The sequence below is a fragment of the Corapipo altera genome, unplaced genomic scaffold, assembly GCF_003945725.1.
Source record: "Corapipo altera isolate COAL_440 unplaced genomic scaffold, ASM394572v1 2b, whole genome shotgun sequence".
In the NCBI taxonomy this organism is placed as follows: Eukaryota; Metazoa; Chordata; class Aves; order Passeriformes; family Pipridae; genus Corapipo; species Corapipo altera.
In genome coordinates this window covers 33,931,479-34,075,110 of record NW_020884874.1, presented here as the reverse complement: position 1 = coordinate 34,075,110, position 143,632 = coordinate 33,931,479, and the positions used below count along the sequence as shown (strand labels likewise).

At 40.2% G+C, this 143,632-nt stretch overlaps 5 protein-coding genes and 1 long non-coding RNA gene across 19 annotated transcripts in view; all 6 read left to right on the top strand.

Moving 5' to 3' along the window:
- RPS6KA2 (ribosomal protein S6 kinase A2) overlaps nt 1-8,203 on the top strand; it is a 292,913-nt gene extending 284,710 nt beyond the window's left edge. For all 9 annotated transcript variants that reach the window (XM_027631560.1, XM_027631571.1, XM_027631596.1 and 6 more), the window contains 3 exons: nt 1,359-1,476; nt 2,301-2,438; nt 2,831-8,203. In XM_027631560.1, the coding sequence (XP_027487361.1) occupies nt 1,359-1,476; nt 2,301-2,438; nt 2,831-2,956 (382 nt within the window). In that variant the 3' untranslated portion in view covers nt 2,957-8,203. The remainder of the gene's footprint in view (nt 1-1,358; nt 1,477-2,300; nt 2,439-2,830) is intronic.
- Nucleotides 8,204-21,637: 13,434 nt separating this feature from the next.
- Nucleotides 21,638-32,825, top strand: MPC1 (mitochondrial pyruvate carrier 1). The gene is made up of 5 exons (XM_027634087.1): nt 21,638-21,886; nt 26,716-26,719; nt 29,271-29,367; nt 30,928-31,060; nt 31,833-32,825. Exons 1-5 carry the CDS (start codon nt 21,816-21,818, stop codon nt 31,849-31,851), a joined length of 324 nt encoding a protein of 107 aa, XP_027489888.1. The 5' UTR covers nt 21,638-21,815; the 3' UTR covers nt 31,852-32,825.
- A 9,087-nt stretch (nt 32,826-41,912) lies between these two features.
- Nucleotides 41,913-61,831, top strand: SFT2D1 (SFT2 domain containing 1). Its single transcript, XM_027634085.1, has 8 exons — nt 41,913-42,066; nt 48,351-48,437; nt 50,854-50,936; nt 54,358-54,439; nt 56,828-56,863; nt 57,626-57,684; nt 59,038-59,067; nt 61,145-61,831. Exons 1-8 carry the CDS (start codon nt 42,004-42,006, stop codon nt 61,182-61,184), a joined length of 480 nt encoding a protein of 159 aa, XP_027489886.1. The 5' UTR covers nt 41,913-42,003; the 3' UTR covers nt 61,185-61,831.
- Nucleotides 61,832-64,093: 2,262 nt separating this feature from the next.
- On the top strand, nt 64,094-67,588 carry PRR18 (proline rich 18). Its single transcript, XM_027634084.1, has one exon. The coding sequence runs from the start codon at nt 64,119-64,121 to the stop codon at nt 65,067-65,069; it is 951 nt and encodes a 316-aa protein (XP_027489885.1). The 5' UTR covers nt 64,094-64,118; the 3' UTR covers nt 65,070-67,588.
- Nucleotides 67,589-68,927: 1,339 nt separating this feature from the next.
- On the top strand, nt 68,928-122,819 carry LOC113942988. Its single transcript, XR_003526141.1, has 5 exons — nt 68,928-69,392; nt 85,866-85,978; nt 120,905-121,081; nt 121,885-121,984; nt 122,496-122,819. It is a non-coding gene; the product is annotated as an uncharacterized LOC113942988 (long non-coding RNA).
- Nucleotides 122,820-138,412: 15,593 nt separating this feature from the next.
- The window catches only part of TBXT (T-box transcription factor T), an 8,898-nt gene continuing 3,678 nt past the window's right edge, over nt 138,413-143,632 (top strand). For 2 of the 6 annotated variants that reach the window (XM_027634199.1, XM_027634204.1), the window contains exons 1-7: nt 138,413-138,738; nt 138,882-139,146; nt 139,706-139,840; nt 140,585-140,646; nt 140,740-140,801; nt 141,606-141,782; nt 143,345-143,477. In XM_027634199.1, coding sequence (XP_027490000.1) covers nt 138,533-138,738; nt 138,882-139,146; nt 139,706-139,840; nt 140,585-140,646; nt 140,740-140,801; nt 141,606-141,782; nt 143,345-143,477 — 1,040 coding nt within the window. In that variant the 5' untranslated portion in view covers nt 138,413-138,532. The remainder of the gene's footprint in view (nt 138,739-138,881; nt 139,147-139,705; nt 139,841-140,584; nt 140,647-140,739; nt 140,802-141,605; nt 141,783-143,344; nt 143,478-143,632) is intronic. The other 4 variants (XM_027634201.1, XM_027634203.1, XM_027634202.1 and 1 more) reach the window with 4 other exon arrangements.

The window sequence follows — 143,632 nt, the reverse complement described above, 5'->3', positions numbered from 1 at the left end:
TTTTCAGTTTATTATATTCCAAATGCTTCCTAATGTGGGGAAAAAATCCAAATACGTTTGAATCAGAAATACAAATTGCACAAGTTAGTGGATATTAAATTTACCAATGGGTGCTATTAACTTATACACCTCACTTTTTTCTGCATGTACAAGAGAAAATAAGAGTAATACAAAAAGTTGAGAAATGCTGACTTTTTAGGTGCCAACACTGCATTTATGGATGATCTTGTTCTTCCTCACTGGAGGAGATTAGTAGGACCTGACTATTATTTGCACCTGGGATTTTATTCTTCTCCCTGTGAGAAGAATAGGTTGAGAGCAGAAAAGGTTGAGACAGCCAGAACTAGAGGATAGGCCTGGGCTCCTGTTGATGGAGCTAGTGGCAGACCCCAGAGTTTTTACCAGTCCTTAACTCTTACTGTATCCCTCCTGATAGTTATAGGTAGGAATAACATTACATATATCCTTGGGCTGAACTTCTGTGAAGTCTGAAATGTTTGTGAAAATGAGAAAATACAACGTGAGGAATTGAATTTGCTACTAGAAACCTACTAGGATAGGAAGCTGTGGCCAAAGCAATCATTTAGCTATCTAAAACCCTCTGTCAAGTTGTCAGAAGAGAAAAGATGGAAGGAAAAGTATAAAAATCCCAAATTCTTCTAAACCTACAAAGCTCTTCAAGATCGCAGAGTAAAATTTGACCTGGTAGATTTTAATCAGCTGCAAAAACCTTATCTCTTGTCACTTTCTGAAGACAAAAAGTGTACACTCTGCATGAGACACTGATTTTGTAAAGCTGGGTTCATCTTACTAGTCATTTCTGACTGTCTGGATCAGGAAATAACCTATTACAGATAATTTCTTTTGCCCAACAGACTTGAACATTAAGGCTAACAAAGCCTTACAAAATAGATTAGAAATTTTCTTTTCCTTTTTTTTTCTGTTCCAGATCTTATTTTTTCTCTTTTATAATTTTTGTCCTTTCTTGCCATTATCAAGGTACTGGTATTGGAAATAAAGCAGAGTTAAAGCAAGAGGTAAAAACATGTCTATTTTTACAAAGAATATTTAATTCCTAAAAAATGAGAACAGAATAAAAATTGAAAAAACTATTAAGGAGTCAGTCTTTTCCCTCTACAGAACAATATAAGGAACCACCAGCCTTTGAGTGAAAATGAAGCCACAAGTGGTGAAGTGGTGAAGTCTGTGGTCCATTCTGGAAACAAATTCCTGTTGTAATCGCTGGCAGTTAGCACTAGAACCTTGAAATCATGAACTTGTAAATTACATTGTATTTTTCTCTCTCTCTCTGGTTGTTTTTTGTTGTGGTTTTTTTTGTTTGTTTTTTTTTTTAATAGATTCACTCCTTTTGCAAATGGACCAGATGACACCCCAGAGGAGATTCTGGCCAGGATTGGCAGTGGCAAATATGCTCTTACAGGAGGAAACTGGGATTCAGTATCTGATACTGCAAAGGTCAGTGAACCCTTTCTGAGATTTTCTCTTGAGATTTAAATAGCACAGAGCTGTGTTTTGGTGCAACTGCACTTTTAAAACAAGTGAAGGTTTGTTAATGCCACAAATGTATGGTCTGTACATGAATCACCTTTTTGCTGCTCAAAGTTAACCAGGAGCAGGCAGTTTACAAACTAGCATTTTTAATTCCTGTACAGTTCACAGTTTAGGATAGGTGGGAAAGCTAGCAAGCTTGCAGTTGCCTGATATTAATCAGAAACTTTGATGGGAGATTTCAGTTTTAGCAACTGGTAGTATCCAATGGAAGAACATTGATACCTCCCACCACAAAACTGCAAGCAATCCTAATAACATGTTAATCTTGCTACCAACACCTATAAGCCTCACAATGTATTTTTTATCAGATGTTCAGTTTTGAAATTAAAATATTCAGATGCTGTACGACTGACCTAATTGAATTTTAGCTGCCTGAATGTTAGATTTCTATTCTAAGCTTCTCTTGCTTTGGGGTCAGGGAGGAGATGCCTCCAGATGGCATGCTCTCCAGGTGGAGCTCACCACTCTTATGAAGTCACCAGTAATTAACATTCAGTCAATAAGCTGAATTATCTTTTGACTGTATTGTCAGCTGAGAGTTGAACATTACAGTTGAAAATTTTGAAGATCAAGACCTGACACTTAAAGAATATAAAGCCTATCTAAAGTGCATCATTCTCTCCACTGGACATGCTAGTGATGACACTGTCACCGGAAAGATCTTAGTAAAACCCGCACTGCTGTTAATTACTTTTTCCCTTGTACTGTTTTCCTCTTTTCAAACCCAGGACATTGTGTCTAAGATGCTTCACGTAGACCCTCATCAGCGCCTCACAGCAGTCCAAGTCCTGAGACATCCATGGATAGTGAACAGGGAGTATCTATCTCAAAACCAACTCAGCAGACAGGATGTTCACCTAGTGAAGGTACTTCCTACACCCTTGCCTCTTCCTTCCTTGCAGAATGAGCTGTAATTTGTGTAAATATTCTGGAAAGTGATAGAGGAGTTGGGAAGATTATTGCCACAGAGGCCAAATTTAATATGGCACTGTATTAACAGAAAAGATTTTTGACCTGTCACCTGCTCAATATTTTTAACTTCGAGCTGCATTGTAATAACCTGGTGGCATTCTATGCATATCCTGCCATTCACCACTTTGAATCAGAGATACCCCAGCTGTCTGCCAGCCTAAAAGCTGTTACCATTTCATGGAAATTGTGCATGCATGACAGTTTTTTCAGGAGACAGAATAGGGGAAGGGAAAATCATCAGAGAACTGAATTTCAGCCCAATGTTTTATCTTTCTCTATTTTACAGGGTGCAATGGCAGCCACTTACTTTGCTTTAAACCGAGCACCTCAGGCACCGAGGCTGGAGCCTGTATTGTCCTCCAATCTGGCTCAGCGGCGAGGCATGAAAAGACTTACCTCTACCAGGTTGTAGCAGTACCCCCTAAACACCTCTTTGAAAACCCACAGTTTATTATTTAAAGTTTAATCGAGAAATTCAACTTTACTTGGCTAGCAGACCTTTTTTGGACAACCTGCACATGAAATCGCCAAAACTAGCAGAAGCCCATGTAAGGCAAATTCTCCTTTAGTACATAATTTCTTTTACATTCCAGCCCAGGGCCCTGAGTTTAACAACTTCACAAAGATGTGCCAATTTTTCCAGTAGCTCTGTTTTTTCACTGAGATAAAGCCAAATAAAGTAGGTGTGCTCCATCCCTTCCACTCTAGGAAAGCTGTTTTTGAGTCCTTAAGATGTTCCATGGGAGCAGTGCTTATTTTGTTTCTCAAGAAAAGCACTTTTTGCTATGAAGAACGCAGTCAGGTATGAATGCTGTTCCAGCATGTGTCATGATGAAGTGACTTGGCTGGTCACCAGTAGACATCTACTGATCTCCACTCACCCCGGGAAGAGTGAAGGCTGCAGAGACACATGAATAATACCTTATTTGAAACAAGTGCTATACAACACAAAGGAGAGAGAGCTGTTGGTGTTGAAAATACCTTCTGATTTTGAGGAATCTTTTGCACTTTGCCCCTGCCTTCTCTGGAACAAAGCCAGCACCTCTCAAGGCATATGCACCACCAGCCCTGACTTACTCAAAGGTCTCTGAAAGCAGAAAACCTCTGAGAAACTTGGTCTTCTGAGGAAATTATTGGGTCTTATGAGACTGTGGGAAAGCATTCATTTAAAGCAGTGTGAGTAGGAGCCTATGGATCAGGCAAGAAAAAGGTGTCTGCTCTTGACCAGCAAGCAGGTCTGGGAGGACTAGGTGAGGGGTCTGGAGAACTGAGCAAGAGGCAGGGTGGGTGACTGAGGACAGTAGGCAAAAAGACCCATGGCAGCATGGTGGAGAGTATTGGCAAAGGCAACTAGCATGCAACTGGTTGGGAAGCAAACTGGGACTCCCTTTCAAAGCAAGGGACAGTCCCTCTTCACTGACTGGTACAGAAGAGGGTGGATGGCTGGGCTGGCCAGGGGCCAGGGGGTCAGTGCAGCCATCCTCCCACGCTGTCACCTAGTCTGCTCACCGAAAGCAGTGCTGGCAGGCCATAGTGCCACCCTGGAGCAAGCAAGGCCATTTCCAGTCATTGCTCCCTGCCCTTCCCTGGCTATTCACTCAAATCTGCCCCTGTCACCCAATATTTCATGTCCCTGCCTGGCTGTTCTGCTCTAGCAGAGCAAAACTCCCCATGCCATGTGTGTGCAGAGAGTACCACTTCTGAAGAGTTCAGCTAACTCTGTTACAAGCTTTAATAATAATAAATTATGAGGAGAAACGGGAGGATGCTATGCTTTTATATTTATATGAATATGTACATGTGTATTTATATACATATAAAACAAAAGTTCTGTACCCTAATACCTGGATTTTCCAGGTGCAGGGAAAGAGAGCTTTTGTTGAAATGGTCTCAGCAAAATTGACCTTTTTTCTCTTTCCCTGGTTTCAAAGAAAGTGAGCAAGGTTTGTGGTGCCGGATGTGAACTATTTTTTTATTCTTTTTCTTACCCATCTTGGCTTATGGTGATCACAAGCTGACCAGGATTCTTCTTTGTACTGCTTTTGTTAATTTTTATTTTCTGAGTGAATTTTGTCACCTCAGATGCTTTGTGGGAAAAGCTACTGTGCTATGTTGGCTTTTTTCTGTTGCGACAGGGGGAAAAAAAATGTGAACATGGAGCTTCATATGCTAGGTATGGTAATTTTTCCTTGCTGGGTAGTTTGTACATCTCGGTGCTGAACTGGAATTACCAGATCACTGCCTCAGAGTGTCCAAGGGAACAAGGAGTTTCATTTGCTATAGCAATATGGTTCCTAAAACTAGCTCTGTTTCAATGTTGACCTGAAGTTAGTTTGTTTGCATTAGTCTATTTTTAAATTTAAATTTATTCTTAATAATTTAAACCGATATTTAATGTTCGGGTTTATGTGCTGTGCACAGAGGACAGCTGCAAAGCAGCTCTCTTTGAAGCCCTTCTCTTTTCTAAAATAAACAATGCTGTGAAACTCCACACGGTGGCTGAATCGGCTGGGACTGATGAGTGCAAACACACAAGTGTGTGTCTATGGTTACATATGCAGCAGCCCACATTCTCTCCTGTGGCTAAGCTGTGCTCAGGACTGTTTTTTTGCCACATCTGTAATTTTTTGCTTGTCAGAAGTTAAGTCTCACATATTTCTGCTAGCAGTACACTGTGAGGATATCCACAAACAGGGATATCCTGGCTGATGTAGAATAGCTCTGGCCAAGCCTTGTTTCCCTTGAAGCAACTTCTGCCTTGGAAGAAGGCAAGGTGGGCACAAAGATGCAAAGAGCAACCTGGAGTGAGGGCTGAGTTTTCTTGGGTCCCAGCTGGTATGTGCTGTTTCAACAAAATATATATTTAATAGTCAGTGTAATTGTCTTGCATATGGGCAGAAAGAGTGTTGTAAAGATTTTTGTCTCCCTGTGAGATTTCCTGGTCATCTTTCATTGGTTCGGTTTGCTTCTTCTCACAACCACTGGAAACAGTCTTAATTCCCTGTTGTTATACTTGGTCTTAATTCTTTGAGTATTTTTTCCAATTGAATATTATTGGAGGCCAAACTCACAGGATGATGCTCTTCCCAAAGTTGGATCACCCCTTAAGCCATGGATGCCACAAGGGCTTCTTATGCTGCTGGTCCACTGAACTTATGGCAGCATATGCAAGTGCTGACACTAAAAAAAGGCAGGTGGTCACTTCCTCTTGACCTCAGCTGCTCATATGTCCTTTCACACCTCCCTTATCCACTTCACCATGGGGCAAAACAAATGTTTGGGGACAGCAGGAAGGCAACAACATCTCTTTTGCCAACAGCACTGTCAACACATTGGAGTGGCTACAAGTTCAGTGTCACCTCTGTTCCTCTGTTTCTGAGTTATGCTGAGCAGAGCCCAGGTGTGGCTCAGAGTCAGGGCGATAAATGGTGGGCACAAAGAGAGAGGACAAGTCCAAGCTTCTGAAAATTGTCCATAAGCTCATATAAACTCCCTGTAACCAGGGAGTAGTAACCAGATGTAGGGCCACAGATGGTAGGCCATGGGGAAGTAATGTTGACTGGATGTATTTTTGCCACCAGTGACCTCATAAAGAGAACAGAAAAAAATCCAGGGGTTTGTTTTCAAATCATCTGTTTTTACAGATAAATTCTTGATTTTGTACAGTTCTACAGCTTTCTCAATCCCTAGAATTAAGGCATTCAAACTTGGAAGATGCAGCAGATTACTGTAGCAGAAAATATATCTTAGCTTTCACTGGAAAAATATTTTCAGGCACGTGTTTTGAAGCTCTGTCTTCGGATGTGTGTAAAGCAAATATTTAGAAGCAAAATTCTCTTGTTGAACATCTGCAGGTGGCACCTTTAAACAAAAATCATGTGAGCTCCACATTCAGATATCTGAATCCTAAAAGACAGGCAAGCAGCACAATCAGGACAACCACCTCAGATGTTCCTTACATTAAAATAAAAAGATCTAAAATAACATTAGTAAGATGCTTTAGTATAGTTCATTAAAAAAAAAAAAAAGGAAACTGTGCAAGCCCATTTTCTTTTCCTCTTTTGAAGTATACATCATTGTCCTTTAAAAGTGCGTATTCTGACCTCCTAGCTGACCCTGCTTCTGAAATCCTGTGTTGCCCCAACACATTGCAGCTAAGCTGCTTCTGGTACCTCAGTTCCTGTGTGAACACAGTCCCGCATTCCTCTCTCCATGTCTGCCCACAACAGATGCAAGCAACAATTGCACACACTCTCCTATTCTGAAGGTTAGCAAAAGTGTGAGAGTTTAAACTCAGAAGACAAAGTGAAGTTAAAAGTAAGGTTCTCACTGTGTACAGACCTAAAACTCTCGGTGTTTAGGGGAAGGATGGTTTAAAGTCTGTGCAGAACAAGAATGTTACAGAGTAAATAAACTCATAGTAGTTCATAGAGCCAAATTTTAGCTAAAATCTCTTCGTAGGTTCTTGTGAGCCTAGACCTTGCATTTCCAGGTGCAACTAGATAACAACACATGCATGTCAGCCAGGTAAAGGCATCTGATCGTGCATGTCATCACAAGGCTTGCACATGGAAATGTTTTGCAGCCCAAAGTTTGGAGTCTAAAAGTAAGAATTTGATCTTTGTCATCATCCTGTATTGTGTAAAGCATGATGTTCAGTGTTGAACTGTACAACCACTGCTTCTTGCTTTGGTGTGCAGAGTTACAGAGTCAGTTTGTGCTCCATTATGTTTCCTAAATGGATGTTATGGATATAGTTTTCAGAGACGCTGTAGCCTGAAAAGAAAATGAGGCAAATTAATGCCCTTTTTGATAAAGGCTAATTTTGAAAGGAGAGACTGGAAAAATGCATTTGAAGTGCAGAAAATAAAAACCAGTTGCTAAAAGATTTTTTCTGATTTCTTACTCAGAGCCAAATCTTGCCTCCTTCACTCCTGTGTTAGTTCCTTAATCTATATGCACCTTCAGGGAATCAAGGGGAACAGCTCAGAGTAGGGTCCTCTTTCCTGTTGTAGTGGTGGAGTCTTGGCCATTAGATGATGATGTATGTAAGGGATTTACTTGGATAGTATTAAATGATTTTGACTAAATATGAACCATGATCTAGCACTTTGTTTACAGGCTCCATATTCATGTTTACAAATTATGATTTCTGAGGCTCACGCTTTTTAAGTTTCCTGTATGAAAAGGGCAGCCAGTGTACAGATATTTATTATGTTTACCAGCGTTTCTGAATAGATTTTTTTTATAGTACATGGTTTTATGAAGTGTAATATTTTTATAGCAGAATGATGATCTTTGGACTTTCTATATTGTTACCCACAGTTGTTCGCAAACAAGCTCTTCCCTCCCTTTTTTCTGTGCACTGTATCTCATGTTGCTGCTGCTACTGTTGCTGGCCTCAGCTGCTGCTGCCCCACTGTGATGTGGGCTGATGGTATTGTGAAAGTGTGCAAACTAACTTCAAAGAGTTGTGATTGTGCTGAAGGGCTGGCTGCATGCTGGGTTCCTCCTGGCAGGAGGGATGGGGAGCTGTACCCTACCAGAGCAAGAGTTTACTGTGGATGGCCCCCAAGGAGAAACCTCAGTGCTCACCTTTGTATTCTACCATTTTGGCTTGGCATGCCCATCCTTTCCTTTCTTTATAAAGAAATAAAAAGAAAAGAAAAAAAAAAAGGATCCTGCTCATTTTTGCGTAATTTTTTTCCAGACCTCAAGCACTGGCCTTGTTTGAATGCCATGTGTTGGTCACAGTAAAAGCACAGTTCCTTATTCGAATTATACCTCGAGCTGTGATTTCTGTGCAGCCTGAACACTCAAACCTCTGCTTTGGGAAGCAACAAGTAAGTCTTTAACCCCTCATCAGTCAGACAGTTCACCCACAAGACAAATTTAGGATTTCAGTGCCGGACAAATGAGTACTTCCTCACAAGCTACCTAACATGAATTTCCCTTGCCCCTTTGAGATCTTCCAAGGTACTGTTCCTCTGCAAACTGCCAGTCACTGGCAAGCAGCCCTCATAGCCTTTTCTGCTTGTTGAACTTATTAATGACCACAAAAGCAAAATCAACCTCTGCTACTTTAAAGGATTGGTTCTGCTTCCCTGGCATTGCTACATGTGAGCCTGCACACAATTACACTTGCCTTCACGTCTGGATTTTCATCAGACCCAGCAGCATCACAGAAGTGGCAAGTCTGGCTCAGGCTCCACGCCGGAACAGCATATGGTACCAGATACTGAGAAACAGCATGTGATTCAGGTTTAAGCAAGCATAACTGAGGAAACTTGGACTTGTATGTTATTCGTAGGATTTCTGCTCTGACCATAGGTAGCCTCATGCCTCTGTTCTCCCGTCAGCTGATCCTGTCCTACTCCCACTTCTTCCTTTCTTTCTTCTGTCATAAAAGAAACAACCCTTCCTGCTCCTTTAGTCCTCATGTTCCTTCACCACGGGGTCATTCATGTCCCTGCCAATTCTCTGCCTCTGCACTCCAGTGCCTACCATGAACTATTCCTCTCTTCCCTTACCAAGCTTCTGTCCCACAGGTCCATCCTGTGGGTTTTATAGCCTATTCTGGTGGACAGGCCAGTGACTTCTGTACACCTGTCTTTATGAGCCCAGTGGTTAAGAAAGGAAGATTCTCTGGAGAACCATAATCATATACAGGAATATCTAAATTGAAAAGCTGAAGAGGAAAAAAAAACAACAGGCTTTCTCTTCCCTCCTCTCTTCTAATTGCTCTTTTAACATGACCATGATCAAGAATGAGACAAGTTCAGCCACTCTTGGAAAATACATAACTTTTCAGAGGACCTGGTTAGGAAGCCTTGGGGTATGCTAGGCCCTGGGCAGGCAGATACAAGTCTTTCCCTCCAACCCTAGAAAATGAATAAATGAGATGTCTAAGAAGAAGGTTTTCCAGAATATGCTCGAGTTCACCATCAAGACACAGCCCTTTTAGGAAATCCGCTTTGGCACCATCTGAAATCTCTTGCTTACTGAGAAGTAACCATGTTTTTTCTCCCTGAATGGAGAAGAATACATTTGCTTAAAAAAAAAAAAAAGTAGCAAAGAACTCTCCTACCCCTTGTAATTTTGCTCTTTAGTCAACATTCATTTCCTTCCTGTGTATTTCTCCTGCTCAATCCCATTCCAGTTCACCTTCCCTCAAAGGCAGGGAGGCCCTGCAGAGAGACCTTGACAAATTAGAGGACTGGGCAATCACCAACCACATAAAGTTCAATAAGGGAAAGCGATGTATCCTGCACCTGGGACAGAGCAACCCTGGATGTTCGTACAGACTGGGGAATGAGATGCTGGAAAGCAGCACCCCACAAAGGGACCTAGGGGTCCTGGTCGATAGCAAGTATGAGTCAGCAGTGCCCTGGCAGCCAGGAGGGCCAACTGTGTCCTGGGGGGCATCAGGCAAAGCATCACCAGCCAGTTGAGGGAGGGGATTGTCCTGCTCTGTTCTGCACTGGTGTGGCCTCATCTTGAATATTGTGTGCAGTTTTGGGCACCACAATATGGGAAAGATATTAAGATATTAGAGAGTGTCCAAAGTAGGACAGTGAAGATGGGCCTTGAGGGGAAACCTTATGAGGAGCTGCTGAGGTCACTTGGTCTATTCAGTCTGGGGGAGACTGAGGGGAGACCTCATTGCAGTCCACAACTTCCTCATGAGGGGAAGCAGAGGGGCAGGCACTGATCTCTTCTCTGTGGTGACCACTGACAAGACCCGAGGGAATGGCCTGAAGTTGTGTCAGGGGAGGTTTACGTTGGATATTAGAAAAAGGTTCTTCACCCAGAGGATGGCTGGGTACTGGAACAGGGTCCCCAGGGAAGTGGTCACAGCACCAAGTGTGACAGAGTTCAAGAAAAGAGTTCAAGAAACTTTTGGATGCTTCACCCCCTTTTCATGTCCCAGTTGTTGTGTACCATGAAAATTGTCCTGAGGCTCAGAAAGTCTTATTATATGCCTGAATAGCATCTTGTTGAAGGGCCACATAACTGATGGCTGAGCACCCTGAGCACTAGAGCAAGGCAAATAATAGGCAGTAACAATAACAGCTAATGTCTGAAGATCACAAGAAGCAGAGATTTTGCATTAAAAGCTATAAGAAAAGCTGAAGACAAGGATTTTAGGCTGTGTCCAGCCTTGAGAACCCCTTCTTCCATCTTTCATCCAGATAGTAGGAGTATTTTTAACAGCTGTAGTTATCTATTAGTAACCTGAATAACTGTGTCCATTTATCTAGATGGACTGGAGCTCTCACTGTTTTCTAAACAACCAAAGCTGGCCTGAGATCAATTCCATTTTTTTGTTGAGGAAATTAGTTTATTAAGAGGCTGGTGACTCACGACTTGTGGTAAGCCTGTGTGTTGTTTTGGCTTGGCACGCTTCTGCCTAATTCTTCCTGACCTTCAGGTTCTGCGGTCACTGGTAAAAATAGCTGCAAAGCCTAACCCTTTCCCTACTAGAATTTTGCAGCTTCAGTTTTAATGATTATCTTCTTGCTAAGCCATGCAAATGAAGACTCGGTGATTTCCATTGCATTTACCCTGCCTTTGTCAAAATTTTTTGTGAGAATTGTCTGGGTTCCTGTCTCTCTTGTAAACTCTATTATAATCAGTTATTTGTTTTATGCATCCACTTATTTATTTCACCTGTTGGTACTAAAACAATTTGACCTTTAGGAACATCAACTGTTACAATGGAGCCTTAAACATGGAGAACAGAAAAAGCTGCACTTCACTTCAGGGAGGTGACAAGAGGGATTAATCAACTTTTAGAAACTCTTGGCAGTGCTATCTTTTGCTATTTGGATGTCTGGTCTCTCTTTAACCACCAGTCTGCTGCCATCAGTTATGCTCTAAGTAGAGCTGCACATCATCTACGGGCTGCAGTCTTTCTATTGGGTCTGTGGACTAATACATGCAGGTAAAAACTCTGTCTAGGAATGAACATGTTTCTCAGTGCGTGACTGGGTGGAGATAAAGTGGAATACACAGCTGAGATGTATGTGTGCTTTTGGCCTAGACAAAAGAAGGGCACATTCAGCTGAGCAAAAATGAGGATTATTTATTGTGCAATTCAGATGCAAATTTCTTATTACTCTCCCAAGTCCAGAAATGACAGCAACCTTCTGAGAAGCTCATGTCAGATATCCAACACACACATTCACACAACTTGCACAATCGCCAGTTCCAAGAAGTCTCCCAAGTGAGTCCATGTTCTCCCACCATTAGATGGTCTGTGAGGAAAAATACAGTTTTGGCATTTGAACAACAGTGAGTTGTGTGGTGTATGTCCACTATCACATGCAAAAATTGTTGCTCAGTGATCTTTAAACTTCATATGTTTTTCTATTGTTTGTAGCCATTCAAGTAAAAAATACCCTCATAGTCATGCACTCAACATCTAAAAGCTCAGTCTAAAACAGTCTGGGTGACTCCCTCAGACACAGATTTCTTCCAAATTATGTTTCATAAAGTTAAATACCTAAATAGGGAAGATCCATTGCCATTGGTCATATCCTATGCTTAAATGCCAATGCTTCAGTGTTCTTAAAACTTTCAGTCAATATCATCAACAAGCAGTTGATGTTCTTAAAAATTGATCTGTAAGAATTACAAGGAAAACCTTACCAATCTAACTGGAAGCTTCATCCCTGGCTTCTAAAGCAAGGAAGAAGAAGATATTAGGCAGTATATGTTAAAGGTAAGGAAAATGTCGTCCTAACCCTACTGTTCAGGCATCAAGTGTCATTTTATAAATGCACCAACTGATATAAACTTAATACATTTAAAAGGACCAAAGTTTGGATGCAGGAAAAAAAAACAACCACAAAATGCCTTCCATGGAGCTGATTAAAGACCCTGATCTGTCCAGCTTAGCCTGGAGATGGCTGAGAAGTGACTACTGTCTACAGGAATCTTCACAGGGAAAAAGCCCATGTTCTGGAATAACAGAGAGACAAACCAGAGCATAAAACCAGGCATATTGCTGGGTGCAAAATTCATACCGCCACAGAATGGAAATGAGGTAGCTGTAGTTTTAGAAGTGAGGCTGGTTATTCACTGGAACAAAATCATCACAAGAGAAAAGGGGTTTGCCATTCCCTTTGTATTGCTTTTAGTAGTACCCCTTAGAGGACAAAAGGTTAGTGAAGAAGCAAGTGGATGACTTCAACAGCCTGCAGTAATCTGGAAATCAATTAAAATGCTATGATGGTCCCTTTAGACCTCAAATATGACATGCACTCATATTGCCCTAGCACAAGCAGTCGACACAGAATGAACAGATCAGATTTCACAGGATTAATGGATGAACTCCAAAGATTATTTAGAAGATTTTTAGGCCATAAACAACTGGAGCAATCACCTTTCTCTGTCCAAATCTGTATCTCTACTGTGGTACACGTGGAGAATATTTGCTGTCTTTGACAATATAGAATATCTTTCTGAAATTTTCTGATGTTTACGACTACCTATGATGTTAATTTAGAACAACCTGTTTCACAGCGTTGGTGCAGCATGTTTAAAACCTATAGCAAGACTGAGTAAATGGTGTTCCCAAAAAATATTAAAAACTCACTGTCTTAAAACTCAAATAAATTATAATAGCATTAGTGGTTCACTAAACCTGTGAACCACAGGAGGGCCTTAAACAAATAGATCTCAAACATGAGCAAAACCTTCCAGTACAGAGATAAATAAGGCTTTAATCTTGAATAAGCTCTCCAATCAGAATTAAACTGTTTAAAAGAGAGTGAAAATCAGACCACAAAATCTTGAATTCCTAAATTTCCAAGGCCTGGAGCTGAGTAACAACTCATGAATGGACTGACTTTATGCAACTTCTGAACACCTATGAGATGTACACCAAGACAGACAGAGAGGCTGCAAAATTCTAATCACAGCAATCTGGGAATTAAAAAAAAAAAAAAAAAAAAAAAAGGAGGTAGGAAGAAGGGAAGTAAATTATTAAATAACAAATGCAAATGCTGTTCATAGTAGTCCATAGCAGCTGTGAAAGAAGGTGCACTACTTCCTTTATCTTAAAGATGGTGAATATTAGCAATTCCCAGAAGAGCTATTTTTGGTAAACCTAAACATTAAAAATTATGTCTAGTGAGACTTGTTCCATCTCTGTGACAAACACTGCTGTAGCAGCCTCCTTGAGGAATGATGTGGCAGAAATTTGTGCAGAGCAGCCACTCAGTATGGAAGTGCTGCATAGCCACCCCCATCGGTGCACCCTCCTGTGAAGTGACAGTCCCTCTTTTAGTCCAAAGAGCATTAAATAAGCCTACACTTGCATCACACTCCCAGGTGTGATGGTCAGGCTGGGTCTGACCAACACCAGCCTGAAAAAGGAGCTGGTGAGATTCCCTGCTCTGATCTGCAGCATCTTTGGTAAGTACTGGAATCACAGGGTTTCCACATGATGCAGAGATGATGCTCCCACTGCCTCCTCCTGAGCTTTCAGATAAAAGAAGGAAAGAAGGAGCAGCTTTCAGCAAGTTGTAAAAATGTACTTCTGCACAGCCTTCAAGAGGGACACTGAGCAAGAAAGCAGCACCAAAGTCACAACGGGGTGGCACAAATTTCTTCTTGGTTCAGTTTTGTTGAGCTTCCTGCTAAGTATGAAAGGTTTGGCTTCCACTCTGGCAGGGCTAACAATCCCTTTGTGTGCAGGGCAGGCACTGCTGTCCAGTCTAGGCACCAAGGATCAGTAGCTAGGTATTGTACAGCTTTTGGGTATAGGCTCTCATATTTGATTTATAAGGTGCTCAGTGTGAAAAACAAGATATCTCTTGTAAAAAACAATATAGTCCTTGTGAACTGAAGCTGTAGCATCACCACCTAATATTAATGTTTATTGGAAAGACCAATACCCATCCAACGATGAACTCGGACATCTGTGGGGCACAACATTTCAAATCTTTCTGATAAGACAAGGACTCTCTCTACAGAGTTTGGAGGTTGTCTATAACCACCAGTCTCACATTTGCACATGCACATTTGGGTACATGAGTAAAGTACATTATTTTTTAAAAAATACACAGACTTTAATATCCACATCTTTTTTTTTTCTTTTTCTTCCTGTTAGGCCTTATACAAAGCTAAAGACTTTGTGTTGAGTCCTGAATGACTTTTTAGAAGTCCACCATGACCTATTGTTTATTTCACTTTGACCCCAGTAGCTTTGGAAAGGACTTTGTCATGTTTACCCTCAAGTTACTCATCTTGTATGCCCATGGTTTGTTTATCCACTGTAGTCTACTGAAATTTTCCCCTTTGTTTTAGTTAATGAAATAGGCCAAAGGTGATTTCAGGGTCCCTATCTGGACACACATCACCAACTCATTCAAAGACCTTTGGTTTCCTCTGGTAAGTCAGGGGCATCCTAGATACTGCCTTGCTCTCACATTTCTCCAGTGAGTGAGAGAAATCTCTGTCCATCAAGAGAAAAATTTACTCTAACTTTAACACTATCATAGATACTGTAATTAGACTGAAGTGAGCTCTGGTGTAATCATGCATTTCTGTGTCAAACATGCTAATCTACTTTCCCACCCCCCCTAGATTAAGCCTACCAATATTTATGTTCAAGGTTTTCCAGTGGCAGTAATTTAGGTAGTTGTTCTTTAACTCAGGAAGGGCTGGAACAGGAAAAAAGCACAGAACTGTACTTTTCTATCAGGAATGATCCCCCCACTTCTGGCCATCCTCCAGTCTTACTGGGGTTGTTTAGGCTGGGATGAGCCAAGGCACCAGAAAAGTGCATATGGTAAGCAAATTTATTAGTAGTGAAACAGGCCAGAAACCTATATTTTTATCATATTCTACTAAATTTACACTTATTCAGCTAAATAAAGACCCATGAGTCCTGAGGAAGATTACATAGGTAAAATGATTGTCATTATTTACCAGTGTGTCTCAACTTTGAACTCTCACTTTCTGTCATCAGTCAGAACCCTGACTTTATGCTTCTCCTTATAGTCTGTGGGATGTTTGTATTGAATAAAATACATTAAGAAGGACATAGAAAGCTCAGGAGAAAAACTGTGATTAATTTTCTTCATGAAATACAAGTGTATCAGCACACACTTTGCTAGGCAGTAATCAAGGAAGCAAATCTCCCCACAACCTTACTTAAGAAGTTCATGCCACATCATTGCTACTCATTCCTCAGAAACTGGAAATAATTTTTTAGAAGTAGAATACAAAAGTATTTCTCCTTTTTGTTGTTTTTTTTTTTTTTTTTTGATCATGTTGGATTTATCACCAAGGCAGGTTTTCCATGATGAGGAAACCAACTCTTCTTTGCAGCCCAGTTCGACATCTGCTGTCAAGTGAACACCACCAACCCTCCTGTTCCACTCCTCTGGACACAATAATTGTAGCAATGAAGTGATTGTATGTCATTTAACTGTAAAAGAAGGAGAATTTTGCAAGGCAGTGTTACAAGAGGCTCTCTTACCCCAGCTGACCTGATTTAGCAATATAAAGTACAGAGTGCATCTGACTGAACAAGCAGCCCTCATCCCTTCCTTCCCAAACACAAGATAATCATCCACAATTGCTTCAGAAACCTAAAACCAGTTTTAAAGGTCCATTTCTTAAACAGCAATCAATATTTCCATGTAGCCCAATACCTGTACATACATTACCAATTGCAAGTATAAGTAACTTGTGAATAAACCCATTTATCAGATCTTCCCCATGTTCTAAAACCTGATTTCTTCTAAGAAAGCCTAGCAATATAGCTTTATATTTAAAATATTATCTAAAATTATCTCATTTGAAGAATTATTATATGCATAAACTAATTAAGTAAACTGTAGAGATGAGCTTCAGCCCAAAAAAAGATCTTAAGACACTTAGTATCAGTCTTCATGACAGTAAAACGCACATCAACATAGCCATCACCACTACACATATTTCAGCATGAAGGTGGCTTTAGCAATTTCAGCTGCAATTCTGGCTGTCTCTTTTACCATGTGGGACTAACTGAGGACCCAGAGCAGCCTCATCACAGAAAGGCCCCATCCTCCACTCGCCCGAAGGCTCTTCTGCACCACACACATGCAGTGCTACTCATGCAGGGTGCCTCCTTCATCTACAGCCAGTTGACTTCTAGGAAAAAAAATCCTGGGAGAAAACACACCCTTAAGAATAGTTGTACTGTAAGCTTAAGTAGGGGAAGATACTGTTTGAGATTGTTTGTTTGTTTGTTTCGGGTTGGTTTGGGGTTTTTCCCACCCTTCACAGAGGGTTTGATGCTGGCAGTCAGCCCAGCAATGAGGAGCTGCTCCCACCCTTTAGCAGTGGCCTCCAGCCATCCAGGCTGCTTTTCAAGCATGGAGAAAAGGAGCAGCCTCACTACAAACCCAGTTGCTTCTCTGCCAGTTTTGTACTCTGCTTCCCCCAATTTTGGACACTACAACTTTTCATAGCACAGGACTAGCTGTTTCTCATGCTAACATAATACAGACAATGTTAGAGCCAGAGCTTGTGTTATTCCTACCTACAGAGTTCATAGTAACAGGAATAACTATGCTAATAAAAGTTTCAAGTGTTCAGACCCGCCCAACCATAATCTAATCATGACAGAGGTCTTTTTGCATGTAAGGCAGGGAACAGCAGTGATAATTGCAGCAATTGCCTGAAATGCTTGTCTTCTGTGCTGACAAAATACTTTCATTTTTCTTTGTTATAGGTAGCACTCTTGCTTCAGTTTCTGCTGCCCAGCTGTTGCCTGGCTTGCCTACAAGGATTATCAGTCACAAAGCAGCTAATTTGCCAATATTTACATCTTGGCAATCCAAATTTTTTCCAGATGCATTCTGCATCTATTTCTTAACTCTGTCCATTACAATACCTACCTTATAGTGTTCCTTTGGCCTTTCATAGAGGAGGGGCTGTCTTTTTCTTGTGGTTTTGTAATTACACCATTGTCTTATTTGCAGGTCCTCAGCTTGAAATAATGTTTTACTTTGATGTTTGATCCTACTCCAGATCCTACTGAGAACTGCAGATGATGAAATGCCTCTAGCTCCATAATCCAATAATCTATCCCAATTGATAAGGTTTTACATAGAAACTATCAATCTCTCAAATGATAGAAGCTGATCTTGTGTGACAGTGTGCCAGCTCCACAGTTGGTCAGTGTGAGAACTGTTACCTGCTAGAAGCTGTATTTTTCAGCACTGAGTAAACTATTTCTGCATTTCAGAAAATGTTTTCTAAAAGGAAGTACAGCTTCTTCTCAAGCTATTTAGTTGTTAAGCATTTAATTTAGTTTTCTTTAGACTAATACTAAAGTAATATTTCTAGTAGGATGCCTTCACAAACATGTCAGGGCTGATAATGCAATTTACATATGTTATTCCTTGTGTATATAAGACAGCCTCCCAAGTTGGCATTCTCAGCTGTTCAATCTACTTTGTTACTGCTGTATGCTCCACACGGAGTAAAACTGCTCAAGCACCATGCCAGCATGTAGGGATAATGTATCTGTAATCAGGGATGCGAAGACAAATGCAAGTGTTACATCAAGCTGTGCTCTTGCTTGGCTCAATTTGAGATTGCAGGCGGATAAAATGTCATAGTCAACTGCTCTAGTCAATCTTCTTATCCACCTACTAGGTGATTTGTGTCCACTTTAATGAACAGGTATTTCATTACAAGGTCTAGGAAAACTGTCCAAGCAATATATCTTTTCTTCATATTTTTCTGCAACTTCGGAGCTCCTGTAGCAGAGAAATATTAACTACTTCAGTCCTGAAGTCAGAGTTTCTTGAACAACTTGTTTAATCGTTGTTCCCTTGTTTGTCAAGAAACACTCCAAATAATGTTTTCTTGCAATTCTTTTCACAGCTGGGAAAAGGCACCATCATTTTCCCCTGCAGATGTTTGTTAAGAGTTGTATGGGATATGGAAATTCTCTTCTAAAGGAAACACATTATTCATTTGCTAAACAGACCAATCATCCAACACCTCACCTCCTCACAGAGACAAAATCTAAGATACTAACAAATATTATTTAGGCTCACATGGCCCTGGCTACCTTAAAAAACATCAGCATTAGATGCACTAGCACTGAAGACTTGTGGAGCCAATTATGAAGGAGCCACAGAGTAACTGCTGGACAACTCTACCATCTATCTGCTAAAAACAAGAAATGGAATTCAAGCATGCCAGCTTGGAAATCTAGCGAGGAAGAGTTTAAGGTAACGACAGACAGTAACAGAAGTCAGTGAGTGAGTTGAAAACGTGGTGACCTGTCCAAAGGCTGATGGAAAATAAGGAGAATAACTGGACAGCCTTATAAACTTCAGAAGTATCTCTTTGCAGAGATCAGAAGTACAAGGCTAACAGGAAACAAATGAAAGCAATGAGGATTCCAGGAGAAATTCCAGGAAATGGTAGGTAGGGTATTTGTGAAGATAGTCTAAGGGATAAAAGATTTCAGGGAGTCTGTTTGAAAACAAACCAGCTAGCTACAAATACCTGTTCTGATTAGAAGAAACATAAGAGACATCCTCAGATACACATGGCTTCTCTTATTTACAAGCACAAATTAAAATAAGACAAAGGAAATTGCAGTCATTAAATAATGCAGAAAGAATCCATGACAGGCAGGTAAAGGCAGAAGTATGGTAATAATAACTCAAAATAGGTCTAAATTCAGTGTGAAAAAAATAGATAGAAGCATAGTTCAGACCAAGAAAGGAACTAGTGAAATATATTTTAGAAAAAAATGTGTGGCAGAACCTAATGAAACTTGCTCGGAGGTCCACCAGGCCATCACAGAAGCAATTTGACAAGATCAATGATTTTCCTTCAGCTCATGGAGAAGACAGGGCAGTCTTGCAGTGGAGAAGAACGTATGTCTGAAGAGAAGGGGTTAAAAGCAACCCAGCAAACTATAAGTCAAATGGCCTAATTCTCATATGCAAAAAAAACCCAGCTAGAATAATTTATTAAGCTACCAGTTAATGTTCACTCAGGGAAGAACCCTTGACCTTGACCAAGCTCTAACCAGCTGAGCTAATCTCACTTACCTCCAATCAAATTTATTTTCTCTATTGAACAGGCTAAAGGGGGTAAAAGAAAAGCTATGAATAAGAAAAATTAAGGGAGTCTTTTATATGGACTTTGACGTCCTTATAAGAAACCTAAAAACCAGTATGGAAATAAAAGCACTGCAAATACATACAGAACAAAACCAAACTTCGAATCCTTGCTAGCTGGTTTTGTTGTGTAACTGGTAGAACCTGTCATGTGGGACTGCTTCCTTCTGGGCACATCTCTAGTTAATGATTTTTCCATTAACTACTTTAAAAAGTGGGATACTTTCAAAATTGGAGAAGGGTACTGCACTGCTGGTGAGGCTTTGACTGAGACATGCTGACCCTTGGCTATGCCTTAAGAAAGCTGTAAATACAAATGGAGTGGGCAAAAGGTTAAAAGACTTTAAAGGCACAGCCTCTGGAAAAAGGCTGAAAGAATTTGTTTACTCCAGGAAGAAAGACTAAAGAACAATTACTTCCAATGCAAACAGACTCTTTTTTTTTTTTTTTTTTTTTGCTCCATACGTAGAGTTAAGAAAGAAAAAAAATTACAAATTTTCAGTGAAGGAGAATAAGACTACATTTTTAGCCTTATTCTGCAAGGCTAAAAATGTATGCTATAACACTAGCTGTAGTATTAACAACTAAGCCTGACATATAGGATATGTGGAATTCCACTACATGAGATTCTTGTTCAAACATACAGAACTGATTTCCATAGACCTTCCTTCTGTCATTGCACATCGGATCAACTAGAATAAATGATTCTTTGAGACCTCATTCAGATTCACATTCCTGCTTTTGAATAGGAGTCTAAATAGTCCACAGAAATATGTTGGGCTACATTTTGGCTTTGGGATTAAAACTCTTCCTCACACTCAGCAAAGCCAGGGGTTGTTTGTGGGTGTCATGTCATATGCATGTCATATCATATATATAGAAGAAGGAAAATGCTTTTCCTAAAACCTACTGTTCTCTGAGCAAGCAACGGGAGGAGAAGGATGAAGAGCATTTTTTTCTCAGTTTTTTTGGTGGGTGGTTTTGGTTTGGGTGGGGTTTTGGTTTTGGGTGGGGGTTTGGTTTTTGTTGTTGTTGTTGTTGTTGTTATTATTGGTTTGGGTTTTTTTAACCAGAGATCTTGCAGGGAAGAGGGAAGCAGAAGGAAATGAAGCAGCCATGGCCTCCGGGGCTTCTTACAGAGCTTAGGCAATGCCCCAGGCTGCACTCTCAGTCCAGTTCTAGACTGCAGAAACTGAGGCTGCAAGCCTTTGGAAAGCAGAGGAGATAAAAATCCATTTTCACTATCTCTAGTGCACCGGTCAAAGATAAAAGAAGTAATGCACATAAAGGTGTTTATTTGTATGGCCCAAATTTTATGGAGATAGTATTAGCAGGGTTAGAGTTTATCTTCACTTCTATGTAAGCAACCTCTGCTCAGGTATGAAATAGAAAGTGCTGGTGAGGGAAGGAATCTTAGACCATTACACGTAAAATCACGGAAGAAATTATCACAGACTGAAGGAATTGCTAGGGTTGGAAGTGACTGGAGATCACCTAGTCCAGCCCCCCTACCAAGGCAGGGTCACCTGGAGCAGGTGACACAGGAACGCGTCTAGGTGGGTTTCGAACGTCTCCAGAGAGGGAGACTTCACCACTAACCGGGCAGCCCCTGCCCATGCCGCGCCCCCATTCCCGCACTCCCCTATTTCGCCCACACCCCTCCCACGCCCCTGACACGCGCCACTGCGGGGGCGGAGCCACACGCCGCGAGGGGCGGGGCGAGCCAATAGGCAGCCATCTGCCGCGGCCCCGCAGCCAATGGTGGCCCGGGAAGCCGCCGCGCGACCGTTCCCTGCGGGATGCGGAGGAATGCCGGCGGCGCGTCCCACGGAGACCCGTCCTGGGCGCGCTGTGCGACAGCTTCCCCCTTCTGCCGCAGCGCTGCTTTACGGCACGCTGCCTTTCCCCCTGCCCACGACCATCTCTCTGCCCGGGCCGGGCGCGCGTGGGGGGCGGGGCCGCCGCAGCCAATGGGCGGTGAGAGCGCCGCGGTGACGGGGGGGGGTGGCGCGCGCGCTGCCGTAAAGCGGGGGACGGGCGGTGCACGGGGCACTTGTCACCGGCGGCGGCGACAGCGCGGGGAGAGGCGGCCGGGCCGGGCGGGAGCGCCGTGCCGAGGGCGCCATGGCGGGGGCGCTGGGCCGTAAGGCCGTGGACTATGTGCGCAGCAAGGAGTTCAGGGACTACCTGATGAGGTGAGCGCGGCGCGGGGGGGTGTCGTCTCCGCGCCCGTCGCCCTGCTCTGCCCCGCCCCGGCGGCAGCAACCAGCGTCCCTTCCCCGACCTCCCCAGCCCCCCGCAGCCTCGGGGCGCCATTTGACCTCCGCGGGGCTCGTCCTCGCCGCCTGGGCGCCGGGAGGAGGCAGCAGCAGCCCGGCCCGAAGGTGTCCCGCCCCGTCCCTGGAAAACCGGGCTTGACCTTGAAGCGACGCGGCGCAGTTTGAAGGTGCCGCGGCAGCTGCGCCCCTCCGTGACCTTCCCTATGCCGGCGGTGACAGCAGGCGGCCCCGGCGGTGCGGAGCTGCCGCCTCACTTGGGGTGGGAGCCCGGGGCCGGGACAGTGTGACCGCTGTGCGAGACAGGGGCACAAAGAGCCGGGGTCTGCCGTGGGCAGAAGCGAGTTTGGTCACAGGTGCAGTCTGAAGACCGCTTATTTAGATGTCCGAGTATGTATAAGTTGGCTTGTTAGAGCCCCAGTGTCATGGGAACGTGGCTTAAATCGCCTCCCACACAGCTCACTGCTTTTGTCAAGCTTCGCCTTGCATGCCGTTGTAAGGAGTATGGCACCTTGAACTGAAATCACAAGCCTGTCTTAAAGAACAATTGCAGCACACTTAAATCTGGTTGAACCACTGTACAGGAGCAGTCTCGAGTAGTCTCTGGCTGACAGGCTGTTTGACTAAACTAAACAAATGAAAATGGGTACTTCTAATAAAGGTGGTTGAGCAACCTTTTGCTATAGCTGTTGCTTACTGTTTTACCTACATCTATTGCAACCAGTGTTTGATGTTGAGCAAGCACGTAGGAGGGCATCTGTTTATCTGAGAAATGGAGCCTTGGTTAAAGCAGCAGGAGATGGTGTAAGCCTGCATGGAAGAGGGATTATAATATAAAGGCTCAGTAAAGCCTTAAGCTTAACAGGGTAGATTTTTATTAGATATTAGGAAGAAATTGTTTACTGTGAGGGTAGTGAGGCACTGGAACAAGTTACCCAAAGAGATTGTGGACTCCCCATCCCTGGAAGTGTTCAAAGCCAGGCTGGATGGGGCTTTGAGCAACCTATCTGGTGAAAGGTGACCTGGCCTGTGGCAGAGGGTTGGAGCTAGATGATCTTTAAGGTCCCTTCCAACCCAAACCATTCTGTGATGCTAAGTAGAGTGTTTGTTTGGCATTCACAAAATCAAGATCCACAGAAACAGTGGGCCAAAAAGATGAGTAAAATATGAGATGGAAGAGAAAATCCTTGAAGCAAAATGAAGATGGTCCAGAGCAGTCTTCTGTGATTCCTATTGAAAGTCTTCAGGATATTATGTAAGCTTGATAGATGCATGTTAATGTTAATATTTATTTAATTGTAACAGGATTCATGTCAAGTATATAAATGGCCACTAGAACAGTGGTGTGCTTCATAATTAGAAAAACAAACAAAAATCAAGAAGAGATAACAGCTACTTCGTAATGCCACCGCAGTTAGTGGAAGGATCTCTTTCCTCACCAAAGACTGAGAATGTTTTTGAAAAAAAACCTTTTTGGATGTATTTCATCTAGTCTTCAAACAAGTCAGTTGGTCCATCTGGTGTGGCCTTTCAGCATCGTTTATTGCTTACTAGGAGACAAATGTCTCCTAGTGTTGGCTTTATGTTGAGTGGAAAATTTAGGTAACTGTCAATAAAAGTCTGTCTGTGTTCTCCATAGAAGAAATGGAGAGTTAACTCTTTGTATTTCTTCCTGAAGATGATTGATTCCCCAGGCTACAGGACTCTATCCTGAGGAAAATTCCCTTCTTTCTTTGCACATAGAGAAGAAGTTTTCTCCAACCTCTGAGTCTGTGGTGTCTGTTCAAAAAATCAGCATCTAATCACTGCTTGTTTGTGGGAAATAATTTGAAGTATTGTTTGGAATACCGCTGTTGTGCTTTGAATTGCTCGACTCTCAATAGAAGTTACCCAAAGTGATGAAATTAAGTGCTTCATTATTATAGCTTGGGGCAATCAAAGCTTGCAGACATCTATTGCAATAAGTAGCTTCACCTTCACAACTTGAAAAAATGAGAGCAAGTGTAATGAATACATGCCGCTTTTCTCAGGTGGATATATCTGGCATTAGAATTGCATTATGTTAGGGATTGCCTTTGGATCTTGCACAAGGAAACAAGAAAAATTGTTTTTAAAACTGTCATTAATAATTAATTGTTTTACCAGTATCACATCTGGCTTTTCTCAAGTGATGATTAATAGTGATTTGAGTGACTGTAAATCATATAAATACAAATTTCCCCTAACCATGTCTTAATGCTTTAAAAAGAACACAGTAAAAACGTAAGCTGTAGGTAGACTTTTCCTGCTTCTTGTCACATGCAGCAGTAATGTTAATTTAAAATTAGCTGATTAGCATATGAAAGCTTGGTAGCTCTATATATTGTGAACTTGAAGTTGCATTTTTTCTAAAGATCCTAAAAATGGAAACTGTGACTAGAGTTGTATTATCTAAGCCACTAATAGTAGGCAACAGCATTCTCTTACTTCTTATCCTATTGATTTAAACCAACATCTTCTGAAAAACATCCAGTAAAACAGCTTCCCTCCTCTTTTGAGAGAGAAGACATATAGGCTATTCTAGACAAGCTTCCTTTTCTTGTGGTGGAAGCCCAAATTATACATAAGGAGTCCTAAGGAGTCCCAAAATCTGGTAATAGAAAAATAAGCATGGAGAGTGCAGTCTTCTGGGGCACTTCTGAAATGTCTCTTCATGATGACTCAGCAGTAATGCAAATGTAGTGACTGTTAATGTAGAGGGCTCTGAACTAGATAGTTTATTCCTTGTAAACCCTGAGCACTTCTGTTATGTAAGCTCTCTTTCAATTGAAATGAACTTCAGAAGAATTAGCATCAGTAATATCACTAGAATTATGTAATCTTCAGTTCTCATTAGTAAATTTGTAAGCATGAGAACATAAGAACTTTAAAAATGCCCATCCTCTCTGGTCTGTGCTAGAAGCTGAAGGACCAGATGTCTGCTTGTCTTTGTGCTCTGAGAACTGAACAATCTTAACTCTTTTTCAGAAGGGTCGTACCCCTTCCACTCAGGGGATGGCAGTGCGGGGGACACAAATAGTGACAATTCACCTCTATTTACTGAATGATTTCTGGTCTATTAGTAACCTCATTGTCAGTATGAGGAAAATATATGCAGAAATCTTTGAAAAATACATTTTCCCCACTATAGCCTTTTTGGAATGAACTGTACTATCAATATAAGGTATTCATCAGCTCTTGTGATGTCCAGACACTTATACAGAAAGCTGACACTCGGAAACTAAGTAAATCCAAAAATTGTTGTCCACAGTTCTGGAAACATTAGTATAATGTTTTCTTTGTCAATGGATTGAATGTGATTCTTAAAGTTCTTGGAAACTAGTTTAGAATGGACTCACTTCAGAAATAGGTGTATGCACATACTGCAGTATCCTTACTTTTGGATATGATGCATTTGTTGCTGCTCTACTGGCTGCAGAGTTTTGGGGCTGGATGCTTGCCTCTGAAAGAGTCTATATGCCCTTGATTTGTCCTCTTCTAGGAGTATAATAACTGTTCCAGTCTCATGATTGCAAGGACAACCTTGCAAGACCTTAGCCAGAGCTGCCTGCTCTGTTAAAATAGCATCAGTTTGATTCTATTTTAGGCTTTCACCTTCCACTTTAAAAACTAAGGCTGACTTCTGTTAGTACAAAGACATTGTGCCAGAAGACACACCTGAACTTGTTTAGTTAAGGTTTTGTGAAAAAAATGTAAGTGTGCACTTGTCTTGTGAACTTCAATTAACTATTGCTGCAGATCAGGTAAAAAGAAAACACAAAACAAGTGGTTACACTAGTCAAGGGCATCCTAACAAAGCACCTTGAACCAGTCTGTGGCTTATTAACAAAGACTCACTGAAATGCAGATCCAGTGTGATTTCCTCAGTAGACCTGACTGTTCCCTTACCATAGCTATTTATAAAGTAATACTCTAAGAAGATGGAAATCAGTGTGAGGGAAGTGATGGTTACAAAGTGTTCTGCAGCTCAGGACAGTGGTAGGCTTTCTACTACCCTACCTGTTAGCTGGTTCTTATAAGTCATAATTTAGAACTTAGTCGTATCAGTATCTTTGTTACAAAGAAGGTGCTTAAAAGTTCAGAAGCATTTTAAAAGGTTGAGTAGCAAACACTCTTAAATATATGCTGTAATCCAACTTTCATGCATAGATCATTGTTATTACATAAATTAGTACCTAGATGATCACTTAAACGAACCCCATACATGACCAAAGTGTAATTGCATGTTAGATCAGTGGAAGTGTGTTATAGCTCATGTTTGGTACAGCCACAGTTGGCCTAAACCTAGTGACAGTAAGATCTCTGGCAATCTTTACATGGGTATACAAAGAATTCAAAGTGACTTCAAAGCTTTCACTGAGGAATTTCAGCTGTTTAGCTTCGTCATGACAAAGCTTGATGGTCTTTGGCATCCTTTAAAACTAGTTGGGGTGAGATCTTGGATGTCTTCCACAAACTATAATTGGGATTTTATGTTGCTAGAAAAAAGAGTGCAGCAAACACTTGTCACAATAACAGCTCTTGAGGGAAATGGAATTTTTTAAATACTAATACAGTAATCAAAGTTAATGCCATGACAGCTTCCTGACTTGTTCCTATCTTCTATTTGTTGTACACTTCTCTCTATGCAGATTATGAAAGAAACTAACATTTTTTTCTTTTTTCCATGTGCTTTTTGAATGGAAAACAATGATGGTGCACTTGAACAGTACGGTAAGAAAAGGGAGGGGATTTCTGTTTTCACATTCTTCATAACTTCAGTAACTTGCTGTCTTTTTGCCTCAGTACTGATAAGCCCTTGTCTGCTCCTGAAAAGCATCCTACAAACCTCCAGGAGTGATGCACTAGTAACATTTTAATTGCAAGTCTGAGATTAAGGTGTCCAAATGTTAGCTCCTTCAGAATGTCTTCAATCAAAGGAGTTTCATTTTTTTAATACTCTTTGCTAAGGACATCAGAGCAGTCTGTAACTCATTCTTCTACATAACAGTACTGGTACATGACCAAACTACCTGGCTTATCTTTATTGGCCTTTATACCAGACAATAAATGTAACATATAACTCTCATTAGAGACTCTTCTGTCCTTGAGCCTTTCAGTTTGCTCCTGAAACTGTGAGTGGGTATTTTATGCCTGTTATACTGTGAGTCATAATATTATGGAAGACTTGATCTTCTACACAGACAAAAGACAAACTGTATAGGTGTAGTTTAATTCTGTGTGTGGAAACTTCAAAGAGGTGCCAGCCTGAAGGTGCTTAAAACTAGAGAGCCATCTCAAGTGAAAAAGTTCCAAATCTAATTCCCTGGTCAGCATAGGACAGCTACTGCTGCAGCACTTTTGGAGTGTGAACTGATGATTCTTCAGCTTGTGCAGCCTGACTTGAGGGGTCCATAGTTTATAGCGTATTATTTGATTATGTTCTAATGGCAATTGATTCAGGAAAAAATGCCAAGATTACTTACTTTTCAAAACAGAGGTCATCACTAAGATTCTTAAAGCTGTCAATGTTTCATAGATTCAAAAAAAACAAGCTTAATTTTCTGAAACAACAGTTGTTTAAATGAGACTCCTGAAATGTCTATAAAAACCTCACCAAGTACATGTAGTACCTCATCACTTAAAGTCTACAGTCTACTTTAGTGTGGTGTTGATAAAACACGTTGGCCTGCTGTCTCACTGGGCAAATAATCTTGGTTATGACTAGTTGTTTGTTTTCTGGTCCTCTTGTTGCCTTTAAAACCATTTAAATGGCTACACTAAAACCTCTAAATCAACATTTTGTGTCCTACTGACACAAATTAATTTTCTGTGAATGTTTGTATTCTGTTGCTACATGTCTTGTGTGTAAGTGTCATTATAGGTATATATGACTGTACAGGATAAATACCACGTAGCCACACAACTCTTCTCAGTTATGCCATGTTAGCTCTGATGTGCTTGAGAGGCTTTAACCATTACAGATGTCAGTTTTCCCATCAGTAGGAATATAGTAGACAAATGCATTTATTACATTCTTCAGAATACTGTTGTTATAAATCTGAGTTTGGACTATTGCACATTCTATAGACACTTGCAGAAATACTGCATTGTTTTGCATATTGTGCTAAGGTTCAACTATCAAAACAGCATGTCTAACTTAAACCCACTTTTTTCTATACTTTTTGTAGTTAACTTTCTTGTATTGCAACCCAAATCTGCAGGAAGCAAGTATGGCTTTCAGTCTTACTGTAGTATTACAAGCCAGTATCCAGACTGGCAAGAGCATCTTGTAATTAAAATTGCAAGAAATTTAAATATCTCTTTATAATTTCAAATCATTAAACATGTTGCAGTTAGAGAAAGTGTCAAAAGAATGGATACATCTGGTATCTACAAAGCTTTTTCTTGCAAGGTGCATCTCTTTTACCACATCTGTCCAAGTTGCTCTTGAGAATCCTTAGTTTCCCATTAGAAGAACCTGATGCAAATGCTGTGTGCATCTTCCACGGAAAGAATTCTAGTGAAGCCTTGTTACTCATAATGGTAGTGGAAATTGGACTTATGACACTATTTTTCTCAGTTCAGAGTCTTTTAGATAATACCCACTAAATGGAACTCTTGTTTTTCTGACTTGATTCTTTCCACTTCTTGTCTCTGGTTCTTCTCTGGGTGCACACACCTGTAGCTACCTGCTCTACTATTACATGTGTCAATTCACTGAGTTTTAAATAATCACTAAGTTGTTTGAGCAATTGCAGATGAAGCTCGGGGTAACAGTTTGGTTTGGTTGCATGGCCCTGCTCTTTCAAACAGAGGGTGTTAATTCTCATAAGAAGACACTTGTTGAGCATTTCTTCATTTTCATCATAATATGAAAATGGTTTCAGTTCTTCATTTCAGCAAGTCCTTGTATTTTCATTATATTTTTGAGGAGTCGTATTTAAAAGAGATAAATGCTAAGTCTCTGCACAGAAGTGAGCTGTAAATCTGAGGTTATTATATGACAATGCCAATCAGACTGTGTAGTGACTGCTGAGCTATAATTACACAAAACTCCATTGCAATAACTTTAGCTCTTCTCCGGTTTGCAAGAATATTCAGAGTAGGTTCCTTTTCCTTCCTTTCTGAAGACTAGATCCCACTGAAAGAAGGGTTTAGTTTTTCTCTTGAAAATTTTATCCGTAACCCTGTCCTCTGAAGCTTTGTGTGGCTAAGGAAAACTGTAAGAATACTACCGGAGAGCTTTGATTTTGTTTAACTTTTTTGTTTCCCCTCTCTACAGCACTTTTGGGGGCCAGTTGCCAACTGGGGACTTCCTGTTGCTGCTATTAATGACATGAAGAAATCACCAGAAATCGTTAGTGGCCGAATGACATTTGGTAAGACCGGAGACAAACTTCTTGTTAGTAAACTGACTGAAGAACACAGTTTCTGTCTTTGAAGCAGTGATATATTGTCAGTTGTCTACAAACTTGTGATCAAAGCAGACGTAGATATCAAATATCTTGTTATATGACTTCAGAAGCCACTTGAATTGAGGTACTGAGAAGCTGCAGAGCTCTCTTTCGTAGAGCTTTCAAGTTATTCAGGAGGGGAGAGGGAGGCAGATCTTGAGCCCTAGCAGTTTTTATCACCAGACTGTCTTCTAAAGTATAACTCTTATGGTATCTTATACACACACTTGTTAAAATGCATCTTTTTACCCAGTTTTATTCTTTGTATAAAGAGCAATGATGCTTTGTGGTTGGTTTAAATATTTAAATATTTACCAACACTGACCAAGTGAAGAAATGGTAGTGCTTGATAAGCAGGGTGCAAGAAGCAGCAAAGCAGATCTTAACTTCTTGCAAAGCAGTTGCCTATGAAAGGCTAATGTGACTCTTAATGAGAGATTATTTTTAAATGCCCAAGCAATATTTTTTTTCAACTTTTCCCTGGAACATGCATAGCTTTTGGCTAGATGGCTGTTTCTATTTTATATTCAAATTCTTTTCTAGCATCAGAAATCTGGTAGTTTTAATTTATTAGCTTAACTTTGGCATTATGTCTCTTCCTTAACTAACTTAATAACTTAATTCTGAGTAATTTTTCTTCCCACAAGCAAAAACCTTTGGTTTAATAAAATTTATAGCCTCATCATCGTTAGGCTCTGCTTAGAGTAATTCAATCTCTTAGTCAGCTTCCTTGAGGCAGAAGAGTACTTTAAATAGTCTCCAGTACAGTGAAACTGTTTTGCAAATAACATTTTGGTGGCAGCTACCCAGCTCAGCAAAGTTGAGACACTTTAATTTTTGCAAGTACATTTAGTGTGGTATGTATACAAATAATCTTTTTTTACTTCAAGCCTGTCAGAGCTTCACAAAACTAGTGAATTCTTGGGTTGTAATTTGCTGGTTTTAAATGTAATTATGATAGGAGAACAGATTAAAATAATTTCTCATCTTTCTGGAAAGCAGGTAACAAAGCTTCACACTTCTGAATGTTCATGATTTCCTGGAAATGGAAACCTTATTCTCTTAAAGTCCATTTTAATATGTTGCCAGCAAAAACTGTATTTAAATAATTGTATCTTTAAAAATACTTGGTCTTATACAAGTATTCTGACAATTTCTAGGACAGACCACGTCTCATTGGGATTAACTCTTATTTTCTGGCTGAGGTAGATTGGGTGATAAACTAAAAAGACTTCAGTTTCATCACGCAATAGTGTATGAGCAAAATAAATTTTTTTGGGAAGCTGTAGCCCTGTAGAAAAATAAGCACTACTGTATCTTTGCTTGCGCTGGATCCTCAAAGTGGACATATTTGTAGGACTATTGGAAAACTTAAAAGCAGCGAGAAATGTTCTACTTGTCAGTATATTCCACTAATAGGAAAATTATGCCTCAGTAAAATGCAGATATTTACAATCTATTAACAATATCTGTTATCTTTTGCAGCACTGTGTTGCTACTCTTTAGCTTTCATGAGATTTGCCTACAAAGTGCAGCCAAGGAACTGGCTTCTTTTTGCATGCCACTTGACTAATGAAGTCGCACAACTTATTCAAGGAGGACGACTGATCAAATACAGGCAAGTCACACTTTGACATTTTAAAGTCATAAACTGATGACTCCTGTAATACCCTGTTAGTGGTTTTTAACCATGGTGCAAACTTCTGCATGGTTTCTGAACTTGTTTTAACTTTATTACTTTCTGCAAACATATTAATAAGCTTGTCAGGAGGCTGAACTTGTTACCTTGCACCTCCTTTGAACTGTCTGAGGCGTGCACATAGAAAAGGCAGGAAGCCCTCATGGTCATGGGTGGGTGTAGACAGGGCTTTCAGCAGATGTTGGCTAGTTTGGGGGTTGTTTCATGCATTATGTTGATGAGTCTGCATGTGTCCATCTTGGTAACTAATTCCTGAGATGGAAACATCCATATAACTGTGAAGGAGTTGTATGTCTGAAAGAGAAGCTGAGCAAAAGCTCTCAGAGCTGACCGTTCTATATGTGAGGTAAATCCAACTGATGTGACTGGGGAACAGACTGCAATCAGTCTCACACCCTCATCGCATAGCAAATAGTGCAGACACTGCCCTGAGCAATCCTGATGAGTCAGGATTATGACTTTTCTCTTTTCTGCTCCAAGTAATTAATGTGGAGCAATGGGACGATGAAACCTCCTGAACTATAAATTAAAGAATGAGACTAAGCAAAACTGCAAGTGGACTTGCCTTTGTGTAAATCACTGGCCAATGTCTTTCATTCATAATGGAGTTTTAGTGTAAGTTCAGATTTATTTTTTTACAACCATTGTAATTCAGTATTCACTCTTACAAAAGCTGTTCTTCTTTTGGCAGGCTGGAGAAAAAGAACTAAATATGTAACTTGAAATAAGCCAGGGAATGTATTCATCCTGAATTACAACCAAGGAAGACTTGCCATCTACAGTTGCTGTGACAATTACAGTGGGGATAAAACAGAAACATCTATTATGAATACGACCCCACCAAGAATTCTTCTACTAATTTTTTTATCTTGCCTTTTAAAAAGTACTATTCAGCAATGTAAACCATTACATTTAAATTTTTGCTGCCTTACAGATCCTTAATAACTACCCTTTTAATAACACGCAATATTTGAAAACCAACTTTTTTTCTAACTGTCTACAAAAGTGGCCCGTGATGGTTTGACAAAACTAGTTTTCAAATTAACATGAACAGAGGTCATTAAACAGAACTGTAGGTGGTATCATTGTTCTATGTATTAACATATTCTTAAAAGCCATTTAACTTGAATGCATTCATTCCTATTGTCTCTTTTTTTTTTTAACTTGAGCAGTGGCTTGCTGATCTACAAGAACAAATGTGTAGATAGGCAGCCTGGAAGCGACCAGCCATCCCTCTTCCCTTACTGCATGCCTTGTCTGAGTAAGAGACTTTATTAACATACATTTTTAAGTCTCACATTATTTAAAGAAGGCTTGGAAAAACAACAGCATAGCACTGAATGAAGGAAGGCAACAAAGTTTGATACTATTCTTTGAGAAGTTCTAAATGGATTTTATTTTTTCCCTACTGTTTGAGTTGTTCTAGATGTATGTAATCCTTACACAGGCAAAAACTTAGTGTGTTTGGAGTCTAAGATCTGAAGGACACAAAGTGCCTTTCAGTAGTTTTTGACTTCATTGTGAGAGGGGTTTTTCTGCATGACCTGCCTGAAAGTTACATTGCTGTAAAGATAAAAATGACAAGGAATGTAAGAGTGTACGTTACAGATTTTTTTTTCAGTGCAGTGTTTTTGAACAATAAACATGTTCCAAATGGCAATAAATCTCTTGAACACTTGTAAAAGTTTTGGTTTTCGTATTGTGATACCAGATCCTGAAGTGAAATTTTAGTATGGAGTGTCACTTTATTACTGTAACAGCATGAAACAAAAACAGACTCAAAAAGTAAATGATATGTACTGAGTTTAGGTAAGCATCCTCTGGATCCTAATACCTAGTGCTTCTTTTCCCTTGCAAGGAAAAGAGGGTGTGGGTTCTTGACTCAGACTGATGCTGAGACAACTTCCTGCTGTGATAGGCAGGGTTGAATTCAGAGCTCTCACTATGCCGATAAGTCAATATTACATATTCTCTTCTAGCAAATATAAGATGGTCAGTTACCACTTGGTCTAATTCTACTGTGTTCTCAGCTGCATCGTGGCAACACTTTGTTAATGGGCATACAAGAAAGAGAGTTATAGGGCATGTCTGCTGGATGGGTAAAACTAGTACTGACTGCTACTTTTTGCTTCAGAAAAGCTAGTGCAAAAAGCTGCCTCTTCAGTACTGCTTGCTTGTCACAAAAGTATAATTTTCTCTGCCTCCCTATCTCCAGGAATAGAAACAGCATTACACTTCTGTGTAAGTGAGTAGTGAGACACAAGCAGATAAGGATGACTGATTATCTTGGGCTGCTCTTGGGTAAAGCTTGCATTATAGATGTACTCTAGCCTCACCTGATGTTTTGATCACTGTTCATTAGCTCCTTATTGTCTTAATTTCCAGGGGAGGGAATACCATTTACAGGAGTTTATTCTCTCATTTTGCTAGTAGTTGCACCATACTTTCTAATGTATTTCCTTCCAGCTTTCTCCTTCCTTTCTTCCCCCTATTCATTCACTGTGACAAGGCTCAAGTTATTTCATACTGGATTAGTACAAGAGTGAATTGCAGGTGGAAAGTGGGCTCTAACTTGCTTTGATCAGATTTTAAACCAGTGATGCTTCCTGGAGTCCATACAAACTTCTTAGTGAAGGGTGCAGCAAAGCATTTTTCATGGGACTTGAAGGGACAGAGCCCTGTCTGGGATGGGGAATCTGGTCTGGCGTAAATTTCCAGTGACAATCTGCCTAGTGACAAAAACAGTTTATATGGGCAGAGTGCCATCAAGTGGCCTATGATGTGTCCTTCAAAACATTATTTTTCAATCCACTCACGTACCATTTCTTTGTTTAAATAATGGTGCTGGAAGCAAGGGGACACCTTAAGGAGGAGAAATGAGGAATTATTGCAATAAATAATGGTGTGATTAATCTGCACCCTCCTCCTCTGGCACAGAACACTGAAACACATTGGCATGTGGCCATTTTGGGATGGGGCTGCTTTGGATAATCCAAAAAGAGGAACATTTTAAAGAAATAGGGGAGATTATGTATTCTTGAGTCTGAATACCTTAATGGAGTTAATGGCTTCTTTTTTTTTCTCCCTCACCCCACTCAGGTAGCATTGGATGAAAGAATGGGGCTATGAGAGTTTCACTGATTGGTAATAATCCAAAATTAGAACTTAAGAGTTTGCATTTGATTTATAAGATTGCAGGGCTTGTTGCTAGTAGCTGTTATTCTGGAATACCTATTTGGTTTTAATTTCATGGCTTGCTTTAGTAAAAACAACTTTCAGCTTAGGATATGTCCTGCCACTTAAAATCTGTGCTGCCCTGATCCAGGCACTGTCTTGAGTGTACTACTTCTGTTCCACCGCAGTAAGACTGGGAACCATGTGGCCTTTTCTCTGTTGCTGCAGTGGCTACTGCTGTAGGGACAGCTGTTGTCTTCTTTCATGTTTTCAGACAGAAAAGAATTTCTCACCTTTCTGGGCAAGTGCTGCTAGACTGCTGGTAAGGAATGCAACACCTTTAGGAATTCAAGTGGGAGACAGTACCAGCTAAGCTCTCAGTCTGTCTGTCTTCCCCCTTTTTTCCCCAGATTAATCTTGAGATCTCTTGACTCACTTTTTCAAGTAGCTTCTCCCTCTTCTGTTGTTGCAGGATTTAAGTGTCCTTGATCTGGAAGCTTGATGACTTATGATTCAAATGTGGTAGCATGGTAATTAATGGACAGAAAGCAATAACTATAATTGTGGGGTCAGAAGAGAAGAAATTACTTAAAAGGATTCTTTAATGAGTGTAAATAACACCTACTGATTGAGCAAAATTCACTATCTCCCACAACAGTCTCATGCTTTATAGTCATTTCAGCTTATGCTGCTATGTGTGATATCTGGGGGTTTTTTGTTTGTTTGTGTTTTTGTTTGGTTGGTTGGTTGTTTTTTGTTTTGGTTTTTTGGGGGTGTTTTTTTGTATTTTCCTTTTGCTTCTGTGACTTCTGTATGGTATGCCAGAGTACTACAAATACAGTCTGGCAGCTCTTGGAGAAAACACGTTCTTCGTAAAATGTAGTTGTCTGTAGCATTGAGGGCTGTCTTCTATTCTCTGTACAAAGCACAGTGGTGTCATCTGAGCAAGGACAGCACTGCAGAGAAGTGGGCAGAAAAAGGGGGAAAAAAGTCTCAGTAAATTTACAGACTGAGAGAAGACAACAAAAAAGGGAGAGTTTTCTCCTTGGGACCAAGGCAGGTTTTGACATGGAAGTAGAGTGTTTAGAAAATAGAATCCTAGATTAGGACACAACACTCATTCAACTGCTCTAGTGCCTTCCCTGGTTTCTCACATGAACACTGATACAAACTGTATTATGGCCCAACTAAATGCACAGAACATCAAATTATCAAATGTAGTTACTTCAACCGTGTGTGTTTCCAGAGTGGGTGAACCTCTTTTACACTGCTGCAGGTGCAGACACATGTTACTGCTTACATGCCAGTTATAAGAATGTGAAAGGAGTCAAGAAGAGCAGGAATAAAAAGATGAGATAGAGACGAGTACCAAAAAAACTACTAGAGTGATACTTTCATATCACTTAGCACAAAGCTCTTAATCAGTACAGTCTGTTTCTTCATGCTGATGTGACAGACCAATAATATAAACTAGTAATATATAAAATACTCACAAGCACAGTTACCAGCTCTCTTAGGTTTTCAACCTTTGTGTCACAAGATATGTTGGTCCTGTCTGCATTTGGGGAAGAACAGTGCAAACTGCCTGATGTAATATATCTGCAGTTCTGCCTCTTTAGAGCTGGAGAATTTCTGCTCTCAATTTACTCAGAGGCTAAAAAATATATTCTAATTGAACAAGACATTGCTGCAAGTTTTACTGTCTCTGTAAAGTGAAAAAGGAAGCAGTCTGATGTTTAAAATGAGGCAATTTCTTTATTAAATTAATCACAGAGAAGTAAGTCTGTCTCTCCCCACCCAACCCCTTTCTGCTTTGCAGATCTAATACCTATCACTGCATTGCATTTAGTCACTGTGGTAACCACTCATAAATAACCAATGTCCATAGAATCCACTCAATAGCAGACAGAATGTTTCCTGGATAACCTGCTCTGAGTGTCATCACTGAGGTCTTGCTCCTTCAAGATCATTGCCTCTCTCTTTATCACATGGCCTAACCCTGACCATGATACTGCTCTCTTCCTACTTTTTTCTCCTTCCCCCTCCCTTCCCACCCTCTTTACAGTAGCTTTCAAGTAACTATGGCAACAAGGCTGGGAATTTTCCTCTCGTTCATTTCATCTGAAATCTAGGGCATGTCTTTCTCATTAAGGGAAAGTATTGTATAGGGATAACTGGCCCAAACTCTTGGTGCAAGAGAAAGCAGTGTCAGTTATGGCAGCACTTGCAAGTACTTACATGATGGCTGCATTTGGTCCACTGTGTTAGAAAAATGTAAAGGTACAAAGTAAACCACTTAAAATTTTGAAAGCATTTAATAATTTTTAAGGCATTTAGCACATAATTTACTCAGAGGGGAACCACGCTGTAACTTGCTTTAATTGGTGTTGATTTATAGGCTGGTTGGAATAGTTTCATATCACGTTTGTTGTTCTAAGGTATGTATTAACTGAAGGGATGCCTTCTCGGAGTGGTGTTGAGTGATGAAAATGATACTTTAAAGAGGAAATGTGGTGGTGTGAAATCTTAAAGGTGTCTCCTGGCAGGTCAAAATACTAATCTCCTCTAATCTGTCACTGCAGTCTGCCTGAATCTGAGATCACAGTTTAAAGACAGAAAGATCTCCAGATTTTAACTTGTAGCAGTGCCAAGGGAGTAGTAAGATTGTCTCAAACATTCCTGTCTTATACATTCGGATATACCATGTCTCCTTGCCCTTAGGATCACTTAAAATTCTAAAACAATTACTGTATTTGTTCATGGGGAAGCCATTCAAAGCAACAATTATAAGGTATTTTTGTATGAACTTGATGCTGTGAGTCACCTGGAAGAAAAGCACAAAGCCAGCAGTGTGGTCAGTAACCTCTCTATTACTTTGTGTTTCTTATACTGTAACTTGATAAACATCAGCATCAGGTCTCAGCTGGATTATTGTTAGTAAGAAATGGGTTCAAAGATCTAGCAAGGTATCCAGTAGTGTTTCAGTTAACCAAGTGTCTGTGCTGCCTGATCTGACTGTATGATGCCACACAGAGATGAGCTCACAAGGCTGTTTGGTACTTCCTTGCATGTGCTGTGTCAGCCACGATGAGCTGATAAAGGCTATTACCTTTCCCTCCAAAGCTTTCCAGTAGCTCACAGTGTTCCTGAGAATCACAAACACACCTAGCTACAAGTTGCCTGCCAAGCACTCAGGGAAACAGTGAAACCTATGAGTGAGGTTACTTTGTATCACTAATGAAGTGACGATTGGAGCTGGAAAGGTTTGAGTCACTGCAGAAACAATTACCATGAAGGTATATGAAGTCACCAAGTGGCCTGTGACTTGGGGTAATGTGGAGAAAGTTAGTCAAATTAGAACAGATGGGTTTCCTGAACTGAGGCATAAGAAAAGGGATACATTGTTCAGTTCTTGCTTCCTTGTTCCTTATTTTTGGAGCACCACTACTTGTCACTGTCACTGAAGCAGGCTTGTTGGAGCATGTTCATGCTGGCATTTTTCAGGAGCACAGGATCTTTTCAAAAGACATGAGGGGCATTCATTACCCACTGGTAAGCTCTTTTCCTTTCAGTGGGCTTCAGAAGTTGCTGCTTTATTGGATCTGAGATGTTTGCACCAAGCAGCAGGATTGAGGTGGGGTCTTACCAAGTGGAATAGGCAAGTCCCTGAAACAGCTCTCTACCTCTTCTGTTTTCTACCATGCTCCCAGTTGGACTCTATAAGAGATCCTTTACTTAACATTCCTTGTAACCCCTGACTTTCACCTTTCAGCAATATCCATTCAAATATCCCATTTCCAAAGGCGAAGAATGCAAAGGTGGGGAGTGATACAGGACATTAGAGCCCTGACATGTGACCAGAGCAATCCTAAAACTGTTATTTTTATGAAATAAGGGTTTACAGGTTTACACCTAATAGAGCTACAAGACTGAAAGGTATAGACACTGCTCTGTGTACATTAAAAATATGCCACCAACCACACCAATTCAGCAAGTTGGCTGAATTGATGCATTTTTCAGGAAGACAACATTACTTAGCAGATTTTCTAGCCAGCTTTAAGTTTAGATGTGGTTACATGCAAAACAGTAAGGTCAAGAATTGATGAAACTTGTAAGCAAACCACACCATACTATACAAATAGAGAAACTGAGGCTTGCAAATCCATAAACCAGAAATTATCTCCAGATGTGGTAGGTTTGTGATATAAAGGCAAAATGATATTTTGTACCACCTATTTTGACTTTGTGTTATCGAAAGAATTTGATCTTTTTGGAAAAGGAGAACAATTTTTAGATCCTACTGCCTTATCAAACAAAGTTCATCAGCACAGAAATACTGAAAATGTAGGCTTTCCGAGTTGCCTGTTTTTCATGGCAAGGTAATGACTGTCTGATAGTATTTCAAGAGAGTGCAGAGAATTAAGAATTTCTGTTGAGCAGAGAAACTAGGAAAACTAAATGTTAGGTGACTATTCCAACCTTCTACTCAAGAAAATAGCAGGGAAGCAAAAAACACCCTTTGCCTCACTCAGGAGTGGGTGTCAGGAAGGTGGCACAGCCTGGGCAGCAGCAAGTGGGAAGGGGGGGGGGGGGGCAGTGGTAGGATGCAAGCTGGACCCCCCCACTGCCCAGGTTTGCACTGCTCTTCTCTGCTTTACAGCATTGAGACTGTGCACTTTTTCACACAGAAACAAAAACACAGCTTCAGCTTGCTCCCTGGCAGATGCTTACATGCCTGTATTCCCTGTACAACCAGAAAGCCGTCAGTAATCCAAGGCAGAGCCAAACACTCCTGCTTAAAGTCATGCAGACCAAAAGGGTAGACCCAGATTTAAATTTTCTGTATCTCTTCATATCTATAAATTTGGAGGGGAAAAAAAAACAACAAAGAAAATTTTTTTTCTTATTTTTATATTTTGGTCCCAGATATGCTTTGGAATTAAGACACTTTTGTAACAAATAATTTTATTACAATTCTGGGAGCTACTAATGGGTTTCTTTGACCTAATCAATCTTTTCATTGCTTAAAGTAACAGTCCTGTCTTGCTCACTACATATATATATATTTGTAAAAGTAGATAAAAATTATATATTTAAAGGCTGGTCCTGCCTATATTTAAATTAAAAGAGGTAATGGTGAGGCTCATTACCCTGATTCATCAGACTGAAACTTAGGTGTCTGGTCTGACCTAGTCATCCATGCTTCCTCTGTAGCCACCAGAGAGCAGAAGACAATCTTTACTAAAATGATTGTCTCAGACAAGAACTGCTCCCTGAAAGTGCCACTCTCTCTCTATGGACTGTGGCAATCCAGAAAATTGCTCTAAATTTTAGGCTTCATTTTTTGGCTGCATCTAGTTAAATTTAGCAAAAGAAATTAATTGCAAAGCTTGAAGATGGCAGCTATGATTTTGAAAAACCCAACAACTGCTTGATGGAGGAAGCACAGGAGATAAACCCAACAATTGCTTGATGGAGGTAGCACAGGAGATGTGCCCCGGTTATGAAGGTCTTGAACCAATCACCTGGTGGAATTTACATACAAATACTTTGGAAACCATCAACAGATTGTGAGGGTATATTGGAAACTGAAGGCAGGTAGCAATCTTTCAAGACAGCACTTTTTCCTGCTCCCTGTCTCCCCTTCACATGCCACTATCCATGAAAAGGCCATGTATCACCGCCTTGAAGATCAAACATGGCATCTCAAGCAGTCAGCTAAGCAATCACTGGAGTCAGAGCTTTGTGGGAAAGCTATGGGGGTACAGAAGGGCTTGCGCACTTTTAGTTTTAGGGGGGATCCCAAAGATTTCAGCTGCAGATTGTGTGTCACTCGGGAGGAGGTGAGGAAGAGACTGCCATGCTCTGACATACCCCACCCCCCCATATACCACAATTCCTTCTTCCATTTTTCCTCTCCCTGTCTTGGAGGGTCACAGTCAGGTTGTTCCCTTACACACGGTCCTCTCTGCTCAGGTCCTCACAAAGGTAAGGGCAATGCTGGCCAGCTCAGGAGAGTGACATTTTGCTGTTATTTGGCTATTTTTACACAGCCATGTCTGCAAGTGTTTCTCCTACTACAAATTTTGGCCTTAACCTAAAGCTTCCTGAGATGCCAATGGCCTGTCATCAGGCTGGAAATGTACAGTTTGTGTTCAAGTGTTTCACCTAGAAGTCAGGGTTTTATCAAGTTTCATTCACACAGCAGTAGGTTACACAGCCTTATCACTCATCTTCCTCTTCTGCCCCACCCCACACTGCTGCCTGCTCTCACTGCAGCAGGCAGGGCACACCCCTCCATCCTTTTTCCCCAGCCACCAGCCTCATTCTCTCTCGTAAAGGACTCAGGCCAAGGCTGCAGTGCTCATCTGAGAGCTGGTCACACAGCAGAGACAGATGCAGGAACGGCCCCAGAGGGCATTCAGGGGCAGTGTCTGAATAGAGCAGGAGAGGGAAGACTTATGTGCAATGACCATGTTTGAGCAGAGGGGGTGGAGGTTGGAGTGTTGCTCAGAATGAGCAAGCAAAGCCAAGACACAGGGTAGCATGATGGCCTCTGCCATACCCCTTCCTCCAGGGGCAGAGGTTAAGAGACTACACAGCGCCACGCTGGAAATCTCTGGAAGAAGGCATTTACACTTAATCCTGTTTCTGCCCTACTCATTCCTAGCTCGAAAAGCACCAGGCTTGCTCACAGGTGGTGTGCAGGATGTCACAGGTGCCTCTAATTCAAGGAGGGGTGAGGCTGTTTGCCTCTACAACCTCTCTGGGTAATCTGTTCCAGTGTGCGGTCACTCATACAGTAAAGAAATTCTTCCTTAAATCAGGTGTGCATAAGTTTCTGCTCGTTGCCTCGTGTCCTGGTGGTTGGCACCACCGCAAAGAAGCTGGCTCCATCCTCTTGACTTCCTCTTTTTAGATATTTATGGACATTGATAAGGTGTATAATATACACATACCACTAATATTAGTATTAATTATACATGTTCCAATATTAATATATGGTTATTTTATGCTATATAATACTGTATTTCTATTTTATATTGCTTTATTATATATTAATATATTAATTTAAAAATAGTTACTTGTTATGAATATAATGTACACATGGACAAGGTGTATATGGGAGGGTGCCAGGACGATGGATGGAGCCAGGTTCTTTGCAGTGGTGCCACTGACCACCAGGACACGACGCAACGGGCACAAACTCATGCACACGAAGTTCCTCCTGAACATGAGGTGCCCTAACGCGGTCCTACCGGGGCCCTGAACACCCACGGTGCTGTGTCCTATATCTGCCCACAGGGCTTTATTTAACCACCAGCTCGCACCACCGCGCTCATGAAAATCGCGCTGCCGTGCACACTGAGCACACCGATTCCGCGGGCAGCGATGACAGGCTGAAAAAATCCCTTCTTCCTCCCCATCGCCTCTAGCGAGGACTGCACAGGCGCCCACCTGGCGCCGGGCGTCCCCCATGTCTGCCCCATGACGGCACCCGGCGGAGGCCCCGGGACTCCCTCCCCCACCACCGCCCCAGCGCGCAGGCGCGGCCCGAGCCACCGCCTCGGGGGGCGCGTCACTTCCAGGCTGGGCCGGGGCCCGGCGGTGGAGCGGCTCCTGTCCCGTCCCGTCCCGTCCCGTTCCCCGGTGCGGCCCGGCCCGGCCCGGCCGGAGGGAGGGCCGGCATGGAGAAGCTGCGGCGGGTGCTGGCCGGGCAGGACGACGAGGAGCAGGGACTGACGGCGCAGGTACCACCCGGGAGGGCCTGTCCTCCCTCCTCCCCGAAGTTCGCTGCGTGCGCCGAGGGACGAGGGTTGTGGGCACCAGACCCTGTCTGGTGTATGACTTTTGGCACATTCTTGTTGTGTGAAGCGTTTTGCTCTGTTGGTGGCTTGGGGTCATTTGGTTTTATTTGTCATTTATTTTATTTTATTTGCTACCCCTCCTTTGGGGTAGCAGGGTCTCCTTGTGTCGTGTGTGCTCTTCCTACTGCCTGGCCTTGGTACTTGATCAGTCAAACAACAGGTTTTCTTTCTAAAGAAAGGTTTACTTGTGCTCTAGGGCGACCCTGCTTAAGCATGGGGTTTGGACCAAATGGCCGCCCACTGTGGTCCCTTCCAACCTGACCAGTTCTGTGATTCTGTGTAAATTGCTTCTCCATTTCCTTGTGCCTTTGAATTTGCAAAAGCAAAGAACGATTTTCTTTAGACAAAGATCGTTTTGTGTATATTGTGCTGAAGTTACTTTTTTTACCATACTCCTCAAGTACAACTTAATTTTTGTATTGCCTTCCCGCTATCTTTCTTATCTCTTTGTTTCAGTTTTACTGCGCTTGAACACCATACATTCCTGAGAATTAATTTCTAGGCTGAAGCAAAACTGAGCATACTTACAAAGAACCATTTGTTCTATCAGCTCCCTCTTAATCGGTGTGACTGCAGGTCAAAGTGCCCCACATCAAAGAATATCTTGATACTGCTTGCTGTGGAGTGCTGGAGTGCAGTGGAGGAAGCTGGAATGTAGAACAGCCTGTGTCTGACTGCAACTAGCAAACAGCCTGAGCATAGCTGGTATAATATTAGTCCTAGCAGCTTGCTGCTGACATGCTTCATTTGGTTTTGCACTGAATTGCTGCTGCTCTTTGAGGTTTAAGAAATGGCCTCTTTGCAACAATAAAGCAGCTAAATTTTGTCCACACCTTATTCTGGAAGCAGTGCAGAATCTGCGCTTTCACGCCAGAACTGGCTCCCAGCTTTTGGGAAGGATTCTTCACCTTCTGATCTTGTCTCAAGATTATCAAATAAAGACTTACATTTCCATTAATGTCAGTTCAGTTCCAAGAGAATTAATCTGCCATCACTAGGCACATTTCACATGAGGCACATGATAGTGACGCAGAGGTTTCCTTTACTTGATGCTATGATGTTTAAAGCGATGATCAACAGATAAATGCCTACATCTTTAATACTTTTTACATTTGAAGTGTATATCCTGAGGAGAGAACTGAGCTAATAGTGTGTTACTTGTTAAATGTCAGTAATTAAACTATATATGCTTTCGCTATTGCACGTAATGATATTGTTATAGCCAGAGAAGACTTTAAATAATAAAAGCATGCCTATATTTAAAGCCTATCCAGTACATGATAGAAGAAAACATATAAATGTGTCTTTGGCACAGTGCAAAGGAGCTGCATGCTGAGATGAACTAGAAAGATCTTTAAAATAAATTAATACCCACTGAAGAAAAAAAAATCAAGTGCTTAGGTCAGGCAATTTCTCATCTGTAGGTTACTCTCAAAGTAGCAATGTGTTTGTAGAACACTGGAAATCAAGCCTTTTTTTAGTGAGGAAATTCATACGTGACATTCACTAAAGCTATAGCTGAATGGTGCTGACTATTTTTAAAGTGTGTGTATTAGAACAGAAAAGTTCTAATGCACCTATGAAGAGAGTAATACTTTTTAAAAGGTAAAGTTGTGAAAGAAAGTATAAGGTTATGCATTTTGTGTGTAAAATCTTCAACTGTTGTAATGATCTTTCTGGAACTGCGTCATGTGTTTGGTTAAAAACAATGGCCCCCTGATGTCAGCTAATGTCAATAGCTGACAGTTCTGTAATAGCTATCATATGGTTCATATCTCTCTGTTTTTCTCCTTGATTTTTACAGAACCATTACCTTGAAGTCAGTAGTAATTCCTGCTAAGTAGACATATATAATGAAACAACTGTGTTACGATTCACTGAAGTTGTTCTGTACTTTCTAAACCAACTTGTTTCTTGCTGCAATTAGATCCATTACTCTAAATACATTATAAAAAATGAACTAAAAGAATTCATGATCAAAAAGATCAATAATGAATTGTAAGTATGCCAAGTGTAATGATGTCGTCAGGGCAGCATTATGCTTTTAGTTTTATCAATACGAAAACTAAAATAAAATCAGTCCATGTGACACATTGGCTAAGTTTCATGTCAACTGACAGCAGCTTAAAGCATTCAATGAGATTTCAGCAAAGAGGAATAGACCAGATATTTACATTTCTTATATTTTACTCTCTAGTGATGACATAAATACGTACAAGGAAGTCTGTTAGGGAAAGATGAAAATATCTCTTTAAATATTTTTAAATTATTGCTTAGAAACTCAGTTCTGCAAATTTACTCAATATTTGTTTGAATTTTCTCCACTACTTGCCTATTCTTAAATTTACCATCAAGAAAAGATGTAATTGCTAACTTCTAGAATATTTCTTAAAACTTGTAAAATAAAATGTTTCTGCTTTTCGATTTGCCCACATGGAAAACTTTTATAAGATCATTAATATTTGGGGGGAGCTTAGGTAGATGTTCAGAACCACAGGAAATATTTTTGATTAAAGGCAGCCTTGCAGATTATTATTAATTTTGTTTATTGTGTGTCCGTTGCAAACTGTTCAGCAAAGATGGTGTTAACCATCACTTGCAGCTTGTCTATTGGACTACTGCAAGACTGTTCCTTATGATTCAGGAAGTCTCTGTTACAGATTCCAGTTTCCACTTAGGTTTCCTCTTAATTTCTGGATTGTATCATTTCTTTGATACAATATTAGCTTGAAATATCCTGTGAATAAAAATCCTTGCGTCTTGCACAGGAGATTGACATTAAAGTTTAGCTACAGAAAACTAAGGATTTCCATTTGTTGATTTCAGTTTCATTTTTCTTTTTCTTCTTAGAAACAAGCTGCTAAGCAGTACAGCAAGAGGGGTGTGTCTTAAGGAACTCCCTTGCCACCATTACTGTCTAGTTCTCCATATGAATCTTTCCCCAGATGTGGAACTTGCCTGGCAATTTTTTCGGTCTTTTAAGTAAAAGCTTCTGCTAATGCAAATATCATAGACTGCAATGCCAACTCTTTTTATCTGAAATCTAGAATTAGCTGTATGGTTTATGTCAGACACACAAAAAAACCCTAATCACCCTTGCGTTGTTTCCTGCTTATTTCCTACTTATTTGTAGGGTTCCGTTTCATAGTTTCTGAGAAACTAAGCTGTTACTTCAGAGCGTCTCATGGTCCCTTGTATAGACATTACTGCTTCTGCAGCACGTGTGGCAGAATAGACACATGCTGTGATAGGTCCTCAACTTTTACAGATCATAGCCTGGCATTTTAGCACAAGCTGATGTCTGCGGTTTATGTAGTTGAACTGTGTAGCTGCTACTCAGCTTTTGCAGCAAGGTACTTCCCTATAGGGGTGGAACAGGCATCCTGAAAAGATAATGAGTTCCACTGCTTCCATGAAACCTAAAAAGTATTAATCATAGAATTTCCTGAGTTGGAAGAGACCCACAAGGATCATTGAGTCCAACTCCTGGCCCTGCACAGGGCATCCCCAAGAATCACACCATGTGTCTGAGAGTACTGTCCAAACACATCTTGAATTCTGTCAGGCTTGGTGCCCTGATCACTTCCCTGGGGAGCCTGTTCCAGTGCCCAGCCACCCTCTGGGTGAAGAACCTTTTCCTGATATCCCGACTAAATCTCCCCTGACACAACTTCAGGCCATTCCCTCGAGTCTTGTCACTGGTCACCACAGAGGAGAGATCAGTGCCTGCCCCTCCACTTCCCCTCATGAGGAAGCTGTAGACTGCAATGAAGTATGCCCTCAGACTCCTCTAAGAGATACTCTTAGGTATCAGGGACTAAGAAAATGCATTACCAGATCTCAAGTTTCAGAGTTTCAAACACTGCATTATCTAGGTTCTGCTTCACAACATAAATGGTGATGGCATCGGGAATGGTTGGAGGATCAGCCTTCATTTTAATGCCAATTAATTTATTATTACAGAGAATGCTATGTTGTGGTCCTCTGGCAACCCTCATGCCAGCCCATCTCCCGTAGTTCATGTACATGTATTGTCAATCTAAGTTTTTAAAAAAATCCATAAAATGTATGGAACTAGTTTTAAAATCTTGTGGCGTTGTTTGCTTCAAGCCCTTGTGTGGTTCTCTTGTTTCTTGTGTTTTGTATTTTTTTCAACTCATAACTGTTAGGGATTTAGATGAAGATAAAGCTGTTCACAAATTTATATGAAGAATGAAATTTCCTGTTAGTCATTTCAGTAGCACCGTAGATATTAAGATGAGAAGTAGAATATCAGTAAGTGGCAGCAATCTGCCTGATACACCTGAATAAATTATTTATCTTCATCCTTTCCATGTTTTCTAGGCAATCTGGAAAGTGTGTGTTGGGTTTACTGATAGTCTTGGCCTATCCACTATTCATTTCTGAGCAGGGATGGAAAGGATTTTTACTCTTTTTTTTTCTGTGTGTGTGCTTGTTTGTGATTAATAGGTGTAACTAAAAGTGTGATTGAAATGGATATCTTCAGCTATGTCCTACCAGCTCTTCCTACACTTTGAACATGTGTAGGCATTCAGGACTGTGACTATCAAATATGATTTCAAATACTAAACCATCTTTCAGTTTCTGTTTTTGTCTGTTTCTTTAATGCGTGCATAAGGATAAAGTGTTGGACCTAACAAGGTAAGCTACATCTTCTGACCTTTGGGAAGTTCTGTCTTAACTGCTGAACACAGAAAAGAGGAAACAAAACTCAGAACAATAGGGTATCCCAGCTCTGTGTCTGCTCAGACAGTAAGCCAGTGTAAAAGATTATTTTTACTACTCTCCCTTCTTAAATAAATATTCAAAGTATTTAATTTTATTAAGTAAGGTGGCTGATTTTTTTATAAAACTTTATAAAGAAAATAGTCCAAGCTATTTATTGCTGACATACCTTCAGATGATGATTCATCCCAGCACATATACATGTGCTTGCGTGTGGCATATTTTTATTAAACTAGATATGGATTCTTCATTTGTAGAGATGTGACATTGTTCTAAGTAGTAACCAAATTTCATTGGTTCACTTACCGCTGCGTGAAACAGAAATTTCTCCAGAGAGTAGGAGAAACATCATACTCATTGGCTGAGGAAGGCCTAACTTATGTGGTTAATAAGAGTTGATTAAAATATCTGTAGACTAGATAACAAGAGGGCAAGTTTGTTTGTGTCATCTGAACAAATAGGAAAGTTGGCTTTTTATAATCATCTCATATAAGCTGAAGCAATGCTTCACTTAATAGGCCAGTTTAGAATAGGAAGTATATTTAATTGTAGTGACCTGGAATAAGCTGAAATACATTGTTCTTACAGCATGGGTGGGGAAGATGACCTGAGCATATCTAACAAGTCGCTGCTGCTGAAGGGGACTGTTCTGCCAGTTCTGTGACCATGTCTCTTTCTTTACATCAGCCCTGTGGCTTTCTGACAGCTTGCAGAGCTGATTTGGCTCATTAGGACCAAGTCATCAAAATAGAAGACACACTAGTCCTCTTCCCACACTGTGAGTTTTGTCAGCTAGTTCAGCTCATTAGGGGGGTCTTACAGGTTCTGGAGTCACTCTGGAGAAGGAGAAGGTAAAATAATCTCTTTCAGCAGGTTAGCTGTCTGATAAGACAAGCTGTGTGTTAATCTGCTACACCTTTACCCTGTAAGGAACGGTAACTGAAGCAGAGTCATAATGCTTGCTGTGGATACTGGTAATAGTATGTACAAGGGATCCTCTCTAGTAACAGGAAAAGGTGGTAATGTTTATAGGAACCTACAGTGCTGCACAAATAGATATATTCCACTGCAAATTGCTAGAAGGTTCATCCATTCTTTTGCTTTGGTACAGTTGTGATAATTTTCACTCGAATGGTAAAATGGTTTGAAAGTGGAGTTGTATTGCGTGAATGCCAGGATATACCTTCATGGGTTTTGTCCTTTTTGTTTGTTTTGGAAATATATTTCCAGACTGTTAATAAAATTTTGTAATATGAAAGAATTAATATGCAAGTGACTGTTCAGCAAGGTAAAATGATTGTTTCTGGCTAAAAAAATATTTTGTTTGAAATTAAGGACTTCAGCGGTAAAGGAAAAATTTCCTTTAGATTGTTCAAAACTGGATTTGTAATATCCTCTTTTTTTCCTCTCTTCCTATTAAGGTCCTTGATGCCTCAACACTCAGCTTTGGTACTCGAGTCAGATGGTTTGCCATATGCTTTGTTGCTGGCATTGTGTGCTCTTTTCTTGTAAGTAAAGAGTGTTTTTTTCCCTGTGCTTTATTACTGTTCTACAGTAGAACCTCATTCATATTCACACTTTATATGTGATTCTGTGTTTGCTTTATTCTGTATTCTAAACTTTGTATCCACAAATTTAACTGGACGTTAAATGTATTATTGGCATGTAGGGCTGTTGCTCTCTAAAGTAGGATTTTGACCAGTTTTCTTCCACTCACAGCAGAGAGCATTATTATTGTGGCAGAATAGATTTTCTTACTAAACAGTCTGAAGACTGACAAAATGTAGATTTGTAACTGGTGTACTAGGGGTGTGTACCCATCTTATTTTTATTCTCTTCAATAAAAGGGGAAAAGAGGTTAAGCTGGAAAGGTTTTTAAAGGATGAAGAAACCACAAGTGTAACTTACCACACTTAACAAATCAATAGGTGATGACTGTTATACTAATTGACATTTGAAAAACCTGCTGCATTCCTGGTGTTATTAGAGTCAGCAAATCATTTATTCATTCTTGAACTTGAGGGGCTGGCAGGAGTCTCAAGCCTGCAGTTAAAAGTTGAGATCTGTTAATTGTTTTGGTTAATCAAAATCTGCTGGAAGTTTTCAGCTGCATGGGAAGTCCCAGAAGCTGGTGAAAAAACAATTGATACTCTTACCTGTGAGAGGTTTTATTTAAATAGTAATCAGATCAATAAAGGAAATAGAGAGTGGTATTCTCCATATTGATATCTATGCCAAGTACAGTGACATCTCTAGCTAGATACTTGTGTTGGAGAGGGAGCAAGTTCTAGGGAGGGAGCTCAAGATTGCATGGGAATAACCCTTTTTTAGGTTTGGTTGACTCCCTCCACCTGACTTTCTCCCCCCCCCGATATTTAACCAGTATAATCACAAATTTTACTACACATCACATTTGTGCTTTAACATCTATTTCTGGGCATGTTAACATCACTGATTTTGCTGCTATTTTTTTTTTAGTATTTAAACTTTGTGTCTATTCTGTATCATATGGTGTAATACTACGAAACAACAGATAAAAGGCTTTTGGATCTTGGTTTCTTAAAGCTTCCTTGAATTATCTTGAACTTAATAAGAGTCAAAACTCTGAGCAGTGTGTTTGTGAAGCTCACATCTTGTAGAATTTAGCTTCCTTGCTAAGCTTTGCCATGTAAGAGAGAGCTGGCAATTCTGCCTTCTTATTCAGATTATGGACCATTTGGTAGATTTATTAAGTTCTTGGCTGATGAAAACTGAAGATGGCGTTTTTTCTTTAATCAAGTCTTTGCAAAGTGTCTGTAGCTTTCATTGTAGAATACAGTTACACTCTTTTCTTTCAGCTTTCCATGGCTGCTTCTGCTGTGCAAACTGACACCACGGATTTGCACTGAAATAGCAATTGGGTAGAATATAGTTGCTTTTTTTCCCCAGGACACAGTGTCCACATCACATCTTGTTTTGCTTCTAGCTTAGGCTCCGTTTAGGCTCTAACAGGCTGAGAAAATTGGGGCTGTTCAGCCTGGAGCAGAGAAGGTTGTATGGAGACCTCATAGCAGTATCTGAAAGGGGCCTGCAAGGAGTTAGGGAGGGACTCTTTGTCAGGAACTGTAGTGATACAAAAAGGAGTAATGGGTACAAATGGAAAGCGGGAACATTTAGGTTAGATATATGGAAGAAATTCTTTACTGTGAAGTGCTGGAACAGGTTGCCCAGGGAAGTGGTGGATGCCACATCCCTGGCAGTGTTCAAGGCCAGGTTGGACGAGGCATTGAGCAACTCGGTCTAGTGGGAGGTGTCCAGGTGTCCCTGCCCATGGCAGGGGGGTTGGAACTAGATGATCTTTAAGGTCCCTTATAATGCCAAACATTCTATGATTCCATTTCTCTCTGCTCATCATAGGTAACTGTGATCAGCAGAAGGGTTTGGATTTTTTTGTGTTTAGTGGAAATAAGAAATGTCTGGAAGTAAGAGTTCTAAAATATTTCTATTCAGCCTTAGTGCATATTAAACTGCAAAACCAGATGGTTGATTGGAGGAGAAAGGAGATGAATATTAGTGTGGTTATAAGACAGTTTATCCTTTGTGTGTGGAGGTGCAGGATGTTACAATGCAGTGGGGCATTGTAACAAAACTGAAAGTGATGTAAATAGAATATAAGCAGTACAAATAAATGTGTTAAACAATATAAACAAATATTGCCTAGGTGTAAAGATACTGTGAAATACAGTAAACCAACACACTGTTTTGCCAGTAGGGGGCAATAGAAGTATGCTGAGTAGTGACTGCTGCAACTCTGGGAGCAGGGTACTTTGCTATTGCTATGTCAGAATGATGCTCTTCATAGCATGAAAATATATTTATAGACTATAAAATCTAAATAAATTGAATTAACTAATTGCAAACATACAAATAACTTATCTTTCATAGGGAACAGCATTGCTATGGCTCCCAAAGGGGATCAAACTTTTTGCAGTGTTCTACACCCTGGGAAATATTGCTGCGTTAGCCAGGTACGATTTCTTATGGTTATTAGAAGAGTACCCTCCTTTTCATCTACATTTCCATTTGCTTTTGCTCTAGAGTGGTGTTTATGTTGTGTATAAACAACATTGTTTTCATATTGAAGTGATAATAACATAAAAACTTGTTTATTTAACAGTTTTAACACTGTCATAATTGTTGAATATCAGTTATCTTACATGCTTGTTTTGTGGACACATCACAACTGCTGTCTGAAGTATGAGTAACAAATTGCTCGTTGAATGTTTTGTACTTTTTACGGCTCAGTCCTTCTGCCAGGTACAGAAGTACCTCAGTTTCAGGGGCAGGGTGGTAGTCTCCATATACTGTGTGGATGCTTTCTTACTGGAAGGAGCTTTTTGCTTTTAACAGAGAGATCATCCTGTTTCTCTCTCAAGAGAAAATTCTTTGAAAAAGGAGATGTTCAGGAAATCCTTGTTTTGACTGTAAGGGCAAAAGCAGAACCTAAAAGTCATTCACAGTGTATTTTTAAACCATTTGATTCTTTGAAGTATTCCACATAACAGTCTTAAAAGATTTGCAGAAGGGAACTCTTAGGATCAAAACCTTTTCTTTCACAGTTTGAAAGACATGTAAGAAACAGTGTCCCTGAAGTATTTTCAGTTTCTGTTTGTCCTCCTTCTCTTATGATCTTGGTGTAGTTGATGCATGGTCATGGGACTCAAACGCCATTGAGTCTGGTCTTGACTTTCATGGACTCTATTACTTTAGTCAAGTGACTTAATTCTTGAATCAAAGCATTGACTTAATTCTTGAATCAAAGCATTGTTAATCTGTTAAAACTCTGGTCATGTGACATTAACGTTTGAGAAATGTGAAGGTGTACTGCTTTTCCTCAACAAATTTGTTAGGAGCCAAAAATTTCTATCCAAAATTGAATCTCGTTTGTAGAACTAAAACAAGACAAAAAATTAATACTGGAGGTAGGCAATGCTGAGTGTTTCCCTTTCTCTCCCTTACCTTACTCTTTGTTGTTGGTTTGGGATGGGTTTTTTTGCTGTTTCGTTTTTACCTAGTACTTTGCGTGTGTTTTCACTGCTTCAAATTAAATTAGAATTTTAGAAACTTGGTACTAATCAAGTCTAATTGAGTTAAGAGGAAAGTTTTTACAGATTGTTGTTTCTTTTAGGAGAATGCTGAAAAACTTTAGTCTGGGCACCAACTAAAATTAGAAGAAAAGAGAGGCCCCCCATTTCCTCCAGTAGTCCTTTCAGATATAAACAACAGGCAACTGTGTTCTACGAACAGTAGGAAATGACAATAGAGTCCCAAATTGACAAGCAGATTTAAACTTTTTCAGGCTTGTTCGCAAGTCTGTATTTAAAACAAAATGGAGTTACCACTCCTATTAGCCTGTTTATTCCTCTCTAACCTGTTTTTACTATAATTTTCTAGCCATGAACATGAAAACAATGATACTTACTTGATTATTCTCCGAGATGATGAGTGTATCTCTTACAGAATGTGTTGTATCTAAGAAAAATATCCTGTTTAAGTGCAGGACCTCTAGAATTGTTTTTCAGCCTTTCTTTTTTCTCCCTATGGAATCTCCTCTCTGGAGAAGCTCTTGTGATGTCTGTCTTTCAATGCTCATCAGATTACAAACAATGCATTTTGCTTTCTATATTTTTTTTCTGCCTACTTTATGTGGCCTAAATTTCACTCCTTTTTACCATCATATTTTCATCATCCCTATCCTTCCAGCTAATTAATTTTTTCTTCTAGTTCTTCAGATCCCCTTTTTTTTGTCTTAGTTTAATTTTATGGCTCAGCAGACAAGATGAAAAATACTGAGAAAAAGTTAGTTTGGATTGCAGTGAATTTAAAACTTTTTTCCTATTGAATTGTGAAAACATTTTTTCCCATTTAATACGGACTTTTGAGGTCTGTCTACACAGCTTAAGAATAAAGTGAAGAGAAGGGGTTGTATGCATGAAGTTGCTGGTAGGGGAACATCTGGGTGTGGAAGATTGAGTTCTATTTACTGCTTGGGATGTGGATTCCCATATTTCTTCTATTTTGGAAGGAGGAAGCTCTATTGAACTCTTCCCTGCTACTGATTGTTTAATTTCATATAAATAACTATTAACTAGAAAAGGTGTTAAACTAGGTTTTCTACTCTCTAGTAAAGCATTCAGAGCACCACAATATTACAGGCATTCTAATTCTCTCACTAAATTGTTGTGTTTTCTACAAAGGAAAATTACTTCAATGTCAGGGAACAAAGAGACTCATCTCAGAATATCTGAAGCCAGAGAATTACTCCTGTGGTTGTGAGTTCTTAGTTCAGATGGCATTTCTTTGCATGAACAGGTACAGCATAGTGTTGCTGATGGTTTTTGTTCTCCCTTCAAGTTAACTACAGAGTAGAAAAAAGCAGGAGGATTAGTACAAACTACTGAACTTTTTCTTTCCTTTTTGCTTGCTGAGTTTGACCAAAAAATTAGAGCTTCCCTGTAATCTTGATTGTAGCTACTTGCATGCCATCTGGGTAAAAAAGTTTATTGTTAAGCAGAAATTTTCTGCGGAAGTTTAGTCTTTGTAATCTTTACATTATTTTGACAAGTCAGTTCTTAAAACAGCTTCAACATGAAATTCACTAAATTTCACCTTGATAACCCTCTGCTGTACTTACAGCATAATGGTTTTTTTTGTAAAAAATCCCTTTAGTTGTTGTTGTTGTTCCTCTAACCACTGTACTTGTTCCTGTTCTCTCGGATATGATCTTCATTTTCTTTTGTAGAGTTGAGTTTTGTCATCTTTTTTTTTTCTTATATATTATGGTGCTTGTCATCTTAAAATAAGTCAAAACATCTTGGACTACCCACACATTTCTAAATTAATGTAGGGCTACTTACAGTCATTGTTCAATCTCCTCCCTTTTTGTGTCTCTAACATGATTTAAATTTACCTATAACTGCACTGCTTTCTTCATTGTCTTTATTTATAAATGGCATTCAACACCATCGAACAGATTATTAATAGAATGTACTTTTTTCTTGGATGATGAAAGAGTTCATGAAAACCGATCTGCTTCTACTCTTCTGTTATTCCTTAAGTATATCCTTGTCACACCCTCTGTCCTCTCTGACCTCAGCCAGTGTAATAGTGTTCTTGTATTTGCCTATTACTTTTTTTTACTATGTTAATGGTTTGGAAAGAATCTTGTGACCAAGGGGGAGTGTAACTGTTTCCAGGGCTAAATTCATGAAGTATTTCACCTTCTGTTCTAGTGAGTTTCTGTTGCTAAACACTGAAATACCTTTTTTTTTTTTTTAAAGCCTTTGAAGTCATCTAACTGTTAGAAAACTGGTTAATTACCTGCTGCCTTTTACAAAGAGTTATTTGAAAGTGATTTAACATTTGTTTTGTTTTTTTCTCTCCTATTAGTACATGTTTCCTGATGGGGCCACTGAAGCAATTGAAAGCCATGTTTGATCCAAAACGATTAATAGCTACAATTGTGATGTTGGTAAATATACTGTCTTTATTTCCTTTTATTAAAAAGTTTTCCTTTAGCCTCAAAGCTAAATTTGAGGCTTTTCTAAAGAGAGATTATTACTTTGTATTGAGAAATAACAGTCAAGCTGTTTAGCTCTGTATGTCATAGAGATTATCTAGCTCCTTTCTATCAGCCTGTGTTTCTGTTGCTTATGGTTTTTTTTTTAATTAATCATTTGGAGTGACATGTTCTTTTTACTGAATAATTCCTACTAAATGCTAATAGTAGGTTGATTATTTTTAATTATTTTCTAAAATATTTTCTTCAAGAACAAGGCAAGAGAGAGACTTTTTAGCTACTATGAAAAGTCAGTGGTCACCAAGTGTAGCTTGACACAGTTGTTTGTTGGCTGCAGCTCTGTCTGTAAAGGTTAGTGGTTCAGCACTTTCAAAGCAATGGAGAAAAATAATTTATTTCCCTCAAAGTGTAGGAAGTCACATGTTCAGCTTCGTGATTCTCCATTGTGACATCTTTGGCTCCTTTACTTCGATGACCATCATTTCTTCTTCCAGGGGGATGGAAAAAAAACCCCATCCCCAATATCAGAATTCCTATCCCAAAGCTCTATATTAGGGACAGCCCTTGCTGTCCCTCTGTTTTGTATTTAATTTCTCTCCTGTTCCTCCCTGATTTGTTTCAACTTTTATTTTTAAATGTAGTTGTCTATTCCTATTCTCCCTATAATATAACTTTTTTTCTACTTGATTAGAGCTGATGTGGGTGCAAAATTTTTTCTGGATGTCTGTCATATGGATTGTATGGTTTTCCTCTCATGCACCCACATTAAAAAAAAAAAGTTATAATCTTATTTAGGAAGCTCGTGTTTGCCCATATCTTTTGGGAAAGTCACTTGATCCTTAGCTTGGACTCCAAGCTTTGTTCAAGAGATTTGTTTGGTTTGGTTTGGGGTTTTTTTGTTTTGTTTTGCCGTCTTTTACAACCAAGTTACAAGTTCTAGGGAAGCTATGTTTTGTAGGTCTGCAGTAAAAATGTCCATGGATATCTCTGGTTCTCTAGAGTCTGTGTTTGCTCAGTATGAATTCTGCAACACTTTACAGCTGTGGGCTTTTTATGGTGAAACTGAGAGCCTAAGCCAGACCCTTAAAACAGCAGGCACAAAAATCATTTTGCTCTGATGATCCCATTATCCACCATGCTCAGACATGGTGACAAAATAACTTGCTTTGAAGGCTGTAGAAACAATACACATCAGGGAAATGGAAAGAGAACAGAGAGTAGAGAAAACATCACAGACCTACCTAAGTGCAAAGGAGCTACCAAAAAGGTTGGGAAAAGACAGAATGAAAGGTTTCACCGAATAGTGATCATGAACACTGGATGAGAGCTAAGACTGTTAGGATGGAAAATTTCAGTAAAACAGAAGAATTGGAAAATTTATGAAGTTTTGAAAACTTTGGATGTATTTGACTGTTTTAATCCCCATCCTAACACAAAGCTAGAATTGTAGGCAGTTCAGGAGTCACAAACATATTTGGAAAATTTCAAGAGTCTGTTATTTTTCTTTCAATAAAACACCAACAAATTTTTTTCAGTGAAAACTAATTTAGAGGGTTTTTTCTGTTTTCTACTATGTATAATGACAAGTGGAGGAAGCCAAATGAGATTTAGTGGAAAAGTTCAAAGTGATGATTAAGCTTGCCAGAATTGTGTGATTACTTGGCATAGTAAATCAAATATATCATTGTAATGTTCCATCAGAAGTATATAAGTACCTTGAACAAAGCTTCACGTGAACATTTTCACTGTATCTGAGGCAGCTGCTCCCTAGTGGGCTCTTCATTACTGTCAGAAGATAAAAAAGCACTGGCAGATGGAAGTATAGCCTCTGTTTGCCGGATACCGTAATGGTGAATGGATGTTTTTAATAATGGATTGTAGTGATGCACATACCTTTCTTGTCAGAAATGGTTGTTACGAATACTAGATTCAGAATGATAGTATGTACTGAAATAATAGAGTAGCAGTTCTCAGACTGGTTGCTTTCAATCAAGCTTTATCATCTAACCCCACCTCTTAATAGACCTACACATAAGGCTACACACACCTGGTTATACTCCTCTTGGTTCCTGAAGTCAATTTCTTCCACCTCTTTCTTCCAAGACTCGTCCCACCTTTCTGGCCATGCATCTCTCATACTGTGCTTTGGAAAACACCACTTTACATGGAGTTCAGCATGATAGTCACTGTGTCTCAGGCCTTGGCTCTGCATGTTTCATAAGTCAATTCTGAAAATGCTGGTTACCCATTGAAAACACGAAAATAGTTACTGTATTTGCTCTGTTGTGTATTTGAGTATTCATTCTGGGGTTTTTTGTCTCTCCTTTCATCTCACCCCAGCTTTGCCTAGTATTGACTCTTTGTGCTGTATTCTGGGTAAGTGAGAACACTTTATTCCTCTAAGAAGCAATCCAGCTTCGTTAGTTTATTAATTGTATCCTGGCTTTAAGATACAGTTCAATTGTGGAGGAAAGATGAGCTTTGTGTGTGGTGTTTCTGTTGTCAGGTGCAGTTGAGCTTAGGTGGAGTGATGAGCCTGCTGGCTGTAAAGCAAACGCACATTTCCACCTGCTTGTGATGTAGATGAGAATACAAAATCGAGAGCTTCAGGTTCAGTCTGCAGACCTCTGGAATAAAAACTAAGAAAAGCAAGTTAAAATATTGTTTCATTTTAGTGATGTCAGAAAATTTCAGAGAATATGTAGTGGTCTTCAGAAGCCACGGGTACAGAATATTAAGCTAATTAAGACAATGGAAAAGAAACAGAACAAGTACTTTCAAGCATTTTGATTGGAAACTGGCTGTACCTACATTCCATAGAAGTAAATATGTTGCTGGACATATTCATATGGAATGAACTTCCATATTTGCAGAAGTACAATCTCATGAGAGAGTGTTAGCACTGATGCTGTTAAGTATTTTCAAAGCTAGAAAAGGTTTTCATAGCATGATGCTAATGAAGTGATGGATAAAACGAATGGAAAGTTGTTAGAGAGGAAAGAAGTAGCAAATTAAGTTAAGAAGATTTAGGCATTTTCAGCTAACTCAATTTTTGATTGAACAGACTGTTCCAATTGTTTACAGTATAGAATGGTGCAAAATGATCTAACTTGCCATATTTGCTTCATTTTTACTTAGTGGGACAAAAAAGGTTTGGCGATGTTATTCTGCATATTGCAGTTTTTGGCAATGACCTGGTAAGATTCTTAAAATTCCTTTTCATTTCTTCTTCCTGCTCCTACACCCGCATGATTATAAACCTATATATATGCTTCACATGTAAGTGTCCCCAAATGCCAGCCTCAATCTGTTCTTCTAAGATAGGTTGTGTAACTCCAGCAAAATCTATATTCAATCGTCTTACAAAAAGGGCAATTTTAAGTATATTCTGCAATGTGTGAACTTATCTGAAGCCTTATAAAAGGAATATATATGCAAAAAGATTCTCATGCCTTTTTTGTATTGTGAAAGTAACAGTATAATCACATGTTCTGTGCATCTCTCTCTTTTTTTGAGTTCTAACTATTTTTTCATTTTTGAAGTGAAAGAAACTAAACAACGTTTTCATAGGGTATGTCCTGTCCCAAGAATACACAGCAGCACTGGGTAAAGAGAGGGTGGATGTGAGAAGGTAAATTTAGTGCAGCAGGTACTATGATGACCATCCAAATGCACTCAGGGGCAAAGGCTTGGCAATGCATGAGTGCAGGTGAATGCCTGAAATCCTGGCAGAAGTTTTGGAAGTTACTCCTTTCTCCATAGAGATACATACCTTGTCCCAGGGGAATTACTTGGTGCTAACTCTCAGGCAACCCAAGGTGACCGCAGTTCTTGTTTGAACTTGCCCTGGATACACAGAGTGTATGCTGAACTTGGGTTTGAGGACAAGTAACCATTTGTTCAGGATAGGGACTGTTGGGCATTGTGCTGTGCCCAGGCAAATGCTTGGTATTAGATAGAGGAAAGACTACTAACTTAGACTGTGTTCTGCATGTTTTCAGTAGACAGTTTACATTTGTTAAGTGTCCTACAATTTGATCAGGCTGGGCATGAGAAAAAAACACCACCTGGAAGCTTGTGAGAAGCGAGTTTCAGAGGACAATAGAATTATCAGCTGTTTGAGTGTCACAGTTGTGGTATATTGTTCATACTACAGCATATATCTATATTTAGTTACATATATATTAAATGTATATTTGCATAGTAATTTAGATTCTCTTTTAAGCTGGAAAAAAGTTGTCTATATCATCTTGAATACAGTTTTTCCAGAAGCATTCCTTTTTGGTTTTTTAAGTTCATGTGCCTTAGAAAGTATGAACTACATTAAAAAAAAAAGCCAAGGAGAAGTAAAACACCAAATCCTTGTCAGTATGTTTAGTTCTTATCCAACATGTAATCTTTTCTCAGGTAAGCATTAAATTGAATAGGTAATCTGGTTTAAAGTTGTGTTCCAACAGGTTGCTTTTATTAATGCTGGACTATAGTGAAATAATTTAGTTCAAGGAGATACATAAACACTCTGCAAATATACTTTTTTCCTCTTTTTTCAGGTATAGTCTGTCTTATATTCCTTTTGCAAGGTGAGTCTGCATAATAATTTTCATCGTAACAAAAGTCAGTTACCTTTATACTGGGGAGTAAGTATGTGAGAAGAACATAACATCCTTCCTTTCCTTTTAATTTTTGGAAAATGACATAGCTGAACTCAAAACTAATGCTTAATATAAGCTTTAAATACAAATAAAGTGCACAGTAATTATCTTTGATAAATTTCTCTCTAGTTTTCATCACTGAAAATAAATCAAGGTTTTGTTTAAATTCTCCAGTGATTTAAAAATACAGTGATACAATAGTGACTTTTTTGGTATTAAAATTAAAGTTAACTTACAGATCCATTAAAGTTAACTTACAGATCTGAGGTCTTAGTTAAAAGCAAATGAAGAACATAGTTTCAGCTGCTTAGTCTATTTCTGAATTCGTCCATCATTTTTGGGAGAGACAAAGGCAATGCTTTGTGTTAATTTTCATTTTGGCAAGCTTCTCTTTGTTTTCACTCTCATGTACAAAAAGGGAATGAAAGCTAGCCAAACACAGAGTAAAAACACATGCAAGTAATCCAATATAAGAATCTATTTTTTCTATAATGATTCATGAAAAATGCAGTTTGGTTTTTCAACAGTGTGTTTTTAAAAAAACAAACCAACAAGTTATTTTTAAAGCTTCAGATTTCATCTAGGAAGGACTTTTTTTTAATATAGTAGTTGATAGTTACAGTGGATAAAGTACTTTACCTGAACTTGAGCTTCGAACTGTCATCTTCCTATTTCTGACAATCCAAGCTAAACCATTCAGAAGTAGTGTCCTGAATTCTTGTAGTTCCAGGAGACAGGAGACAGTCTCAGTAGGCTCCTTCCTTTTTTTTTTTTTGTATGATCTGCTCTTTACAGAAACCAAGTTGAGCTTCCAGTCACTGTTTCTTTTTTTTTTTCCCTACCAATAGTACTTTAAGTTCTGGGCAGAAAAAGATTAGGTTATATGCATCAGTTAATTTCTCTGGTTTTATTTATCTGTTAGATTTTATGAGCCAAAGAATTGAATTTTATACAGACTGCTTTTAGTAATTTAGTGAATTCTTTAAGGATTATTGAATTATTTGCTTTTGTGGAATGCTATCATAAATTTCTTGTATAGGCTGCCTTTCTTACAGAAACAGTGCTCTAAATCTAAACTATGTTAAGAAAACAGTATTATGTCATTTGTTTAAAGTATGTATTAATCTTCAACAAAATTATCATTCCTCAGTTTATTAATGGTTTACTCTTAAAAACAATTTACTTGTTCATGGGTTTGTTGGGGGGGTTTTGTTGGTTTATGTTTGTTTTTTTTAGTTAATTGTGGCTCTGGCAAAAAAAGAGCCCTCCAAACCAAACCCAAATGAAAACAACAATAAATGCAACAAAACCAAAACCCATACCTACAGTGACTTTAAAGAGTCATGATGGTATGTTTCTTCATTTTTCAGCCAACTAACAACAGAATACAAATTCCACTCCTTAGCAAGTTGTTACTTTTCTGAGAAAATGAAAAATAAATGAGACTTAAGTGAGTCATCTAACTATAACAGTCAGAAAACAGCTAATTTTCAATTAAAAAAATACAGCCTTTCAGATCTTTCAAACCTTAAGGCTGCACCAGCTCTCCATCCTACACTGTCAGTACCTGCACTTTAAACCCTTCAGCCTGTGCTTTATTTCCTGCGCTGTGATGCTCTAACTCTAGTGTGGTTTGGACTCACAGCACCTGTGTCTCACTGACTGGATTTGGTGCATTCCTCAGCCATGCCCTTGCTGGCCAGCCTTTGTGAAATACGGCTCTGACCTTTGCTAAGCCTCCAAGTGTGCTGCAGACCAGTTCTTAACACTGTGTCTGCATTTTAGCATGTGCTGGAATATAAACAGCATGGGAGACCTGTGTTTCAGATTTGGCTTGAGCCTTTGCTTTGGTCGCTTCAATAGAGGTAGTCACACACAGATCCTGCATTTAATAAACTATTGGTATTTGTCTTTAGTTTCTGTCATATTTTAATTTAAATATGTGATGGTTGAGATGTCTATAAAGAAAATAACAAATAACTGATTTTTTTTTTTCTTTTTAAAGGGATGCTGTGATTAAATGCTTCTCATCCTGTCTAGGGTAAATTATAATCAGGAACCACTGTCCACTTTAAAAGCCAACTGTAAATTTTGCTCAGAAAACTATACTTTTCCACTCCTGAAATAACCAGTAACAATTCAGTATTTTCCTTGCCTTTTGCATTTGGGACATTAAATAATTTTTACTAGAAAGAGTTTTAAAAATAAATTTGGCGAATTGTTTGTGTTTACACTGGAACTTCCAGGCTTTTTTTTTTTTTTAACAAAAAAGTACATTGAAATAATGCAGAGTAGTCTTAAAACTACTTTGCATCCAGTAACAGTTTATTCCTCAGTGGAGGCAAGCCACTATGATCTGAGTAGTATGCATAAAGATTTCATTTAAAGTTCTGTCTAAAATTTGCAAGGTGCCATTCACGTTTGTACATTATCCATTGTATGTTTTCCTAGAGTTTTATAAACATTGTAAAGATTTGGTAAGTTATAATTAACTTCTCATTGGAAATGTTCTATACATGTGCCTTGTGGAAAAAGCGTAAAATGTGAAAGATCTGTTTAATGCTTGTTGGATTTTATTGAAAAACTGTATTTTAAATGATTTTTTAAACTTTCGTACTTAAATACTTTTTACTAAAAGAACTTATGGCAAATGCATAAATGAGACTTGTGAAATAAATTCATTTTAAAGGTGCCTAAAATATTTTTCTTTAGGAATCAGCTACAGAGGCTGAAAATTTCAGCATTACACTTGAATAAGTATGAAAGTAGAAAAAGTGAGATATGTACATGACTATATCCAAATTTGGTTATTAGATTTGCAGAAGTGACTTTAAAGCCTCTTTGTTTTTAATATTTAGACAAACTGTTAATCCTGACTTAAACTGATGACAGATCGAAATGAAATACCTTAATATTTGTCTGGAGTCAGTAAAAGGTTCTCATTTCTAATTTTTTTTCAAGTAAGAGCTATTCAGTTATTCTGGAGCAAAGTTAAATCTGTAGTGGTTGATAATATATTGCAGAGGTTCTTTTGCACAGGATAGATGTACTTGATTCATGTGTTCAAACCCTGTTGTTTTGGAATCACTTTTTTTTCTGTTACTGCACAAATACAGAAGAAGGAATGGCTTTTAAAGACATGAGCTGCAGTGTCAGGAAGGGGAAAACCCCAGTCGTCTTAGTATTCAGGGCTCAGGCTAAAGAGAGGAATTGCAGTACAGTACATTCCTGTAAATCTCAGTGTGTGTTGCAAAACATAGCAACATCTTACGGGGAAACTGTATACAGGGTGATTGCATTATTTTGCATCTAAACTGCCAACCAAGGAACACCTTTTAACTGATTAAAACAACAAATTGCCGGCGAGGCATCCTTCCTGCTGGTGATGGGGGCCTGGGTAGTCCTGGCCCTGCAGCAGGCTCTTGGGCTCACTGGTAACTGTGTGGTGTAGTGAGAGCCACTCCAGCTTTGCCCACCCCAGTCCCTGGGTGCTGGGGGACCCTTGAGGGAATTTTTAGTTCCTTTTAGTTTTCAGTTTGCATTGAAGATGAAGTAGCACATGCATAGGTGGTGATGGATGTAATCCAGGTAATGGCCACCAGTGCGCCTTCCTCTCTTGCTGCCGCTGATCACAGCTGACAACAAGGGGATCCCTTCCCACTAGTCACTGCTTCAGGGCTGGGCCTTCAGTTGCTCCGGAGCTTGTTTTGCCCATAATCCATCAGTTCTGGTGGTACACAGTTAATCACTGTAAGTTTTAATTAGAATGGTATTGGTTCTTCAGATTTTTTTCTTATTTATTTATGTACTATGGTAAGTAATGAAGTTAACGCTGATCAGTTAACACTGAGATCACCAGGACAGAAAGGGTTCAAGAGCTGAGGTCCAAAAGTTCTATGTACTGGTAGGCCTTCATATGCACTTAAGTCTGTTACATCATGTGTTCTTGTTTTTCTCTCCTGAACATTTAAGGATTTAGTTCCTCCATCTGCATACAGAGCACAATACACTGTGTTGTTTTGTCTATATCTTTTGCTTCTTCACATCCTGTCTTTGTTTAGTGAGTATTCCAAAAGCTCACAGTTGATGAATCCTCATAGTATAATACCCTTTATGATAGCATGGAACCACAGATGTGAAGATCTCTATCCCAGTGGATTGCATACATCCTACCCATCTTTTGATAAAGTTTTGGTATGCTAGGTAAAATAGTACTTTGAAGTAAATGCTGTAGAAATCATATGCCTTGACTGCTTAGGCTAAATTTTGCAGTGGTAGTGATCTTGGATTGATAGGAAACATTTGTTTACTTACTGCTGCCCCATGAAACCTCTACAAACCTCTGTTGTTGTGTAGGACTTGAAAGGTAGGAAATTGCTGCCTTGTCCATCAGAAAAAAACCCCAACAAAAAAAAAATCCCCAAAAAACAACAAAAAAACCCCCCACAACGAAACCAAACCAAAAAAACATCACAACAGGAGTGTTGAACAATGCACTTTGTCTCAATCACAGATGGCACTGAGGCTAGGAAGAAGCATCTCTGGACTATGCTCTTCATGAGTAAGCGGGGCAGCTCTTATCCTGAGAGTGGCTTGTGCATTGAAATTTGGTGTAGAAGCAAGTCTGCCCTAGGTTTGAGTGGGACTGACTGCACTCTTGTACTGTCTGCCTAACCTTATTCACGGTAATTCAAGTAATCAAGGAGCTCAAAATATTATTAAAGTTTTGAAGAGGAGAAGAGGGTGTTAGTGCAATGTGGCATTAAAATACTGCCCTTTCACACTTCGACGCTTGAGGACTTTGGGAAGAATTTGGAGCCTGTTTGCTCTCGGGCGTGCGTAAGCCCCGCCGTACTTTTACCTTCGGCTCTGCTGTGGGTCGGGCGGAAGAGGACCGGGAGAAGTAGCAGCCGCAGCGAGCTAGAGAAGCTCGTCCAGGAAGGACGGCCAGTGCCGGCAGGACCCCGATCCGTGCCCACATGCCCACCCCGCGCCGGGGAAGGGTGTTCCCGGGGCGGGCGAAGGGCGGGAAGGGGGGCGGGTTATCGAGAGGGAAAAGCCACGGCTGTCGGTGCAGATCGAGCTCGCATCCAGCGCCGACCGTCGGGGCTCCTCGTCCGCCTGTGGCCATGGGGCTGCAGCCGCGGCGAGCCGCGGGGCCCTGCCCGCCCGCGGGGCGAGGCGCTGCCCTGCCCGGAGCGCGCCCCGCGGCTCCCTGGGCCCGCAGCGATGAGCCGGAGGGGGTTCCCGGCCGCACCGCCACCCTGCCGCCCCTCCTGCCGGCCCCCACGGCTTCCTCCGCTGCCCCCCGGCCGCAGCCCAAGAAGCCGCCGGCGGCCGCCTCGGCTCCCAAGAAGGCAGCACCGCGGCCCGCAGAGGAGAAGGCGCCGAGGAAGCCGCGTGGAGCGCCCCCGGAGCGGCCGGGCCCCCTCTCCAGCTCCTGGCCGTGCTCGTCCCTGCAGCGGCCGCCGCCGCGGAGGCCGCCGACCGAGCGGGCAGCGCGGCCCCAGCCCGCCCCGCCGCAGCCGCGAGGGCGCCCGGGGGCAGGCAGCCGGTCCTGCGAGAGCCTCGGCGGGGGGCCGGGGGAGGCGGCGGGGCGCTTCTCTCTCAGCCTGCCCCCGGAGGCGATCCGGGTGCTGCAGCGCCGCAGCCTGGAGCGGCAGCGGGGGCAGATCACCCCCGCGCCCGGCGGCAGAGCGGCCCTGGCCCGGCGTGGCGGCGGCGACCTGCGCGCCCTGCTGAAGGTTTCGCTGCTCAACGACCAGCACCGCTACGACGACGAGGAGTACGAGGAGGAGGAGGAGGCGGGAGCCGCAGCGGACGAGGGGCTGGTGCGGAAATGCACTGAGTGGCTGCGCGGCGTGGAGAACGCGGTCGGCCGCGACCACCCCGACCGGCTGGAGACGCTGCCGCACCTCGGCACTCTCTGAACCCCGCCGGGACCGGCTCCGGGGGAGCGGCGCGGAGGGGGCCGCCGGATCGGGAGGTGGGGCCGCCGTCTGCAGCCGTCATGCCCTTTGTGGTGCCGTCGGCGCCGGGGATTCCGCGGTGGGGCCCGTCGAGGAGCCCCCGGCCTGGAGCCGATCCCCGGGGCGGCGCCGCCGCTGGGGCGAGGGACAAAGGAGCGGCGACGGCCGGTGCCCGGGTGCTCGGAGGAAGGGCAGCTGGCTGTGGGCGTCCTGCTTCTACCCTTGGGGTTTTTTAAGACTTACGAATACTTTATAAGATGTGCGTAATGGTTTTGTATATTTGTACATAAAAGTTCATTTTTATTTATTTGAATAAATTACTCTTGTGTTGCGGTAGCCTTTGCGGCTTGGTAGCTTCGCGTCCCTAGTCTGGCGGTGTCCACCAGCGTGTGTTCGCTGTCTCGGTGTCCTAAAGGTAAGGATGGCGGGCCGACCACCGTGGGAAGAGCCTGGTGCCGTTCACAGGTTAGCTTGTTGATTCAGTCGCCGGCAACTCGGCTCCAAAGAAAACGCTGAGGCGGCGGAGGCGGGATATCGAGCAGGTGGGGGCGAGCCCGTCCCTGCTGGGGGGCAGATGGCAGCAGGGGCGGCCACCGCGCCAGCGGGGAGCATCCCTCCCGGGAAGAGACTTGGACAACGGGAGGAGGAGGGGGCAATGCGGGCGGCCGCAGAGTGGGCAGAGGCTGATCCGGTTCCCTGCGCCCGGGGCCGCTTGTGCGCCGGGCAACGGAAGGGGAGCGGCTGGGTCTGTGCGTGTTCAGCGCGATTTCACCCTTTCCCAGACAGTAATTCAGACACATCCGACCTCTCGAGCTGCTGCCAATTTACGAGGTGGAGGAGGAAGGAAGGAGGGAGGGAGCGCAACGTCAGCATCCTTTGTCAGCACTCCTCGGCCTCCCATTGCCGGGGCCCACCGCAGCCTTTCCCGCTCCGGGCTGTGACCGTGCCTGGTGCTCATCAGAGCTCTGTGTGTTGGGAGAGGTGAGGGGGGCCCGCGAGAGGTACAAAAATTACCGTCAGAAAAGGAAAGGTAAATCTTTAATAGGCTGACAGTTGTCTCGGCCGCCTGCTGCCGTTCTAATATTGTTACCCAGCTTCTCAGGACAACAGTCAGACCTAAGCATTTACTGTGATTGTATAAATGTTTTGCAAATGAATGTTTGAGCATATAGGAACACGTTAAATTGAATTACTCTTCGCAGAGTAAAACAAAGATTAGTGCCACATATTGAGCGTTATACATTTCACTTAGATGTCAGTTGTTTACACCAAATGACATTTGTGTTGACTGTTCCATTAAATCATGGAAGATAAACCTTTCTATATATTAATTGCACCATGTAGCAGTGTGCTACATTTTGGTTTGTTCAAGCACTTTTTTCCATTTTTTTTCACCTGCCATTTCAGGAATGACATGCTTTGAGAAAATATTTATTTATTAAATGCATTGATACTGCCACTGAAAAAGTGATGAACCAGTGTAAGACAAGTGTGAAATAGCTATGCTCAAAGGCCGCAGAGAAAAGCAAGGGGCATGAGAATTTACGGAGTCTGTTTCATATACACAAATGCAAAGATTCATTTGTAGTGATAGCGATGAAATACATGCATCTTCATATCACTTTAGCTGAGTTTGCATGTAGTTCTATGTAATTATCAATTTTCAGTAACATCTTCAAGCAAATATGCCTCAAAAATTGCAAATTTCCCACCAAATTTAATATATGCTGGATTGATGTAGTCTCACTTTTTATTGTTGTTTTTCCGTCTTCTAACAATAACGAAAACGGTAGTAGTTGAACTATAGCTGAATTTTCCTTTTATGTCTCTTTTGGAAATGCAAGTTTACAAATGAGCATCCTGGACTCCTAATGTTGTTCCTTGAAACTGCTCTATGGTTTCATATCAACTATAATCAGTATCTCCAATTGCAATAAAAAGTGATTCACTCATTATGGGCTGAAGTACATTTAAGCTCGTGAGGCTGAAAGCTGCTTTGTTCAGAGCCTGAAATGTGGATAAAAAAAATCAATAAATTTGAATGCACAGCAACAGAAAATACAGCATGAGCTGAGTGGGTGTGAAATTGAAGATGACTGCCAACTCTGACAAAGGAGGAACCTGCTCAAAGTACACTAGAAAGAAGAATTTGAGAACTTGGGAATTACCTTTTTTTTTCCCCTGAAGAATTGATTAGAGCAAAGCTATCCAGAAGCCATGCCGATAAGATCTTTTGTGTTAGGTATGTCATTGTGCATGGTAACTGGAAGTGGGACTGAGATGGGCTCATCCTGAGATGATGTTATGCAGTCCTGATTTTGGGCCAGATGTTAAGAGCCACTGGATTCTCTGAATTCGTATAACTAATGTCTGACTGTAATAGTACCTCCTTCACCAAATGGTAACATTAAGATTTATTGTTTTCTTTATTTGCTCCCTTTCTGTTCCCTTTGAATGATAAATGATGCCCCTAGTGTTCTGAATAATTTCATCTGAAATGCTTATAAATCTTATAAGCAATATTGGAGGAGACAGAGGAAGCTACTTCCTACATACTAACAGTAACTTCTGTTAATTTTGCACAGCTTATCTCTCAGTATTTTTTCAGTTAAAAAGAAAACTTTTGGGTTCTAATATCTAAAAACTGTAGACAAATTAAACATAACAAAACTATTTCAGTCATTAATATGTGTCATAATGGACATTTGAGCGCAGTGGCAGGCTTCAGAAGACCAAAACGCCTTTCAGACAAAGAAGCTGGTTCCCAGCGATAACATTAAGATGAGTGCATAGACAGTCAAATAAGGTGTTTTAGCCCCTTTTAATTTTATTGAAAGAGTTGTTAAAGGTTATTTTGCAAGTACATTGTTTTAAATCCGGGTTTTTTTTCCCTTCCTTGCAGTGTACAATGAGGGCTTGAGAGTTCTGGGATGCCTTAAAGGTTTCTTGGTTGCTTTTTTTTTCCCCCCATAAAATTGAAGATATCAAAAACATGCGGTCTGTGTTTTGCAGTCAGTTGTCTTGAGTTAATGACTGTCCTGGTTTCATTTGTGATAGAGTTAATTTCTTCTCAGTACTGTGCTGTGTTTTGGATTCAGCATGAGAACAATGTTGATAACACACTGATGTTTTTTGTTGAGTCCTCTTCATCTCAAGTCAAGGCCTCTTTCTTTATATCTCATGCTGTGTCAGTGAGGAGGTACACAAAAGAAAAACTGGGAGAGAGCATAGCCGGGGCAGGTGACCAGAACTCCAGAATACCACAGGAGTATTTCATACCACAGAACATTATGCCCAGTATACAAACTGGGGGAGCTACCCAGAATGGGGGCCTATCTGGGTTCGGGGTCTGGCACTGGTCAGCATGTGGTGAGCAATTGTATTGCGTATCACTGGTTTGTTTTGTGGTTTGTTGGTTGTTGTTTTGGTTTGGTTTGGTTTTTTTATTTTACTTTTTTTCAGTTATTAAACTTTTCTTATCTCAATCTACAGGTTTTACTTTTGATTGTCCTTTCCACGGCTGGGGGTGGGGAGGTGGTGAATGAATGGCTGCAAGGTGCTTAGTTCCCAGCTGGGCCTAAACCACGACAATGACATTAGGTCATTCTTATTGTAAGGGCCCACATTTTGGGTGGAAGTGCTAGGTGTAATAAAAACTCTTAAGAATTTTTTCTTCTCATGGGATTAGTTTTACTTTTTGGTTAAATTAACTGTTCAGTGAGAGTTAGCTGATGTTCAGCTCTCAGCACTCTGACTATCTTTCCTATCACCATCACACTTGGGTGTTGGTAAGAGCTGAGCTTTGAATGAAAAGAAAAAAGAGTTCCTAATTAAGCATAAAAATAAATTAGCACAGAAGCTATTACCTTCTTAGCAATTAGCACAGGGGAGAGGAAATTTTAGCAAATTCTGGTATTCTGATTTTTTTCCCCTAAACATTCTCTTGGCTGCCTGAGTTTTACCCACCAGCACGGTCCCAACAGCCGGGCAGATACCTCACACAGTGAGGAGCTAGGAAATGATTCACAGCATTCACTTTGCCAGGGAATTTTCTGAATAACAAAATCCGAGTGGGAACAGCACTAAGCAACCAAACTCTCAAAGCTTTAAATTAAAAACTATCAGAGGCTATTTAGGACTAGGACAGAAATAGGAGGAAGTAAAAGCAAAATTCTGCAGAAAAGGGGCTCGATGCGTGAAGCACCTGAGACAAGGAAGTTACTCTTTTACCACCATGTGAAGTACTGAACCGATCTTGAGAGTGAATTTCATGCCTCTTACCAGGTGAGTTGTCCTGTACGTTAACATGCCTTCTCCATATCATTTGCAATGCCTGAAATTTCTTCTTGGGACAGGTCCAAAGACTCTGCACAAACATCACTAAAAAGGACCACTATGATGCCCTGGTGTTAAGTACTAGTTAAGAAGATATTTTGTACTGCTCACTGTCTTCAACCATGTGGTCTATGGAGTTTGCATGTTTTTCAGTTTGTAGGTAGTCACAGAGCTGTTTTTGACTTTGAGAAAAATGTTGTGTGTAGACTTCATGCAGGTCATTTTAAGGTAGAAAATAATATGTCTTGGCAGATGTATGTGTGGGATAATGCACAGGATGTCATTAGGATGTGATTCCTTTAAATTACACATACATGGAAAATATTAATCTCATAGCTTCTTAATTTTTCCCAGTGAGGTTACAAAAGGATTCTTTAGAAATGGGATATAGTCTGACCCAGATACTGTTAATGATCACTGTGATATCTTTAATTAAAAACTGGCAATATTGCAGGGGGAACTTACTGTGAAATAGCAAATATTGAATTCATATCAATGTTTACAGTGCTTTTTGGACTGGTTTTTGGTTCCTGGCATGTTTGGGCAAGTTTACTGCACAAGATAGGGCATTTATGTGCCTATTGCTAACCTTGTCATACTGACAGTTTACTGTTGGGAGTGTCTTCTTTTTTCTTTTTTTGGAGTTCTTATGGAATATATGTCTCTGTAGTGGTTCTCTCTGCTGTTTGAGATCAAAAAATGCTCCAATTTGTGGATTGTTTGGAACGTGCTGGTTATTTCAAAGGATTTAATGAAATTTCTGAAAAAGTAAGCCAATGACCCATAGGCTTAAATCTCGTAATGAGGAATCTCTACCTCCACTGGTAAGTTATTTAAAAAATGCTGAAAACCACAGGAACATACATTGAGAATATGCAGCTGTCAAAACTACAGACTAGGGACAGGTAAAGGAGAAAGAAAATGGGTTGTCTAGAGCAGTACTGAAGTATAAGTAGAAGGAAGGACTACAAATAGTCACGTGCCAAATGGTGCTCTCATCAGAGAGCACCTGGAGAACTGTAGTGTATCAAGTTAGAAATCCTAAACCACACCTTTCTTGAGTCTGAAGGGTTGATATCTTTTTTTTTTTTTAGGGGGGGTAGGAGGGAGGAAAAATGTCCTGTGACTTTATTTTCTTTTTCTTAACTTAAGAATGATGAATTTAAAAAGAAATTTGGAGGTAGTAAATGTGTCTTTAACATCTGGATGAATACAGATTGCAAGCAGAGCAGAAGGAACTCAGGGAACTGGTTGCAGACAGCTGTGCCACCCCTGGCTGATACCCAGCTGTGGCAGGACCTGCTTGGCTCAGCTGGCTGAGCTGCTTAGCACGCCTGCTTCCTAAACCATCAAATCCTGCGAGTTGGAAACCTTTGCTCACCTGGTTTGCTTTGACAACTAGGGAGAACTTCCACGAGGGGCGGAGTCAGATGAGATGTTTTGCTCTAAACCTTGACTATGCCTACCTGGTCAGAATACAATTTGTATCCCACTGACCATTCAAAGAGTTTACTCTGCACCCTTTCTTTTTCCCTTTAGGAGAGGTGGGAGTGGGGGGGCTTAAATCATTGCTAGTTAGAAGCATATGAATAGAGAGGACGTGGTGTGAGTAGTCACACAGGAGCCTTTTGCCTCTTGGATGGGGTCACATAAAAAGTGGGATTTCATCACACCTGATGCTCACAAATGTGCCTACATTGACTGGTTTAGTTGTTTACAGGGGAAATAACAAGTCAAGTGAGTGATCCTTGCTCACACCATTGCCTGGATACTGCTAGACAGCAGAGGAGTTCAGTTTTGCTTGAGAAGCTAGCAGAGTGGGTCACTAAGGCTTCTTTTTTATTTTTTCATCATGAAAAGAAAGCAAACAGTTTACAAGAACAAATCTTAAGGTGTTTGGTGTTTATATCCTATTTATAGACCTGTAATTCATCCTCAGTTAATGTAACAACAAAGTTAATAAAATAACCTTTATTTTGATTCTCCGAATGATTCACCATCCCTCTTTGTGGCTGTTTTGTTCAAAAATAAAGGGGGTGAGGGTGGAGAAAGTATATCCTGAGTACAAAGGGAGATGATAAAAGCTTCAATCTGTTTCTGGACCTCCTACGTAATATTGCCATAGTAACAAGGAGCTGAATGTGGCTGTTCATCACTGAATGCTGAGGTAAAGCAGACATTCTTCTTATTCAAAGGAATATTACTAAAATACAGACTTTTAAGGTGGCAATAAGTAATTAGGAAAAATATAAAATTATCTGCTTACTTAGCACACTCTGTAAGCTAATAATAAAGTGCCACTTTGAAAGAAGACAGGAAAATTAGGGCATTTAGCAAACATTTATAATGCTTTAAATCAGAGCATCTTATCTTTCACACAAAGCAATGCTAAGGTGTAATGTGCAATCACAGATAATGTATTTTGACATGAAAGTTACATGAGACAAGCAGCTCTCTTTTCTTCTGCCTAATACGTTTCTGGCATGGCAGTTGGCTGTGGCTACTGCCAAATATTTGTACTGCAGCATTGACTGGTTATCCTCTAATCCAGATTAAAGTATAAGTGGGTAAGGTATTTTGTGTAGTTAGAACTGCGTGATGTCTCCTACATCCTGGTGCTATATTTTAACCATTAAACCACCTCCAGAGCGGATTGAATTCTGTTCCAGGTGTGTGCATCAGGTAAATATGTATATCTTTGGCATTTCAGAGGAAAAAGGAATAGCTCAATGCTTTTCTGTTTTTCCTTGTGTACATGCCAGGATACTGCACACTGTAACTCGCTCTTGTGTGAGGCCAGCCTTGTGTTACTTGTTGTTTCCTCTTCTTTCAACAACCACTGGTTGATTTATTCTTCACCCATCTCAAGGCTGAATGACTGGTGCTGCAGGAGGTATGGAATCTCAGCAGTAAAAGATATACTGCACACAGTCTTAAGCTTTGCGGGTGGAGAGTTGCATGAGCTTAAAAGGAGTCTTAGACTGTCTTGTTCCAGAACGTTTTCTTATGGTAGTTTAATTACTTCTTTGTTTAGCTTTCTGCACCTTTGCTCTGCTATCTTCAAGCCCCTTTGATATTGGTCCAGAAATAAACTTCATACCTGTGTTGGTAGGGAAGAGGTGAATAGCCACTGACTCACAACAATACCTCTTCATCTAAACTTATGTATATGTCTGTTTTGTATGTTCACTGTAGACTAAAGCTTTAAGCTCAGCTCCAGGAAGCTTACTGAATTGTCTCAGAATAATGCTGCTGGGAACCTCTGTGTGGGAAGAAGCAAATGGGATATCACCAGGGAAATGCTACGCGATGGAGTGGGGGAGGGTAAAATAGAAAAATAAGGTTGATGTGAAGAAGAGTAGACAGGAGCTTAGGGACATGGCACAACAACAAAATACCTCAGTCTGTGGCATGGTTCCATTTTTCTCTCATAAATCTTGTACTGCTCACACGGTTCTCAGCAGCATCATCTTGCCTCTAGAGAATGCAAGCACCTGCACCATCTGTCAGCTTCGACCTCAGAGGCAGGGCATCCCTGGCTGGTAACTCAGTGCGGGTGTTCATTGATTTAAAACCATAGAATAATCAGTGCTTTTCCCCCTTGCTGCTTTTGACAGAACTGTAAAGGTTTGCTTCTCTTCGCTGCTCAGGATCCTTCAAACGTTGGCTTTAAAAATGAGAGGAGAACAGGCATGGATGGAATTACCGCCACTGATTTTAAGTTTCTTCCTTTAGCCCTCAATGTCTGACAAGACACTGTCAGTGCCATAAGGTATTATTGTTGTGTTTCTTCGCTCTGGGCACTGTTGCTGCCTCATACTTGGAGAGTGAGGGCTGCGAGGTGGGTGCCAAGGCTACCTTCCACTCTTCTCAACACAGCGGGTGCCACAGGCCTTTCTGCAGAGTGGGAACCACCAGGATTATGCATGTTTGCTCGTGTCCTTGGTAACAATGTATTACTTACAATGAAAGCGAGATTCTTCCCACTTCAAGCAATTTGCCTCTTGAGCTGTGCTTTGGTGTTTAACCAGTGAGATGGATTTTGCAAATAAGCTGGAGGAGGAAGTAGTGGTGCTTTATGCGTATGTTTTTGTGTTTTGTTGTTGTTGTTTTCTTTTAACAAAACAAAGCTTCTTTTAAAATGTCAGTCATTTTTATTGTACTGCCATTTTGCTTGCTGTCACATCTGCCTCATTTTACTGCTTATTAGATATATATTAGCTATTCACTGACTTTCAAAGTCAATCACTGGCATTCTTGAGATTTCACAGCAATGAATTGTACTAGTGAGAGAGAGAAGCAATGTTGTGCAGGAATAATGTCAGTAATGCCAGATATTTCTGCAAGTTGGTAACTGTTTTCTTTGCAGGTGTTAGTCTTCTGCAAACAAGAAAGTTGTGGTCTGACTTTATCTCAAATAGCTCTTGTGAGGGACAAGTGAATGTGCATGTTAACTGTTTCGTGTTGTCTTTGACTTCTGGTGTGGGAGTTTGAACCACCTCAGAAGTGTTCCCACAAAAGCTGTGGCCTGTATGATTTGGCATGAGAGGATGCTTTCTGAAATGGCTGTTTCTTGGAATGACACTTAGAAATTTGGTGAGCCCAGAAAAGTATCAGGCTTTAGCCAGAGTTGGATGCTGAGCCATTGATAATTTAGAATAAACCAAGAAAAAACATCTCGCAGATAGAATACACTAATGTGGGATTTTTCTGTATCTGGTACATGAATACTTTAGTTCCTCAAGCCAGATATGAGGTCACAGGTTAGTGCAGGAGAAAGAGCTGACCTGTTTTACACTCCTGCCACTAAACAACCCATTCCAACCCAGATCTCAAATATGAGAGCACGTGCTTATCCTCAACCTGCATGTTGTACTTGCCTGGAATACTTGCTTAAAGAGGGTCTGACAAATAGCTTGTTCAATCAGGTAGTGCATCTCTTCCAGATTAGTTTTAGTGAGACGTTTTTAAAAACCTCTTTTTTTTTGGTCTGTGCTCTTAAGAAATGCTTTGATTCTTTTATATCCCGGCACAATCCTGCATGTTTTTAGATGTGCAACAGACGCTCAACCAATTAACATAGTTAACTTCTTTGTATCAAAACTTTGGGCGAGTCTTGCATATCTGTGAGTCATCAGAGCTGTTGTACTGCCACAGGCCATCTGTTCAGACCTGCAAGTGTTGCCCGTGTCCTGCAGGTCGTGAGTCACACTTGCCTACCTAGTATGGATGTCCCTGATACACTAACTGCATGACGCATGGTGCAAGAAGCCTTGCATTTCATCAGGATTTATAGATTGTTTAGGATGACATTTTTGTGGTTTGCTGGTGCAGCTTGTAGAATTTTGGCTGTCCAGTTCTGTTCTGTACAGCAGAAGAGTGTGTCTGCTGAGTGTTAACTTGTCAGTATGTATGCACAACTTCCACTCCAGTTTACTGGAGATGGCTGAGAACCAGAAGGTTCTTGGCATTTAAATATGTGTAGTGTGGAGAAGTGTGTTATTACAGCCAGCTATATTCTAGCTTCATTCTGGTTATTGGCTGCAGTTAGCCCCAAGTTTCATACCAAGGGGCAGCAGCCCAGGAACATGTATTGAGTCAGTTACTCAAAGCCTTAAAAATACGGTACTCACGCTAGTTCCTTATATATTGAAGTAGAGTGTTAGCCTATATTATTGCTTCTTAGCAGCAAAATGAAAAGTACTTATGAATTAAATGCTCAATTACATGCTCAAATAGATGCTTGAATTGCACGTGTTTTAGCAGGGTCTGAATTATATATAGGCAAAGACAAAGCAGAAGGTAGCCATTGCCACAATTGTACAGCCTCTCTTTTTTTTTTTTTTTTTTTTGGCACTGATTTATCTTTGTACAGAATAACCACAGAAGGGGAGTATCAAACATGGCAAAGAGAAGAGGATAAATGGCAAATGAGCATTTAGTGAGGATGATGAGGAAGGTACGATGAAGCAAGCCCTGATGGATCAGGTCATGCCATTATGGCAGGTTACCTGGTAACCAACAGTACTGAATTTCAGGATTTCTGATCAAGTAGCAAGGAAATGGTTCTCTTGCCCAAGGACTAGAACTCCCTGCTTAGTACCCGGCTGCCAAGAGAGTTTCTATGTGGCTTAGTTTAGCTAGTAAGAGAACGGATTCTGGCATCAGTTGTGGTTACTCTACTGGTATGTTCAATTAATTTGTTTATTTTTAGTCTTTGTTTATGTCTGTGCAGGCAAGAGAAAAATTTGACTATATAGCCTAAAATGCTGAAAGCATATAGACTAAGGGAAATTAGATTTTTAGGTGTGGTATTTTGCTGTTCCTTTGCTTCAGTGCTCATTGTTTTCAACAATGAGCAGGTGAGAGTCTACAGATGAAGGCTGGTAAGGAGTTCTTTGGTGTATTTCAGTATAGGAATATATATCACCTGTGTGTCACATTAGAGTTGACCTTGATTAACCTAGACATTAGAGGGATGGTATTCAACAGTATTTACTTGCATAATAGCATATGCGAATATGTGCTATGTCAGAGGACACTTTTTAAAAAAGCTTTTGTAGTGAGCATTGTGGCATACTCTCAATATTTTCTTATGGTTAGTGCTCAGCTTCAGTGTTTACTTCATCAGGGTGCAGTTTGACACATATAGGTCTCAGCTCATGCCTTGCTAATAACTACAAGAAATGTGCTTTTTCTTCAAGTACCATCATGTCATTTGCAGGACAGTGGCATGCAGTAATATGACAGCTATAATTCTGTAGTTCCAGAGACAGTAATTGTATGCAGTTGAAAAGACACCAGGTATTCAAACTTCTTAGCAGTGCCTCTTGAGATAGACAAGGGGTAATGGTTGGAAACTGAAGGGCAGTCAATTTAGATTAGATATAAGGAAGAAGTTTTTGAGAAGGAGCGTGGTGAAACACTGAAACAGCTTGCCCAGAGAGGTGGTGGATGCCTCATCCCTGGAAACATTCAAGGTCAGGCTGGAGAGGACTCTGAACAACCTGAGCTAATTGAAGATGTCCCTTCTCATTGCAATGAGATTGGATGAAATGTCCCACCCCAAACAATTCTAAGATTCTACAATTCTGTTGGAAGCTTGAATGTACTTTTCTTTCAGAAAGCTGATTCCTATGGCTTTTCTTTTCCTCCTTTTACTATTTCTCTGATCCCACATCTCTGTTTGGCATATTATGCAGCTGAAGTCACTTCTCTGTACATTAAGGCAGCTAATGGTCCAAACTCCCAGAGACTCGGGCAGCATGTAGGAACAAGCTGTAGGCATCACTCAAATCCCCTTGTAGAGAGTGCGGGTCCCAGGCAGGCGGATGCCGGGGCTCAGGGGAGGCGGGCGGGCGCTAAAGGACACTCAGGTCAATGTTGCCATCTACTGGGGCCAGGCAGGAGTTGCCAGTTGCGTACAGCTGGAAAACTCTGCTGCCCTCTGGTATTTGTAGTCCCGAGTTGGAAAGTGTGCAGGTAATCGCACATGCCAGCAGCTAAAAAATAAAAGCCTCCTGCCCAGGTTCTTTCAAGGTGAGTTTAGAGAAAAGAGGCTTCTAGAAACTGAGAAAGGAAAAGTGTTCTTGGACTAAATCTGCTGGTGCTTTCCCCTTTCCCCAGGGAAAAAAGCCACCACCAGTATGGACATTTCCTTCAAGCAATTACTACTGGCCTGTACTTTACGATACTTGTAAACTATTCTGTACAGGATGGTTTTGCTCATATTCGTTGCTCTGTACACTGAACGTCTCAATTTCCAAATTAGTCAACTGGTACTTGCATCAAATAAAAGTGTTAGTATTTTTTGCTCCTAAGAGGCCTGTAGCACTATGAGGAAAGTTTTGCCTTATCTTCTTTGTTGCATTAATTAGTTTCTTTTAACTATGTAATGCAGGTAGATTTGTTAGGTATATATCAGAGCAGTCTGTCTCTTCAGTTTTAAGGACACAATAAAACAAGTATGTGAAATGACATTTCAAAGGGCTTATTATTTAAACAGTTTCAACTTGCTAAACAACTTGAGTCCCTTCAGCTTTTCCTTTTATTTTCCTTCTATCCAGGATATGTATACGTATGTTGATTAAAAGATGAAAAATACATATATTTAACAACAAAAAAAAAAATCTGTCATGGGTAAATTAGTGATACACCTACAGCCCTACCTTCCTCCCCCTGTGCCAGCTTAAAATGTGCTAAGATTTTTACAGCCAGATAACTGCTATTTATGACTGCTACCAGGACTTGCTGAATAGGGAAGTTCAAAGACAGAGAATTCAAATCTCAACGTCTGATTTTTACCATCAAACAAAATTTTGAACAGCAAAAGAAGGAAAAAAGTGTGAAGTTTAAGAGGCAGGAGGATGTTGGGCAGAAGGGATAGCCAATATTTGTGTATTAAATTCTTTTAATTACGGGAAGAAATTTGTTTTCAGAAATACTTTATTTATATTTTCCTTTGAATGTTTTCTTGGTGCAGGAAAGGATTTTCTATCTCCAGTTCAGCTAAAATGGGCCAATTGTCACTGAGGACTGGAATTATTAAGGTGCAGCTTTGGCATAGATGTATATATCTTTGAACAATTCATGAATTATAATAGTAACAACTCAGCAGGTTTAAAAGGAGTAAATAATGACTATACATGAAACACAATAAAAGCAAAATATATCAGGCAAAAGGAAGGCAGTTTACAACAGTAACTACAAGAGTAATTATTTTTTCCAGTGATAGGTGCAAAGATATGAGAGATATTAAAACCACTTTTCTAGTTATGCAGTCACTGAAAAAATAACCTAGTAAGAAGTGTGATGTTCTGTTTTCTTGATTTACTTTGATATATGAAGAAATTCTGAAATAAATAATATAAACAAAATACAATCTTTTAGTAACACACTGAATTAAACTGCTGTAACTAGAAACTGCAGACAACCGAGCAATCTCCAAACAGTTTTTATGGCTTGCAATTCACCAAATGCCAATCGTGGAAATCTCCTTCCTGTCTGTCACTCAGGTTGCTAACAGTGACAGTCTTTTACGGACTCTTACTCTTTGCAGTTGATATTCTTTCTTTTCCTCAGAAGAGGAGAAAGGCTTTCCAAAATTTTCATGGGTGAAGCATGCCGTATTTTCAGGAAGCACTGGGGAACAATCCTGCCTGGAGTGAAATAGCACATTTATTTCGGTGATATGCCAGTCTGCAAAATCCCTGTGGACATCAATGTCTAAATGTTACAGGTTGTAGGTTTGATCTGTCAGCTTGGCTGCACAACAGCTTTATTACTCGATAGGGATTCTCCCCCTTCCCCCCCCCCCATGCATTAAGGTTTTTGCTCCTGATGGTATTATTTTGTCTAGCTATGAGTTTCCACATGCTGTCTTGGACTGTTATTGCCCAGCTTGTGATTCTGTTTTTACAAAATTTTGTTAAGCTGGCTTGCTAACAGAAATACAGTCAGAGCAGTAAGCTGAATTTTGTTCATTTACAACTAGCCTGCAGGCAGAAACAGTTCTTGTCCTCTCTCTCATGTGCTGTGGCTTCTGTCAGTTCAAGGATTTTGTGCTGAGGTACCCTGTTGCCCCTTAGCAAAGTTTTCCCTGGGGTATTCTCATTTCTTTACACTACTTATTCCTCCAGCAGAGCCAGTGAAGACATGAATGTGTTGGCCTCTGAAATAGATGCCACAAATCAGTCTAGCACTTCTTTCTAATTTTAATGAAGATGAGCTACTAGTTGTAATTTCTTGAATCTCTCAGTTAAGTTGTAGAGACCGTAAACCTTAAAGCAACAAACATCCCCAAATCCTGCACTTTGAAGTGAGTAGGAGCTCCTGGATCATCAGCACTTTTCAGAAACAGGCTGCTTAACTAGGTGTCTGAAGCCATTACAGTCTTTTTTCTTTCTGAAAACTTTGGTCTCAATGTTTGAGAAAATATATAACAAAAAGTTTGCACAGTGTTAGCAGTACCTCTCTGAACAGCCTCATACAAATCCGGTGGATACTAGCATCCAAACTCAGCACTCCTGTGCCAAGCCGAGCATTTGGCTTGAAGATTCGTTACAGTTATTGTAAGATTTTGTTTGGTGGGATGTATTTTGGGATTTTGTTTGCTTTCAATTTCTTATTAATGAAAATTCTGAAAACCAAACCAAGAAAACCTAACCCAAATGTCAGACTTGTTGTGGGTTTTTGTTTTGTTTTTCTTTTTCTTTTGTTTGTTTGAGTTTTTTTAAGTTTCTTCTATCAAGACTTTTCATTCCCTATCTTACATTGTTTGCTTTCAAAACTTACTTGGATATGGGATGGAATGGGATATCCTAAACAATTGCTGCAACATTTGCTAAAACGTTTCTTTGCAGAGTATAGCACAACTAAATGTATGCAATGTATTATGTTCTTATTCTTGCTTCCTCATTTCTGTCTTTAACTGAAAATTTAGTTTAACTCCGTAGTCTCCATGGATGAATAACGAGTTAATCAAGCTGTGTGCTGTCACTTGGAGACTCTTTTAAAAGAACTAGTACAGTTTTCCCAGTATATAAACTATATAAGGAATATACTGAAACATAGATTTAAAAAATAGACCAGTTTCTGATAAATTCTTTATTTAGTCAATTAGGAAGGAAGGGGAAGAAACATGAAGGTGGTACCATGACTTATCATCTATTATGGAAGATATCATGGGACAAGTGTTTACATTTTACCTCAGACTAAAGTCTTCAGCCTGTGTTGGCTGACTCTTGAGGGCTGACTCATCCTGCCAGCAGCCTTCAGCAGCCGGGCTTGTTGGACTAACAGTCTGCATGGCGTGAGACTCGTGTTTTAATGGCACAGCTACACTTCTACCACAGCACTTTGTAATCTCATTGTGGGCAGGTGCTCATAATTTGTATTGGGGGTTATTCTGTCTGAATAATCTTGTACTAAGCCTTTGGGGGGCTCACAGATGCCCAAGCACTGTGAAGAAGTAGGTAAGAGCTGAACTAACTGAATGGAGGAGGCAAGGGGAAGTATGCTGGGAAGTGTGGTGCTTCACTTTGCTTGTAACTCTGCAGCATTATTTGTGTATTGGGTCTTTGACAGGCTGCAGCAGCACCATCAGCAATCTGATTTCCCCCATTGCAACCATATGATCTAGACCTTTACTAGGTGGTGACGCTTTTTGTGTTTTGTGGTGCTGAGTCCCTCAGGGTGGCAGCTCTCCTCTCCAGAGGTCCCAGCGTGATGATACTTGTGTCATAGCAATTGCAGCCAGAGAGAGCAATGAGAATATGTGAGAGAACCCATGCTGCAGACACCATGGTCATTGAAAAAGGAGGGGAAGGTGGTGCTCCAGATGCTGGAGCCGAGATTCCCCTGCAGGTTGTGATGCAGGGTACTCCTCTGCACCCCACAGAGACCTATGGTGGAGCAGAGATCTGCAGCCTGTGGATGACCCCATGTAACAGCAGGTGGACGCCTGAAGGAGGCTGAAGGCTTGTGAGAAGCCCATGCTGGAGTAGGATCCTGGCAGGATCCTACCCTTGGGGAAAGAGCAGGTTTGCTGGCAGGACTTGTGACCCTGTGGGGGACCCATGCTGGAGAAGCCTGTTCCTGAAGGACTGCACCCATGGAAGGGACCCACACTGGAGCATGATCATGAAGATCTGCACCCCATGAGAAGGACTTGCCTTGGAGGAGTTCATAGAGTTCACCTGTGGAAGGGATCCATGCTGGATCAGGGGAAGAGTGTGAGGAGTCCTCCCCCTGAGAAAGAAGGAGTGGTAAAAAAATTGAACTAATTTCCCCAAGTCAAGTCTGGTTTTCCATGACAATAACAGGTGAGTGATTTTTCCCTGTCCTTATCCTGACTCATGAGACTTCATTGTATTTTCTCTCCCCTGACCTGAGGAGAGGAGTGATAGGGTGGCTTCAGTGGGCACTTGGCATCCAGCCAGGGTCAAACCAAGTGAACCAAAACAGATGTATGATACTTCAGATATGCTCTCTCATCTTTCTTATGCTTTGGCTTTCCCTCCCAGTTCACAGGATGTCTGTTGTTGCTCATATCTTCAGAGAAGCCTGGTCCTGACAGAGTGGGAATTGAAAAATCAAAGGAATGACAGTCTGACAGTCAATGTAGGGCAAGAGAGACAAAGTTCATCACCTATCATTGGCAAACCTCACAGTGATCAGCAAAGCATGGTTAATATCTACGGGATACTTGATAATAGATAGATTTAGGATTTGGTTTTTTGTTTGAATGTTAGATTGAAGCCTCTTTGAAAAGCAAAATTGAATAAAAATCAAAGAAAGAAAGAGGTCTCCAAACAGAGGGTGCTTGAATTTGTAAATAATGAAGAACATTTCCACTTCTTTTCTCCAGGATTTAAAATCTAGACATTGCATAAATTATCTTTTTATATCCTGATGACATCTGTCTTCTGAAATATGGACAGAAAAAAACCCACCCAGATCAAATAAGCCAAGTTGTTGTAACTTGTGGGGTTTTGTCTGTTTTTGTCTTTGTCTGTCTGTCTGTCTTTCTCTCTGTCTGTCTGTCTTTGTCTCTTTCCTTGAGACTGAGGATGCTTTTAGGCAGAGGGTCATAAAGACTGTACTGGTTTCAAAAGGTAGTCCTTGAACAAGGGAGAAAAGATGGCTTTGGAGCATTATCTGAATGCTTCTCAAAGTGATGGAGGACAGCTGCCCAGGTTCTGCAGGCACATGTGCTCTTCACATCTTACAGCTTACAGTACAGAACGCAACCAGTAGTGTATTTATATGTATTTGTATGTTGCACCACCATTTTGTATGTGTATATATCTATATCTATATGCAGCATGTGTAACAACACAATAGACTGAGCTCTGGTTTATGGCTTGCATTTTGTGAAGACTTAAAGGTTCCTCTCTCGACACTGGCTTTTTAGGTCACATAGCCAGAAAAATGAAGTAGATTTGCAAGAGATAATAGTAATTACTTGTCTTATTGCTACTCTTTCAGTATAACCAGACACACAAGCATCAGGGCCCAGGCTTCAATATACTATGACCGTCCTCTAGAGTTGTCCTCCTCCCTCTGCAAGCGAATCTGATGCCTGAAGCTCTGGACCTTCCTACTTGGCCTTCTCAAGGCTAGGCTTCCAGCAAGAGGAGGGTGAGAGACTCCTCTCCAGCACAGAGATCATGTGAGCAGATGAGATTTACGAAAGAACATCTTAAGTGTATAAACTGTTGTGCTGTAGTGACTGCTGTAGTGTGAGGAACAACCCCTTTGGAGCAGTGCGGGGTGCCTCATTTCAGAATGTGCTTGGATACTTTTATGAGTCCTTTGAAGCCAGTTACATGGACACAAGGGCATTTTGAATAATTTACAAAGCAGTCATGAGACATCGTGTGGCACTTTGCTTCTCCTTTTTTTGTTCTCTTGAGGAGAAGGTCAAGTGAACAGATGAAACTTCCCATGCAGAAACGACAGGAAAGGTGATGGAAATCCCATTTAGTCAACATTCAAATTAATAAACTACTTTGTAATTTCAGAACTATATTAATTTATTTCACATTAAAAATAGAAAGTCTGCAAGAGTTTCTTCTTTCTGACAGAGTAACTGATGACTGACAATTGTCCAGTTTTTTCTGTTGACTGCTGAGATGATTGTCAGTACAGCCTTGAGCTGATAGAAAGAAATTTAAAGCTGAGAACCTTCTTAGGATAGAAGATATTTCACACAGTTTTACTAGCAGCTGCATATGTACATGCTGGGCAAATGACCAGACTGGAAATAAGAATATATATTGAAAAAATATAATATAAAATGCCTAAGCCATGTAGATGTTTTTTAAACAATAACAAAAATCCTTGTTATGATTTTTTTAGAGTTGCATTAAAACAACAGTTGATAAAAGGGGGAAGCTTCTGTGTCAACAAGCTTAGAACAATCACACTTTTCCAGGATTTTTGTTTCAAATTCAAATGGAAATCACTTGCTCATTGTTGTTTTGGTGGGGGGTTTTTGGTTGTTGCTGTTGTTTGTTTGTTTGTTTTTAAATTCTGTTTCGCATGCAATTTTTAAGCAAAAGGCCTTTTTTTTAAGTGTCTGATGATGAAAGAAAAGTTGTCCTAATCTCTCTCTGAAATATGGAAAAAAAAAAAAGTTGAAATGACGAAAACCAAATTTGTTTGGGGGAGAAGGTGTATGGAAGACTTGTTTGAATGTGTAGTTAAATTAATTCTTAGGATATGTGGCACCAGATATACTAGATGTAATTTTTGGATTTTTTTTTTAATGGTAGCTGCAAATTAGGACAAATGTATGGTTGAGATTAGTCTTACTTACTAGTTCTTATTACTCTTTATATCACTTTTATAAATTTTTCAGGTGTTTAAAAAACCTAAAAGATTTAACTTTGAAATGTCTCTGACGTTTACAACTAGATAGGATCTCTCAAAATTTTCTATGAGATGCAGCAAGCTGTTTAAATACGTGCTACCAGTTTCTGTGCTTTTGATATCAGGATTGTTTTCATGACCTAGTAATTTACGGAGGTTTGCAACTCAGTGGCCTTATTTTGCATGTAAGATTACCAGTGAAGAGCAAAAGCTGCTCCTAGTTACTCTAAAAGGCTTGGCTTCTATTTCAATCTTTTGAAGGTTACTTTAACCGAGGAACACTCCAACAAAAGCAGCAGCCTAACTTTGCAAGACGTTTCCGTCTGAACTTGTAATAAAAAGTATGTAGTCCGATTCACTCCCTGGGCAAGAGGGAAATAAATCTCCTGCTTAAGACAGCCATTATATCTGGTGCCACATATCGGGTTGTCTCTACAGCTCCCTGTTAAAATAGAGTTGTAGGCTTATTAGCATCCTATTAATATGTGCATAAAATGTAGTCTGTCTGAGCCCAAATACACAAGCTTAGAAATCAAAGAGAAATCCTTCACACCTTTTGCTGGCTTCATCCTGAACTTTTATTTAGCTCAAAACAACTTCCTTAGGAGAATTTCCTCTTCTAAAGGAAACACTTTTCTCTATACTTAACAGGGGAATACTGCATTGAATTATTTTTGGAGTGACGCAGTCACCATTGGGAGAGAATTGCTTTAATCGTGACATATGAATCTTAATTTTGTCTTGTGTAAAGTATCAATCAATTTGAAAAGCATTGACTCATCTCGAGCTTTCTTTCTTTATAGGTAAAGGTTAGGGAAATGTCGAGTAGAGAGTATTTTCACTTATTTTATCAAAAGCTTATGAAGAAAGAACTACAAAGGCTGCACTGTGTTACAAGTTTTGTTTTATTTGTATGAACAATAGTAGCATAATTCTATCTGAATTCTTTAGGGCTTTATATATACTACAAAATTACCTCTAAAATTACCTCGGATTGGTTTAATACTGACTTAGATACTGCAGTGGAAAAACTTTGTCTTAAACAGTCATCGTAATTTAGGATTTGTTCTGTTTAGCTTACATTAGTAAGCATTAGATTTAGGCTGAAGTAATATAAGTCACTATTAAACTGAAACGAGACTCTTGCACAAGTTTAAAATTCAGCGTTTGAGTGTTTTCTAAACCAGTGCAGCTTGGTGCTCAGACAGAGACTGTTCTAGTTGTAAAGTCAAGTAGACTGCAGTCTCATGCTAGTTAAGCACTGTCCTTTTTCCAGGCAGATAGAGAAACTCCCTGATAATTTTCTCAGGCAGAAAAGAAAAAAAAGATTCCCTAATACAGTACTGACTTTTATATTCACACAGTAGTTTGGAAATTTGATAAATAAGTATTTGTCAGCTTATACACATCTCTGATAATATCTTTCCCTGCACTAGTAGTCAGACTATCATTTGACTATTACTGGCTTTTAACTTGTGTTGTTTTGGGAGCCATTGGCAACTGGCTGTGGAAAAGTGCATTTCCTAACTCTTCTCTGTCCAAGCTGGCTCAAAAAGTTACACCTGAGAGTCTGGCCTGGGCTCCAGAATAATTTGAATAAGTTATCAGGAATTGTGGCACTTTGTGCATGGGAGAAGGATGCAGAGAATAAGGTGTAAGTGTTGGATGGTAATCTTATTCAAGGTGGCATTTCTATAAAGCAAGATGAGAGCTGCACTTGGGGAGGGAATTGGATAGATCCTTGCATACGCTGTTTTGTCTGATGCCTAGCAAAGTTCTCATATGTGCCTTATGAATTGTGAGGAATTGTTTAAATAAAGTTGGGCAATTCTGTTAAAGCTTGAGGATTGAGAAAATTTCATTTGGCAATGGAAGCTGAAGTGCTTTTAAAATCAAACCAGCTATTTGTGTCCTTTAAATAAATCTAATTTTACAGTTCAGACAGTTTCCAATAGCTTTATGTTGTTCAAACCACCAAAAGTCTGTATTTTGTTCTCCAAGATTTTTTTTCCCCCAAAATATTTTCCCCTTTATTTTCCTGCATTGCAGTTGCCAGTGAAAGTGTCCCCTGAATTGCTTGCTGGTAACTGTCCTGCAGAACTGGCACCAGCAACCTCCAAGCAAGCTCTTCCCACACTCATGTGCCAATAGGTCTGGAAAAGGTACTGTATCCAATTATTGTTGTTGACAAGATTTGTAAAAGTATGCTAATACTTCTTTTTACAGGAGTTCCTTGCATACTGTTGCTCAAAGCTTCCACAACATTATTTCCCATTGCATGGTAATGTCAAATAAATACATGGGTGACTGGAAAATGCAGACTTCCACTGCTGGAGGCTGCACGCACGAAATGGTTGAACTTTTGTAGCCTTGTCAACTCTGTTATGGGGGCCTCTAAGTCTAAAAAGAATCAACAGCTCAAATTTTCTTCTCTTCCAGTATTTTAAGCTCATTTAAAGTCTGATTTCCACAATAAGTCATATACATGAATTTAACGCAAATATGAAAATAAAATTAAATTTAAAAAATAAAACCCAACAATTCTTTTCTGCCCAAGATCTTTTGGTGGAGGAGACCATATCTGTAGAAATTAATAGATCCGCTCAGCTTTTTTTGTTGTAAAGGCCTGTAGATGTCTAACTGGACTCATGTTCATTTGCAGGCAAGTCTGCATGGCCATAGTGTGCCTTGGAGTGTTTTGGGTACACAGAAGGAAAACAGCAGTGGTGATGAAAATAAGCATATTTAAATAAGTAACTGGGGTTGCTGAGAATCTTCAAATCAGCTTTATCCCTACCATTTAAACCTGGAAGTACTTGAGATACATCGAAATGTCAATATTTATGTAGCAAAAGTCTTTAGCACTGATTACCTCAAATCTGCAGCACTTTTAAGTCAGCCTCCGGTTGTCCGCCCTTGGTACTTGTCAGCTCACGTCATGAAGTGAGGCTGAGGTCAGATGGATGGATGGATGTAGGATATGCTTCACCTTGTGAGTGCCAGCTGCTAGCGGGTATTTTGGCCCACAGATCCAGGTTAGAGGTTGCTCAAAGTAAAAAACCCAAAGTGGATGCTGGGTCCTCAGTACTGTCCTGCATTCTGCAGGTTCAGCTTTCTCTGTGTGGTGCTAATGTAAGTGTGACCAGAGATGTGCACCCAGATTCTGTTAATTTAATTAGTCTTAATGTGTCTGTAGTGCATCTTAGGAGGTGTGAAACTCTTGGTCCTTGTTATTTGTACTGATGAAGTCTGTAAAAATGTATTAGCACTTAAAATCTTTACCTTGGATATGTAATTCCTTGGTATGCTAGCAGATAATCACTCATTTTTAATATTGACAGCTATATATTTTGAGCAAATAAAATAACCTAAAGACTGCAGGGCTGGTTGTGCCAGTCTGTGTTAAAAAATGAAGGTCTGCAGGAGCAAAGGATGGTAATTTTGGACTTTTTTCTCAGCTGCTTTCTTCAGAAGAAAAAATTTTGGGGAGCATTGAAGAGAAAGGGGGGAAAATTGACTGTAGGGGAAACTGAGAGCTGGATCGTGGTCTAGTGGAGAACCTGCACCGTTTCTCTGTTGAATTTAGCAGGTATGAGGAGAGCCCCCACCAAGTATGTCTGCAGTGAAGCAAGGCATTTAAATATGTGCTTTAATGCTTCAAATCTGCCACCTTTCTGAACCCAAATCTCATAGTTGCTGCGTGGGAACATACACATGTAATGGGTTATGGAGAGTAGAAGCAAGTGGACTTATACAATGTAGGCACTGCTTTGCTCTGCTCATTGCCTGCAGATGTCCAGGCTATGCCTGTCTGCTGTCTGTGAGCCAGCATCATTGGAAACTGGGGCTGTAAAACTGTAGTGTGTGACCTGTTGATCTCCATGGTGTCTCCTGGTGTTTCTCTTTTATGGTCCTTTTACACCTCTCTAGCCTTCCCAGTGCTTCCATTACTGGAATGCAGCACCAGACTCTGGAATAAGACAGGTGAAATGGTTGTAAACTAACAAGGAAATGAAAGCTTTTGCTATTCTCCTCACCCATTTTGGATTTCAGGAAGATTGTTAGCATGACAGTATTGTAGTTATATTTAAAGGAACACAAAATATGAATCACTATATGTAGGGCGGTGTTTCAGTTGTGACTGTGACAGTTACTTATTAACACCTGAATATCAATATAGTGCTGGTAAAGTATCTGTGAATTGTATCAACCAGCCACAGTGATGCAAAGAAGGGCAAATCTTATGTCTACATTTTACTTGATTTGTGAGATCAGGATCTGACATCTAGAATTTGACATGAGAAGGGAAAATCTGAAAGGGGGTGACAGTAGGAAATGAGCAGAGCAAAACATTTTTGAGTTTAGTTTATCCAGGGCTTTTGATGTAACCTGTTGTTTTTTCCATGCAGGGAGAAACTGGGCACCCAGTGACTGAAATTACATATGTTACTAGTACAAGCCTGAAATTTCAATTTCTTTAACAGTTAGCCTTGCAAGAATGCCAAGTGTGAATTTCATGAAAGTATTAAATATTGCTCCCTATTTAATGTAAATATTAGTGGTTTAAAAGAACTTGCAAACTGTACCCATTTGGTCTGAGCAGTTTTTTGTTCTGAGATTTTTGTTTGTGTGGAATTACGTACATTTATAGGTAGTAAACACTCACATTTACTATACTTAGCTGGCAGGGAGAAATAGTGCTATTGGTTTTAGTAGTGGAAGAGGTATCACTGAGAGATACTACTAAAAATAGCTGTTCCTACTGTTTGCATGAATATTGTGCAAAACTTAAACAGAACCTTGAACTCCTGGAGAACAACAGATGTGGAAAAACTATTGTCTCTAATTGACACTGTGGTGTCAGATGAACAGAAGCAGTGAGCTGAACAAGTTCTTCCTCTGGGTTAAGCTGCATTTCTGATCTCTTGGGTGATGCTGTGTTCCCACCCTTCCCTTTGGCTAGCACTGAACAATCTGTGCTTTACTTGGTAACATGCTCCAATAAATGTTTCAGATTTTTCTTATATGTCTGTCATATTTAAATGGCTATCAGGTTTGCAACAAATAATTTCTTACCATTTGGAATGTGAATCTAATTTTCTTGGGAAAAATACAACAGTGTGAACCTTATGTCTTTAGGAAAACTCACAAAACGTACCCAAATCTCTGACTATAATAGATTCAGTGATCTAGAGTTTGAATGATAGAGAGTCTAAGATGATTATTTTTTTTCCATGGGAAATTTTAATTTTTACTTTCTTCATGAGCCTAGATATAATGTGATTTTTCACAAGTGTGTGAATCATTATAATCCTGCCTGATCTTGTAGCATGGGATTCCTCTTAACCTTAGCTGCTAAAAGTTAAGTATCTCTCCTAAGCTAGTAATCTAGGAAGTAATTTCCCACCCTCCCCCCACCTCCCCCAGCAGACAGCGATGCCAGAGTGATTCATCTCACCTGTTTTACTCACCTATCCTAGAATGGGATAAATGGCAATCTGGAGACGCTTATCTCTCTTGCTTGACTACAGAAGGAGTCTCGATGACTGGCTTGGACAAGCCACCTGATTTCTAGGTGGCTATAGAGCAGGGAGACTACTTCTTTTGATCTCAGTGTATAAGATGTAGTTTTCGAAGATGTTTTCTTAGTGCTGAAAGGATTGCTTATATATATGCGCACACTCGTACAAATAATACCTTTCTTATTACTTGGTGTTTTGTGTATGGATTTGTGTACACTTTAATGATCAGTACTTAAATGTATAATTTTGTGTCCCAAATTTCTCTCAGAGAAGTAGCAAGATGAAATGTATGTATGCGGATAAGTTACGCAGGCACAACAACTCCCTTCACACAGAGGAACAGGGAAGGTCTTACTGTAATTGAGTGAAACTCCTACCAGTTTGGTACCTGAGAAAGGCCAATCTAGGCTGATATCAAATGGAAGAAATAAACCTTATTCTGAAAAATTAGTAAATGTCCACAATAGTTCTATCCTTTTTAGCTGTGGAGGAGGATATTTGAGTTCACATGTATTCATGGAGTGGCACCTCAGCAGAGTCCACTCAATTCAATTCTCTGATAAGTCTAGGTCTATGGAAAAGAGCAAGCTGGTTGGGGAAACTTGGGTTTCTCTAGCTGTAGTTTTTCTGTATTGCTGAGGAACATCAGTGCCTGAATTGTTTTGGTACACTAACTTCTGTGAAGCAGTTCTCCTGTCCCCGCATGCCAGGAAACAGTAATGCAGACTCTTCCGCACTTGGTTCCCTGCTGAGCTGAGAGGAACCACACAGGTACTGAATTTCTCAACTTTGGTGGCTGCATGGTCTCCTTGAAGTGCTGAGCTGCAAAGCAACAGCAGTGAGAACTTAGTGCTGCCACAGTACTCGGTGGGTCCTAGACACTTCTTGTGGCATGAGCACTGGACAGGTGAGCCATGGGTACACACAGGGACTGTGGGTATTTTTGTCAATTATCCTTCTGGTTTCTAGGCTGCCAGTATCTGGGAATGATAAGGATACTTCTATACCACACGCTTGTATGACAGTACCAAGACACATGTCAGAAGGCTTAAGGCATATAGCTGGTTATTGTTCAAAACTCATTGGATAGATGCTCTGAGAATTCTGTTGCAGAGTTTATCCTGGTCACAGATGATTTTCAGTGCAGGTTGGGGGGCCTGTTGCATGCAGAGGCTGCACAGCTCTCTCATGCTGCTGGATGAGCAGGATTTGGGTGTTTCAGTGAGAACTGTCAATAAAGGCAGCGGAGGGAGCAAGGGGATGGATAACTGGGCATACCTTTGCCAAAAGCCAGTGAGGATTTAACATATAGTACTATTGGAAACTAACTCATCTGCTATGTTTGATTTTTTTGAAATGGCAGAAATGGGAAAAAAATTATTAAAAATTAAGGAAAATCAAAGAGAGACATGGAGAGCTCTGAATTAGCGCCCTCGTGGTCTGCGTTCCTTGTTGTCTTGCAATGCCAAAAGCACTGAGAAACTATAGGTCTTCAACTGATGATATTTTGTTTAACTTTCATCTAGCAGTGATGATGGAAGCAGAAATGGCATGTGTGAGAGCACCCTGGCTGTGGGTGGTTGATGAGATAAGGTTAATTTAGTGAAGTTAAGTGGACTGTTTCACCCATATTGTGTTATGTCATTACACACGCTGGAAAGAGCTCTCAGTTCTCTAGGCTAGACTCTGACTTTCCTGTGTTTTTTGCAGTGCTACAGTGCTGCGAAAATACTTGATTGTGGAAAAACAGCGGCAGGTTGTGAAGTTTTGGGTTGGGAGATTGCAACCAGCTTTTTTATTTTGTATCTTACAATCTCAGTGCAAAAGTGAGAATCTTATTTTGTGTCACATTTCAATAAAACTCTGTACTTCCTCAGGGAAGATGTGAGGTTCGGCCTATAAGGCACTTTAAAAGGTTGGGTAATTTATTGAGGTTCTTCATATAGTAGATACAAAATATCTCACAGTTGGCATAAGGATCTCAAAATTGCATATATTTCATACCATGTTTTTGGCTGAAGTAGAGTATATTTTTGTCACTTTTTTAATTGTTGAAGACCTTGACTTAATTTAAAGAACAATATCCTTTTCAGTCTGTTCTACCAGAAAGGTTGTGATTAGAAAAAATAGTGTTCTTGTTGCAAAAATCTGAGAATTCACATATATTTTCTCTGTGAATCCATTTTCCTGACATAAGCCGTTGAGTTTTGCATTGTCCTCCAAAAGAGAAGTTGAAAAGGAGTGAGAGAGAGAAACAAAGAGGAAAAGGATCACAGAATCTCAATTTTACTTTCTTTCCTGAAGAGTATTCTCTTTGGACAGACAGTAATTGTAGTTTCTAATGACACAAACTTGAAGGGAAACAGAAGAAGACTACAAACAGGTTTATGGGCCTATCAGCAGGAATATGTGGCTACAAATTGCTGAGTAAATGAAACAGCCTGTTGTTTCCTAAGCCTGAGTTTGTAAGTGTTATGCCAAAGTATTTGAGGAGGAGCTAGAGCACCAGGCGGTGTAAAGGATACCTGCTGGGCCCTAATTGGTGCCCACTGTTGTTAATGGCTTCCTGTGGCTGAATGTTTACTTGTCATTTGTTTTGTGCTTTGTTTCCCAGCTACTGGAAGGAAAAAAAATACTGACCAAAACTTTATTTTACTTTTAAGTGGACATCCCTGGACATCAAGTGCCATGCTGCAAATTGTCTCATAACACTAAGTACCTTGAGACTATTCCTCAGTCCTCTTATTAGCTGTTAGGCTTCAAAAGTTAAATTTGCTTTAAATATTCTTTTTGAATTCAAAAAATTGCCTGATTTTTTTTTTCAATGTATTTTTATTATATATGTAATAGGTATTATATAACTAAGAAAATTATGCAATATAAATGTCTGGACTTTTTCTGCTGCAAGTTTTTGTATGATTTAACGTTTTAAAAATACCTCAGAGAATATCAGTCTATTTTTAGGCACCTGTTTTCCTGAAATGTCCATTTCTCTCGTAAGTCTCATTTTTTGTGAGATACTTGTGAGTGGTCCATGAAAGATGAAAAAGAAAGAAAACTTGCATGCTCAGAGCTTCCCTGCAAAAGACTTCTCTTCCTGTATATGATGCAGTTGTTTTCTGGGGATTTTTTTCTCTCCCAGTCTGAAGGGATTAAAAAGAAAACTAACCAGGTCAATGTTTCAGACCCTTTGCTTACCCTGTCCTTGGTTTCTCTAACAAGACAACCTGTTATTACCAGTTGTGGTGTGAACACCACCCTGCTGGGAAAAAGGAGTGAAACCGCTATTTTTAACTAGACCACCAAATAGTTTGTGGTGAATAACCCTGTACACACATTGCTGATGAAGAAGGAATTAGAACTAGTAAAAACATCCTAATCCTATAATCTTAAATCATCTGCTTCTCCTACACTGGGTTGTGGAGGTTTGTTTGTTTGGGGGTTTTTTTTGAGTGATACCAAGAGAGATTTAGTTTCAGTAATCCTAGACTTCAGATAATAACACAGACTTCAGATAAAAAATACCTATATCTCAATTTAGCAACTAATTCTTACTCCAAGAATTTTTAGATATTTGTCCTTTGTTCACAGGGACATACAGCTTGATATACAGAAATATAATATAGTTGCAAAGAACTGGATCAGTTTGTGATAAGGCTATGTTTGAGAGCCAGTTCTATAGCAGTAATATGTTAGATTTCAGACAGCGTCCTCAGAGGCAGACCAGACAATGTGAGAGAAGATTTTCCTGAAGTACAGAGCATTTTGTCTGGGGACATAAATCTAATTTCTTGATTACCACTGCCTGTTGTTTCAGCTCTGTTTCACATACATATCTCTTCCATATGCGTTTGGCTCATGCACCTTGCGAATGCACTGTCCACAGAGTATTCTCATACTATTTTCTTGCCACTCTATGTAACATCGACTGGAGTTCTTCTTTATCAGGTATGGAGTTTGGAAGCTACTAAAATCTGAAGGAAACTTTACCCAGTGTAGAAGACCATGATTTAGATATGGAGTTCCAAATATTTAATCTGTGCTTAACTGGGTACTGGAGAGAGGGAAGGAAAATGGGCTCAAAATTGCCTGTAACATGTAGCCAGGCAGGTTTTCACTTTGTAGACTGATCTCAGGAAAAAAACTCTAACTAATGTGGGAGCCTTTTTCTGTAATTTCTAAAGGACCTTGATAGATAAAAATAAAGAGGCATTTAAGCTGCTTTCACCTGAGTAGGACAATGGTGATCAAAAAACAGCAGAGGGAAGAATAAACAGATTTGCCCCATCTTCAAGGGGAAGCAGTGTATTTGAGAGTATCCTTATTCCTAATTATGTCTCTAACACATCTTCTGGCAGGTAGCAAGGTATTTGTTATCTTTGATTTATTCTTGTTATTGAGTATTAAATAATATAGTATTTTTATGTAACCTTTCTCTCTCAGGTTGGAAGACTAAACTCTAGAACCAACAGGACTATGAAGACTTTTGTATGCTGGTTCCACTGAGCTGTCATAATTGACAGCTCAAATAAAAACCTGAGGATATAAGATTGAAAATTTGGTTTCTTACACACCTGGTCATAGCTGAATATTTAAGCAGTTTAGCTGGATGGGGAGGGGGGAAGAAAAGCCCCAAACCAAAAACTGACTGCAAAAAGTGACAGCAAGAAGGCAGCAAGAAAAAAAAGCCAGATCTTTAAGTGATATAGGAGTGTGTAACTTGTTAAAACCAATTATTCTGTTCTCATTTGGGTCACCTGAGAATTGAGTCCAGTAATATGGTATTATCCCTTTAGAGTATTTCTTCTGTTTATCACATTTTTGCTGCTTGTTAAACAAAAAACATCCCAGTCTCTAGAAAAAGGAAGTCTAAAGTGTATTTCAAATAGACATATGAAATTCCAAAATCCAAAGTAAACTTTCAATTATTTTAATTAAAAAAGAAGCCTCTGTGCCACAATATGTAGACAGTCTGATTAATTTGCCCAACATGTTTTGAACGAGTGGTTTTTGTGATTGACCATACTACAGCATTGAACTGATTATTCAAGTGCATTAATCTTTGGGTTAGAATGAGACATATCTTGATTTCGGTGTTCATAATTTAGGTATCACTTGCTCATTTTGATCCCCCCCAATAGTAATAAGGAGATCATGTTCTCAGTCTTTATCTTGCTTCTTTCTTAACCTTTCCCTATCTATTTTATACCCTTACGTTGGTTTATACCTTAATTTTTACCACAATCTTGGAAATATGGACTTGGTTTACTGCAGCTATTCCATTAATCTGAACTTGAGTGTTATATCAAAGTTACCAGATCTATGAATTAAGGGAAAAGAGTATTAGTCAATTAAAACTATTCCTTTGATTTCTTTAGAGGTGTCTCAATCTCCATCAGTAGGTCTGGAGCATAAAATACTCAGCACTTATGCTTTGCTTATGGTATAAAATGTCTTACACAAATCTATGAGTACTATGATGCTAAGAAATTTTTAAAATTCTAGAGATAAATGCTAGTCTAGAAACTGAGTGTTAGAAAGATGTTGAAATGGAACCATTTTTATTCCTCTCATAAGCTTGCAGTAAAATTTTGATTATGGATTTTCTTCGAGGTTACAGTGATTTCTACCAAAAGTTTGCCTTCTGGTACCCTTGTAAGGACCATTATGGAACAACTGGCCACAATTTCTCTAAATGGAGGTTGTGAACAGCTGAAAAAAGTGAGCAATTTGTATTATAGTTAAACAAAACACTTGTGCTTTCAAACAGTGCTACTTAGACCGGTATCATGCCACCCAAAGTCATTCCTCTCTGTGTCTAAGCTGTGCTTGGAACAGGAAGATAGGGGGGATAGCTACCATGAGCCAGTCTGCTATGGCAGACCCACTGCCTCAGTCCTTGTTGAGGACCTGCCTCCATGCTTCAAACGCTTATACAAGCAAAATAATTCTTTTGGTGATAGATGTTCCCTGAAAAAAATAAGTTCTTCCATTAGAACAGCATTTTTGCCTATCGAGCTGTGGCTTCATTGTGGTTTTGCTAGAGTAAAATTCCACCCATGGTGGTGGAATTGCTCCCTGCCTTCCCTGCGGTATTCTTTAGTCAGACAGCTGCCTGGCAAGGTTTAAAATTTGGACCTAGATTTAGAAACATGCTCACCCAGTTTCTTAGTTATTTGTAACTTCTCAGTTGTGAAGAATGAGGAATAACACCCCTGTGTTTTTCTTGGTGGGCTTGGGGTGACCCTTTCATTTCACTGTAAGTTTGACAGTGAACTCATGTACACCTGCATAGCATGGGAATGACAGTGTGCTGTATAGTAGGAAGGAACTGTAGAAAGTTAGAGGAGAGAAATATTAGTTATTCAGGCAGTGTTTCTAGGCTAGGGAATTTCTGTGTCAGATTCAGGGACCTGCGCCTGGTGTTAGGGGGAAACAAAAAAATCTAAAGAAAAGAATATTTGTCTAGGTATCTGAGTTTTTGGTGCTCCATATGAAAACTAAGTGGCATGGAGGCAGGAAGAGTGAGGATATATAAGTAGAAGAGTGACAGATAAGAAAGTTGCAAATGCTTAGAAGAAGCTTTATTGGTGTTTGCCCCAGTGTTCTTGGTAGAACACCTTCCCTTCCAGTTCATTGTGGCCAGGTGTCTGGTGCAAAGGTGCTGTAAACAGAAAATGAAAAAAGAGTAAGTTTAAAGGATGGTGATGAATAATGCTTGAAAAGACTCAATAGCACTTCCAGTTCCAATTATATGCATAGAAGGGATTTGTTTTAGTGTCTGAAAACACTTTTCAGATAAGTTGGCCATGAAAACTGCTTGGCTGAAACAGCAGCAGGATAAGAAGGAACCCAAAATATCTCCCAGTTTTACTTCAGGCCCCTTCTCACCTCCTCCCCTCAAACCCACTTGTTTCCCCTCTTTGTGTACAGTTCACCAGCTGTGCCCTGTGAGATGAGCTGGGGTGGGCTGCGTTCCTCACACCTCCATGTGATGCACACATCACTCTCCCAATCTGCCAGACTTAGCAGTATTTCTTGGGCCAGACTGTCAGGTTGCTGAGAATAAGTGAGGGTTTAATTTGCAGTTTGCATTCTTTTCCTAAGTACTACATGCTCTGGACAGAAGTCAAAAGCAGTTGTATGATTATGAACTCAACAGTTCCATCCATCTATCTTCTAATTTAATGAAGTCAGTTCTGTCCAGAAGGTATTTCACATGTTGGGCCCACTAAACTCAGTTATATTGCAAGGGACAAAAATAACATCCTTTTTCTACAGGAACAAAAAATGTGGTGCACCTCAGTCTCTTCTTGCCAAATTAAATATTCTAATCTTAAAATCCAGATTTTTTTTTTTATGCATACACGTGGTCATTTTGTTTTACCTGTTTCTTAATGATACTCCATTTAATGCTGTGGTATGATACAGCTTTTTTCTTCTTCTCAAAAGTGCTGAAACCAAACACTATAGTAACTGATCATCAGAACAACTTTTTCCCTGTCTCCAGACTTGTAGTGTATCACTGTTATCTAGATGATGTAACAACATCAGCAATCTTAATAGTGTTTGTGTAGAGGACTTTTCTACTCCCTACCACTCGTCTGTAACATGTTGGTTGCTTTCTGTTTTGACTGAAGAGAGAAGCTACAAATTTGATCCCGTGCTACAGGTGGGTGCAGTGCTCTGACATTTGTCTGATGTCCTTAGCTCCAGTGGTGATGAATGAGCCTGCCCAATGCCCAGCTACTTGCTTGCACAACTTCAGCTGTGTCTCTTGCGGCTGATGTCATTGTCAAGGGTGCACATTCTTCCTGTGGCAAGGATGCAGGTGACAAGTTAGGTTTTAGTTAAAGGATTTAAGCTATAAGCCTTTAAGGTGGCCTCTAATATGAGAGGAAGAGCTGACTGAGTTGGTGTGATGAGTGCTTTATTTTTGATCAAGGGAAGGCTTCAGCCTCCTGTCCAGCTTACAACCTAGCCTCTCTCCTCCCAGTCAGACTAGAGAAAAATGTACTGTGTGGACTCTGCAATATGTAAAGCCTTGATAGACCTGAAGTTGCACAGGTCTTCTCTGTCAAACTGAAGATGCTGCTTACACCACTACCCCCAGCTGTAGTCCCATGTGACAGGATCTCCTCTATAGGATCACTTGGCATGGAGAATCCCCCTGTCATCCCACCGCCACCCTGGCAGCCTGCACAGCTGTAAATGGGACACTTCATAGAAAATCTCTGCCATGTTTTTTGGGAAGATGAGGGAAAGTGCAATGACACAGTTATCTTTTTTGACCATCTGACCTCTCCCCTAATTTCACCTCTGCCTTTTCTGGGTAGCACTCTAGCTCAGCAGCAGGTGGGAAAATAGATGGTTATGACAGGCTTTGCCCCATGAAGGTATCAACGTGCCCTGGAGAATACTAAATAAATAAAGTTTAATAAATGAAGAGCTACTTGAGCTCTGGGTAGGATTTAGCATTGGAGAACAGGGATTATGAGAGCTTTGCTTTGACTAAGATGTGGAGTTCTTGCCTTTGGCCCACAGTACACCAGATGATACCAAACAGTTTTTTTTGTCTGGAAAAGGGCTGGAAAAGGGCTCAGGTAAGCAAATTTCACACTACTTTCTCTCTTTACTCCTTACAGCTACAGTCTCCAACCTGGAGCCAGGAGTAGCTCACAGTGATCCCCTCTGATGAGCAGGCATCCTACACAGAACAGGGGGACTTGGACCTGCTTCATGCTTTTGTGTAGACTGACAGGAAGGCTTGGACAATCATGTATCACTAAAACAGATTTATTCCATTGCCATTAAAAGCAGCTTTGAGGCCATTTTCATTTCCACCTTTACTGTCTGAGTAGATGTTGTCTCTATAAATTGCAGTTTTGTCTATCCTTAAAATTACTTTTCCATAGGATTCAGCCACCAGCTGACACCTTTAGGAGGGTTTAGAGTAACTGTTATGCAGTGTGCAGAGCTGACAAAGAGCAACATGAAATGAAGGTGAAATTTACCCCATTAACAGAGCAAAAGTGAAAACACAAATATGTAACCGTTCTAATTCTTTATTTAAGGAAAAACCTACATGTGAATGAACTACTGTCTAGTCTGGATTAGTTACCAGGAAGCCAAGTCGTGCACCCAGAGAAAACCCTGGATGATTTCTCTCTCTGACAGCACCCTGGGTTCCCAGCAGCGTGACAGCAGAAAACAGTTCCCAAGTGCTGGCAGTGAGAAAGCAGCCTGTCTTAGCTTCTGGAAAGAAGTTTATTTGAAGCCACTTTTGAGTGACTCTTGGTAATTGTTCCCAAATGAAGGGAGGGTTAGCTGGGGTGTCACCAAACCGTGAGGGGACCTGGTCAGCCTTTCATCCTGCCCCAGGCCAAGGGTGGACCACACAGACCCTGTTTGCCTGACCCAAGGCAAATATGCCTTGGCTCAGTGCTTGTTTCTGTATGCCTGGCCGAGGCAGAAAGTGATTGTTCACAAACAGGTGAGAGAAAAGTAAAGCAGAGAAATGAAGGAGCAGCCTTTTATATGTGAAAAGGGGAAAAGGCTGATTGAAGATTACTTGAAAACCCCTGAACCTTTCAGGCAATTATATTGGCAAGATGATAAGAAGAACAAATGAAGTGCAGTCAAGGTATTTTTAGAAGAGAAAATGGAAAATAGAAAGTTCGGGCCAGGAGTTTAGATGGGCTGGTTGAAATGGGTTGGCTTATTTTGGCATGTCCAGGTTAGGGTGGCTTAACTGTGGTCCCATGACTGGGGTGGGGAAGGAAAACCAAAGAGGGAACACGGCACGTATGCAGATTGGGTTCTGGATACTGGCTTTCCTTCATCCTAGTATTTTGCATATTAGCAATATATTTATGCTCACACAAGGAGTTGCAAGTAGTTATGATACTGAGCCATTCTGCAGTGATAACCTGTGCAATACAAGTGTATAGGTAGCCATGGGTGCAAGTCTGGGGACAATCAGGCTCAGAATGCTTTTGTTTTTCTCTGTGAAATACAAATGGCTTTCAATCAAAGGCCTGCTCACAAACTGGCACTAGTTTAAATGTATCTTTTTTTTTTTTTTTTAACTGATACAAGCAATTGATGTGGGTTTTACATAGATGTTGCCTAGAGCATTTCCTGGTTTTGTATTGTATTACCCACCAGGGCTAGAGAAATATATTCAAATCCTGTATTAAGATTTGCCTGTATGCTTAGGTGCTTATGCTCACAGAACAAACTTTCATAAGTGTTAGCACCCTTGCACTTTCCTTAATTTCCCTGCTTCCATCATACAAAGCCAGGCAAGTATTCTTTCAGTTTTCATTTGATTCAGCTGTGCTCTTCAGCTTTGGTTAAATGAGGATCCTCAGACTCGTGAAGTTAAAATAATTGTTTAAAATAATTTTCCTCTGCAGTGCTTGTTCTCTAGCTCTAACTGTAGTTTACAGCAAGACCAACTTATTGTTACTCTGAGAAAACAGAATTTTTATGGAATTGCTGCAGGGAGCAACCCCAGACTAGAGGAGGACCAGATCCAGAATTCACATTTCTATACTTCATCTGAGTGTTAAAATAGAAGACAAACCACAATAGAATAGTTCAGCTGGAAAGGACCTACAGTGATCATCTAGTTCAACTGTCTATCAGTATGAAAAAACAAACAAACAAAAAAAATACGCATACAAAATCTTTTATGAAGAAGCTGTAATTCTTGCAAAGTGGTCCCAAATTGTAGCTATTAAAACAATCACAATGTAGGGAAATAGATGTTGTTTTCTTTTTTCTTGGATGATACCACTGAGCATAATAAACTCTGGAAGTGAATGACATTTACCTGAATAGCAAGAAAATGGATCCCTTTTCCAGATGTTACTTATACTTGGAACACTGTTTATGTCGAAGCAGAACTGCATGTATTTAACTGTTGAAAGTTGGAATTTTAATAAAATCCATCTCTGGCATCAAACTGCAGTCTGTAATCTTGGTTTAGGTAAAGACACCTACATTCATGGAGACTAGAACGTGCCAGACAGTCCTGTTGCAGAGAACAGCAGCTATGATGCTCCAGGAGGGGCTGCTGATAGGCAGCTTGCATGCAGCCACATGGGCTTGAGAGTTTCCTGGAATAGGCACCAGCTGCTTCATGCTGCTTAACTTCTGTGCTAGAAAGCTTCCCTTGGCATGTTTGATTTACTAGTGTTGGCAGAGCATCAGCAGCCCCTAAGAAATGGTTTGTAGTCTGGCATGTTGAAGAAATCAGTGAAAACACTGAGAGCAAACAGGTTGGCTTCCTGAAAGGCAGAGTATCCTGCATCTGTAGCATTCATTTCATGCCTCTCAAAAGATAGTTAGATCTGAAGCATAAAGATGAGAGTTTAAATATAATAATTGTTGCCTTTTCCCCTGGAATTATTTTAACTGAAAGTAAACTGGAGGAATTAATAGTGTAAATAAATTGTGTAAATGTATAAGTAAATAATTTCTTCACTATCATCCTTATTCTCAAGAAATAAAGTTTGTTTGTAATTCTGCTGTGTGTTCCTCTTTCTTCCCCTACTTCTGAACACACTGGCTGTTTTTTTATCAAGAGTCCTAAAGGGTTTGTGGAAACTGGGAACAGAAGTGTGAGTCAGGCACAAATATGAAGAAGAGATTTTTAATGCAAGTTCAAGTTGCCTTTTTAAATGTCACTTCGAGGACATGTTCATCATTGGTACTGCAAGGAGCCAGCAAGTGAGAGCTTTTACTCAGCTCTTGGCATAGAATTTAGGAATAATGGGCAGGAATTAAAAATTCAACAGTACAGGAAAGGAAGTCACAGAGGATATGGATCAACAATTTTTGTTACTGCTGCTGCATTTTATTTTTTCTGTAATTAAAGTTGCTGTGAAGTGATTACTTTACGATATCTGAGTGCACCAGGTTCCTGGGAGTGTAGTGCATATATGTCATTCAGTTCATCACAAGTGCAGAAAGACAGCAGTGGTGAAGAACTGAAAAGAAAAATATTTGTAGTAGATCAAGATGACCAAGACAGGACAAGCATGTTTTCTGAATGTATTTGTTTTATTGTGGAGGAGGATCTGAAAGGCATGAAATATTCCAGCACTGGTAGGTAGACATATTAAATTTGAACAACAATGGAGAAAAGGAAATAACATAAAAGGAAAATAACATCAAAGGAAAAAGACAAGCTACTCAGTAATATCTGCAAAGTTTAGTTTTAAGCAAATAGTCATCCTTCCAGGACAGCAAATCAGAGGTGCTATTAAATGTGTAGTGCTAAACTGAGGGAGATCACTTTGGTATTGAGATGTAGATTTGTGAGCCATTTACTTAAAGGTAATAGTTGTATCAGTGTGAAGAGAAGAGGCTCCCTGAGGAAAAGATACAGAATATGACACCCAGGATAGAGCTTTGAAGAGCTCTCACAGACAGGGGACAAGAGATAGTGAAGAATGAGGAGCCATTGGAGGGTGATGAGAAATCCATGTATGTGCTGGCTGTAATGGAACACAGAGAACACATTGTTAGGGCTAGGGGGTATCAGAAGGGCCCATGATTTGCTCCTCACAGCCTAGATCAAACTTAGAGTTTTTAAGCTTGTGTGTTAAAAATAAATTGGATATCTCTACTTTCCAGTTTAGTCATAACTTCAAAACTAGGGGCCAAAGCCAACGTGAGTTTTAAAGGAGAAAAAGCGTGACAAGGAAGGGTAGAAGCCAGGGAGGAGAAATATAATGCAGACTGTCACAGGGCTGAGAAGGGGACAAAACTGAGTGAGGTGCATGCAGTGTTCAGCATGGCAGAAGTGAAAAGGAAAAAGCCAGGATGGGGCAGGGAGGAGGACTTGACTGTGAATAGGAGTATCAAGCTTCAGAAGGATGAGGCAGGAGTACTACAATGTACTTGAATGTTAGTAGATGAAGACTATGACTCCACTCTCTTCGTCACACATCAGTTTCTAATAACAATAAAATAAATCCCCAAACACCTCCACTTCATGCTTCAGCCAGCCTGCCTTTCCCAGAGCAGTACCACCTTACATGTGCCCAGTGCCTCTTGTCCTGAAAGAGACCCTGGCACGTCCTTCTCTCAGGCATGAATAAAATGCATCTGCCTTAGGAAGAGGCAGTCTGTGGTTGGTGGGGCCTGGCCACCCTTGTGCAGGGTAGGAGGAGTGGCTGCACCTCTTGATGTGGAATTTTGAGGAACTGCATCTTCTGAGGACCAACCTGGCTACCCACACCAAAATACTCTTTCACATTTTGGTACAGAAGTTTCAGAAAAGTAGCCACTGATAGGCAAGAAATTATCATTAATCATGCAAACAAACTTCTTTCCCTTTCCAGTCCACCTTCCACTGGCACCCATAACTCATATATCAGAGCCTTCTGCACACCAGCTGCTCCTGTTTTAACTCTAGACACAATAGCTGAGATTAATGTGAAATTCTGTTTTCTGAAGCTGTATGTATTGACATTCGCTTCATTCTAAAGTTAGTGTTAACCTTAGCTGCAAGCAGAGTTAGATATTGAGTAGGAGATGCTAGAGAATCTAGATAAAAATCAGGTATCATGCATAAATTCCAGGAAAGAGAAGCCTGTGTATACTATAAATCTCTAAAAATGGAGTTTGGGGCTTGAGAACCAAAAATCATTGTGTGTTTAGACCATTTAAGGCAGTTCATCCTAACAGTCACAGTATTTCTGTGAATACTATTTTTTTTTCTCCCTCTGTATCAGAGACAAAGCATGGATTTGAAATTAATTTTTATTCTTCACTAAGAGCTTAATGTGTTTTTAGTAAAGATACTCTAAGGAGACCCCACTGTAGTATTTTGCTTTTATAAAGAGGATGGGTTATGGATGTAAAAGATCTATGTGGAAATTTGTGCAAAGTAGATGGTATATTGTGAATAGGCAGGTGATTCTTCTGACAGGGGGTTTTCCTTTTACATACTTAGCAGTGCTGAGGAATAAGCTTCTTTACATAGAGTAGATACAGATAGATAATTTGAAAAGTTATTCTGTAGGACTGTACCTTAGGAAGTTATTTCAAATGAAACATTTCCAGATATCTCTGGAGTGAAAATTGATCATCAGGAAAAAATCAAGAGTTGTTAACCACAAATTCTTTTGTGAGTGGATGACTCTCAGATATGATATTGGCGGTCTCTTGACATGCCAGCAAGGGTCATTGATGTGGAAAATGGGAGATCTGTGTAGTTAATTTTTAGCAGCATAGATAAGGAAGTCTGAAGAGCAGCATAGGTCTTTGTGCTTTTCAGCAAACTCACAGTGAAAATGCAAACCATAATATCACTTCTTTCTTAGAAAATCCGGGGTTATTCAGCCATGTAGTTTACAAATAATAAATAATAATGGCTGAGGTTGCATGCCAGTGTGATCAGGGAGTTTCATATTTAAGCTCATAGTTGTCTGTTGTGTGCCCTTGAAGCTGTGCCACTGAGACAAATACTTGCCTGTGGGAATTCGAAGCTCTCTCCAGGAACTGTGATACCTTGTGCTGACAAGTCCTTGGTGAGTGTGAACTCTCGCTGTTTTCTTCATCAAGGTGGCTTCTGGGGGAGCAGGTTCCGCATCAGCTGTGCCAAAGAACAAATCCTAATTTATTTTAAAATGTGGTTAGAATGCAATATGTGAACAGGGATCTTTCAATGTTTGTGTATATATTGGTCATTATGAAATCTCTTTTAAGTCCAGTGTTTAAAATGTGTCATTTATGTTGTATGTATTTCCATAGAGCATATTAGTCTTATTGTAATATACAGTGAGTTAGACATAGTGCAGTATATAGTTTAGTCTGTAAAAGGGTTGCAGGTGTGTTTGGCTGAGGCTACGTAGGCTGTTTTCTATCACCTTGTCATTTATATTAGTGCAAGAAGATGTAAACTGTGGCTAATTCAGAGAGGTGACAGTAACTTCCCAAGGTGCAGACACTCAGATTTTGTTATACCCGGTACTGCAATGAGAAATATGTTCCCTCTTAGTTTCTCTTACAGAGAAGTTTTCGAACAGCTACACTTTGGGAGCTTGGGGTGAAAAGATGTGGTTGTGTGTATTTTGTTGTTTGGGTGTTTTGTGGGATTTTTGTGTGCTTGCTTTCTTTCTTTCTTAGTAGAAGAGCATACAGAGTTGCTTTATCAAAACTATTTTTTGAAAATATCAGTAATAGTTGTGAAGTCATATGCAGAAAGGGCATTTAAAGGAACAGTTAGTAAAAGTTGGGTTTTTTATTTCCTTCTTGAAACCATCTTCAGTTTTGTCTGGCATATGGACCTAAGACCCACACATTCCATTGTGAAAGTATCCCTAATGATGTGCTAGTTCTCAAGGATGTATCAGAGTGCTGCAGCTAACACCCGATAACACTGCTCACTCCAGTGCTGGCACACTTTGCCTGATGGGTGCAAAATCCCTCCTGAAACAGATCTGAAGGAAGAAGTTGGGATCTGTGTTGACTTGCAGTATTATGCAGCAAGCAGCAAAAAAATCGATTTTCACTCCTAGCTCTCTTTGTCAGGAGGCTACGTTGAATACCTGATCCTTTCCTTCTTTGGATGTCTTCTTTTCCCCCTTGTTTTCTTCATGCAGGAAATGCAAGTGTTAATTGTCTTACAAGGACTTAGCAATTTTCTTGTTTTTCGAGCATAATAGTTATGCATTGTGGCAAGATTTTCCTTTTTTTTTTTTCTCTCTCTCCTCCCCCTCATCCCCCGGACTGAAATTACAGCAAAGCTCCCATGTTTGATACATTAAAAAAGACTAGGGGAGTTATAATGAGTATCTTTGCTCTGACACTGACCCTTCCTTAACTTTTATTATGTTAAAATGAATATGCATCTGACAAAGAACTGCAGGATACGTACACTTTTGGAGGTTGCTGGAAATAACTCCCTTGCTTTAACTTGTTTTCAGGCTGTGCAGGGTTTCTGCACAAAGAGAACTACGAGGACTTTGTTGTCTACAAAGTACAATATATAGCTAACCTCTGGCACCGGGTGCAGGAGGCTGGTCTGCTGCCTTCTCTCTTTGCTCAGCTGGCCTCCTGCCTAATCTACCCACTGTAACTGGGATATTTGTAGTTACTTTCCCTCTCAGTAGCAGCTTCTGTTGAATTGTGTGGTCAGAAAGACACAGACAAGATTGTTTGTAGGTTTCTTTAATTAGACCAATTGAAAAAAGGGTACTTTAAGGTACACGAGCTCTTCTCCAGGCTAAGACTAATAATCTTGTAGTTTGAAGAATGCTAACCGAGCTTCAAAGGGTGTTTTCTCTCTGAAATCTCTATCTAATCCTGTATTTATTCATTACATCTTACGGCCAGGAGGGCCTAGCTGATTATTGACCCTGTCTCCTGTTCAGGGGTCCATTATATTTCATCCAGTTGTCATACAGGGCAGTGACTGTTATTTGCCCACAGCAAGTAGTCCAGAGAGGTGTTCAGTTTTGGCAATGACCTTGGCTGTTATTATTTGTAAGTGCTCTTGGTTAACTACTCAAGTGAAGCAAGATGCCTCTGTTAAAGTGATTGGATCAAATCTACTGCTATAAGCACTTAAAAGCATTGAAAAGAGTGGTTGCAAGGGATCTCTGGAGATTTCTCATCCAGCTTCTGCTTCAACTTCAAATCGGCATATTTTCTAGGAATTTGGCCTATTTCAATATACTCATTCTGAATCTGCCTCTGCTGCCAAGTACAAAATTTCACGGGGGAATTTTATATCAGACACATTACAAAATCCAAGTGTATTGCATCCATACAGTTGTTATTGCCAGCCTAACTTGTCAAATAATGAAAAGCTGCTGACTGCATTCATTATGTTTTTATTCAGTAAATAAACTCTTTTTTTCAGTAAAGAGTCTCTTCTCTAAATTATTGTCATAAACTCTTTCATCTAAGAGTCTCTAAATTGTTTGGGGCATTGACACGAGCTTTTGCATGAAACTTTTGCCATCAACAGATCCAAATCAAGCCTACTTTGTGGATGAGGTCTCCTTTGCTGCCTCAGTTGTGAACCTTAGCACCTCTGGCTCGTGCCTGGAAATGAAAACGTGTAAATACCTTACACTTATGCTGCTTCCAGCAGAGCCAGATCCAGGCATTTCTGAAACACTAGTGCAATGCTGCTTGTATGCCACCTCTGAGAGCTGCAGGTAGCAGCTGCTTGATCAGCAGGGATTTGAGGCAAATGGAGGAAGCTGTGGGAGCAAACACCGAGCCAACATAATTGCACTTGTCTAGGTCTCATGGAAATGTAATAACTGCTTGAAGTAAAATCACTGTGTTTAAGGTTTCATCAGAACAGCCGTACTGCAAAGTTTACTCCATACCACCCTTCTTCTATTGAAAGAGGAGTAAGGTGGCCTGAACAAGGCTTTAAATCTCTGTTTCAGTTCTTGGTCTCTGAGACAGATTTTGTGTCTTCATGTCTTTTATGACAGATCTCAGAAGGAACCACTGTAATTTTCTAGCTGGCAAGAAAAAAAATAATTTCAAGGATTTTTTAATTTTTACTGCTGCTAGTGATCAACTTGCCACAGATGCGCTAAGTAATGGGTTGCTGCTACAGCCAAGCTGACATAATAGCTATTACTGCTAAGACTGCTCCCTCCTCTTCCTGTCCTTGGTCTGCTGCTAGTGCACCTCTGACACCAGAGTGAGCCAGTTCACAGTGCTCAAACAAAAAGAAAAAAAAATACTGGGTTTTTTGGTTGGTTGGTTGGTTGGTTTGTCTTTTTTTTTTTTTTTTTTTTTTTGAGTGTGTCTTTATTCTTTGCACTGATTTGCTTCCTTTAATTGTGAACTGGCCAGGACTTCGGTTTCACAATAATTTTGGATTGAAATAAGCATGATATATAAAGTGAAGTTGTCAACTCCAGCTCTTCCCTGCTTATGCTCCTGCTGAATCTCACCCCACCTGTGTTGGGAGATAGATCTCAGTGCTGACCTGGAGGAAAATCATCTCCCTGCACCCTAATTTTTCTTCAAGTTGCTTTTGAGATGCTTTCTTGATATGGCTTATTACATAGCTGTACAAATACTAGGAGGAGGGGACAGGACCTCCTTTAGCTGGTAATTTCCACTTGTCTTGGCTGAGAGGGAACGCAGAAAGGCTACTTCAGCTATGCCCTTGTAAAAATGACATTTCACTGACACTAAATCATTTACTCTGTATTTCTATTGAAAGTAAATTAGAACAGAATACAGCCTAATGGAAAGAAAATATATTGGATGAAAAGAGTGAATTATGGAAAAACCAGAATATGATCCTCTTCAGAAGTTTTTTTGCTTTCAGAGAAATGGAGTTTGGCTTGAATAAGGAAAATACTCTAAAACATTCCTGCATTTTATGTTAGTTACTTTTTTTCTAGGTGAAGATGCACTTTAGGATGGCACATCAAAGGGCAAATACACTATCATGAGCTGAATATCCCATTAAGAAAAACGATTCTTCTGACTTTGTTTTCTTTCTTCTGCCCACAGCACTGAGCCAGACTGCAGGGATCGGCATGCTGCCAACAGCTGCCTCGTTCTCATAAACACACAAAGCCCCAAAAAGAGACTGAGCAAATATTTCCTATGCTAAGTGTGAAACTCCCAGCCCTTACTGGCTCCTTTCAGCTGAATTTTGCTCTATAATTACTAAGCTGAGCGTATGAAATAAAGGCTGTGTTTGTCAGCAGTTTTTTCCAATGGCCTTACCAGAGTTGCCCTTGGTAGCCATTTCTACAGTTACTCCTAAGCCAGCATGTGGCTTGGTTATGCTAGGCTTCAAAGCTCTCACTGCTATTAAAAGTTATCTGAACTAAAAAGGAAAATATCTGTAACTTGTTGACTCCCACCTGTTGAAGTGGCAGTTATGTTATAACACTCTTCTTATAATTCTAATTGTAATACCTCTCTGATGTGTTTTTAAAAAATAATAATAAAAAATAATCTTGCCAAGTTTTTCAAGGAATATTTTTTGCTTTAATCCTCCTTTATTTGTATGTTCATATGGTGCAAAAGAACTAGTCCAGCCTTGTACAGCATGAGGCTAATATATCATCATCATGGCTAGGCTTCGTGAACAAAGATTTGGGGAGGGCTCTACCAACATTTGTCACAAGCATGCTGGTGGCTAAAAAGGCCAATACGAGACAGGCACCTCCGGCTGCAAAAGGCACAGCAGAAAGACTCCTTAGGTGGTATATTCTGCAAGACACGATTCTTTCTGCGTTGTCTTTTCTCCTCGAGAGTGATCCTGCATGCGTTCTCAAAGGCTGATGCCGTTGCTGAATATATCACTTGAGTTGTAAAAGTCCTGCCTATGATTTGCACATAGGGAGGTATTTAAAGCAGTGACCGTACTGTTCCTCTCCTCGAGGCTTTCCAATGAAAGTCCCCATTCTAATGCTCTCAATAAAAGACATATTATATATCACTAGTTCTTAATGTTCTACATATGTTGGTTTTAAACAATCATAGCTGTTCTTCTCCCTTGCTGTTGAGGATGAAACAGTGTATTTATAAATTGGTATTTCCCCTTTAGTTAGTAGATATTGTGAGAATTTTGTCTCAGTGTCATCTCTTTGTTGCACTGGACCATTGCTTAGGCCTGTATTTAGTCCCATATTGATAATACAATGATGTTTAACTCTCCCTCTCCTCCAGGACTGATATGTCTATTCTTCAGAGCATAACAGCTAAAACAATTGAGAAAATCTAGGTGTACTAGAAACCCCTTATTATCTGAGTAAGATAGGAGGGTTATGAGAAGCAGGATAGCCCTGCCAGCCTGGTGCTCCACCCATGTTCATATAGGAGATTTAACCTTGCACTGTATCATGCTGTGCCTCATTCAGCCTTAGGGCTTAAAGCCTTTGATTTCAAACTAAGAAGGAGAGTGTCATAATAACATAACATTAAATGCTGGACAAATAAGATGGAAGAAATTTGTGTTTGATATCACAAAGGTACTTGTTTAAATCAAAATATATCCCACAGCTACTCTCAGAGCAGAGATGGCAGCAGCGGTCTGCAAAAACTCTTTTGATAGTGTGCAACATTGATAACCATTTTGTGTTTTAAGGAACCTGTAACATTTAGTAAAGAAGGGAATGTTCTGCTGTGGTACACATCACTTGTGACAGACAAGTCATGTCAGCGTAGCGTGTGGCTTGGAGCTGTAGTTGCCACTACCCCAGCTGTGCTAGGGAGGGCAGAGCTCAGGTGGGCAGATGAAATCCTGCAGAACAGTCAGTAGGATCCTCAGCAGCAGAACCAAGATGGAGTCCTTAATTGTCCATGAAGAACAAGTGAGCATGCCTGGAGTTGAGATATTTACTCCTTGAGCCTTATAGATGACTTTACCAGAATGTGATTGAGGCATTTCAAAGGGGACTTGTAAAGCAGTAAAAATCAGGATGCTGCATGTGGCACTCAGTGTTGCTGTATCCATTAAAACAAATCTCAGAATAAAGAATCCTACAGAAGTCTAGAGAAAGGCAGAACCTAAGAACTGGGGGGAGATAAATCTGTTGTCCCAATTATTTTTATGGTTTAGCACCTCACAACCCTTAAGGCTGGTTGTTTACACAGGTCATTACAACCTGTCATTGTGGGATGAGGGTTGTGCTGCCATCATCACCAGAGAAGGCAGTTGTGGTGCAAAAAGACTGTATAGCATGCACATGACTATTGAAGAGTCCCATGGCAGAGCAAGTAACTTACTACAGTGTTCTACAACAGCCCCCACCATGGCCAATCTCCCTTGGCTTTTCAGTTTGTTACATGCTTTTTAAAAAAATTTATTTTTTTTGTGGGAGCACAGAAGATGGGCTCATGACCCTCCAGAGCTGCAAGGTCAGAGCTTCTTTCTAGAAAAGCTGATGGTAGCATAGTTTTCATGAACTATGTAACATACGGTTGGGAAGACATTTTGGGGCATCTCAAACATAATGAGAAAGGCCAGTTCATGTGATGAGGTGACTTGTGGGGGCAGCACAAAAGGTATTGAGATTTGTTGAGTTTAAAGATTTTGTTTCTTGTGCTTTGCTATCTGCTGACACAATGGGGAGGTTATTACAACTGCTGCAGAATAGATAGCTAAATATTAGTCTGGTGGTCAAGGGAATGAGCAAAAGCAATTATTCATGAGCTCACCTTACTGTTCCTTCTGACAGCTGGGAACTAAGTGTCTAGTAAAAATATAGAGAGCTGTTACCTTCTCTATATCTCTTTCCCTGTTTCCTTGCTGTATGTGGACACTCTGACAGTTCTTCCCTGAGTTAAGTTTTACAGCTTTGGTTGCTTTTTTAAGTTAGAGACCATCTTTGTAGAGAACTGGGATGAGCAGTTTGTGTTATATTTCCATGCTGAAGGTACTGGCACAGTTTTCCACAGCAGTTACTGGAAAATAGGAGAGACGGTGTCTCATGTCTGGGTTCCCCTGGAATTCTGTTATCAGAACTGGATCTAGGAACAGCAAGAAATACATGCATATCATTCCCTAATGTCTTTAGAAAGGGCACCTGATGGACTTGTCAGCAAAGACATTCCATGCCAGCTCTGAGCAAATTGTAAATGAAGGCATGGAGAAAACAGTGCATTTTTCACTGTTGCAGACAATAAGGTCCATTCTGGTTCCCACTGGTCTTTCTTGAAGAGATATTTAGCTATCTCACCGCTTCATAAGCCACTCAGCAGCACAACTAAATGCTGAAGCAGTAGCAGATGCATGATGCACCTGGATCCAGCTCATTTACATTTGGCACTGCTTGTCTTCAGGTTTGTGATTGCTCTCAGTCCTGGTTTGAGCTTCTAGGAATTGCTGCATCAGAAATGGTTGTTGGGGGAAATAAAAGGAAAAAAATATGTGAGCAGGCCAGGAGCTTGAAATTCTTCTATCGCTGCTTGCCAGAGGGGGCACAAACATCATGTAACTCCAGAGCTGAACTTGCACCTTTGAGATTTGGGCAATACCCAACAGTTCTCTATCTGTAGGAGCTGTAGCAATAAAAAAATGTAATTCTGTTACAGAACTGTGTGCAGACAAATCCCCATTTTGCTAAAATTTTGATGTAGCAGCAAACAGTAGAGATGACAGTGCAGCTGATACTTTTCTGACTCACTAACTCCTCTTAGACCTCCCATCCCCTCACAATATGTTCCTCACTAGCTGCTTTTCTCAGTCCTTATTTGCTCACTCTTTGTTAACATCAAAATACCGCCCAGCTTTAAAACACTGAAGGGTCAAGGTTAAAATATAGATGCCTGAAGATTGGAGTGCTAGGGGATCTAGGAACTAGAGGTTGCAGAAATGCTAGAGTCCCACACCTCATTAGTGACTCAGGGACAGATTTAAAACCCACATGCAACTGTTCATGCTCTCGTAAAAGGAGATAAGGATGCTAGTTAAGTTGGGCACTACATATTTTGTGAAATGTGGGCCATGCCTTGGTGTTTGGATGATCTGAAAATTTAAGTCCTGTTGATTCTGAGTGGTGGAGAACACCATATGTCACTTGTGTGTTCTGGAAAATTGTTCCTATAGGCTATTATTTTCAGACACCTATTTCTAAAATCTCAAGCTGGAGTTGTTTAAGGTTGTTCTTTAGGCACTATTCAGACCACAGTTTGAGCAATGATTAAAATAAAGCAGATTTTTAAGTAATTTTTAAAAGCTAAGAGTTTTAGATATTATTTGTTACATTGTTCAGTTATTTCGAACAACAGCACATTAGTTTTTGGGTTGGTTTTTTTTTCTCCCCAGCAGTTGGTCCCCATTGCCTCCATTGTCCAAATGTAAATGGATGCAGAAATTTTCAGATGAAAGTTTATGACACAAATGAATCCCAGTGATTGATTTTTGTTTTCCTCTGTGAAGTCTACATAATGGGAGGTGGTTTCTTATCATTGAGTAAGATCACTGAATGATTTAATGGGGGTTAAATGAAAAGTAAGAGTTTTCATACTGGTGTGATGTAAATCGTGCATCCAATTAAAGCCTCAAAGCATTTTTTAAAAGCTGTATAAAAGGTGAATCATTTCTGTAAACAACCCTTAAAGTGAAACCCCAACACCTTTGCTGTGGGAGAAGTAATATGATCTCGAATACCTCTGCAAACAAAGAGTCCCTTTCCTTCTTCGAGCTGCTCTCTTTTTTCAGCAGCTCAGCATGGGGTGCCAGAAAAATCATTAATGGGCCCATCTTGCACTTCTGGCTTTTCCACACCTGCGTATCACGATCTCTGCTGTAACTTTATGGACCGTGAGGAGGCAGGTTTGACGCCATGAAAGACAGGCTCAGCTAACAGCTGCAGGATGGGCAGAAAGCCAGACAGTAAAATGTAAAGAGGAGGAAGGAGAGGGATCACCTTTGAAGTTTACAAAAAAAAAGCATGACTTTGACCACTTCCTTTTTTAATTAGCTGTCTCAGGTACATTGAGCTACCAGTTTGAGTGGAAACTGATGAGGGTTTGTTGGAAATGCTGAAGGTAATACTATAAGGGTTTAATCTCAATGTGATTTATGTTTTTAACCTTTTTTTGTTGTTTTTTGGGGTTTTTTTTTGGTTTGGTTTTTGTTTGTTTGTTTGTTGTTTTGGGGTTTTTTTTGTTAACTTTAACGTCCTAATACAATGTCAGGGAAAAGAGCTTATTGTGTTTGGCCTGAACTACAGCTAAAATCTGTGTCTTGCAAGTGTGAAAAACCACATTACAGCTATGTTGAAAGGTAGAATTTTGATCCCATTCTAGCCAGGAAATTGATGATTACCAACCAATAGCAACCAGGACACACCTCTGGGACATACAGGTAGAATTTTCTTTATACATGTATATAGTATTAACTTTTGGTCAGTATCCATGCTAGCACCAGGAGGTTGCTTTTGATTTGTTTTACTGTAGCTGAAAGCCGAATTGGAGGGATCCTGTAGAGGCATTGCAGTTGCTGCAGGAACCAAACTTTCCTGTCTCCTCAATAGGCCAAAAGTTCACTTTGAACCATTAAGTCCCTACTCCTGTCTATGCATGTTAAAGCATATTCAGGGAGAAAATGCAAACTGTTGTCATCCATGTAGGAACTATACACATTTAATTTACAAGACTGTAAATTAAAAGTATTTTGATGTTAATAATCCCTGTTAGGGTCAGATCCTTATAGGTAGAAGTGTTTTTCCTAAGATGTAGTTTTGTGACTGAAAAGGCTTACCCTTAAAAGTCCTTTAAGGATAAGGAAATCTGTTTGTGCCTGCAAAGCGTTGTATAATTATTGATATTAAAAAAAGTGTTTCTCGTAAGGAGGATTCAAATTATTTGCATGTTCTTGCAATGCAATGATACTGATACTTCACAGTAGGTATTACAAAACTTAAATACTCAAAACATTTTCCATTTCTCCTGCTGCAAATTTGGCAAAGACATTCTCCAAATGGAAGGCTGCCTCAGAAAATTAGTTTGGGAATTTACTGGAGATACAAAAATCCTTCAGACTGAATGGGAAAAAAATCAACATAATTTTCTGCTGTCCTGCTATAAAGTGCAGAGTGATCTCACAGTAAAGTTCCAGGGTGCAGTATCAATGATGTGAGATCTCATTGTGATTTGTAACTGCAACAGGCCTGAATCTGTTCTCTGCGTGAAAGAAAAGAAAAAAAAAGAAAAAGTAACATTGGATATTACTATAAATCTGCCAAATTCAGGTGGGAATTCAGCTTTATACAGGAGTTGAATCTGGTCTAGTGTGCCAGTGTGTTTTAAAAGCTCCAAAAAAGAGGTAAAATGGGGCACCAAAATGTGTATTATGTTTTACATATGTGATTTGAATAAATTAAAAAATATTCTTGGAGTAATTATTCTCTTGTGATGTTTTTCATACAATGATTTTAAGCAGAAAAATAAAAAGAATGTTTAGACTCTGGTTGATAAGCTGTAGTTGAAATATATAATTTTATATATCATAACATTTATTTAACCTGGTCTAAGCTATTATTTAATTTATTTTTACAGAGTCTATTTTTAGTATTCTAGTAAATTTGTCTGTCATTCCTTGGTGTTTTTTCTGTCTCTGAACATAAGATTTAACAGAAAAGCATACTAGAGAACATGCAAAGAGGTGTTTTCCTATAGCTGAAACACCTCCCACTATAGGAGTGCTAATTTTATTTTTTAAGATCAGATGCTGTAGAAAGACTTCATGGTGTTTTCGGAAGCAATTTCTATAGACTAATGGCCTTAAAAAAGTCTGTCTAGTATTTATGGCTTGTTGCACTCTTTGCTTAGTTAAGCATAAGACAAAAATTGTTTCCCAATGCCATATGACAATAAGATATTATTAACACATAACACATTATGAACATCTTTGTAGTGGATGGTAGAATACAGGTAAATTGACAGCACAGGACATAAGCTTTTTGTTTTATTTTTATGAAAACCTTGAAAAACTTGCACATTTTTTTAAGGGACTAGATCTTGGGAAATACTATTAACTGCAAAATTTTAGACTTATTGGTTATTGGAACTAAAGAACTGGAAAGTTCTTGTCTTCTAAAGAAAAGACAATCTAATCCACTTGCCTGCCCAGTGCAGCCTCAGATAATATACACTCTATCTTCGATAGATATTTATCTAACTTTTTCTCAGGGAGCCACTCTCCCTGTCAAACTTGGTCCAGAGCCTCCCCTTTCCTTACCATAAAAATGTATTTCTCAACCTGGAACCTTAACCTTCGTCCTGCAACTAAAGCCCATTCCTTCTTTCCTCCCCTTCCCCCCCATTTCCCCCCAGTAACTAAATGAATAGAAAAAACCCTATCAATTCCTTTTCTTTTTAAGCTAACAAACACCATTTTAATGTACTGCGCTCTGTTCACCTTTGTTGTTCTCTTCAGCTGTTCTGTGTCCCTCTTGAAGCATCTCACACACAGCTGAATGCAGTACTCCTTTGAAGATGTAACACAGCATATAATTGAATTATTATGTGTTGTGATTTCCAGCCTGGACTTAGGCTTCTAGTTCCTCTTGCAGTGTTTCGGATTTGCTAAGCTTGCTATCCTCCAGCTTTCACCTCAGTCTCTAATCAACTGCTTTGTATCCTTTCTTCATGTGGTGCGTTATTCCTGCGTGTGTGCACTGTCTTGCATTTGTCTGTGCTGGATAGCCTGCCACTGCTTCAGACCACACTTTCAATTTGTGCAAATCACTTTGTATTCTAATCCCAGCTTCCTGGTATGCTATTCCCACTTGGTGTCATCCACAGGTTTAATAAAATCATCCACTACTCTCTCACTGCATGATGTATTGTGGAGTCTAAGATAATACAGGAGGAATATAAATAGAGTTTTTCAAAAGGATTAAACCTGCGTCTAGTGGTTCTAATAGTGGTCCTTGGAATACAAAATCAGAAGCCTGAATGATGAAGTGAATGGATGTACAAGGACTTATGGTCTGGAAAAGAAAAGGAGTTGTGAAGTAGTAGGATAAAAAGCAACAAGATCTGTCTTCCTGATAGAAACACACCCCCACTTCCCAATAATGTAGTAGCATGTCTAGTGACAGAACTAAACACTGAATAGGAGATCACAGAAATAATTCTTCTGATGAGGCTAGGCTAAGTTTTCCCATGTGTCTTTGTTTCAGGTGATTTATGAATGTCACCAGAGTAGTCTAACCCGTGCCATAGTTCTCTTTACACAGCGTTAGAGATTGGATGATGGCCATATTGTCCTTACTAGCCTTTTTTTGTACTGACATAAAAGAGAATCTCTGTAAGCCACCACCAGGTGAACCATGACTGAATTTGTAATTTTCTGCTCTCAGGAAAGTAGACCTGAGTTCTGTGATGTCTGGATCAGAGAGATTACTTTTCATGAAGGGCTCTAGAAATACATTTTATTTTTTTTTTGGTACCTTGCAGCCCAAGGAACATGGGGGTCACTAAGTCCTGCAACTTAAGGAGAGAGCAGGTTGGTTTGGATTTGGGGACTGCCCAGGAATTCCAGCGAGTCATGGAGATGTAGGGGGGGAAAGATAAAACTTCACATCAGCACTGAATGAGTGCTGTAGTGGACTGTAAGCCACCATGCTGTTTCACAGTGTGATGCTTTTGAATGAGCCTTCACATGGGTTCTTCTTTTTAAAACTTGAACTGTTACCAAATTTTTTCTCAAGGTAAGAATGGTGAGGCCTCAGTGGAAGAAGGTGGAGTATTTCACATTGAAACAGTTGACAGCCTGCAATTCTTGTTTGTCCTATTAGGCTCACATTTTGCTATTTCTGTTTCATGCTAAAACTGGATTTAGGATTATGTCCCACAGCTGAAGCTTTCTGGGCCCTCTGAATTGCAGAAAAGACATGAAGAGCCTTGGAAGGAGATGAGTTCTACCAGAAAATCTTCACATGTCTCTGTTATCCATGCTTTCTCCTCTCTCACCTCCTAGCCCAACAAAAAAAGACCCAAACCCCAAGTTTATTTGAAGTCTTGTAATCAGGTCTGTCTCGAGAACAGCCACAGTGTCAAGGTTTCAAAGGGAAATTCATAAAAGTCAAGAGCAAGTAGAGGCTTAAAGGAGCAAAAGGGAAGTCGAAAAAAAGAAAAGCTGGTCTTTATCATGGTAATAGTAATGAAGCCAAGCTGAAAAAGCCCAGACGGGGCTGAGTTACTGTACTGTAAACTGCTTCCCGCCGCTGGGCTTCACTCGGCAGCATCCCCGAACGGATTAGGGAACCACGGAGCCTCTCTGGTTACCAAGCCTTGGGACTTCTGTCACTGGGACATTTCTGGTTCTCAGTCTGAGTACTGATGAAGCAGGGAAGACTAAAGAAGTAAACCGATTACTGCTTGCAGGTGGGGAGCGTTTGAGTGGGGAAAACAATATTTCTCTTGCTAGAGAGTCTCACCGCAGGGGACTGAGTACCCTCACAGCCTGATGGCTTCTGTGCCAGCTGGGTGCTCAGCAGCCTGTAGGAGGTAGCACTCAGGTTTCCCTTCCTGGCCCTCTGTCTCCAAGTCTACAATCCGACTCTGTGCTTGGGAACATGATGGAGATGATCGTGGGTGCTGATCCAGAAGCAGTCGGTGGAAAATGATTTCTTAGCCCGGGCCCTAGCAACACAGGAGACCCCATTCCTGCGAAGCTGCCGTGCAATTTCCCTGCCTCTGTGCATGCATATCCCCCCTGGGGCATCCAGTCCTTCACGGGTGCAATCAAGCTTCTAATCAATTAGGCAAATTGACTGCAGGGGTGAGCTATTTCCTACTCCTGGTAACAAAACTGGGTTAACTCCATATTTCCCAGAAGCTCTGGTCCTCCCCACCTTAGCGTTTTTTTCGGAGGCTTGAAGGACTAAATTATGAGAAAGCAGAGTAAATGTGGACATGATCTGTTACTGCAGAAAGCAAAATAATTTAGCTAAATGTGGAAGGATTTTGGTGACCCTTTAAAAAAGTGTATTAATTTGGATTCAAAGGGACAAATATTCCAGTTAAGCAGGTATGGGAGCACTTGCTCTTTAAATCCCAGTCAACCAAAGACAGAGTGCACATGAGCAGACTCACAATTACTCACACTGATACTCATGCTGTATGTATTTAAATTTGTAGGTGCTACAAGCGGATATGACATGCCACTTAACAAATACAACTTCAAAAGTCCTGAGGACAGAAGTTCCAGATGAAAGTTAAGCTGCACTTTCCCTCTCTGTTGTCCTTCATAGCAGGGATTTATTTTTACCAGGCTCTGCAAGGAGCTCTGCATAAACATGTCACTGAAGTCCCAAAGACTACACATAGGTGCAGGCATATTGGAGATGAGGGCTGCATGATGTTACATCTGTTTTCCTTAAATATTATTTTACATATACCAGACTATCGGTTTCGCAAATCATTTCCAAAGATGTTGCCAGGATACACTGTTCTGTCTGACTTCATTTGCTGCTTTGCGAGTTTTTTCACTACCACTTCTTGCCTGGTGTTACATGTGGGACAGAAAAGATATCCCCCACAGTGCTGGAATCAGTTCCTTTCAGTGTGTAGCTGAGCAGGCCATCAAGCATATGCCCCTGCTGTTATTTCTGTACAGTCCTACCAGTTGCTTTAGCCTTACTCTACTGGAACACGGAATGCTGAAGGTGTTGTATAATGTCACCCACACCACTATTTTATAAATTGAAAGTGGACCCTGCAATAAGAATGATTCCTGAAGTCTTCTGAAGCCAGCTTCATAGCCTTAGCTTACAGTTGGGCCTCAAGTCAGTAAAAAATTTTAGAGATCAGATAACTCTTATAGAAATAGAATAACTTTGTTGGGGTTTTTTTGCTAGATTTGCTTCCTGTGTGAGGCAAGAAAGCCACTGAATTTACAGAAAAACAAAATAAAGAACTCAATGAATTTACCATCATACACGTATAAAAATCAAAGACTGCTGAAATTAAAATTTGGTACTCAAATTCGTAAGTGTCAATTTGTCTATTCATTGTAAATTACATGTAAATATGCATTCCATAGATGAGGGATATAGTCACACAATAAAATAATGAAAAGCAGAGAGTGTTAGTGGCAAGTCATATATATATTACAAAAATTGTATTTTATAAAGAATATTACATCTCTCTACAGCTATTCCAGTATGGTAGAAAACTATGAATAAACGAAAAGTTTAATACTTTGGGCTTTTTTGTTTGTTTGTTGTTTTGTTGGTCTGGTTTGGTTTTTGGATTTATTTTTGTTTGGTTTTGTGTGGTTTTTTGTTATCGCATTTCTGAGTTTAATGCAAGGCTTCATGAAATGAGTTAAGGGAAAAGGAATTTCAGGATGTCATTAGATGTCAAGTGTTATACAATATTATGCAGACAATGTTTACCTCCTAGTTGATTCAAATATGAAAATTTCTTTAAGTAAGCTCAGTTTATAATAATCACAGTTTATAATAATTACACTGTCTAATTTTTTTTTTTTTTTTTTACCTACAGTACAGAACCTCTAAAAAGAGTATGAAATATTCCCAACATGACAGGCACTTTTTTTATTTGCACCATATGTATGATCTTGAATATTGGTATGGAGTAGGAGGGTGGGTGTCTAAAGTAAAATTAACTTTGCGATGAAAGCTTGTAGCAGACAAATGAGTGGTATGTACCAGAGGCAGGGAGCTCACACATGGAAACCTTTGAAAGCACTCTGTAGTTTGGTATAACTGGCATAAAGTCGAGTTCAGGATTGAGGTAGCAGAAATCTGGTAATGTCAAGTGCTAGTTTGTGGGCAGACACGGACTGTAGGCTGAATGTCATCTAGCACTTGTAACTTCTTGTTCTCATGACAGCTAAAACTAACCAAAATTTTTATTTTAAAATTTTTTTGAAAAATTGTGCCTCTGGTAGATAAATGGTAAATCTACCCAGAAGACTGGAGAAGCATCATCTGTTTTCAGCCTCTCCCTGTTCTGCATGAGGTTTTATTTAAATAAAATGAATTCAAAGAAATTAGCTGCAACAGTTCTTGGATGTACATTTCATGTTTTTGTTACCCTACAGCTTATAAGTGTTTATTAACCATAAAAAGGAAAGACTGATTTTTTTTTCCTAGATCTTCTGGGCTTTAAAAATGGAGTTTAATATCTACTTATATTTAATATCTACAAATAAGCCTTTCAAGCAAATGACATCAGGATCTTTATAGAACATCAGTTTGCAGGTAAAACTCCAGAAGTATAGTAAGATCAGGAGTAAGCTTTTAGTTTTACAGTACACCATAAAAGGGAATTCTGAATATTTACTATTAATAAGATATGAAAGCCAAAGTGAAAATCTGACAGTAAAGACCCGTTTTGTTTGAAATTTATTTCTGATTCCTTTGATATATGAATGAAAAACATCTGGCTAAAATAAGAACCGTTATTGCAAGAAATAGAATAAAATTAAGTAAGAAAGAAATATTTCCCTCATTTAGCTAATATTTTACTGAAAAATCTCAAAACCAGCAAAACCCATGAATGGATTATAATAGTCTCAGACTGTGGGACATTCTCTCTGAATTCAGGGATGTACAGTTCTTCTTAAGAAACAAAACTTTTTAATACTGTTCTTTCACATGCATGATCCCTCTAATTACTTCCTTGTACAGTGTATTTAACAAGGAGCGTAACTGTTACTCTGGTAGAGGAAACACACATAAAATAATAGTTAATTTTGACAGCATTTTTCTTACTTGTTTTTAAGTACCTACTTTAAACATCTAACCTTCTCCCTATCTCAGCTATCCTCTGTCACTCATGATGAAGCAGAATTTCACCAAATTTGAGTTAGCCATGAACCTCACTCCCCATGCTAACTGGCAGAAATACACTTTCTTATTCTTTCAAAAATTCAGTGTAAAACTGTTGTCAAGGTTCAAAGGTGATAAATAGTTCTAGTTACTAACAGAAGTGATCAAAAGCTTGAAAGATGCATTAGTTTCTGAGCATTGTCATATTTGATGGCTTTTAGCTGTATTCAGTATTCTGAGGGTACAGAATGGTTTTTTGTTACTTAAAATAATTTTGTGTTTCTTTTATTCCAAGGTGGATTATTTATTTCCAAGAGAACATCATAAATCACCAGGTGTCACTGAGAAAGTGATGGAGAATACACAATTCCAGTTTTGGACAGAAAGAATCTGTCCAACACTGCAAGAGATCTTTCAAAGCATGCAAAGTTTTCTATGAATTGAGAAATTAAGACAATGGGGTCACAGGAATGTGAGTATCTTTTCTCTGCATAATGATTGGAATCAGCATATTTCCTAGATTGCAGTCACTCTTACAGGAAGCTCTATTTAACTTTATTTCTACAAGAGTAATAGTAGTTCCTGTGAGTAAAATGCCTATGTTCTTTCATTCTCTGACTGAAAGCAGAAACCTGATTTATAATAAACAGTAAGGTCTCCAAAGCCTTTTTCTTTTTTTAACCGTGATTCAGAACAATGCAGTTCTGAAAGTAATCACACATTCAAATACAAGTAGGTGTGAGCTTTCAAATATACTGAAAGTGAATATTCAGAACATCACATCCTGGTGTTTGCTTCTGATGTTAAAAACCTGCTGTGCCAACCAGGATGCATGTTTTCAAAAGTCTATAACTGTGTTATTTTGAAGCCAGATTTCTTCAAACAGAGCAAGGCACATATTTACCTTCCAGGGATTTGTGCCATTTGTGCCAACTTTGGCACGTTTAAAAGAAACTGATTTTGAGTTTCCTTGAATGCAAAAGTACATGCAAATAAAATTTTCACAGCTCATTTTTAGATAAATTTAGGTGTTCTGAGTAACATTTTACTAATAGTTTCTTTTCAGTTGAGGAAGGAAAGGTTAGATATAGGCCTACAAGAGAAGGGATGTTCTAAATAAATGAAGAGACAGAAATTAATTTATTACTATAGAAAATGTATATCTAACCTAAATATTTTGCAAATATAGCACTATGTCATAAACATTTAAATTAGGTCTATGAAATTAATTGTTTATAGCAAGCCTTTTCAGAGGAGTTTTTCTCGTATCTTCAGTCCAGGGCATCAGAATTCCTGTGCCGGAGTAGTAGCCCCATAAGAAATAAATCCTGTGCTTCTGACTCTTCGAGACATGGCTCTGAAGCATGTAGTGCTGGTACTTTGCTCCTCACTTATTCTACAACACCATATTCGGTTCCATAAATCTGTTGTACCAACTTGGGAGGCTTTGTCTAATTTGAAGGCAGATCTGGGTTTCATTTTGCGTTCAATTCTGAATGCAGCAACACAGAGAGACTTCAGCTCTACTGCTCTAATAGGCATCCATATGTTGTTATTAATACTTTTCCCCTAAAATATAGTGTTAGGAACTTTAAAAGTACAGTTTTTAGTGATCTGAAAGAGTAGATCTAATGAAAAATGAGAATGCATGAATTTTAAAACACGTTCTCCTTCCTAAATAAAGAAAAGTAAAATTTGGTAGCACCCAAAGAGGAAATCTCAAGATTTCTGGCAATAGAGAAGCTGCATTTTGACTTGAAAACTAAAAAAAGTCCCTCGACTAAAAACACTGATATTCTTGGCTCAGTTTTCATTATTTGCGTTCCTTGTAATGACACCAAGTGTTCTGGGTCAGCTTAGTGTTAACCTGTATTCTTCTGACACAGGGATGCTGTAACTCACATGGAAATAGAAGCATGGACTACCTCTGTCAGGCTCCCACATCAACCCAGCTTCCTGAGCTACACTCACTCATGAATTCTCCAGTCACCAGAGGAGAGACCTTCTTGCATCATATGTAAATAGAGTATGTGCGGTCCAGCCAAGGAGCCCCATTAGAAATAAGCCACCATCCTTCTGTGGAATCTGGCTCAAAGGTGACCAGGTGTTGTACTTGTCTTCAAATATTTAGACTCTTTTAACAAACAGTACTATTTGGACTCAGATTTGACTTAAAACCATATAATTTTTGCATCAGTTTTTCCAGTTGAAATTATACATGTTCATTTGTTTGGGTTTTTTCAACTCTAAGTAGCTAAATAAAGACTTACTCCTTGGACTAATGCAGATAAAGAAGAAGTCTCTTAATCTGGAAAGGAATTACTAGAATGTAGAAGCAAGAAATTACCTTTGTATAATTTCTCAAAAAGCTACATAGGTACAGATTATCTATAAACACTTGGAAGTTTTGGTATTAACAACCATTCTGGTGCTGCACGAAGACAAGAATTTTTGCCACTGTTTTTCTTCCTCTTCTGTAACAAATCTGTGAAGTAATTTTTCAGAATGGTTGGTATTACTGCAACTCAAAGATACTATAATGAATTTCTCCATTTGTGCTAATACACTTACAGTAGTAAAAACCACAACCAGCAATTTTTGCTTTATTTTGTACTACAATTAAGTTGGATGGAAATGTTTTCCAGTGTAAGACCTTCCATGTACCAGTATGTACAAGTAACTAAACTGAATATGAATTAATAAATTGAGCTTCCCAGGAAACAGTATAATAAGTGTATTCAGAAGTCTGTTCATATTCTTGATTTTTGATGAAAATGGTTTTCAGTTTTGTTTTACGGAAGTCTTCATATCTCACATATGGCTCGGCTATCTTACACTCTCAGTAACTGCTCAGAGAACTAAAGACACCACAGATTAATGTAGCAGAGACAAGACCCTCAGCTGTATGAGAGAACACAATTCTTGCAATGGAAGAGGTGAGAACACTTTAAAGAATCACAGATGGTCAGTGAAGAAGAAAAAACCTCTCATAGATGGATCACTAACTATTTTAAACTAGAAATATTGACTGAAAGCTTGGAGTTTCAACAAAATGAGAAACTTAATCAGTCGCGATGGAGAAAGAAATATGTAAACATCAGAAAGTTGTGTAAGATAAAACACCCAAATTTTATATATGTAAAAATTGGTTCCCTCACTCTTTAGAACATGAAAGGGACAGGCAAAATATTTTTCCTGTCACAACTGAAAATTGCAAGACGAATGTATCCAGATATGTAAACTGCTTTCCTAATCCATGAGAACTGACTGGCCAACTCTTTGTTTACACATGGATGAAGTCAAAGTGCCAGCAACTTACCCACAACTGGTCGAAGAAATACCCTACAGAAGTTATTCCAAGACCATGTATTAGCAGCCACTGCTAAGTATGCAAGCCTTTGGAGGGTATTTATCACACTGCAACCACGCAGAAAAGATTGGTTTTAAGACTTGAACACCCTATTTACTAGGAGGGACAGAGGTGAATATGTAACTTCATTGCAGAACAAGGAATCTAGAGAACAAGTTTGCTTCTTACTTCCAGAACTGGCTGCTGGTTTTGTATATCTTGCACAGAACACAACATGCCTTAAAACAGAGCAACTGAAATGGTAAATGTGTGAAAAGTAAAGCAAGCGATGAGACTTCACAAAAAGGAAAAAAGGGAACTGGTCAGCCTGCTTTGCCAGAACGTGACTATTCCAATAAGCAATTCATGTTCACAAGAGGAATATTCCTGAATTTGATACTGTTATTTTTTTTTCCAGACTCAGTCAATAAACTGATGTTTAATCCATTTTTATAACTGAAAGTTCGGAGTTTAACTCCATTCACGCCAAGATAGCTTAATTTCCAGCTACCAGTTTCAGAGTTCCAAGTACAGCAGATAAAGAACTGAAAAAAAAGTTCATCTATGACCAATGAAGAAAGTTTTCCAACCTTCACTAACCTCTTAAAATAAACTAAAAAAAGAAACCAAAAGTTTTAGCAAAATAAGGTGTCCTGTTTCTTTGCCTTATTCTCCAGGCAATAAGCCAGGGGATAAAAGTGCTATTTACAACAGACATGCAAACTTACAAAAGAAATTAGTAAAGACACATTTTGTTGAAGGCACCTAAAATCCAGAACAAAGGTTGTTAGATTTTTAAATGGTATATTTCTGCACTTAACTGGTAATAAAACTGACTACTAATTGTTAGGCCCAAGAATTATATGAGAGGGACCATTAACATGTTGTTCTGTTTTTGAAGTATCTGTCTGCATTAACATAGGGCATTGTAGTGCAGATTACATTGAAATGCTGACTACTCTGCTGTAATATTACTAGGAGGAAAACATTCAGTCCTACAGCAAAGAACTGGTATTAGTTAACTTAGAAAAGGTAAGTATTGCTCTGTTTCTGATATTTTAGTTGGTCTGCTTGGTAACTGAAGATATATAATAATTTCCCATGACAATTTGGCGTTCTTCTTTCCACAGATAAATGGTTTACACTAGGAGTTGTTAACCTAAAACAAAGCAGTTACGTATACAAACAATACAAAAGCTGTGACATTAATGCCAACTTCTTCCTGCTAAGTCTTTCAGGATATGTAACAAATTTAAGTTTTAGATTTAGAGAAAAATCAAATCACTGTAGGTCAGATTAGTTTTCTTTGCAGCAGTCAGCCCTGTCTAAGAGAAGCCAGTGCTTCTGAGCTACCAAAAAATACATTTAGATCAATGTGTCAAGATCAACGAAGTCAGCATCTTTTATAGCCTTGCCATATTAGATTTTCTGCTTTACATTTTCATAACTAATACTTTTTAAACAAAGTGCCAAATGAAGAGAGAAATAGGGAAAAAAGATAGTCACAATCAGAGCAAAAGAAGTACGTTTGTTTGCATATGCTAATCGGTTTCCTCTGTGTGTTTTAGTTTTCCCCTTCCTAGGTGCAGACTGAGAGTGGATAGGAACAACGAACAACTAACCCAACAGCTATGCTTCTTCTACTATCTCCGCTTCCTTTTTGTTCTCTCCTCCAAACAAAGATGTTTCTCCTACTGGGCTTCTCCTCAGCTTACCAGGTCTGGCTCCTTTCTGCTCCCATTCCCCCCACTGCCCCATGGCCCCTTCCCCCACTGCCTTGCCTGTCTCCTGCCTCTTCCCACTGATTTTCCATTCTCCCTCCTGTCAGTCCTGGCTCTTTGTTCCCACAGGGCTCTGCAGATGTGCAGCAGGAGTTCAGCTGTCTCTTTTTAATTTTTTTTCCACTTTTTCTCAGGGAGAAAACATGGAACATTTGAAGTCCCATTGACAGCAGACAAGAAGATAGAGAAAAGAAGGAACCTGTGAAGGAAAGTGAAGAGAAATTAAACTAAATAGTCAATTTGAGGTGAAGTTGCCTCATGAGGTTTTCAGAGAGCTTTTACACATAGAAATAATGAGTATATTTTCAAATCCATATGAGGATGTTTAGCAAGGAACTAGCTTTCTGCAGCAGAGTACTGAAAGGCCTCAAGTGCATAGTACTAACCTGCTAGTGTAATGGTGGTCCAGATAAGACAGTTACAGTATCTTTAAAGAGGAAGAGAAAGCATAGCTATAATTTTCCAAGATTTGGAAAGGCGTATGATGAATTTTCCATTAAAACCACAAAAACCGATTTTCACTGCCACCATATTGCGATTGGGAAAATAACTGCCCAAATGAGTTTAAGCAATTAAGAAAAAATGTTTACAAAGTGGTGTGTCTCTCTTACCTATTTAAAAACTAACACTATCCCAGCCAAATCCAGGACATAAAGAAAGGAAAGACTGGAAAAGAAGAAGCTTTCTAATCAGGTTCCTCAAACAGTTTTTAAAGTCCTGCCTGTTTCTAGACTCTACTTGAGACAATCATAATGTGTTACTTAAAACTGAGTTAGTGGAACAAGCAGCAGTCAGACCAGTCCAACTTAGATTGCATGGCAGTGCTGAAGAAGATGAAGGTGCCTACAAATCTGTTATTGCTAATATCAAAGATCAAAAGAGTCAAGTGTTGCTCTGCAACACAGCACATAAATTACTTTATAAGGGAATTCTCATGCCTCCTGATGGATCTATGAAAACTAGCAGACACTAATAGGCAGTAAAATAATTTCTCTAGAAGTTCACTTCTGCTGTTTGTTTGCATACCTCTCTGAGACAGAGGTGAAATTTGCTAGTATTTCCCCCTGAATCCTCCTCCCACATATTGAAAACAATGAAATTCTACTTGAATTAGGACAACAGGAGAGGCAATTTAAAGGGGCCCTAAAGATTTAGTCTCTTAATCACAACAGTAACAAAATGCTGTTATCCTTGCTGGCAATTCCCTAGCAATTTACAGTACACTAGTGTAAACGGAGAAGACCTTGCATTGCAAAGAAACCTGACTAGATAACCAGGTCTTCATCTTCTGTTTCCCCTGTCACTGCACTGTTACACAAATCCTAGTGATCACCAGTTGCTCTACCATCCCGAAGCCACTCGGGAGCTACATTTCGACCCTGACATTGAATCTAAAGTTATTTAGAAACTGAAGTCAGTGCAGACGTTGGCTTCTGAATAACCCATGTAATGAGGAGGGCATTTCAGTAGGACTGTGTGAATGCACACCAGCAGCCCCATTAGGCTGCAATAGCAACTTAAGACTTTTTACTATGGGGGCAACCTAAAATCACTGTGGCTGAAATGTAGTTTGGGTTGCTACACAAAAGAGACTTCCTTCCTGCGTATAAGACAGAAGTTAAATTGTTGGGCAGGTTTTCCCTGCAAGGCCCTGGAACCCGAGGCTGCCCCAAGTCTAGCAGTGGTTTTATTGTATAAGAAAAGGAATACATAATTAGGAACTTGGGAAAGAGCTAAGGGACTTTAAAGAGAACTTTCCAAAGAAAGAAGACCTAAAGAAAGGGTTAGATTTTTTCCTTTTGTGTCATTGCTGGGCTGATTTCCTGCTAAACAATTGCTCAAATATAAAAAGATTTTGTTGGACTGTCAGTGGTAGGTTAAATAGAGTCAAATAAAGGTGTATTTTTATTATCTGCATATAAATGAAGGCAATTTAAAATGTAGGGTGTAAACAGCTAGTGTTAAGGCCAAGAAAATACCCCAAGGACCAATCTGGTCTTCACAAGATTGTGAAGTTTCTAACAACTCGTTAATTGCTGGTTTATCAGTAAATCCCAAACCCAAATCGGTGTTCCAAACCAAAAACCATAGAAATGCCAATCTCTGTTAAATACCATAAAGAAAACAAACCTCACATACTTGTGGATTATTTTTGAATTATTGTAATTCTTATGACTCCCATAGTCATAAGAATAGGTTGTATTTACTCTCTCTCAAATCAATCCCTACTTAGCCATTACCACTGCTTTTTTCAATCCTTGAATATTTGAATCTTAGTGTCCTTTCTAAGAGATGCTTAAATAGCTGTAAACTGATAAAAAAATTTGGTTTTTAGTCTTTAATCTTTTAGCCAGACAAATCTTTTTTAAATGACAGTAGCTGTTAAGGCAAGACTCTTAAAGCATCTATTCCCATATTCCTTTAGGGTAAAAGCATTCTCAAACAGGATTATCTATTTATTTTTTCTCTCTCTTTATGATCAGTTAATGGGAAAAGGCAGAAGAAATGTTAAGTGTAATTAGTTTATTTTAAAGCATATTGCTAAGTCAGCATTACTTTCCAGAATACCATATTTCTGCTGACAGCCTTTTTTACACAAGATCTTCAGCCAGTCCTACATGAAAAGTTCAGCTTTTAGTAACCTGTAAAGAGAAAGTCTTCCAGAGCTATTAATTTATGTAAAATTAAGAAAACAATTTCAAAACAGATATGAAATAAACAATTGTCTTTCCCTTCCTGAGGTTTCCATGGGTTTGTTCTCTTGAAGGATTTTCTCACCAGAACTTGCAGCAACAGGAGTTTTGCTAGTGCTATGCACAAAGCTCTTTAGCTACATATGGAAGGGAAGATAGTGCTTTTGCAGCCACTTCAGGATTTCTACTTGGAAGCCTAGTACCAAAACACTGAAGTAAAAATAATTAGAAGTATTTGGGATTGAATGTCAAACTTAACTGGGACATCTCAGATATATCCACTGAAAACCCACTGTCCTACCTCTTGTTGTTACTGTTCAGTTGCTGTTCAAGATTGTGTTCAAATGTTGTGTTAGTTGGTCTAAAGCTGTGGAAATGCCACTTCTAATAGTTCATACCATCCTTTATATATGATTAGTTTTCTGTAGAATTTCATATTGCTTTGTTAACTCTGAAATAATTTGTAGAATTTTTTGTCTTTTAAAAAAATATCTTAGAACTGTGGTTCCTGTTTTGAATCATGATTGAAGTTTAAACCAAATTTTTACAGAGACAGACAAAAGTTATGTCCACAAATACTTTAAATATATTGGAGATCATTATTTTCCTCTGATGTTTCTCTGAGTCAGAACACCGACAATATTAAGAAAACTAAGTTTTGCTAAAGTCTTTGAGAAAGACTGAAGAGTAAAATTTTATTCTGTATGCGTCCTTCAGATGGCTTTTGCAAAGCTCTGTGAAGTATGAAGCCTGGAGCACCAGTTATGTCATTCCTCTGTCTCTCATGACAGCTGGTTGATATCCATAAGGCTTTCTGGGGCTGTGCTTCCTCCTGGAAGGAAATCTATGATTCTATGTATCTATCTAGTTGTCTTCTTCTATCTTCTTGTTTTCTTTTCCTGTTATGTTTAAGCTTAAAATGTATCAAACTTCTGTGGCTAATTTTAAGCATAAGAATCCAAATCAATAACTTAATTTCTGCAATTGCTTTATCCAGTGTCATTGAGCCTAACACAGTTAGTTTGGTGAGTAAAGCTAGGAATGTGCATACTTCTCTGTCTGAGGGCAGGTGGGAAATGGAAGTTGTGGGGGCTGAATTAATCCTAGTTTTCTACAGGTCTTGACTTCGGTAGGAATCGTAAGTATTTAGCATCACCGATTAGCAGGTGACTTATGTAGGTGTTTGATTTTAGGCACCCAGATAGGTTGAATTTTGAGTTGTTTTTCTTTCTTTGGTTTGGATATAAGTGAGGAAAAAGTGGCATTGTATATCTTGTAAGATGTAAAAGTATGGAGGGAGAGAACTGGTTTGAGGTTACATATCAGGGTATGTCTAGAAGGAACAGGATTAAAGCCAAGCAGAGTAAAATGTGTGCACCACACGAGAAAAGAGAGAGCTTGCAAGCAAGATACATTTGTCTGCAAGAGTGTTTTCCAAGACAAGTAAAGGAAATCTTAGCATGCACAGACATTTGAAAGGAGGAATCTGGGAAAAAAAGAGGCATTTGCTGGACCTTGGTTAGAAATGGTTTTCATGTCTGATATTGTCTCTGGGTATTTGGCATGAAACACAGTGATTTTGCTTGAAAATACATGGGGCAGCCAAAAGCTTGTAGCCACTTGTGCCTTGCTGAGAGATCAACTTCCATAAAACTGAGTTCCTTTAAAGAAGGTGCCATGCTGTCAGCACATCTGTCTTGAGAAAGGGAAGGAAGCACTGAAGGTGGAGGATTGCTTTTCATTAATTGCATCATATTGAGCTTCCAGGCAGACAAGTACTTGAGATGGCCAAAAGGTGGAGATTTTTAGGTTCCTCCCCCTGTTTTTTATCTCCTCCCCCCTCCCCAGAAGAAATGTTTTGCCAAAACCTCCTTGTGGCAAAGCAAGGGTTTTAAAAGTAAAGCCATGATCAAAGCAAAATTTTTGGAGACTTGGTTAATTCCAATCCTTTATTTTCTCAAAGGAAGACTTGTAACGTGTATACTCTATCTAGTTATACTTATTTTTCACTGTTATTCAGGGTTCAAATCCCCAACAAAATTAAAAATATAAGCAAAAATGAAATAGGATCACAAGTCATTACTCCATCTTGTAAATACAGGAGTCTTCAGCTGTTGCACTGAGAAGAAAAATTGTAAGAACTGGGGAGGTATTCATCCTTCATTTAGTTTTATTCTTGTATGGATCACTCAGGGAAAAACTTCCTATGCTTTCAGCAGAAATATTTCTGAGGTAAAATCTATAGAAATTAGCTGATGATTAAGAACTTTTTTAGCATAAAAATTCATTAATAAAATGAGTTTGTGAATTTTCTAATTTCTTTGTCAGAAATGTATACCTGACTTATTAACTTAATATTGTTTCGGTGTTACACACTGTAACCTTGTATTTCTAGATGTAAAATGGGGTGAAAACTTTTCAGTGCATCACAGCAGTTGCTTTTTGAATAGAAACATATTTATCATAAGTGTACACAAATTAATATGTGGCACAAGGCATCTTCCAAAGATAAAGTCTTGAATTAAATCTTATTTTTGTCAAAGCTGTCAATGTGTTGAGGCTTGAAGTGAAGGGTTTTCTTCCTAAAGGAAGGTGCCTTGAAATTCTTTTCCTACGGTTCAGATTGACCCTGTCCTTGACATCTAGACAGACAGGAACAGGAAACTAATTCCTGGGGATACGTGGCATCTGCCACAAGACTCTTGAAGTGAAATGCACCTTAAATTACTGACTTGGAAATATTGAATACTTCCCTCTGGTTTCTTAAAAAAAATTTTTGCAAAGCCAGTGTTAAACACAAATAACATGCTGTCAAAGGGATAGAATTTGAGAAGGCTTCAATTGGTGGTGTTTGTGGGGTTTTTACTAGTATAAAACAACAATGAATATAACATGATTGTGCTTTGTTTAATTCAACTTGTTTTTAAAAAAGCCGAAGAAGGCAAGTAAATGCTTGCAATGTGCCTGCAAGGTTATTAGTGAATTCGGGTATTCCCAGTTTTATTAGTGTTAACACATGCAAGTGTTCCAAAAACATCCAGCAGGAAAAATGCACCCTTGTTAGAAAATCAGACTGAATTTGCATTACCAGAGATCAAAGGTTGTGAATTTTTGTTTTGACATGTAATTACTTTTCATTATGCATTATTAGCTTATTAGATACTTTCTTGCATTACAAATGGTTTTAGAGAAAATAAGGATGGGTATTAGCAATGAAAATTTCTGTGTAATATTCTCACCCTGATGGTTACCAAAATAGAGGTCCTGAAGACTTGTCCAAAGTGAGACAGTGAGTCAGTAGAGCCCAGAATCAGCTGTCCTGGCATCCAGACTCTTGTGCTGTACATTAGTCAACCATCTTCCCATAGTTAAACTTGTTAGGTTGCATAAGGTGAAAAAATATGGTCAAGACTCAATTAACATTTGCTGAATTCAAAACAGGAAACCAAAGGAAACATTTGTGTTTGTCAGAGCTTGGTGGGTATGTTTAATGCATAAAGACTGAAGTTTGCAAAATATTTTACACTCCTGGTCATGAAACCACAAGTAGAGAACACAAGCATGTCTGTAGGTTCCAGAAGGTGCTCTTCAGGTCTGAGGCCTGTATAACAGGCAGAAGCTGGCATTCATTTTACCCATTGTCTCCCTGAGATGACCAACAGGAACTTCCTTAAGGAGCTGTTGTGTCAGCAGTTTCTCATTTCTCTGCAATTTCCACTTTCCAATGAGTGTTACCTTCTTAATTCCTTGTCCAGATTTATAAGTTGATGTCACAGTCCTGTTCTTCTTCTCTGTGTAGTCCTTATTCCATGTATTTTCCTCTGAACAGATCTGTCCAGGATGGCGAGCAACATAAATGTTGTATACATAATGGGGAATAGATTTACAGGAAAATATGGTGGTGACTTGATTAGTCTGTGAGTTTTTCACTTTCTTAAAACTAATAATATAAAAATATTTATATCAGATGTGGGGAAGACTTTGTTGGTGAAGGAAATGTGGGTAAGATGAAGAACTGGTTGTAAGAGTAGAGATAGGTCACATACAGCTTGGAAGAAAGAAGTTAATTGCGTTCAGAGCAGTGTTAGAGAGGAGACAGTGGAGGGGCCTAAAAAGTGGCTTAGTAGGTGTACAAGTGTGGTACATGTGAGTTCAATTACTCTCTAGATGGAGTTAAATTTCCATCCTTTCCTCTGAGCCTGCTGCACCAAGATGATGAAAACAGCATCAGAGTTTTGCAAAACTGTTGGTATCAGTCAGTGGAGGTTAACTCAAATGAAGTAATGAAGAAAACAGTTTTCTATCTGAGAGCTTCCTTGCTGATAAGAAGCAAAGAATTTACTTTCAGTAAGCCCGCACTGCTGAAGGTGTCCAAGTGCTTTTATTTTATCTGGACGAGGGAGTTACCTAGAGCAAGCAATCAGAAAATAATCTTGGCAATAAAGGGTTCAGAAGGGTCTGTAAGGTTTGAGGCTACATTCAAGGCAATTACTAATTCCAAAACATAAGATAATCTAGATTTAGGCATGAGTTGCTAGGTGAATACTAAAAATCCATATTTATAAAATATAAATTAGTGCTCATTAGCACTGTATATTTGCCTTTCCTGTGGACCAATGAAGAGGAGGAAGAAAAGCTCTAAAACAGTAAAGGAGGGGAAAAAACTCCCTCACAAAGCAATGGAAAAGAGCTTGATTTGGTTTTAAAAATTCTGCAGTTACAAATTTGGACTTACATCTCTTTTTCTAGAGGTGTTAACATTGTCTATCTGTGAAGCACCCAGTTTGTCTTATGACTTATAGTAATTTTCATGAAATGCTCAAAGGAGAGAGAAAGGGAAAATTATGGATTTTCAACTGCCTTAAATCTTTCATTGATGGTGAAAGTTTGATTCTTAGCACTGCATAATTTTATAAGGAGAGATAATGCTTAGGGCAAAGATGAATATTCCCAGTAAAAGTCTGTTGTTTTGGTTCTTAATGCCAGAAAATCTGAGGACTTCTGTATTTGAGACCTAAACATTAGCTTTTTAACTTACCCAAACCTATCTCAACAAGAAAGGTTGAGTTCACATTATTGCCCTTTGGGGACTATATGGATTGAAGTATAAGAAAAGGTGGTGTTTATGGTAGAGTCTCCCAACAGGACTCCTGCTAGGTCATTTATAACAATGCTAGTACTTTCTGTCATCAGATTCCTATGGTCCCTGTTTGAAGCAGAATACGTCTTCATTGTGGGGTTGAGTGTTTTTATTTTGGTTTGTTGTTGTTTTGTTCTTGTTTGATTGGGGTGTTTTTTAGGGTTATCCTTTAGACCAGGATAATGCAGTAAACAGTATGTATTATTCTACTACTTCTCTTTGCATCCCCTGTAGTCTCTGTGGTGCCTGTCTCTATTTTTTAATGAAATAACTTGTTAAGAATGATGGGTGGCTCTTGTTTGTGTCATCACTTGTTCCCAACAGTTCACTCAGGATAATTTGGTTTAAATAACTCTAGTCATCTAAGCAATATTGTTAAGATATTGAAAAAGATATTCTAGCTCAAAATTTTGAGTTTGGATCAAAAATACTCTGCTCTCAAGTTTACTGATTTCATCCATCTTTGTTCCAGACTCAGCCTTATGGGCTTTCGCAGAAGCTTCAGTTTGTTTTGCTGTTTTTCCTGTTGGTGCTGTCTAGTGCAGCAGGCGCTGAAGTCATTGCAAGTTTGATCATTGACTTTCATGAGGGAAACCTCAGGATTTGAGCATTTGAGCTGGCGAGGGTGCTTAGCAGTACTCAAGCAAAGATCTGACTAAGTCAACGGGAGTTTTGCCACCTTCCCAAAATGCAGGATGGCACTCTGTCTTTGCCTTGCCCTCCCAAATCCTAAAAGGGGAAAGCAAAACAAGCCAAAATCAACATGCTGTGCTCTGCTCAGACTACTTGAAAAGAAAATGTTTTTTAAAAATATATATGCATCTAAACCTGTGGAGAAAATCAGTCCTATTAAATACTAAAAGCAGAGACCATGAAGCGTACTTATTCCACAGACTTAATGCTCACAGTGTATGAACTTAAAATGGATAAAACCACTGTATGTTTTCCCAGGTTATTGTGTCTTGTGTGGGGATATGTCAGCACAATGGGGTTACTAAATGGTGAGTTCTTATATGAAGCTCTTCCAGCATGACCTTTAGGCTTTTTCTTTTTTAAGCCTTGTATATAAGGAAAAATGATATGCCAGATTAAATGAAATCCAGAAGCTTCCTAGGAAAATGGCATTTACATCCACATTAATGCCTCAATAGTAGTAGTATCAGTAGGAGATTCCTTCCCAGTGTCCAGGAAAAAGCAGCTGACAAGTAGAGATATACATCTCTGTTACATATATATAACAAGCAATGTATTAATTTTTATTAAGTGTGGTGGTGGGAGAAGCAAAAAGCTAAGCAGTGGGAAAGCAGGTGTTTATTCTTCAGGGGTGGGAAGTTTTTACTTTTGGAAGGTGGGTTTCGTCCCCAGGCGCAGTGGGTGCCGGCCCTGCCCACGGCTGCTGCCCGGAGCAGGATGGGATGGGGTTGGAGTGCTGGAAGGACGCAGGTCCGGCACCAAGGGCAGTGTTAATAGCATGTGTCCCCCCCAGAACTGCAAGTTGAAGGATAATGAAACAAATACCTCCAATACTTAAACACGCTCTCACATTTTCGCACGGCATCTCCAGGCGGTTAAAGCTGCACAGGGGCAGCTGGTACCCGAGGGCTGCGGGACCTCGGGGACAGACTGGTTCCCGCTGAGAAGGTGTCTGGGGGTTTGCGATGTCCCGGGGAATAAGGTAGAGAATGACTGACAGGCCTTCTGAACCCGAAGTAACAGCTGGAGGCTACTGCTCTTCCCATGTAAGAGGAAAAGTATTGCTATAAATCGGGAATCTTTATAGCTGTTCAGCTGAAAGAAGTTTTTTGGCTGTAAACTGTCATGCACTGCAGCTCCCGGTGAAAAGACTGTGGAACTGGGGAGTCCTCTCTGCTGAGAACCAAAGAACAATTAAGATCAGAAAGAGGGGGAAGGAAACAAAATAAAATAAAGACAACAGAAATCTAAATTGAGGGAAAACTTTAGGGTTTGGGCTTGTTGGATATTTTGGGCTGGTTGTTAGGTTGGTCTTGGTTTTTTCCTGGAAACGGGTGTTTTCTTCATGGTCATTTTAAAATTGATAGCAGGAAAAGCTTCTTTTTTGAAAGACCAACTAAATTTGAGAGCATACATCATTTGTCTGGGATGAGTGGCTCGCTCATTTGCTAAGTATTAAATAAAACGTGAAATATATCAAATCAAATGGAACTTCAACTCTCCGCCCTTTGTCTAAAGAGAGTGATCAGTGCAAAAAGTATCAACTGTGTTAAGTGTCTGCTGCCGAATGGCTTCCCATTCCTTGAGTGCATATATGTATACATATGTGTAAGGAATTAGTCCTTCCTTGGAGCATCGATCTGGAAGAATTAAATGGTGTTTTAAAAACTCACATCACCTAAATTCACATTTAGATCGTCTCTAATGATTTTATTTCTTCGTTTTCGGTATGGTTCATTTTCCACCGAAACCGCTCCGTCGCTTTCAATTCCGGCTGTTCCCGCTGCTTTCGGCTCTTAAACACGTCCATTGTCAGGTGGGGTAGAGCTGAGGAAGAGCTGAGGCTGAAGTTTGCCTACACGGGACCCACCATCACCACCCTCACCACAGTCGTCCCCTTTCCCCTCCGCGGACCGTACCCTAAAAGCGATGCGACTTCTGCAGGAATTGAAAAGTCTCTCCCTGTCACCTGTACGGAGCGAGCGAATGCCCGTGCGAGTCCTTCTTCGGGGTTAGCCTGTCCTGGTGCTCGGCTTTTTGTTTAAGGATTAAGATGTTTGAAATGTCGCCTTCAAAGCACAAACCCAAAGATAGGACTGCCGGCCCACTCGAAAGACAGCGTGCCATGCCCTGGCGGGGCTTAAGTGCTCGTGACTTTTGTTAGGTCGTGTTTGCTTGTTTTGAGTGGAGCGCCTTCAGTGAAATAAACACTTGATAGGGAAAAGATCATCTCCAACTACCGCTAGCAGTGACTACGTATCAACTTAGTAAACTTTGTCCATAATTTCTTTGCAAAGGCTGCTTTCCCCTTCCAAAGAGGACAAAAAGCAGGCGGTGGTCAGGCAGAAAGAACTTTAAGATTTAACGCAGGTATTACTCTGAAGGGTTAACATTTTTTTCGCGTGTTTCTGCACAGTGGTTGAAGAGAGATGGCTTGCGGAATTCGGCACATCAGGTTGAAAGGGAAAAAAAAGCTCTACGGAGTTAAGTTAATGATATATGAGCCCGATGGTGCTGTGTAATGAAAATACAGCCCAAAGCCGTAGCTCCTAAACCAAAAAGAATCCGAAAGTAATAGAGGAAGGTTTGGGATTATTTGAAGTTTGACGAGGGCAGATACGCTCAGGCTGCTGCTCCGCTGGGTGCTGAGCGTGGAATGGCAGGACGTGGAGGCAGGGGGTGTCTCTCCTCAGCAAGAGCCGGTGCCCGGATTGAACCACCGTCTGCATCCCGCAAAAAGGACCTTCAGTGTGCCTTCCCCTGGCAGCCCTGACTTCCAGCTCCTTCTGCTGTCAGACAGCTCGACAGTGTAACAGGGGCACTTTCTCCTAAAATGTGAAAAATCCCGGCAGAGGTGATGCGCGGTGTTTGGAGGAGATGCCTATTTTAGAAACAACTCTGATTTTTACACCGCGCCCCTTCTTTTTCCCTCTCCTTTGCTCCCGTTTAAAGGACTTGTTATTGTTTAAAGAGACCCCATTGAACTATTTCCTGCTCATTGTCACCTCTCTCCCCCTCACCCTCTATCCAGGGATTCTCACGGAAAGGTAATAAACTGTTTCCCTCACACCACAGACCGCCACAGCCCCGGAGAATGCAAACTATTACAACACTGGCGGGCGGGAGTGCTTCGGAGCATCCCTTCTCTCCCTCATCCCGGCTCTTGTTTTTGTGTCAAATAACTTTACAAGAAATTCAGCCCGTGGCAAAGTTTCACCCGTGAGGCTCAGCCTCCACTCTTGCCCGCAGGAACTCGCGGGGGTTTCTCCTTGTTATACGAAACGAAGCCTTTAGCTGTCGATCTGGTTTTTCAGAAGTACGTTTTTATTTAGGTGGGATGGCAGGTAACTATCGATATGATTTTTAGATTTTTTTTTAAAATATTTTATTTAGGTAGTGCGGCTCGAAACTATCGCTGTCGAGCACCTCGGCTGCGAAGGTGCTGCCCGCGCTGATGGTGCTATGTGGCAAACTGCGACTTTTCTCACGGGTGGGCTCCTAGGCTCACTTAAAATCGAGGAGCTGGTGGCAGGGAGTGCCCGTCCTGTGCCAGGTTCGTGGTCAGCCGCTTTACAGTGCTGTTCCGGCTCTTTGGCTAAATTTTACTGCAAGGTTTGTCGTTGCCAACTGCATTCTTCACTGAAGCAGAAGTTTCTGTCAAGGGGGCAGGGGCAGCGCGGTAACGGGGGTGGGTGTGGGTGCTGACAGCGTGCGGCTGCTTGTGGAGAAGGACTTCCCGTTTTTCCCCCTAAACATCGATCAGCGGAGGAGGTGTCTCCCGCCGAGGACTGACTGCCTAAAAGCGGACCGGGGGGCTCGCTGCGGCGGGAGGCGGGAGGGTGCCGCTCTCGCCGGTTGTGAGGCTGTTGCCGAGATGGGCCATTTCCTCCGCGGCTGCCGGAGCCCAGGCCCCGGCGGCTTTGATAGAGGTGCAAACATTTGGGGGCAGATTTACATAAAATAGCCGCGTTCAATCCCGCGGGCCGCAATTAAACATCACAGGCCCCCGCGGGCCCCGCTGTGATATGGCCGCGGGCAGCCAATGGCGAGGCCCGGCCCGCCGGATCAAAGGCGCCGCCGGCCAATCAACGGGGCCCCCCCGCGGGCGCGGTGATGTCACCGGGGGGGCGTTTATGGCGGGCTATAACAGCGGCCCGGCCCCGCCGCCCTCGCTGGGGCCGCCCAGGGCCAGGGGAGGTAGCGCCTGGCCCGGCTCCTCTCGGGGCTGTGCCACGGAGCTGCCCCGCCGGGCGGGCGCGGGGCCAGCATGAGCTCCCCCGGCCCGGAGGGCGCGGGCAAGCCCCCGCAATACCGCGTGGACCACCTGCTGAGCGCCGTGGAGAGCGAGCTGCAGGCGGGCAGCGAGAAGGGCGACCCCACGGAGCGGGAGCTGCGCGTCGCGCTGGAGGACAGCGACCTGTGGCTGCGCTTCAAGGAGCTCACCAACGAGATGATTGTCACCAAGAACGGCAGGTAGGGAGGGAGGGAGAGAGAGAGGGAAGGGGTGCCGCCGGCCCCGCTCCCGGCCGCCCGCGGTGGGGGGGGGCGAGGGGGTCCCGGGGCCGGAGGTTGCGGGATGGCCCCGCCGCACCTCGCGCCTCCGTGTCGCCCCGCAGGAGGATGTTCCCGGTGCTGAAGGTGAGCGTGTCGGGGCTGGATCCCAACGCCATGTACTCCTTCCTGCTGGACTTCGTGGCGGCCGACGGGCACCGCTGGAAGTACGTGAACGGGGAGTGGGTGCCGGGCGGGAAGCCGGAGCCGCAGGCGCCCAGCTGCGTCTACATCCACCCCGACTCGCCTAATTTCGGCGCCCACTGGATGAAGGCGCCCGTCTCCTTCAGCAAAGTCAAACTCACCAACAAGCTCAACGGCGGCGGGCAGGTAAGCACCGGCATAGGCACCGGGACGTGTCGGTCAGCGGGGCTGAACCGACCCGTCCCGTCCCGTCCTTGCGGGGCGGTGGGTCCTGCCAAGCCCCCTGCTCGCTCACCCTCTCCTCAAAGCTCGTTTTCATACTGCTGTTATCAAACGTGCTGGGGTGGGTCGCGCTTTCACCTCCATCTTTCCCCCCCCCACTTCATTCCTTCAGGAGACTTGCTCTTTCTACCGAAGATGGGTGCCTTTTATGACTTTCCTTTTCAGAAGTCTCTTTCTGATCTGAATAATGCCAACGATGTCGTAGATGAATCTTTCTGGCTAGCATATCACTGATGCATTAGTGACTCTGCAAGCACCTTATCAAGTAACAGGGATAAGGATAACTATGCACAAAGTCGTGGTCTCTGTTCTCAGTGCACTTCTCTTACAGCTTCAGTTTTAGGGTTTATTCATACCTCTTGCTTTTTTCTTTTAGATACTTTAAAACCTGTGTGCTCTCTGTACCTGCCAGCATCTGCCACTATTCTGTCCCTGCTCACCTGCTCTGTCCACTTGCTCACAGATCATGTTGAACTCCCTGCATAAGTATGAGCCAAGGATTCATATAGTGCGAGTGGGTGGCCCACAACGGATGATCACCAGCCATTCCTTCCCAGAGACCCAGTTTATAGCCGTGACGGCCTACCAGAACGAGGAGGTATGCACAGCAGGGAAGAAAGGATGCCACTACCAAGAAGTTTTAAGTAGCAAAGTGCATGCTGCAGAGCAAAATAATGGATCTCTTTTCAAGTTTTTCAGTTCTTCCCGTGATTTTTTTTTTAAGCTAAATATAAAAAATTGAATTATTGTATGTAAAAGCCTTATAAATGTGTTATGGCACAAAGTTCTGATCACTGTCTCAATATGTACTGCCAATTCATTGTAGGAGAGTAATTCTTAAAAGATTTTGTGGGGCAAACAACTATGATAAAAAGTATGGTTACCATTTTCAGCTACACAGTGAAATAACTGGATGTGCCAGTTTTGGGACAGCCCTTTTTCTGTTAGCCTAAATCTGCATCTATGTTGAATGAATCTGCAAACTACCAATCTTTCTGAGATTTCTTTGATGTCTGTTCTGCTCTGGCTTGAAATGTGAAGATTTTTATAACTCTTTAGTTTAGTACCTTTCTTAGGTGTTTCCTTAGATGATCAATAAACCTGGGCAATTCAATCTCTTAGAATTTGGCAGAGAAACTAATTCCTAGCCCTTTGATACTACTTCAGACCTTAACGAGCTGTTTATTTGATGTCTGTAGGTTGCTGTTATGGCCCTACTTTTATTTCTTAAAAAGTCAGTGATTTTTACCAACTTCAGTGGATAGGCCTAATTCAAATCCTAATGTCAGTGTGATAATGAATGGTGATACTTGTAAATAAAAATATTTGTTGTTGTTTTTAGATCACAGCTTTAAAAATTAAATACAATCCGTTTGCAAAGGCATTTCTTGATGCAAAAGAAAGGTGAGAGCTCTTAATTTAATTCTAAAGTGTGGATTTTTAACGTAGATTTGTAGAGGCATATTCTTAACTAATACAACACGGTTTCTTTTATAGAAGTGATCACAAAGACATGATGGAGGAAGTGGGAGACAATCAGCAGTCTGGGTATTCACAGTGTACGTTTAGTTTCATTACACATCATGAGCATAACTTTGATTTCTTCCATCTCATCTGTTACATTAAGCTAAACTTTGAGACTGCTGTTTGCTGGCTGGTTTGTTAGTTCATAGGGAGAATAGTATTAGCAGTCCTTGTGATTGTGGTTTGTGCAGGTTTATGATTGTATAAACATTATGATCTCTGTGGTTAAGACTTCTTTTCTTACATTCAAAATAATTTAATAGAATCTTGCGTTTGCCGTCACATCCAAAAAGACGACTACCTTTGTATATAAGGACAGCAATGTTCACGTGGATATGGCGACAAAAGTTTATTTCATAGAATTATCGAAACAGCACTTATGGTTTAAGTATTCTAAGAAAAATATGGGCATTTGCCTAAAGTTTTTTCAGATGATTAAAAAGCATTAGTGTTTTAATGATATCTGTTTTAACAGATGATTGACAAAACAGTGCAACCTATAAAGGGAGTGAGTTGATTTGCAGTAGGAATTATTTTGTTTCAGAGAAAATACTTAATTTTTAAGAGGAATTCTTAGCAGTCTGAGAAACTTCAGAGCTTAGCTGTAGATTGAGTTCAAAGAGCAATTTAAAACTGAATAACATGCTAACAATTGCTGAGCAAACACTACCTACATATGGGAGGGTTTAACAATTTCTGTGTTTCTTTACTGTGATTGTAATGAAGTGGTAATTTAAAAAATAATGTTGGCTTGACACAGGGCTTCTTTTAAGCTGTTGTTTCTCTTCCTGCCTGGCTGCATTACATAGCCCTCTCACAGACCTCTTGCTTCCCCCCAGTAGGTAGTTGGCTTATTCCTGGGACTGGAACTCTGTGCCCACCTGCCAATCCTCATGCCCAGTTTGGAGCCCCCCTTTCACTCTCCCCTGCTCACAGCTGTGAAAGGTACTCATCGCTGAGGAACCACCGTCCTGCCCCCTATGCCACCCCCTACACCCATAGAAACAACTCACCAAGTAAGTCTGATGTTGCAGCTCTGTAAAAAGGTGGGGGATGAGCCGAGGGATTTGAGCTTTGAGCAGAGGCATCGAGTGTGATGTCCCAGAAATTAAGGTCGCTAAGTTGCTCAGTTTGGGCAGAGGGCTTGGGGTCAGCATTGCGAAGAAAAGAGGGTGATGGGTACATGTCTTCAGTCTCTTCATGATGGAAAAACTGTCCCCTGGTAATTGATCGGATTATGTTGTGCTGGCTTTGCGTTGTGCTCTTGAGTTCTTGAAACCATTTAGCTTAAACTTACTTTTTTTTTAAAGTTTGAAAATAAGGACTTTAATGATTATTTATAGGCAATACACTGAAATGAAGATGTATGTCTGGTTCTGTTAGTATGACTTATTATTAACACATAATAATTGAGGGCCTGATTATGTTAGTTTCAGTTGCCAGTAGCTGTAGTTAATGTCTGTACCATGACTGCGTAAAAAGAAATAATATGGAGCTCAGTAAATTGCAGAGCTATTAAAAGTTGTGCTCAGAAATAGGCAAATATCTTAAGGCTTAGTGTCTCAAGCACTAGATACTTAAGGGAGAAAAGAGCCTTTTTGAAGTGATTTTTTTTTTAAATATATTTTCTTTCTTCTCGCAAAGAATGGTTACAATTTTTGCCTTTAAGGTTGTGTGGATATTGTAGGTTCCCATAAAATTATTTAATATTTTGAATTATGAAGTAATACACAGGCTTCTAGATGCAGCCTGTCCAATCTCGTATGTAGCTTTGTAGTTCATTTGGAAGTGAAAAACTAGCTTTCTGTGAACTTTTCTTGTATCATGGAAGTTTCGTGCAAGTTTTGTAATTTAAATAATAAAAGAAGAAAACACCTCTGGTGTTCCTTCTTGATCCCTGGTCCTCAGCAAGGAACGTCTTCTTCACTTAGGCAGCTGCCACAGCAACTTCTTTCTCACTACAGATGGTTGTATGGGATTCCCTTTATAGCTTCCTAGTGCCTCTGCTGTATTGGCCAGCCAGTTTTGGTCACAAACTGAGTAGTCTAAGCCACAGTCCAATCACTCCTAATGGTGCCCAAGGTGGACTTCAAAGCCCATGGCAACTCAGCTCAAAACTGGTATGTGTAATTCAGTGATACGCTTGTTATCCAGGTCTGCCAGAGTGTTACTGCCAGTGTAGGTGATGGAGATAAAGAAAGTGCCCTAGAAGGTCCCCAAGTGACTGCAATAGTGTCAATAAAGAGCCTGCCTCTTCCCACAGACTGAATAAAGAAGCATGGGCTAAATTAGCAGGTGGTTTGCAGATGGATTTTTGCCTATAGCTCCTTCACAGAAATAAGACTTTGCAGTTGTGAATTGAGCAAAACAGCATATCAAGGCAGTGCCAGTGAAAGGTTGAGCTTGACACAACTGGTTGCGGCTCCATTTTTTTTCTTCTCTGTGAGGGTAATTCTGTCTTTTTTTTCTTTTTTCAAGGTAGTAGTTGAGGGAGGTGGTTTAAAGCTATAGATTGCATTTAAATACAAGATTATGTGGCCTGATTCTAGTGTGTTTAAGTGATTATTTGTTTTCTCAGCAGCCTATGCTGATAACTCCTCTACCTGCCTATCCATGCTGCAGTCCCATGACAACTGGTCTTCTCTAGGAGTTACTACACACACAACGATGCTGCCCATGAGTCACAGCACTGGCACAGCTACCAGCTCCAGGTAGGATTCTGTCCCTCAACAGCCCTCAGATTGATGTCTTAGTACTTTCTAGGAAGAGGGGGCTGAAAAAGGAGATAGTCATCAGCAAATCAGAAATCCCTATGGCCACGTGTGAGTCGTTAGTTCTCTGTGGGGCACTGAGAAGGACTATGCAC

Excerpts from the sequence above, each read along its gene's own strand:
- MPC1 (XM_027634087.1), top strand. The coding sequence starts at position 21,816 with ATGGCGGGGGCGCTGGGCCGTAAGGCCGTGGACTATGTGCGCAGCAAG. Across the intron at positions 29,368-30,927 it reads TAGTGGCCGAATGACATTTG|CACTGTGTTGCTACTCTTTA; the intron begins GTAAGACCGGAG and ends TATCTTTTGCAG.
- SFT2D1 (XM_027634085.1), top strand. The coding sequence starts at position 42,004 with ATGGAGAAGCTGCGGCGGGTGCTGGCCGGGCAGGACGACGAGGAGCAG. Across the intron at positions 48,438-50,853 it reads GCATTGTGTGCTCTTTTCTT|GGAACAGCATTGCTATGGCT; the intron begins GTAAGTAAAGAG and ends TATCTTTCATAG. Across the intron at positions 54,440-56,827 it reads TAGCTACAATTGTGATGTTG|CTTTGCCTAGTATTGACTCT; the intron begins GTAAATATACTG and ends ATCTCACCCCAG.
- PRR18 (XM_027634084.1), top strand. The coding sequence starts at position 64,119 with ATGCCCACCCCGCGCCGGGGAAGGGTGTTCCCGGGGCGGGCGAAGGGC.